The following is a 144,179-nucleotide window of genomic DNA, read 5'->3' as shown; positions in this document are numbered from 1 at the left end:
TCCAAATCGGTATATTTCTGAAGAAATCATTAAAAAACTGTCGAATTAATTTCAATTGTGGTATACCACGTTTAAGACTAATTCAACAGTTTTGTGATGATATCTTCGGAAAAACACCAATTTGGAACTCCTAATCTCAATACCATAAACGTTCGCCTAATGGCGCACCTGGCTCCTTTGCCTTGGGGTAAATTTCATGAACAAATAGAGAGCTCCCTCCTCTAAAAATTCCAACAAGAATTAGGTGTTTGTGTCCTTATTTGCTGGAGGGATTTTTATGGGAAGGCACTTTTAGTTTGTGTCTAAAAATCCAGTTATGTCAAGGGAGCCCATAGCGCCATTAGGCGAACGTTTACGGTATGTTAATAAGAAAAATAGGATCTTTCATTTTGATATCAGTTTATTACAGCTTCATGATGGTCACCTTTAATTAAAAAAAACTCTGTAGACTACCAGTATCACGCTCCGGGGGGTCACTCCCATTGTGGCCTGTACACCATCCGCGATAATCAACTTTTGAAAAGCACCCTAAACAAGGATTTAACCCTTGGCTAAAATGATACCCTAAACAGGTAACACGCGCCTGTTTTCACCCCCTAAGTGTTTGATACGTGCATCTACCCAGCAAACACAAAAACGTTTTAAAAACGTTTTAAATAAGTTTTATTTTGGCTTTTAGTTTAGGTAAAAACGTTTTAATAACATTAAAATGTCGGGTTATATAAAGGTAATGATAACGTTTTAAAACGTTTTGTATGAAAACACACTACAACAGTATTTTTAAATGTTTTCACAAAATGTTATTGTAAACTATTTTTACAATAATATTTGCCAAATATTGTGTCAATACTTAAATAACATTATGATAAAATGTTTGAACCCAGCAAACACAGAAATGTTCTTAAAATGTTTTTTTCAAAACCTTTTAATAACATTTAAATGTCGGGTTATACAAAGGTCATAAAAACGTTTTTAAAACGTTATTGAAAATATTTTGGGCAAACATTTTTCGCAAAATATTTTTTCAACTCCAAAATAACATTCTGTTTAGAATGTTTTGTATCAAGTTTTCAAGAATGTTTTTGGAATGTTATTAAAACGTTTTTATACCCTTTATATAACCCGACATTTAAACGTTTTCTGTAAAACAGTTTTGTTTGCTGAGCAGTAGATTATCTAAAAATGTTTTTTAAGGTTATGAAAACGTTTTATACTCTGAATATACCCTTTATATAACCCGACATTTAAACGTTTTCTGACAACCACTTATAACCTTTTGCGAATGATGTCGAAAACGTTTTGTGTTTGCTGGGTAATTTCATACCCTAAATTTCATTTCCGCGTACTAGTAGCAATTGCAATTTTGCTACCCTTTTTCCCAATTTGTCATGTTTTTGACACCCTAAAAAAAGGAAAACTACCCTTTTTTACGCGTTTTTATTATCGCGGATGGTGTACAGGCCACAATGGGAGTGCCCCCCCCCGGATCACGCTGTATAAATGTCAGTAATTCCATAATGAATTAGTCACATTTACAAGGAACATTAACATGTTCTCTTTTTGCATGAATGCTTGAAGGGTACACCATTTTATGTTAAAATACATAAGTTTTAAAGAATTCGATTTTCAAAATATACCAGGTCACCTTCCTTTAATTGTGTATCACGTGTGATTATTGTTTTGATTAAAATATTAATGTTATTCACTTAGGCTATTCATGATTTAGCTATTTGTTCGTGTTCTTAATCGCATTCATGATTTTAGTTCTAATGTGCAGTTTACACGACTTCAACAGTGCCGCCGACAAGGAAGGTTAAGGGGTGCGTTACCCTCAGGCACCGGGTCCTAGGGGACCCATAAAAATAAAGAAATCGTACCTTAATGGGTCCCTAAAAGCAAAGAAAGGAGATCTCAGGAGGCCCGTAAAAAGTGGGGGCGTGCACCCTGGCGTGCGATCATTTTATCCCGGGCCCGTAATGGCTCTCAGCGGCACTAGACAGACCAGATAATACATATATCTTCAAGATTATTTTCATTTTGTTCAATAGGTGTAGTAGCTGCTCCTTGGTGGAAGTTAACACTCCCCACGTCAAAATGTATCAAGGGATTTGAAATCACCTTCGACCCTGATAACAGTAAGTACATAACTGGCCAGTCGCGTAGCTATACCATTTTTCACTCTGATGTGGCCGTGACCTTAACGTGTCGAGGCAGCTGTTTCTCGTGCACCGCACATGACATATCAGTTTAATATAGGCCTACACAAACGCGCCGAAAAGGATCTAATATTTTATTGACCATGTTTACTATGCAAATAACGAAAAAAAGTTCCAAGTCCCACACTTCTTGAGCATTTTTGGGAACTAACCTTTTGTATGCTAAATAGCCTTTCGAATTTTACGTATTGAAGGTCTCGCTTTACATACATCAGTAAACATCAAAAGAAGAACTAGGCTGTTCTCCGTGACCAAAAAAATGACACGTGATTTCTGGTGCCCTTGTGTATACGCTGGCCAAGTTACGTAATAATCGGATTAACTACCATAGCAATAGGTACAAACAATTTTTGATTATATCGCGCTGCACTACTACGTTCATGCGGTACCTCTGCATTGAACCATAGATGTCAAAGAAATGCTAATCACTTGCACCTGTAAGATTAGTCTCTTTGAAAAGAGCGGTATTGTATTCTATCTATTAAATGACTGAAGACAGGTGATGAGTGCAACCTGCTTGTAGTGCAGCGCGGTATATTTAAAATTGTTTGTACCTATTGCTATGGTAGTTAATCCGATTAATTACGTAACTTCGCCAGCGTATTCACCGTAGGCATAATAATCGGATTAACTACCATAGCATGAATACAATATTTGCATAATCGTTCTGCACTACAACGTTCACGCGGTACCTATGCATTGGACCATCGAGGTCAAAGAACAGGGATAAAGACCTGGGTCGTAATTCTATAGAATATTCACATCATGCTGATCATTCGCACCTGTAAGATTAGTAACTTTGAAATGAGCGGTATTGTATTCAATCTATGATTGCAGACATACAGTACGATATCAAAATTGTATTCATCTGTTGCTATAGTATAGTTAATCCGATTATTACATCACTTCTACGGCGAATTTTCGAATTGTCATAGATTTTTGCAGGTTTATGACATTTTGTGGCAACGACACAAGAAGCGAGACAAAAATGTCAAGGTCATATCGGGGTCGTCAGGGGTCAAACTGTCATAGATTGTTGCAAGTTTATGAAGTTTGGTGTGAACAACGCCCGAACCGAGACAAAAAGTGTCAAGCGCAATGGATGAATCTACGATTAGCTTAGGTCGTTTGGGCGTAAACACATAGTTCTAGGGTTAAATAACATGCTTGCGTGTAATACATTGGTTGGGGTCAGGTCATCCAGAGGTCACCCAGGGTCATTTGTCTAAATTAAATTCTAAAATTCAGATCCAAAGGTCAACAGGGATTGATGGGTTCAAAGGTCAAGCAGAGGTCACCGGGTCAAATTGCCCCTAAAAATCACCTGATTGAGAGTAATACAATTGTTCATAATTCTTGAGGTCATAATTCTTGATTTTTTTTCTACTATTTATTTGTTTGTTTAGAGAATCTAATTGTAGGCACTGATATCTACGTGGGAAATACCTTTTGCATCAAAATCAATCACAATTTCTGGAACCCATTTACTGTGATTTGTGGGGATATCGTAACAGATGAAATGACACCGATAGCTGGTTCATCCGTGACGTTCTCCCAACCCAGTGGTGATTATAACATCATCTTATGTGACGTGAAAGTGCTTGAAGGCACGGGATGCGTAAGTTGTTTTGTTAAAGGGGCATTTCGTGATCCACAGCCTCATCCCCCACTTTTCCCCAAAAAGTTGAGATTTTTACACCACTGGATACCTCTGGCTACATAATGTTTATGTACCAAATATTTCTTGCAGATTAATTCGTTTAGCAAAAATATCGTTAAATTTGAATTTCGTTCTGGTGCACCAGAACGAAATTACAACACATTGTCTATGGAGCAGTGTAATACACATAATCATGCATAACTCGCAAACGCAAAATCGGAATCAACTGAAATTTTGGAAATAAGCTTTTTTCGTGGATATCTACTGAAAATGTCATAAAAGAGGATGCTAGGATCACGAAATCCTCCTTTAATGATTATTACTGTAATTTTCTACTTTTGGTATTTCCCCTTTCTTTATTAAGATTACCGCACACCGACATCGCTCGGTTAATAATTATATTATACAGCCAGAGACACTGAAATGAATACCCGGGATCGATACACGTAAATGTGCTATGCACGATTGATATTCAGACGATAAATCTTTGGATACCGGGGTAGAAAATGATGAATATCTCCCGTAAATGATTTCGTATAAAGAAACCAGATCTGGTTCCTTGCACTTGAACATATATGTTCGACGGATATGATAGGCGTTAGCGTGCGTCTTGAGAAAGAAGCGTGCGTCTTGAATTCATAAACTGACAAAAATATTCTGATTATCTGATGTGAGCACTCACTCACATGGCGTATACATGTTCACCCCCACACAGCGTAGTGTGATCACTCACTCACATGGCGTATACAAGCTCACTTACACACTAGAGAAGTCAATTACCGAGGTATTGACAGTAGCCTTAGTCGGGATGTCCCTCGGCTCATTATGTGTCTTAAAGATCGGAACAAAATGGCCATGCGTGGCTGTGGATTCAACCTACCATGGCGATTTCTGCCATGAAGATATCGGGGCGATGACACTGTGTACCGTCGACTTGCACAACCTGGAAAGTATAGTGGATGCGCAGCCTGATATTGATCAATGCCAGAAGGGCATATATAACATATGAAAAAAAGGAAACAATTTAATTAAAGTCTATTATTATTAATATATAAAATATGCCAACGACTACAATAACAGACTGAGATCAAATAACTCCTCACTCTTGAGATCCCCTCTCCCCTCCCCTCCCCCTCTCCCCTCCCCTCCCCCTCTCCCCTCCTCCTCTCCCCCTCTTTATCTCTGTCACTCCCCTCTCTTAGGGAACAACCCAAAAGTTCGATGAAGCCCTATAAACGAAAGTCCTTAATTTCGTTAGGGAGGGAGGGGGGGGGGGGGGTCAAAAGTCCGATTACGTTTGTAAATAAGTAGTTAAAACATCGGTCAAAGTTGATCTCCTTTTAAAGATTTATTAAAGAAAAATATTTCAATATAAAAGAATTATTGTTTCTTAAACGTGATCAATATCCTAGCAATGTCGCACCCCTCCACAACGCCATCGACCGTAGCGACGGCCCTTGCCCAATGAATACGGGTTTCAATTTTCTATATTTGACACTTACGTTAGAGGGGACTTTCGTTTGTAGGGCTTCATCGAACTTTTGGGTTGTTCCCTAACACGTCCTTACGTCTCTCGATATTGACGAGCTAAAATACAAACCTTACAATGAAATAAAACTAAAAATTATAATCGGAGCCAGCAATAAAATAACTAGATTGCGTCTGATTTCACATGTCAATCAAACTTAGAAACGATTTGTTTACAATTTGTCTTTATTAATTATTGAAATTTCTGAACGCGGCGGTAAAACAGCATGCCCTGTGCTTAATTTTGCACCTTCAAACATACAAATCTCATCTCAAAAGTGAGATCTGAGTAACAGTAAAAAGAAAAACTTAAAAATACCGGCATTTTTCGCCATTTTCTGCGATTTCTTTCTCCGATGAAAACAGCAGATGAATTAATCTTCATTTGACATGCTATTACTTAAAAGTAACCATTCAAGGGCCGTGGTGAGTTTGAATTGACAGTGACGTCAGATGCAAACTACTCTCTCAATTTAGTCTCACATTATAAGTACTTTGTTTCCGTTTTGTTTATTTGTACAGTAGTCGTCGTAGGCCATGGGGATGACTGGCACTATCGAAGGAAGACGCAGTGGATGAACGACACATTTGCTGGAAATAAATAAATAGATAAATAAATAAATAAATAAATAAATAAATAAATACGAGGAGAACTTGTGGAACGAAAGTTACTCCGAGTTTCACGCTAATGCGATCATAAGACAGTTGTCTGATGATCGCATTAGCGTGATATAAACTCAGAGTTACAACTTTCGTTCCACATGTTGTTCTACTCGTATTATTAGCTCTGCTTAAATGCATCGTCGAGCACTCTGCTCGAAGATAGTCATCTTTCTCCAAGTAAATAAATAAATACAAAGATATAGGCCTACACTCCTGGAAAAAAAAGGTACAACTTAGAGCCTTTTTGTCCCGTATTATATACAGCTCCTAAGGTTATAGGCCTGGGAACTTTCTAATTCATTAATTCAGGGACTCGATCATCGCAAAACTAAGAAAAGTGGAAAGCATTGTGCATTGTTTTTGGTTCTACAAAATTATTTCCTATTTTTCTATACTACTTAGAAATTTACGCGTGAAGAACCTTTAAGGAACCCTTAAAGAACAGAAAAATAGATTCTTTAGCCAAGAAATGGTTTTGTAGAACCAAAAACAGTTCACTGATTTTCACATTTCTTAACTTTGCAATTGGTCCTTTAATTAATGAATTAGAAAGCTCCTAGTCGGCCTATTTAAATCTTTAAGGTTCTTTATAGAACTTTTAAAGGTTCTTTATAGAATCCTAGTATTGCGTAGGGTGCTCTATACGAGGCAGAAAGAAAGTTATAAATTACACATTTTTTCTAAGAGTGTAATATGAAAAAAGGTGTTTTTTCGACGGGAATACGCAAACTATGAAAAAATTTGATAAGTTTCGCCGTCAAGCTATTATTAAATGAGGAAGATAGAAAAGTGGTCCCGTCCGGGAATTGAACCCATGGCCTCTGGTTTACCTTAGTGCGCAACTGATAAAATTTCATCATATAAAGATCTAATGTTATTCTATGGTATTTCGTGGTATTTCAATGAAGTGGAACATTAAAAAATTTACATAATATCTCATTGTTTATGTTGAGTGGTTTAATGTTGTATATATTTCGTGACACGCAATTAGCAATACAATAATCCGACCATGTTTCTTTCTTTTTTTGCTGAATCATGTTTTCCTGACACTTGTCTTCAAAGGGAACTAATCATTTTAAAAGTAACCTCTCTATAAAACAGTAAATTAGATAATGAATTATTTCTATAAACTCCCCCACTAGAGCTCTACTGTGCTGCAAAATATTGTTAATCTTGAAATTTGACACACATCTCTTACAGATTATCTGTGATAATTATGAACTCAGGATAAGGCAAAATTGGGGCGGGGGATTATGTTTTGGCAAGCCGGGGAGCACTTCTGGCAGGTCAAAGGGAGGGAAGCGATTTTTGTCACACATTTATTGGACACTATTTTAAATAACACGCTCTAAAAAGGCTAAGGCCTGCTCGCTACGCTCGCATCATATATCTAGACCATTTAAGGGAACAAACCAAAAGATCGATGACGTCCTATAAACGAAACTAGTTTCGTTTAGGGGGCAGGGGATAAAATTACTCGATTACGTTTGTACAAAAATATCGGTCAGAAGAATGTGTCATTATTACTATTATGTCAAAATTTTCTACATTTCATTATTACGTTTCTGGCAGGGAGGGAGGGGGTCGGCTAAGAAACGAAACTAGTTACGTTTATAGGACGTCATCGATCTTTTGATTTGTTCCCTAAGGGCTCTAGTATGAACGTTTGGACAGTATTTTTGTGGAACATGAGAGCACATCAGACATAACGAATTGCATTCTGAATACGAAGAATGTCCTTCAAAGAATTTGAATTTGTTGTTGTTGTTGTTTTTGAAATTTGTGATTGAATACACATTGTTATGGTGTTATGGTAAATGACCCAGGCCAAAATCACCTGTTTCCGAGTTCACGCAACAGCAAACACACAAACACACTGTTTGTTATACAACAACTTAATTATTATTTTATTAATTAGTGCAATATATAACAATACAAAATCATACAAAATGAAACTTTAGGTATTACACAGACTTATTTTTACTACGATTACTTATCTAAGCCTGGTGGTCTTGATTAGCTGAAGATTTGATGAGATTCCTTTGATGGTTTCAGTTCTTGATCCAAGATCCGGCAATGTCCAAAATCCTGTCTATCCAAGGTAATCTCAGTCAAAGTCCGGATGACTATGTTTTCACCATCCTAGCTGCTATGCTAGTGCTTTCCAAATGGTCTTCTATGTTGACCGCAAACCCCTAGCAAACTTTCTTCCCCACTTGACAGACTATGCTATTCCAACAAAAATACCACAGTTCGATGATGGAGATATTTCAGTCTGCCGCTTCTTTGAGTCGACAGCACAATCAAGCACTATTGGCTCTACTACCGCCTTAGACTATGCCATAGTCGATGTTTGATAAATAAAAATGTTATTAATCATGATGAACGCATTCAGTTGAACTCGAAATTATACTGATATTTAGTACATCAAAATACTAGTATAAAATGGTTATGAAAAAGTTTAGGCTATATAATTATATTTGTGACAGTAAAAGTAAAGTACCGGGGTATAGGCCCTACGTAGGCTTATATTATTGAATGCAACATATCATAATGGCATATAATTATAATGACACTTCAATACTGACCAATTCTAATTTTAGAATCTGCCAGTTTATTATCCGAAAAACCGACTATGGACTTTCACTTTTAAGCAGAACTTTACCCCGGGACTCACACACTGTCAATCATACTTCTTTATCAATAAAATCTAACCACAAGACTAAGCATGGTGGTACAATACGCGCTAGATGCATACGTTCATCCACCAGCACAAAAGCGCCGCATTCCCTAGATAGTTGTGTACCATGTATAGTTATAATGGTACCAGTACGCGTCGGGAGGATTTAAACAATAACGAGATCTGGGCGACCAATCACAAGCCAGATTCATTTTAAAGATGCATTACATCATCACCAATTTTAGTTAGGCCAGAAATTGGCCTAACTCTCAAGGCAAAGTCAGTAGTCCACTTGGGAAGCTAACAAACAGAGGGCGTACGGTGACTGAAAAGATCAGTTGTGAAAATCTATCAATTGCGCACTCATTAATTAAATCAGAGTTTTAAGCTTAAATGTAATATCCAGAGTAGTGCACAATTGGCAAGTGGACTACGGAGAAGTCTACTACCGCCTTTGTCGTGTTTAATCCTCTCCAACACAAGAACCGCGAACTGAAGTTTGAAGACTTCAATTATGGTAACTTTGAATTAATACAGGCTAACATAAATTCCACAGAGTTCCCTCGTAGAACATCATCCAGCTTCTGCTAATCAATTACTCTCCAGGCCTTATTTTCTAGCATTCTAGAACAATCCAAACCATTTATGGTAAATTACAACATTTCTAAAAAATGTAACATGCGGTCAAAAATATTTAATATCAGAAGGACATTCCTCGTATTCAGAATGCAATTCAATATGTCTGATGTGCTCTCAATTCCACCCAAATACTACTGTACAAGCGTTAATATATGGTTCCTTAACTTTGCTGGAAATTAAATTGCGTTTACGCCCCCCCCCCACCCCCCACATCCCACACCCCAGCGCACTCAAACACAAACAGAGGTGAAAAGGTAACGTCAGTGTTGGAAAACGCTTGGTATTTAATTCGCAACTTGATTGGATAGGATAACATAAAAACTCTCGCCTAACACATGTTGTTTGAAAAAGCGCCTTGTCTCTGTGTTTAGCGTATTGTATAGGCAAATTGTTCAGTTTGTAATGTTAATTTCTAAAGGGAATGTTTCGTTTCTTAGTTATAAAAGTTTTTACACTTCTTAGCTGGAGTATATACTGTGCACAAAAATTTCCGGAAAAAGTAAAGACACTAAAACTAAATTGCAAAATAAAATAGTCGATAGATAGGCAATTTTGTTCTGCGTACTCTGATACCTTATTCGGTATCCACTACTCAAAATATGCATTTCAGGCAGAATTTATTTTTGCGCACCGTGACACCTCATTTGTAGCAATGGCCCAATATCGATCATCTATATCTTAATTACATTTCAGTTTATAGCCTGATGAAATTTGCATTTTTCCTGAAATTTAGCTAAAATTATGTATCAATTCAAAATCGTGATTGCTGTCGAGTCAAGCAATTTAATTAGAAATTACACATATATCATCCTTAGATAGTATTCTTAAAAATATAAAAAAAATCACCGTTGGCTTTTTATAAATACAATTTACTAAACTATAGTTGGCAGGCGGCGAATGGCATGATGGCGAATGGCACTTATGAAACCGCCCGGCCGTATGGCATTTTCCATATACTCGGTTAGTTTTGTGGGGTTCATTATCGAACCCCATCGGTTTTAGCTTGTATTTATATTATTTATTAACGTAGGCCTATTTGTTTGTGATATTTCAAGCGTTTGACGATGAAAATTTACTGAATTTAGAGGATGCACGGCGACCACCACCTGATAGTTGGTATGTATGTATTTCAAGAATACCGTCAATATAAATTACTGAGTTATTCTTTTTTGTACAGCAGATGTTAGGCGGAGTTTTTCGTAATCGTGACCATTGGTGACTCAACACGCTGAACGCTAGTCAGTCGATGCCTATTGTTAAATAAGACCCACTCAGTCACTTAATTAGGCGCTTGAAACGATCGAATTCGGTGTTAAAATAAGCAAAATGTTTAGTTACGCCTTTTCACTTCATAATTAATTTTCTCAGTCAAATGAAAAGCAACGATTTTCATTTCTTCGGTAAATGTCAGAAGAAAACTATAATGTTTTGTACTGTATATTTTTTTAAACCCTGGTGTTAAACTTAGGTGTGAAATTTAGGCTTCTAGTGTAAGATTTTCGATTTTCACAGGCTTCATTTTGCCCCGCGAGCTTTTTCTGGGGTTAACGTTTTTGCTTTTCAAAGTAACATAATTCGCTGACGAAAGATATTTCCCAACTTTCTAAAGCACATTATAATCGGATATATGTCATAGTTTTGTCAGAATTCCAGTTTTGATTGCACCATTTTTCAATTCCGACTACCAATTTTGTCAAAATCAACTCGCGAATGTACCAATGTACCAATTTTGCAAGCCATAATAGAAATATCGATTGTTTCTGCTGGTTATATTAGAAATGAAGCACTGGTTGGACAGTTTGGGAGTCGCAAGTAGCAAAAGGTGAAATCAAAACGGATATTCTGATAAAACTGTAATATATAGACCCACACGATGTGCCTTACAGAGGTGGGAAATATCTTTCTTTAGCGCATTATATTAGTTAAAAAACGCTAAAACGTGAGTTCCGAAAAAGCTCGCGGGTGAAATTCTCTCTCTGTGTGTCAAGTGCCGCTGTGTAGCGCTGCTGTGGTCTTCACAAGAGTACGCCATCTCACTCGATCTGATGCCAAGTGCGTTGCACCTTGCATTCCTTGGTTAGAAACCAGCTTCACGTCATTAGTCCAAGATGTTGGTGGATGTCCTCTTCCTCGTCTGCCTTCCATAGCCCCTTGCAAAATCTGTTTTTCTACACCTCCATGTTTCCTGACAATATGACCAAAGTACTTCAGCTTTCTCTCCATTATGCCGCTTCTGATGGTTAGACTTGTACCAATCTTGTCGCGGATCCAGGAATTTGTTCTCCTGTCTTTCCATGTCACTTGTAGAAGCCTCCTGTAACACCACATCTCAAAAGCATCTATACTCTTTTCCTATCATTATTGGTCATAGCCCAAGACTCGCATCCATAAGTGGCGATGGAAAACACAGTTGCACGAAGTATGCGTACCTTGAGGTCAATGGATAGGCCTCTGCTTTTCCATATGCTTGACATGCCCTGCACAGTTGTCCTTGCAATAGCCAGTCTTCTCTTAATTTCAGTTGTGCTGTCACCACTGTTGTTAATCATTGAACCCAGATATTCAAATTGCTTCACCTCCTCAATCTGCTGTCCATCTATCACAAACTCATCACTTTTCCGCTCTCTGTCTACAACCATTATTTTTGTCTTCTTTGTGTTCAGGAGAAGGTGTTTTTCTTCGCTGGCCTCTTTGATGCGCTTCAAAAGATCAATCAGCTCTACTCTGCTACTACAAAATAAGAGTGGTATCATCGGCGTACCTCAGGTTAGTAATTATTGTACCACCAAACTTCACTTCACCTTCAAACCCCTCCAAAGCTGTTCTCATTATGTCTTCAGAGTAGATGTTAAATAGGTTTGGTGATAGCACACAGCCCTGTCATAAGCCTCTTCCAATCTTGAACCAATCTGTGTCCCCACTACTTGTTCTGACTGCCGATTCTTGGTCTTCATATAAACAGCTGATCACATTTGAGGGTGGCTAACACAGTCAAAAGCTTTACTGTAATCTATGAAGCACATGTAAAGAGGAAGTCTATGCTCTCTGCATTTCTCAATCACATTCCTGATATTGACAATTTGGTCCCATGTCCCTCTATTAAAAGGCATTTAAAAATCAAAAATCTTACACTAAAAGACATAATTTCAATTTTTTAAATGTATATCCAAGCACTATGTTTTTGACATTACTGAAAAAAAAATCATTGCTTTATATTTGACCGAGAAAATTAATTAATTAATTAATTAAGCAAAAATGTGTATTTCTGAATTATGCCGATTTCAACATGTATCGATCGACTTTTAGCGCGAGTATGCATACCAAAAGAAGCTGTGACCACCGTTCAGAGTGTCAAAATTTCAATACAATACAAAATATGCTGTGTTTGCCATAAAATTATGCCTATAAAACGTAGCTACTATTTTAATGACATATCTCTTGACTGATGTTGCGTTACCTTTTCACCCCTAGTGTAGTGGTGCCTTTTCCCGTAGGTCAAGGGCATCAATCCGAAGTTGATCGTGGGGTGTGGGGGGGGCGACACAAGTTTTGTGAAATCTGACCACGAAGTAGGCATCTCGTTGCGCTTGCGCGACGCAGGGGGTTGTCTGAGGGTAGATATGCTCCCTCAGTCGTTGGAAAATTTTACAAAATGGGCACCAAATGAAGGCATTCGGTGAAGACTTTTTACTCTAGTATTTTATAAGCATAATGTTATAGTTGGAAAAAATTTAAAAATGTTCAATTATTATGAAGGCCCAATTGAAGCAGTTTGCAGTTCATTTCTAGTGGCGTGCTTGGACTTTTTGCCGAGGGAGGGAGGAAAAGAAAATTAGGCCCCTTACCCAGTGAGCATTATTCTGGCCCGATATTGCTGGGATTATGCGCGCGCAGCGAGCAAAAATTTCAGTTTCATACTTATTTGAATTGTAGTGAAATGTGCCCGGAAAAGTTCATACATATTTAAAACAGAACTAAGAACAAGGAACTTTTTCCGGGGGGGGGGGTTCAAAGAAAGAACTTTAAGAAGGAAATATTTTAGTCCCCGCTGGTTTTTAATATTTTAGTCGGCCTCTTAACGTGTATCTGCGTTTTGTTCACTTTCTTCAATCCTGCTACTTCCAGGGACAACTGCACGTATTGTTCACACAAATTGTACTATTTTAGCCCCAGATTAATGCGAATTTGAATGTAGGGGCGAATGCAGGATGAAGTGCGCGCGGCGCGGGGCACGAACAAAATGTACAATTTCATACTATAATGAAAGACAAAGATAAAAAGACTAGTTTGCGTCTGACGTCACTGTCAATCAAATTTTCTACGATCCTTGATTGGCTAATAGCACGTACAAGGAAGGTCGATTCATCTGGCTGGTGCCGATCGGAGTAAAGGAATAGCAGTGAATGGCGAAAAATACGTACCCTTACAAGGCAAAAAGCAGCTTTTCTAGGCATTGTGGACACGGTGCCTTCAGTTAAGAAAGTTTCCTACTATAAAGACCCAACTTTTGAGATGGTTTGCATGTCGAAAGGTGCAAAATTAACAATAAGGCGCCCGGTTATAAATCCGCGTTCAGTAAGTCATCATCACGACACTTGTAAACAAACCGTGTTCGGAGTTTGATTGACAGATGACGTCAGACGGAAACTAGTCTTTTTATCTTTGTCTTTCATTATATTTCAGAGATAAAAAGACTATATTTGCGTCTGAATTTCTGACAACTAGAAATGCCGTACTGCGCAGGTCAGCAATCAATCACGGCGCGCCTTTGCCCTGACGTCAGACGTGATTTGGGCTTTTTATCTATGTCTTTCATTATACTGTTTCCCCCTGAACAATGTCCAAATTAATACCTTATCATTTGGTATGGTTGATAAGTGGAACGTTGCCTGCTGAGTTCCGGGGCTGAGTTGTGGGTAAAACAAAGACTATACTCGCCTCGCGAAAAAAAATCAATCGCTCGTCATCAAGCGACTGATGCAAACTGGATAACTGGATTTTGACTTAAGGCTTTGAAGCAGCTGCAGTGCAGGCCATCAGGCCTTCATACCAATGTCTTGCTTGTCTTGCATATAGTTATCATGCTATGGAATCCTTTTTGTCTTTGTCTTTCTGTCTTTTTTTTTTACTTGCATATATCTTAATCGAAGGACAGGACAAAATATATTCAAAACTGAAAAAGTCTAAGTTTGTTCTTCTTTTTAATAGTTTCAATTTCTTATTTCAATTTAACCATAACAAAAAGGCATTGGAATTGGGAACCACTTGCTAAAATCAACATATTGAATTTGAGACACACAAAAAAGAAATTTAATACATACATCGTGTTTAGAAAATGACATGCTACTTAGTTCAGGACCCAATATTATGGTATATGGATTCAGCTGTCTCTTTTTGGTATTATGATTTGTAAATTTTTATCAATTTCATGATCACTATATATTGGGTTTGATTTTAGAATATATATATATATATAATTATCTACAACAAAATACAAAGTGTATTACAACAAAATTACTAGTAGATAAGGCTATATTTCAAAATAAAAAAAAGGTAAAATCGTAATTTGAGGCAAAAACAGATACCAAGGTATCCAAACAGCGCAGAGCACATCACGCCCCAAAACCCTGCCTGGTTTGCCATTGGCTAATAGTGTTTTTTTTATGTTCTTGTTTACAACGGAGAGCGAAGATTTTTATATAAACAATTAATATCTGTCCACGGTATCATAGATTGTAGAAGGATCTGATACGACACTGATCGACTTTTTGCTTGTCAGCTGAAAACATACAGATTCGGACTTCAACAGACACTTTGGAGGTAAGAAAATAATGCTTGGCGTATGCACACTCTGCACTTGAAATAACTAAAAAACCATTAAAAAAAACCACAGTTTTGTTATCATTTTATGGACACATGTTTAAATAAACATGAGTAGAGTTGTGATGGATGATGCCGGGAGATAATTAGCTATTTATTAATATGAAGTGGGAATACCGGTAAATATAATTATTCAGGTCATTATTTTCGAACAAAGGCCTACACATTGTCCAAAGGCCTAACAATGAATTGGAAGTATAGGTTTCATGCCATTGTTAGTTAATTATATTACTTATAAATTGAAGTAACAAAATATTCATCTCATACTAAAGCTTGGCTAAGACAATGCCCGGAGGACAAAGGCATAGGGTGCTTCCAGAAAATAGGTATTCAGGGGATAGAGGATCTCGGACAATCTTAAGGGATCTGTATTTTGAGCGTTTGGACAGTATTTTTTGTGGGTCATGAGAGCACCTCAGACATATCGAATTGCATTCTGAATACGAAGGATGTCTTTCTGATATCAAATAATTTTCATTTTTTGAAATTCACGATATAATACAAATTTGTATGACAAATTATTAAAATTTGATATTTTTCACATTTTTGATATATAACAGTCCTCGAAGTAAATTTCATAAATCTAATGATATATTCTTAAAGTGTATGTAGCTGGGAGGAAAAGCCGACAATCAATTGAAGACCTAATTTTTGTTGGTGTTTGGGGAAAAAATCCATATGTACAATACAAAAGGTCAACATTTTCAATATTGATCGTCGGCTTTTTATCCCACCTACATACACTTTAAGTATAAATCATCAGATTTATAAAGTTTACTTCGAGTACTGTTAAATATCAAAAATTTCAATTTTTAATCATTTGCCATAAAATGTGTATTACATTGCGAATTTCAAAAAATCAAAATTATTTGATATCAGAAGGACATTCTTCGTATTCAGAATGCAATTCGATATGTCTGATGTGCTCTAATGTGAAGTCCCACAATAAATACTGTCCAAACGTTCATACTCCATCCCTTAAAATATTATGATTTAATTGCATTGCGTAATCAGATAGCATGTTTTAATACAATTTGCTGGATTTTAGAAATTGTCCTTTTATTTCTAGCTGTTTCTTGTCAATTTTGAAATGTTAAATGAATATTTAATTTTTTCATGAATACTCAAATTTTTATTTTTATACCACTGGAAACATGGGGCTATTATACATAATGCTATGTACAAAAATATTCTTGCAGATTAATTCGTTCAGCAAAAATATCGTGAAATCATTGTCTATGGAGCATGTGTAGTGCACATACAGGGTGAGTCAAAAAAGTGCAATAGAGCAAAGAATCAATATTTATGCAAGAACCAAGTCAAACTTTCCCATTATTGAAATTTTTTATAAATGCCACACTCAAAAGTCACCTACTGTAAAAATATGAAGTGAATCGCGACTACCGTTTAATTTTTACAAGTCATTTTACTGCGATACCCAATTTCGTTATTTGTCCACGAGATACCATGTATTTTGAATGAGAGCTGACAATGAAAGGTAAAGGCATTAGCTCTGAAACTGCCATCAGCTTAAAAAAGGTTGATTTTTGCGTTATTTTAATTTCTTTTTTTTCTGTTCAAACGAACTTTCTAACATTACTTTAAGTCCTTCATACCTCACTCGACTCCAACTCCAGTTTTTTAATCCCAATATGTCCAACTTACTTGATATTTTGTAATTCACTCCACTTAAATTTGCGCGCATTTTATTTTGACATTTGAAAAAACCCGCCTACAAATTGGTATGTTCTTGATTGAGAATAAACATCTTTAAAGTAAAGGTAAAATGAAAATAACAACAAATAATGTTTCTTTACCTTAAAAAAGACCAAGGGCAATAACACTTTGGGTGCTCCATTTAATTTCAATGCCAATGAGGTTAAGAAAATGGCAGTTGTTCCAAATCTACCTTACACAGAGTGCGCTGACATTCAAATTTTAGATGCCTCTTGGACAAACATTAAAATTGGGTATCGCTATAAAATGTGTCATAAAAACAAAACGGTAAATGCCAATTCCTTTATTTCTTCACACAAGGTTGCTAATGAATATATCATATATAAAATGTTTTCAAACCTAAAAGGTTCAAATCGGTTCTTTAATAAAAAAGGGATTCTTTTCTCTATTGCCCTTTTTTTGACTCACCCTGTAGTTATTGGAAACGCAAAATCAGAATCAACTGAAATTTTAAAATGGGAATAAGCTTTTTTCGTGGATATCTATTGAAGAATGTTATAAAAAGAGGATGCTAGGATCAGGAAATACTCTTTAAATTTCTATTCAAACTTTGTATCGAATATCCAAACTTTGTATGAATTTTCATTTTTTGTATATTTAATGAATATGAATATTTAAATTTTAAATTATATTCAATGTTTTTAGAAATTGTCAACAAGATAATTAAATTTATTATTTTTTCAACAATCGTTTGATAAACTTTGATAATTATTTTAACAATATTTTCAAAGCGTGATATACTTTTCCACTCCCTCTTTTCTCCTTGTTACAAGTCACGATGTGTCGCAATTTATATGTGACTGCCAAACGTTTTTCTCACCTCAATACCTCTATTTTTGTCCCGGTAATGCTGCTCTCCTTGTCATTACGCTATCTACTGAAGATAACAAATAACTTGTTTGAACTATCTACTAAAGATATCACAATAGCGCGGCTAAAATAAAATCTGCTGGCTAAGAAAGCTTTTATTTTAATATTGTGTTGATGTTGTTGTTACTAGTTCGTTCAAACAAATATTAATTGAAATTAAGCTGTGAGAGATGAACTTCTGAGACCATTTTTTTTAAATTTTGTTCTTTTATCCCGGCATTACAACTTGTTTGTGAAACTTATTTTCCATGTGGTTACTATTTTTACGTTTTGTAGCACCTAAATTTCGCATGCCGCAAAAAACATTATTATTTGTAGGTTCTGAATTCACATGGTGAATTTTTCGCGCTTGGCGGGAGCGTGGCATAGATTTCTTTTTGACATTTGGGTGGACTTTGGTGAAAATCTGTGAAGTAGACTGAATCCGGAGAGTGAATCAAGTGGTTTCGCTCACAAAATAACTTTTCACGAACAATTAAATGCGCACAAAATACTTGCCCAGTTAGAAGCTACCCAGCAAACACAAAACGTTTTAGACATCATTCACAAAAGGTTAGAAAAGGTTGCCAGAAAACGTTTAAATGTCGGGTTACGAGTATATAAAGGGTATAGAACTTGTTCATAACATTCAAAAACATTTATTAATGCTGCAAATGTTCTAACATAATGTTATTTAAGTGTTGACAAAACATGTTTGCAAAAAATATTTATAATAACATTTTTAAATCATTTTAAAAATATTGCCATTTTGTGTTTTCACACAAAAAATTGCCATTTTGTGTATGGAGTAAATAGGTTTTTTTTGGTGGGGGGTCTGAGATGGGGCACTTTTTTTTGCTCAGATGGCGAGAGAATGTTTATCTTCAAATAAAAACGCAGCCCCCTTTGATATTAATGATGCGTCCCTGATGTAATATCCCAGCAAACACAAAACGTTTTCGACATCATTCGCAAAAGGTTATAAAAGGTTGTCAGAAAACGTTTAAATGTCGGGTTATATAAAGGGTACATTAATGGTATAAAACGTTTTTATAACATAAAATAACATTTGTTGGTAATTTACTGCACAGCAAACACAAATGTTTTACAGAAAACATTTAAATGTCGGGTTATATAAAAGGGTATAAAAACGTTTTAATAACATCCCAAAAACATTTTTTGAAAACTTGGTACAAATCATTCTAAACAGAATATAATTTTGGGGTTGAAAAAGTATTTTGCAAAATAACGTTTTAAAATGTTTTCACGACCTTTATATAACCCGACATTTAAATGTTATTAAAACGTTTTGTAAAAACATTTTAAGAACATTTCTGTGTTTGCTGGGTGCAAATATTTTAACATACATGTAATGTTATAAGTGTTGACAAAATATTTGGCCAAAAATGTTTGCAAAAATAGTTTACAATGACATTTCGAAAACATTTTAAAAACATTGTTGTAGTGTGTTTTCATACAAAACGTTTTAAAACGATTTCATGACCTTTATATAACCCGACATTTTAATGTTATTAAAACGTATTTACCTAAACCAAAACCCAAAATATAAGTTATTTAAAACGTTTTAAAAACGTTTTTGTGTTTGCTGGGATCATAACGAATAACGACTAAAATGAAAACACATCCGTCAGTCAGTCTTCTTTTCTCGAGTTAGCTACTTTGCTACCTCACCTCTTAGCCAAACAATAACTATAGAAAATACAAGAATGCTAAAATCAACGATGCAATGCAGCTTTAACCGAGAATTTAATTGATGACATCTGCATGAACATCATGAGAAACTTTGTCTACGTACTCCATGTAGTAGGGAGACACTGCTGCAGTGTCGGGGGAGCTGAAAATTACCTTTGCCAACACCTGCAACCCCGTTGCAAAGAATCAGTATTTAATACTGTTTCTGGTGTTGGATTTCCCATTGGGTGCTCCCAGGTGCGGGCTGGTATTTTACCAGAGTGAGGGAATGAGCGCCCTCTGCCTCCCTAGCTCAGTTGCTGAACACCCGGGGGGCACTCCAACTTTGGAGGTGACGCGTATGTAGGGCTGTTAAGACCCCTTTTTCAGCATCGCTGTCACCCAAAGACCCCATATTTTTTACGAACACATGCTCGCTCCGCGCTCTGTCACCCGAAGACCCCCTATTTTTCCATTTGATCTGTCACCCAAAGACCCTTACAAGTTCAATTTGAACAGCAACTTTCATTTATCACCGATTTTGTTACTTATTTTGAAAAAATAAAGAAATTTGAAGCCATTTAGAACTAGAAATTCGATTTTCGAGGTTTTTGCGGCGCTGTTTTGGTTCTCACCCAAAGATTCCATTTAAAAAAATGGTCATGCTCTCACCCAATGACCCCATATTTTTTACATTTTGCTCTCACCGAATGCCAAAAATCATGCTCTCACCCAATGACCCCATATTTTTTACATGTTGCTCTCACCGAATGCCCCTTAGTGCGAAAGCGTCAGCCCTACACCTATATCCATTTCAAATTGAAGTGCCCCCGGGGCTGAACATGCCAGCTTTAGGGCGGAGGAAACCATCAGGTTCAACGGCCAGTATGTTCAAATGTCTTGGCCATTTGTTTTTGCTACTGTAACGACGTAGACAGTACAGCCAGCGACAAAATCATGATGAGATATTGCTCCGTTCTTTCTCCTTCTAGTTACTCATATTATGGTGTTCATGGCATTTGTTAGGTTAGGTTTAATGCCAGGTCTTTCAAGAGCAATTGTGAGTTATGTTCCGACCGGACTTTGTCCTTAAACTGCTGGAGAACAGTGCGGTAAGATCGGGTGCTGTTTTTCTGGTAGGGCTAGTTTAGTTCCAAGGTCCCTTGCCATGAACAACAAAAGCCCGTTCCTGCCAATCGAAACAAAAATCAAGCTGTTTCAGACAACGTGTGTTACTGTTTTTCTGTACGGGTGCGAGTCATGGGTAATTACCAAGGACATGGAAAACAAGATCAATGCATTTGCAACATCTTGCTACAGAGTCATGTTAAACATCAAGCGTGTGGATCGGATTCCAAATGAAACCATCTACAACCTGACCAACACCACTCCACTGGTTGCCAGAGTCAAGATTCATCTACTGCGTCTTGAAGATGGCGAGCCTGTGAAAGAATATGCGCTTTATATTCCACCACATGGGAAGAGGAAACCGGGACGGCCGCGCACACTGTACTTACAGTATGTCCAGCACCTCCTGGGAGATACTGAAGGGATGCTGCAGCCAAACAAAATTGTTTCGCTTGCCCAAGATCGCATTAGTTGGAGAAAGCTTGTAGTCGCCTGCTCCGCAGCCGACTGATGATGACTACATGTAAAAGTTTGATGTGTTCTTTAGTCCTACAATATACAAGCACACAGTATTCCAATCTTGAACATCATCAAAACATACAGCATAAAACATATGAATTAATTTTAACCGCTGTCCTCTGCTATATACAGTAAGCCGAAAAATTAAGATATCAGTTATGTTCACCCCTGTGTGTCCTAAACAAAGACAGATATGTCATAATTGGAACCATTTGCCATAGCTGCCTCTGTTAGCTCGAATTTAAGACCTCATTCGTTGAAATTTTCCAAGAAATAAAGACACGACATCCAAAAACCCAAGGAAGACGCCAAATTAAAAGTTGCAGTTTGCTCCATTACCAGCCCTACTGATTTGTACACAAAGCGTTCTAAAACTAGCGTTGTGCTTTTATTGATTAGAACACAAAATGGCAAATTTTGATTTTGTTTCTTCTTTAGATTTTAGATCACCGTTTTTCTAATTCTCAACCAATTTTAACAAATAAGGTCTTTAATCATAGCTAAAGAGTACAGGTAGTGGCTGCTTGTTTTAATTTTGACATATTTGTCTTTGTTTAGGATAACAGGAACCTTAATTCTTTGGCTTACCCGTAGTTGTATTTCATTACTTTATTTTTTGTTCGATTTTCTTTTAACACTGTCGCTAAGATTCTGTGTGTAATACAAGTTGGTCATGGATATTTTTAATAACAAAATATGTTGATAGGATGTTACCCCAAGATACTAGAGCCAAATGTGTAGCATCCCGACATTTTCGGTTTGTCAGATAAAATATCTTGGACTTTTGGTATATGTTCTGCGCCGCTCTGGAGGATTCGGTAATAAACATCTACCAAAAAGTGATTACCCCCTTTATTAGGAGATAATAACTCAAAATCTATGCATCAAAATTTGAAACTGGAATATCAAAAGGAAACCCAGTTTTATTTTGGAAATTTTGAATTCTCATTTGCCCAAAATTGCACCTAAAGTCATTAAAAATGCTACCTTTGTTGGTTTATCCCCCGGGTTTATCCCTAGTGTAAGAGAGCACGAAATATTGTAATAGGATTAGAGTTAGGGGTAGGGTTAGGGTTAGGATTTAGGGTTAGGGTTAGGGTTATGGTAAAGGTTAGGGTCAGGGTCAGGGTTAGGATTAGAGTTATGATTTGTTTGGTATTCTCTTACACGAAGGATACACCCTTTTGTTGCTGGAGTGCCTGGTCGTCATTGATCACCGTGGGTCAAAATGTGCGGAATTAACCTGGATTTGTTTTTGCTATTTCAGTTTTCTTTAATTAAAAATTTGATACGTAGATTTTGAGTTTTATCTAGTAATAATTAGTACTTGAAAGAAGCAACAGAGGGTAGAATTCTTTATAGTCGATGAAGATTATGAAAAAACGTCTTCAGTTTTTCTGCTTTTCAATAATTCTTATAATGCTTATCTTATAATGCTCATCTGTGTTTTCATACTCATTGTACGAGTATATGTACAAAATGAACGTATAACGTATTTTTGTTTAAGTTATTTGAAACGCATGGCAAAACGCTCTTTATTATTGTTATTTGTATTTTGGGTCTCTTTCAGAAAGTGACAAACTTAAATCATGAAGCTTTTTCTGCTGATAGTCGCTACGTTCTTGGGAGTAGTCAATTCTCAGAGTAAGTAAAGAATCAGAATGTCTTGCCAAGTTTATGGCATGTCGTTCATGGCATGATTTCCATAGCAACCAGTAGTGAATTTTGGGTAGGCCTACACCTAAGATATTTTTTTGGCCTACAGGGCCTATTCTCGCTTTTTGTGCTATTAGCTTTTTGTGCTATTAGCTTTTTGTGCTATTAGCTTTTTGTGCTATTAGCTTTTTGTGCTATTAGCTTTTCAGGGCCTTTATAGCAGTCAAGTTAGCTCAATTGATAAGGCGTTCGACTATGGTGAGAGAGGTTGCGGGTTCGAACCCTGGCGGTGCCTAGTGCGCTCTCGTGGAAGAAATTGAGTTAGCTTGAAATTCCCCTGGACAAGGAACTTACTGCTAATTTGTCTCGTTGTAACCCGTACGAAACTCGGGAAGCTGATCCTGGTTGCGAAGGTTATTTGTGGAATGTCTAAGGTGTGCGCTCTTGAAAAGTCCCTGAATTGTTGTTTAATGGTTTATGGAATGATGTGGGGCCGTAGTGGTCAGCTACAACCTGTAAAGTGTGCTGAGGCTTGTGCCTGTGCGTAGCGCACTATAAATCACTACGTTTTTTTCCCTACTTGATCAACTGTTTTTTTTATATCCAAAACTGCAGCTATCGACTTGACTGGAGCCACTGCAACCCAGAGCAACACTGCGTCTGGTGCTGCTAATGCTATCGATGCAAGTACTAGCACTTGTTCGCAAACAGGTATGTTGCATAATGTGCAGAATTTATGGGGGTACGGGACTTCCTAAAAGTGGACTTTTTTCGAATGAAAAGTGAGCAGACCTGGTTTGTACAAGGTATCCTAAACCTTTAAAAATTGCCCTCCGTGACTTTTCGAACGCCTTATAACAGAAAAGTCGATTATTTCTCAAATTTCCCTCATTTTTGAATTTTTTTGTTGGATAAAATAGCAAAAGGTGGCCCTTTGTGGGTATTTATGGGGGTGCTGCCGCACCCTCTCCCCATGCGTACTGGCATGGGTTTATTTATTTTTATAATAACTATATAAGTAAATATAGGCCCTACATAAAGAAGGAATTTATATTAATGGGTAAAGCGCGCGAAAATTTGCAATTTCAATGCTTAGAGGGGTAAAATGGGGTTAAATATGACCAATACCAATACGTATTTTGTAAAATAATTTTCCAGTAAGTCCCGCGACCCCTTTGGGAAGAGGCCGCGACCACCAAAAGGGTCGCGACCCATAGTTTGGTACCGCGGCAATAGATAGCAGCAAATCAGTACAGAAAATTGAAATGAAAGAAATGCATTGTGGGGAGGGTAAAAATTCTTCTCTGACAAGTCTTAACCTTCTGTAAATATGCAAATTAGGCTTAAAATAAAAAGCGCCCTCATGATCCAAAAGGCTAAACAAGATTATTTTCATTTTGTTTAACAGGTCTAGTAGCTACTCCTTGGTGGAAGTTGACACTCCCCACGTCGCAATGTATCAAGGGATTTAAAATCAACTTCGACCCTGCTAACAGTAAGTAGGCCTACATAAAGTAACTGTAGCCATGACGTTAACGTGTCGCACATGACATATCATTTATACACAAACGCGCCAGAAAAGGACTGAATATTTTATTTACGAATTTTTACTATGCAATAAAGCTAAATAACAAACAAAATTCTATGATTGCACACATGAAAAGTGAAGAGTTTAGCCTACTTAAGCCTATAGTGCAGGGCAATACATTAAAAATTGTTTTCATTATCGTTATGGTAATTAATCATATTATATGATTACTTCTACGGCCAATAGCCTTCCGAATTTACGCACTGAAGTTCTTAGGAGAACTAAGCTGTTCTCCGTGTCAAAAATTCCGCGGAATTTATGGCGCACATGTGTATAATAATTGTGTAACAGATCTATAACGGCGGCATTAAGCGCATGCGTGTTTACGCCAGAGCTATTAAATTCATTGGTACAGTACACACACCGTCAGGGAGAAGCCTAAAATATGACTCTCAAAAGTGGCACGTATACTCAGAAAGTTTGAATGTCCCCCACTGGGGTCAAATGTAATAAACTTACGATATAAAAACAACTGTGCTGGTTACTGGTTACCCAATGAACTCTCACTGCTTATTTGTGTACAGTAAATTTATAATAATAGGCTACTTGGCCTCAGGGGTCACTTTGCCACTTTCAGAAATGTGAACCCCCACACAAACAACTCAAAAACAGTCTCGTTAAATCCGCCATTTTAGGCTAATTCACTAACATTATGAGCACCAATAAACTCGTGGAAATTTTATATCAAAATACATTTGACACCATCTCCCGACATACACCGACATCGCCCGGTTAATAATTACATTATACAGCATAGTCACTGAAATGAATACCCGGGATCGATACACGTGAATGGGCTAAGCACGATTTGATATTCAGACGATAAATCTTTGGATACCGGGGTAGAAAATGATGAATATCTCCCGTAATTGATTTAGTCTAAAGAAGCCAGATTTTGTTCCTTGCACTTGAATATATGTGTTCAAAGGATATGATAGTCGTTAGCTAGCGTCTTGAGAAAGAAGCGTGCGTCTTGAACTCAAAAACTGACAAAAATATTCAGATTTTATATGTACCGAACTAATAGCGCAGCGTAGACTAGCTGCACTCACTCCCGTGGAGGCAGTCTAAAAGCATAATGACCATTTACCTCATCATGGCGTATACATGCTCACTCACACACACAGTGGTCAATTACCAGGATATTGTCAGTAGCCTTAATCGGATGTCCCTCGGCTCATGCGTTTCAAAGTTCGGAACAAAATGGCCATGCGTGGCTGTGGATTCAACCTACCATGGCGATTTCTGCCATGAAGATATCGGGCGATGACACTGTGCGACACACCCCAATAAATATTTAACCCGTGCGTTTTATGCATACCCCTTTCCGATTAGTCTTGGTACTGTGTGAATACTCCATACTTAATGTCAAGTCTGAAAATTTTATTGTTTAGCGAATGTGATTGTAGGCACTGAGATCTACGTGGGAAATACCTATTGCATCAAAATCGCGCACAATTTTTGGAACCCGTTTGAAGTGTGGTGTGGTGACGTAGTAACAGACACTAATGCACCGATACTTGGCTCGGAAGTGACGTTCTCTCGACCCAGTGGCAGTGGTAACAATAACATCATCTTATGTGAAGTGCAAGTGCTTCAAGGAACGGGTTGCGTAAGTTTTTATTTTAATTATTATTATAGTAATTTTCTACTTTAATTTGGTATTTTTATTTCCCCTTTCTTTATTAAGATTACCGTCGATTGTTATTTCAATTTTAAAATATTTAATCGGTGACTAATCACAACCTGGTGCAGGCTGATATAAATCGATGCCAGCATAGTGCAGTTATGTCCACGGCAAATTCACCGTAAACCCGCTTAGTGAAGATTAAACCGAGATATGCAGTACTAAACCATTATAGTAATCGATTGTCCAATGCAAATTTATTACCACGTGATAATATTTATCCAATGAGCGATCGAATTGTCCGCTACGGTCGACTAATCCAATCAATAATGACGCTATTGACATGTACGGGCGGAGCTCCCTGACCGAGTTTTGGGGTATTTTTCACTGGTTTGCTGTCATTTACTCATCAAGGCGGTCCCCCGTTATTATAAGGACTATGCTAATAATTTAAAGATTGACATGTAGGGAATATAAACCATACTTGATCGACAGAAAGTACTAAATTTGTACCTATTACGGTTTCGTGACACCCCTCTTCCAAATGCTACCAAACCAGGGCGGCCCGGTGAAGCAAAATGTGCATTGGAATAACACGGGAGTTTGGATAGATGGTAGGATTTCTTTCTCATACAAATGTATGGTCCCCCGTTATTAAAGCTTGTACCGGGTTGAAAGCTTTTATACTTTTTGATATATGACGCTAACTAGTTCATCTCCTATATCTACAACACAGCGGGTCAATTGCCTATTGTAAGTGCCCCTGTGTTGTGTGCATACATATGCAACAATAACTGCATGATGGGAGGGGATTTATGACTTGATTTGTAGGTCTAGTCTATAACGAGGTATAATATTCCGCAAAATATGAAAAAAGAGGAAACAATATAGGCTATATTTACGTGTATGCGTACGCCTAAAATAACAGACTGCAACCAAATAACTCCCTTATCACTCTCTCTTTCTCACGCTCACTCCCTCCCCTATCTCTCCCCTCTCTCCTCTCTCAACAATGCTCAATCTTTCTCAATTTCTGTCACTCTCCCTCTCTTTTCTTGATTACGAGCTAAAATTCAGACTTTACAATGAATTCAAAACTAAACTTTTTAATCTGAGCCAGATTAGTCGACTTGTCGTGATTATACGCACCCTATGTAACTATTTTGAACCTTCAAACATACAATGTGACTCTGAAGTTATGTCTTAGAAAACTTTCTTTCCTTATCAACCGCGCTACTAACCAATCAAGGGTAGGGAATTTAATTGGCAGTGATGTCAGACGCCGGTGTCGCTCTGAAACGATTAATTCGTAAAAAGTTGTTTAATTAAATTAAATGACGAATTAAATGATTTCATAATCCATCATCAATACATTCTTTGCCTCAACTATTGCAATATTAACATCGCACGTTATAGTCGTGCGATGCACTCTTTTCATGTGCATTCACCTGTATAGGAACGACCTTGTGTACAGAAAATAGGGAAAGGATTTAGCATAACAAAGGAACAAGCTCCGAGATCCAGCGTGAAAGTCATGGAGCGTGAAATTGCTTATTTACATAACAAGGCCTAGCATTTTTTAGAGCCAACGCCCTTAAGGGGGTATTACACCCCTGTGGTAAATTTGTGAAATTTTTTGCATTTTTCTCAAAAATTGGGGCAAGGAATCCAATAACTACACTGAAATTTCAGTGACTCAAGACAAGCGGTCCAGTATATATGATAGGAAATGAGGTACACCCTAGTGGTACCTTATTTCTTATCATAAATAAAAAAACCGCTTGTCTTGGGTTACTAAAATTCCAGTGAAGTAATTGGATTCCTTGCCCCTATAATATAAATAACTTTTGTTACCACTGTGTTATTAGTTTTTGAGAAAATGCAAAAATAGACACAAATTTATCGAGGGGTGTAGTACCCTCTTAATATCAGAAAAGTTGATCACAGGATTGTCATGTCAATTTGTCATGCACTAAAAATATTTATCATACTACATTTGTCATTTATTAATTTGTCATTTTTCATTACAAAATGAATTTTGTAAGTCGTGAAAAGATCTGTAATGATGAAAATTACTTTAAAATGCTATTGTTTCTTTGACATCCCAAGCACATTTCAACAGTTTTATCTTGAATGATAAATATTTCATAATGCAATGACGAATTTTTTTATTTTTCACTTAGACCACTTTTTTACGAATTAATCTTTTCAGTGCAGACGCAAACCACTCTTTTTAATTCAGTCTCACATTATAAGTACTAAGTCATTTGTTTCCGTTTTGTTGTACAGTAGACTTCGTGGGCCATGAGGAGGACTGGCACTATTGATGGAAGACGCAGTGGATGAACGACACCATTTGCTGGAAATAAATGAATGAATAAATAAATAAATAAATAAATAAATAAATAAATAAATAAAATAAATAAATAACTACAAAGATATAATTTGAAAATGGTGACTATTTCGACGGGAATGAGATATGATGAAATTTTATCAGTTTCATCGTCGTAAAATAAGGAAATATGAAAAGTGATCCCACCGGGGAATTGAACCCAGGACCTGTGGTTTACGAGATCAGCACCTTAGTGCGAAACTGATAAAAATTCATCATAATATAAGATATCGAGGGCTTAGAGCCAGAACTAGCTATGTCCATTTGTTTTCTCAATTACATTTTACTCATTTCGGTTACAAATGGACGGTTAATTCTGCCCTCCATAAGAAAATGTAGTGACTTTGGGGTATATGCATGGTCACTTGCGTCTAACTAACTGTTCAAGTGGCCATGCATATACCCCAAAGTCACTTGCATTATGGAAGGCATAATTAACCGTCCATTTGTTGCCGAAATGAGTAACATGTAATTGAGAAAACAAATGGACATAGCTAGTTCTGGCTCTAAGCCCTCGATATATTAGTTATTTCATGGTATTTCACAGAAGTAGTTTAAACATTAAAAAATAAAAATATATCTCATTGTTTATGTCGAGTGGTTTAATGTTGTGAGTTGTATACGTGAAAACGCGACTAGCAATACAATAATCCGACCGCGTCTCTTTCTTTTTTGCTGAACAAGGTTTTCCTAACATTTGCTTTTTCGCAGTGCCGCCGACAAGGGGGTTAAGGGGGTGCGTTACCCCGGGCCCGGGGTCCTAGGGGGCCCGTAAAAAAAAGAAAACATATATACTACAGTGGGTCCCATTAAAGCAAAGAAAAGAGGGCCCGTAAAAAGGGGGCCCTGGAGTTCATTTTACCCCCGGGCCCGTAATAGCTCTCGGCGGCACTGCGAAGGGAACGATCGAATCATTTAAAAAGTGACTTCTCTATAAATAGTTTATATTCAGTATTATTTCTATAAAAATAGATTGATGTTTTTTGTTTTCACTAAAACTCTCTTTGTAGACTGATTTCACTATCTAATCAAGTGTTACTCTTAGTACTGCCAAATGACATGTGTTGCATATGTTTGGAATGAAATTTCAACCTGTTTTAAAATAAAATATTTTCAATCTTTTTTTTTTCAACTGGAAAAGACCTAATTTGGGACGGCAAAAGATGAAAAACAATGAAAAGCCATCCTTTCTACTGAGAATCCAATCAAAAAAGATTTGCCCTTACTTTTAATCACTAAAAGATTGTAAAAGATTAAGAATCACTCCTTTTGATTGAAAAAAAAGTTTGAAAAATTCAAATCACCCGATTGAATATACAGTCGAAAACGATTTGTCCCTAATTCGAGACGGCGAGATTGAAAACTCAATCTTTTAGAGTGAATATTCAATCGGGCAATTTAAAAGAGTAATACTCTGCTGCAAAATATCGTTAATCTTGAAATTTGACGATCATCTCTTACAGATGATCTGCATTAATTATGAGCTTAGGGTAAGGCAAAATTGCGGGGGGGGGCAATAATGTTTTGGCAAGCCGGGGAGCACTTTTAGCAGGTCAAAGGGAGGGAAGCGATTTTTGGCACACATTTTATACACCTTTTAAATAACACGTTCTAAAAGGCCAAGGCCTGCTCGCTACGCTCGCATCATATATCTAGACTATCTGGTATGAACGTTTGGACAGTATTTGTTGTGGAACATGAGAGCACATTAGACATATCGAATACTAATAATAATATTCTGAATACGAAGAATGTCCTCCTGATATCAAATAATTTGTATTTTTTGAAATTTGCGATATAATACACATTTTATGGCAAATGATTAAGAATTGACATTTTTGATATTTAACAGTCCTCGAAATAAACTTTATAAATCTAAATGAAACACCGACGATCAATTGAAAATTTTGACCTTTCGTATTAAAGATATGGATTTTCTTCCCCAAAACACCAAATAAATTTGTTTTTGAGGAAAATGTATCTTCAATATGATAGGGCAAAATTTTCAATTGATCGTCGGCTTTTCATCCCAGCTGCATACACTTTAAGTATTATATCTTTAGATTTATAAACTTTACTTCGAGGACTGTTAAATATCAACATTTTTTTAAAATATCAGATTTTAATAATTTGTCTTAAAATTTGCATTATATCTCGAATTTCAAAACATCAATATTAGTTGATATCAAAAGCAACTTCATAAATACCCTTATCAGCAGCAGATATATACTTCAGCAATACCCTTATCAACAGTAGATAGCTATTTCATCAATATTCTTATCAGCAGTAGATATATAGCAGTAGATAGCTACTTCATCCATACCTTTATCAGCAGTTAGAGAGCAACTTCATCAATACCCTTATCAGCAGTAGATAGCTACTTCATCAATACCCTTATCAGCAGTAGATAGCTACTTCATCAATACCTTTTCAGCAGTAGATAGCTACTTCACCAATACCCTTATCAACAGTAGATATCTACTTCACCAATACCCTTATCAGCAGTAGATAGCAACTTCGTCAATACTCTTATCAACGGCAGATAGCCACTTCATCAATACCCTTATCAGCAGTATATAGCTACTTCATCAATACCTTTATCAGCAGTTAGAGAGCAACTTCATCAATACCCTTATCAGCAAGAGATAGCTACTTCATCAATACCCTTATCAGCAGTAGATAGCTACTTCATCAATACCCTTATCAGCAGTAGAAAGCTACGTCACCAATACCCTTATCAGCAGTAGACAGCAACTTCATCGATACTCTTATCAGCAGTAAATAGCTACTTCATCAATACCCTTATCAGCAGTAGATAGCTACTTCATCAATACTTTTATTAGCAGTGTGATGTCCCCTGGTATATCATAGGATTGATTGAGGCATTGAGCATCAGGCATCAGACACCCCCAGCCAGCTAATTGGGAGACAGGCTTAATTGCCTACAAGTTGGAGATAGTGGGAGATCAAAATGGCTGCCTACCTGAGCAACACGGATGGCACATGGGCTGAGATAGTTGCAGATTTTATATCTAACATTTGCAATGTAAATGCAAGGATTCACCAGAAAGACTTAGCAGTTATTCAAGAACCTAGTGGAGGTAAAGTTATACGTTGGTATGAAACCATTCCAAGGAACTGTTAAGCTTAAGCTAGCTGTGCTGTGTTATTTGATTCTGTCATGACATGACTTTGAGTAGTGTACACGAAAACGCGAACTGCGAGCATGCATTAACTGGCTACAGAGTACAGAGTACAGACTAGTCGTCATGGAAACTCCCAACTACAGATCAAGACATGATATGGATAACAAATGACTCTAGATCATCTCATGCCACAGTGATGGCACTGCCAATGATAACATATTAATATTCTTACTCTATGCTAGTATGCTATACATTATATGATTGTGTATATGTGTATTATAACTTGTGAAGCAGGTTAACATGGTTAAAGCCCCACCTGATGATGTACTTAACCCCAAAATAAATGTTACTAGTGTTTTATTGTTCTGAAATAGTAACTACAGTGTACTGTGTTTACTTTGTGTGAACCTGGTAGTAAAGGGTATTCTGTCCCTAGGCCATCAGTAAGGTTGGTGTATAGGCCTACGTTGGTCATAACAGCAGTTAGAGAGCTACTTCATCAATACCTTTATCAGCAATAGATAGCCACTTCATCAATGCCCTTATCAGCAGTTAGAAAATTACTTCATCAATACCCTTATCAGGAGTATAGCTACTTCATCAATACCCTTATTAGTACAGGAGCAGCAACCTAAAAAAAATGACTTCGTTCATCCCCCACTACATACAAGGTTTGACACCATAGGTAGTTAGTATGGACCTTCTAGTTCACTGCTAGGTAGGTAGTGGTCTTAAATTGTGGTATCACTTTTTTTACATGTCATTTTATATATGGACGTATAATCACATAAAATCACAAAAAATAGGACAAAATTAAGGGGTAGGGGAGATATAAATTCCCATAACTCAACCTTTACTCATAATAATGAATTTATTTTGGTATGAATATGTAGCTAATTGATTGCTGTAACTTCCTAATATTATTTGAAAGCAAACCTAGGTTTCATTAGATCATGATTGGAAGTGGCCAGTCCATACACTAGTGAAAAATCAGATTTTTCACAACAATGCGTGGGGTGGGTGTTTTTGTGACATTGGCTTCAAATTGTACTATTGTGCCAATTTCTATTTTCAAAATGAATTAAGTTTCCATTTTTTAATTTTGTTTTTAATATCAAGCATATCTAGGCAAACTTTGATGTTCTGGTTCGAATATTTATGTATGTGCATGTTTGCTTGCATGTTGGTTTGTGTTGTGTGGGTTTGGGGTAGGTGGGGGCGGGCATGTGGGGGTGTGGAGTGTGTATAGGGTTCGGGGTTGTGGTGTTTTATGTGTCTTAATATGTCACTCGGCTGAACTATATAAGTTCTATTAACAAAATTTGTTTGGTAAGTTACCATTCATGTAATATTTTGAATATTTATATGTGCGGGGTGAGATCAACCGCTGTTTGTCAGGAAAATAGACTGAAAATGTAAAAAATAGTTACTTTTCCACATGTAGCAGCGTGTGTAACAATATTAAGGGGTAGGGGAAATATAAACCATCATAACTCAACTTCAATTCATGATAATGAATTCATTTTGAAATTAATATGTAGCTAATTGATTGATTGTTCAAACGTTTTAGTAGTATTTTAAAGCAAAACAAGCATTAATTGTCAGGTAGATAGACATTAAATGTGAGAAAATGTTACTTTTCCATGTATAACCATGTCAAAATTTAATATGGTATTATTAAGGGGTAGGGGAAATATAGACTACCCCGTAGTCCACTTGCCCATTGTGCATACTCTGGATATTGTATTTAAGCTTAAAACTCTGATTTAATTAATGTGTGCACAATTGATAGATTTTCACATCTGTTCTTTTCAGTCACCCAACTCCCTCTGTTTGTTAGCTTCCCAAGTGTATTTTTAACCTGGAATTTCGCGATTAATAAACTGGCAGATTCTAAAATCAGAATTGTTCAGTATTGAAGTGCCAATACAATTATGACATTATGATGTGTTGCATTCAATAATATAAGCCTACGTACACTTTACTTTTACTGTCACTAATATAATTATATAAACTTTTCATAACAATTTTATACTAGTATTTTGATGTAATTAATATCAGTATAATTTCGAGTTCAACTGAATGCTTTCATCATGATTAACATCAAAAATAGACTATGGCATAGTCTAGGGGAAATAAAAACCACCATAACTCAACCTTTACTCAAAATAATGAATTCATTTTGGTATCAACATATAGCTAATTGATTGTTCTAACTTTCCAATGTTAATTTTCTAATGTGTAACAGCCTAAAATATGACAATATTAAAGGTTAGGGGACGTACAAACCAACATAACTCAACATTTATTCATTATAATTTATTCATTTTGGCATCACTATATAGCTATTTGGTTCTTGTAATCTTTTAAAGCAAAATAACCATTAATTGTTAGCTGTATAGACATAAAATGTTTAAAAATGTCATTTTTCATAAGTAGCAACGTAAAATATGACAATATTAAGGTGTAGGGGACATTCAAATCACCAAAATTCAAGTTTTACTGATGAAAATTAATTCATTTTGGTAACATTATGTAATTAATTGATAGTTCTAACTTTCTAGTATTATTTTAAAAGCAATTAAACCATTAGTTGTCAGGTAGATAGACACAAAATGTACGAACATGTTAATATTCCACGTCTAACAGCGTAAAATATGACAATATTAAGGGGTAGGGGCATACAAATCACCAAAACTCAGTTTTACTGATGAAAATGAATTCATTTTGGTATCAATATGTAGCTAATAATTGATAGTTCTAACTTTCTAGTATTATTTTAAAAGCAATTAAAGAATTAGTTGTCAGGTAGATAGACATAAAATGTATGAAAATGTTAATATTCAATGTCTAACAGCATAAAATATGACAATGTTAAGGGGTAGGGGGACATACAAATCACCAAAACACAAGTTTTACTGATGAAAATGAATTCATTTTGGTATCAATTTGTAGCTAATTGATAGTTCTAACTTTCTAGTATTATTTTAAAAGCAATTAAGCCATTAGTTGTCAGGTAGATAGACATAAAATGTATGAAAATGTTAATATTCAATGTCTAACAGCGTAAAATATGACAATATTAAGGGTAGGGGACATACAAATCACCAAAACACAAGTTTTACTGATGAAAATGAATTCATTTTGGTATCAATATGTAGCTAATTGATAGTTCTAACTTTCTAGTATTATTTTAAAAGCAATTAAGCCATTAGTTGTCAGGTAGATAGACATAAAATGTATGAAAATGTTAATATTCAATGTAACAGCGTAACATATGACAATATTAAGGGGTAGGGGACATACAAATCACCAAAACACAAGTTTTACTGATGAAAATGAATTCATTTTGGTATCAATATGTAGCTAATTGATAGTTCTAACTTTCTAGTATTATTTTAAAAGCAATTAAGCCATTAGTTGTCAGGTAGATAGACATAAAATGTATGAAAATGTTAATATTCAATGTCTAACAGCGTAAAATATGACAATATTAAGGGGTAGGGGACATACAAATCACCAAAACACAAGTTTTACTGATGAAAATGAATTCATTTTGGTAACATTATGTAATTAATTGATAGTTCTAACTTTCTAGTATTATTTTAAAAGCAATTAAGCCATTAGTTGTCAGGTAGATAGACATAAAATGTATGAAAATGTTAATATTCAATGTCTAACAGCGTAAAATATGACAATATTAAGGGGTAGGGGACATATAAATCACTGAGTTTTACTGATGAAAATGAATTCATTTTGGTATCAATGTGTAGCTAATTGATTGTTCTCATTTTGTACCTCAACTTTTGTTTTCAAAATTGAGTGTGTATGTTTGCTTGCCGATCAATTTGAGGAGGGTTATAGTACATGGCACATGTTTGGAGTATTGTAATTTCTACATTAGTGAGCTTCAGTGGAATGTGTTTTGGTATAATAAAACTAGAATTGGTTCAATTTTTCTATATTTTCTAAAACTCACAAATGATCCTATCATGTTGTAATGTTGTAATCTCAAATTGTTCCTCTCATCGCTAAGAATTTTATAAAAATGCAATTGTCATATTGTTCTACGTTTTTTTTACATTTTTTGTCTTTTTTCCCAGTGGTTACTCACGTCCTAGTAGTCCTACACATAAATATTCAAAATATTATATCAATGGAAACTTAACAGATTTTGCAAATGGAAGTTGGTGCAGTGTAGTGACATGTACACACAAACACACCCACCCCTCACCCCCACACATACCCTATGTACACCCTGCACCCCCACACACCTCGTTCCACAGACACCCCAACAAACTCATACATAATATAATGATTAGAACTGTTACATTAATGTTTGCCTTGATATGCTTAACATTAAAACCAAAATAAAACATTAAAATTGAAATTAAAAAAATAAAAATGGAAACTTAATCAATTTTGAAAATATAAAGTGGTATAGTTGTCAGATTTGAGGCCAATGTCAAACTTCACACATATGGTTTAAAAAATTCAGATTACCACTCATTTATGGACTATATACTTCCAAATATGCTCAAATGAAACCTGTTTTTGTTTAAAAATAATACTAGAAAGTTAGGAAAATCATTTAGCTACATATTGATACCAAAATGAATTCAAAATCACAAGTAAAAGTTGAGTTCTTGGAGTTTATATCTCCCCTACCTCTTAATTTTGTCCTATTTTTTGTGATTTTATGCGATTATATATACGTCCATATATAAAATGACCTGTAAAAAATGTGATACCACAATTTGAGACCACTACCTACCTAGCAGTAATCTAGAGGGTCCATACTAACTACTTATGGTGTCAAACCTTGTATGTAGTGGGGGATGAACCAACTCCTTATTTAGGCCCCCTGAGGGATCTTGCTCCTGGACTATATCAGGAGTCTAGCTACTTCATCAATACTTTCATCAGTAGTTAGAGAGCTACTTCAACAAAACCTTTATCAGGAATAGATAGCTACTTCATCAATACCCTTATCAGCAGTTAGAGAGCTGCGTCACCAATAAACTTATATCAGCAGTATGTAGCAACTTCATCAGTACCATTATCAGTAGTTAGAGAGCTACATCACCAATATCCTTATCAGCAGTGGATAACTACTTCACCATTCCCCTTACCAGCAATAGATAGCTCCTTCGTCAATACCCCTATCAGCAGTAGAACGCTACTTGAAAAATACCCTTATCAGCAGTTAGAGAGCTACTTGATTAATACCCTTATCAGCAGTATATAGCTACTTCACCAATACCCTTATCAGCAGTAGATATCAACTTCATCAATACAGTTGCCAGCAGTAGATAGTGCCTTCATCAATACCCTTATCAGCAGTAGAAAGCTACTTGATCAATACCCTTATCAGCAGTTAGAGAGCTACTTCATCAATACCCTTATCAGCAGTAAATAGATACTTCATCAATACCCTTATCAGCAGTAGATAGCCACGTCATCAATACCCTTATCAGCAGTTAGAGAGCTACTTCATCAATACCCTTTATCAGTAGTAAATAGCTACTTCACCAATGCCCTTATCAGCAGTAGATAGCAACTTCATCAATACTCTTACCAGCAGTAGATAGCTCCTTCATCAATACCCTTATCAGCAGGAGAAAACTACTTGATCAATACCCTTATCAGCAGTTAGAGAGCTACTTCATCAATACTCCTATCAGCAGTTAATAGCTACTTCAACAATACCCTTATCAGCAGTAGATAGCTACTTCATCAATACCTTTATCAGCAGTTAGAGAGCTACTTCATCAATACCTTTATCAGCAGTAGATAGCTACTTCATCAATACCCTTATCAGCAGTTAGAGAGCTACTTCATCAATGCCTTTATCAGCAATAGATAGCCACTTCATCAATACCTACCTTATCAGCAGTAGATAGCTACTTCATCAATACTTATTAGCAGCAGCTACTTCATCAATACCCTTATCAGCAGTTAGAGAGCTACTTCATCAATACCCTTATCAGCAGTAGATAGCTACTTCATCAATACGCTTATCAGCCGTTAGAGACTTACTTCATCACATGATGCAGTCATGTCTACAGTAGAATTCATCTCGACCTTTGCAGGACTTAACCCCATTAAAAGCTATTAAACCAAGATAACACTCATTGAAACAGCTCAACTGATTAAATCGGATCTTCTCTGGCTGTGCACATGTGACTGTTTTCATGTGCGATATCGCAATAAAGTTTGTATTATAGCTTCAGTTGGGTAACCGATTATAAAGGAAACGAAAGGAAACAATGGTATGTGTACTTTTGTTCACGAAATGAGACAATGGCGTGCTTTTTGTAAACCAGCATTCTTGAAAATAAGCAACATAATGATTGTTGACTTAACACGGTTTGGAAATAATTTCTTCATATTTTTGGTGTTATCTGTCGTTTACATATCCTTCCTAAAACACAAAAGTACGACCCTCTCCAAACAACTAAATTAGCTAAAAATTTAGGACATGTTACAAAACTATATTGTCTAGAATTTTAGAAGAGTACTTTTAATATTGGCCGGTTATTTTTCACACAGCGACGTTAACTAGGCAATGTACTATTACCTATAACATTAACTAAAACACCAAAGTACGAATATTTCCAAACATCTAAATTAGCTAAAATTTAGGACATGTTAAAAACTATATTTTCTAGAACTTTAGAAGAGTACTTTTAATATTGGCCGGTTATTTTTCACACAGCGACGTTAACTAGTCATATCCCCATACTTTTAACGTAGGGCTATTTGTAGAGGTCACGCGTCAATGGGAAAGAGCACTGTGTATTGTGTATAGGAAAACGGACAGTAACTGCAGTATGAATACCCATATCAGGAGTATGGCTACTTCATCAATACAATATTCTTATCAGCAGTAGATAGCTACTTCATCAATACTTATTAGTAGCAGACAGCTGCTTCATCAATACCTTTATCAGCAGAAGATAGCTACTTCAGCAATACCCTTATCAGCAGTAGATAGTTACTTCATCAATACCCTTATCAGGAGTATAGCTACTTCATCAATATTCTTATCAGCTGTAGATAGCTACTTCATCAATACTTATTAGCAGCAGATAGCAGCTTCATCATTGCCTTTATTTGCAGTAGATAGCTACTTCATCAATACCATTATCAGCAGTTAGAGAGCTATTTCATCAATACCCTTATCAGCAGTAGATAGCTACTTCATCAATACCCCTATCAGCAGTTAGAGAGTTACATCATCAATATACCCTTATCAGGAGTATAGCCACTTCTTCAATATTCTAATCAGTAGCAGATAGCTGCTTTATCAATACCTTTATCAGCAGTAGATAGCTACTTCAGCAATACCCTTATCAGCAGTTAGAGAGCTACTTCATCAATACTCCTATCAGCAGTTAATAGCTACTTCAACAATACCCTTATCAGCAGTAGATAGCTACTTCATCAATACCTTTATCAGCAGTTAGAGAGCTACTTCATCAATACCTTTATCAGCAGTAGATAGCTACTTCATCAATACCCTTATCAGCAGTTAGAGAGCTACTTCATCAATGCCTTTATCAGCAATAGATAGCCACTTCATCAATACCTACCTTATCAGCAGTAGATAGCTACTTCATCAATACTTATTAGCAGCAGCTACTTCATCAATACCCTTATCAGCAGTTAGAGAGCTACTTCATCAATACCCTTATCAGCAGTAGATAGCTACTTCATCAATACGCTTATCAGCCGTTAGAGACTTACTTCATCACATGATGCAGTCATGTCTACAGTAGAATTCATCTCGACCTTTGCAGGACTTAACCCCATTAAAAGCTATTAAACCAAGATAACACTCATTGAAACAGCTCAACTGATTAAATCGGATCTTCTCTGGCTGTGCACATGTGACTGTTTTCATGTGCGATATCGCAATAAAGTTTGTATTATAGCTTTAGTTGGGTAACCGATTATAAAGGAAACGAAAGGAAACAATGGTATGTGTACTTTTGTTCACGAAATGAGACAATGGCGTGCTTTTTGTAAACCAGCATTCTTGAAAATAAGCAACATAATGATTGTTGACTTAACACGGTTTGGAAATAATTTCTTCATATTTTTGGTGTTATCTGTCGTTTACATATCCTTCCTAAAACACAAAAGTACGACCCTCTCTAAACACCTAAATTAGCTAAAAATTTAGGACATGTTACAAAACTATATTGTCTAGAATTTTAGAAGAGTACTTTTAATATTGGCCGGTTATTTTTCACACAGCGACGTTAACTAGGCAATGTACTATTACCTATAACATTAACTAAAACACCAAAGTACGAATATTTCCAAACATCTAAATTAGCTAAAAATTTAGGACATGTTAAAAACTATATTTTCTAGAACTTTAGAAGAGTACTTTTAATATTGGCCGGTTATTTTTCACACAGCGACGTTAACTAGTCATATCCCCATACTTTTAACGTAGGGCTATTTGTAGAGGTCACGCGTCAATGGGAAAGAGCACTGTGTATTGTGTATAGGAAAACGGACAGTAACTGCAGTATGAATACCCATATCAGGAGTATGGCTACTTCATCAATACAATATTCTTATCAGCAGTAGATAGCTACTTCATCAATACTTATTAGTAGCAGACAGCTGCTTCATCAATACCTTTATCAGCAGAAGATAGCTACTTCAGCAATACCCTTATCAGCAGTAGATAGTTACTTCATCAATACCCTTATCAGGAGTATAGCTACTTCATCAATATTCTTATCAGCTGTAGATAGCTACTTCATCAATACTTATTAGCAGCAGATAGCAGCTTCATCATTGCCTTTATTTGCAGTAGATAGCTACTTCATCAATACCATTATCAGCAGTTAGAGAGCTATTTCATCAATACCCTTATCAGCAGTAGATAGCTACTTCATCAATACCCTATCAGCAGTTAGAGAGTTACATCATCAATATACCCTTATCAGGAGTATAGCCACTTCTTCAATATTCTAATCAGTAGCAGATAGCTGCTTTATCAATACCTTTATCAGCAGTAGATAGCTACTTCAGCAATACCCTTATCAACAGTAGATAGGTACTTCATCTATACCCTTATCAGCAGTAGATAGCTACTTCATCTATACCCTTATCAGCAGTAGATACATACTTCATCAATACCCTTATCAGCAGTTAGAGAGCTACTTCATCAATACTTATCAGCAGCAGATAGCTAATTCATCACTCCATATATCAGCACCATATAGCTACTTCATCAATACTGATATCTGCATTAGATAGCTACTTCATCAATACCCTTATCAGCAGTAGATAGCTACTTTATCAATGCCTTTATCGGCAGTAGATAGCTACTTCATCAATACATATATCAGCATTATAAAGCTACTTCATCAATACTGATATCAGCAGTAGAAAACTACTGCTTTACTGCTTTAAGATTAGGCCTACCCTTATCAGCAGCAGAAGAGCAGGAGATAGCTATTTTATCAATACCCTTATCAGCAGCAGTAAACTACTTCATCAATAATTATACCCTTATCAACAGTAGATAGCTACTTCATCAATACTCGTATATAGCTAATTCATCAATACCAGTAGATCGTCGCCTTATCAATTAGGCCTACCCTTATAGCTATTTCATCAATACTGGTATCTTCTATCTGCATTCGCTACTTGCACGGTTCCGCCATTATGCACTATGTGCGGGAGAGCCTCGAACTGGCAGCATACATGAATGGGAATTGAACTAGTCATAACGTTCTGTGTAAGGTTACATAATTCTTCCTTTCATGTATGCTGCCAGTTCGAGGCTCTCCCGCACATAGTGCATAATGGCGGAACCGTGCAAGTAGCGAATTAGATAGCTACTTCATCAATACGCTTATCAGCAAAAAAAGGTAAAGGTAAAAGTAAAGGAGACGATCCTGTATAAACAGTGATCGGAGTGCCCATCTCTCTTTCATTGGCGATTGGGCCAGACTCCTCCATATAATGTTGCTATAATGATCGCTACACCTCCTCCACAGCGAGTCTGTTACCTTCCCAGCATTTAAGAATACCGGTACCCATTTATACAGGGTGTCCCATAAAAAAATACCGGGCGAATGAATTTGGACGTAAGTCGAGAAATGGAGATCAGAATCCAAAAATCTAATAATCAGCGTGTAGCCCATCTTATTCTGCATCTTATACGCTAATTTTACTGGAATTGGTTGACTGATTGCGAAGAAATGAGTGTTTACATAACGCATGCCTCAATTCACTTCATTCCAAGTTTGAAAGAGAGATCATTCAACACAATGCGCACTAGTGGTTAACACTGTCATTGGGCTTCATATTTTGTTCGGTGAAATCCTTTTCTTTCTTTTTAAACAATCGGTTTCTTTCAAAAATCTAATTAGGGTTTGTTCAAATTTGAAAACCTGCACGATATTGAATATGAAAGCTTGCATGTAAGATGATGCTCTGTACTTGTAAATATCATTTTTTCGTTAATGTTGATATTAATGTTGCATAAAGAATTATTGTAAAAATCCAGCTGGCTTAAAAACATTTCTCACACACATTAACGTTTTTGGAATATTTCAAAGAAATTGTAATGCAAAACATTAATGTTGCATGGTATCGAAAATCACACGTAAAACTGTAAGTACTTGATCATTGTCATTCTTGGCACAATGTTCTTTGGAAAGTTAAAATATATATAACATAGTTGCACAACCTAAAGAATTAAAGTTGGCAAGCCTCCAAGTGCAGAAATCAACGGACAAACTGTTATTTATCTTCAGTGAAAGCATGAAAAACATAACACCGTCGGATTATCAAATAGATAGTGTGGACTAAATTTAATGAGATACACAAACTTTAGGAAGCGGTGAGCGAGTATGAAAAATCGCCTGCTGATCAAACTTGGAATGAACTGCATTGATGCGCGCATTATGTAATCATTAATTTCTTCGCAACCAGTCAACCGAATGAAATAAAATTTTCGTATGTGATGTACAATAAAATAGGCTATAGAGTGTATGCAATAAACCCAAGCGGAACGAGAGTTGCTAAGTAACCGCTACCCGAACCATAAACACATGCATGATCAGAGAGCGAGTGTTCAATTTCCCCATAGCTTCCCACGTTGTACACACGTCAGTCGAATTTGGCGGTGTTCGTTTGTTTGTCCTCCAAGTTATAGCATTGTTCACTTTGTGTTGAACATTGTAAGTGGGCCTCACTAATGACATAAAGGTTACTGTTATATCATGTCAAGAGGCCACTTTCATGAATAAGCTAAACAGCCTATGTGGAGGAATTGTATGCATGAGCAATCACACCAATGACGGAGTAATGAATACCCTCTATACGCTACATACCAGAACAAATTACAACAGTGGCCTATGGAGCAGTGTAATACACATAATCATACGCAAAATCGGAATCAACTGAAATTTTGGGAATACGCTTTTTTCGTGGATATCTACTGAAAAATGTCATAAAAAGAGGATGCTAGGATCACAAAATCCTCCTTTAATTAACTGTATTTTATTTGACTTTACTTTATATTGTTTTTTATTTAATCTTGATTTCAATTTTAATTTTGATTTCAATTTTAGTTTTAATTTTAGTTTCAATTTCAATTTCAATTTCAATTTCAATTTCAATTTCAATTTCAATTTCAATTTTTATATTCCTATTCCTGTTTCTTCTGTTTCTATTTTATTTTATTTTCAATTATATACAGGCCTATAATTTTTTTTCCTTTTGGTCGATCGATGTAATCAATCAAGACAGTGTGTGCCACAATTCTTACAGATTTCCTTTTTAGGTTAACTTAAATACTTGTTTAAAACAACTTAAAATACCTTAATATTAATATTTTATTATATTGTATTATTTCTAAAACTTGTTAAAACAAGATTGAGTGGGGGTTCATATGGAACTCTATCCAATAGGTTTTTGTAGTTTGAGAGAACTTGGCTCTCTTTGCAAAGTTCACTGACTTTCCCCGCTAAATGGGGGAGCTGATAAAATGTCTCCATTGCCTAAAATGATCAGCTCTACATTTGCTATTCCTCTGCTAAAATTGGCCTCTCTTACCAACTTCACAAAAAAATATTTAAAATCAGGCTTTTTTATGATTTTTTTTTGAAAATTGAGCATTTTTTCAAAGTTCTCAAAGTTGGTCCAAATTCAAAAAAATAAAAAACGGGTCCTAGTTTTTAAAAAATTGATATTTTTTTAAAAAATGGGCCAAAAATTTACTGCACTAAAAAGGAATAAACAGGACATCCAAAACCCATGATTTACCCTTCCTCTCTACCATCAATCTAAAGTGAACACTTAATTGGAAATTTGCTGCAGACATTTGAATTTCAATGCACGGGGGAGGTGACAGTTTTTTGTTCTTGATCCGAAAGTGTTCTAAGACATTTTTACCAAGATTTGTAGCAACACAATTTACATGACTGAGTCAAGAGAACATAAAAAAGGCGAGTTGTTTAAATACTGATTTTGGTGATCCACACCTTCACTTCGGATAAAGAACAGGTCTATTATCGTGTTTGGTGCCCAAGCGCGGACATTCCTTTTTGAAGATTTTCTTGTTTTCTAAATAAGGCCAACCCTAAACTGAAAGTATCTCGATGCTGAAAGTATGCATATAGCATACCGATTTTTTCGTAGGCCTACATATAACCATAGATGAACTCCTGGATGGGGCAGCTTTAATTAGCATGAGGCCGCATTGATATGTAAATAGCGTATTGTTATTTAAATTTGTGCCCAGACGTATTGAGGGCGACAGTCATGTTATCCAGACGGAGAATGGCTGCATATGCCGGGCATGTCAATTTGCTGAGTGAAGGCTGATAATCACCTTTCTGTATAGGTAATAAGCTAGTATATTTCGTGTACCAGTTGGTACAAGTCAGGTGATGTGAAATTCTGCTGCGTGACCCCCTCTGCGTGGTAGAATTATATTCATAAAACATTGAATTTAACAGATATCATGGGCAGCCAACCACGATTTATCAGCATTTAAAATATATGTTAATTAACAAAGATAAATAATAAGGGACCGTTCACAAACACTTGTAAGGGGGGCCTGATGCAAAAAGGGGGCTGAAAATGTTTGACCCTTCTAAGGGGGGCCCTGAAAAAAATGGCCACAATTTTTTCTGGGAAAATTGAGTTTATATGCTTTTCTATGGGGTTGAGCGATAATTTTCATGTCAGAAAGGGGGGGGGGCCTGAAATATTCGAGGTCTGTAAAGGGGGGCCCGAAAAATTTTCGCGATAAAATTTTTTTGCATCAGGCCCCCCCTTACAAGTGTTTGTGAACGGTCCCTAAAGAGTACAAATGGCAATTTACTAGTAAACAAGCCTGAAATCTTAAAATGTTGCCACGTGATTTCCCGAACACGTGATATGTCAACATGTGACCACTATTCAGATTTACCATAAATATTTGGAGTATGCTTGCACATCATGCACATACACTGTGCATTTCTTTACCTCCGTATAAAATCAATAATTCATGCTGGGAGCCAAGTAACATTGTCTGCTCAGTGCAGATTGGTATTTTATTTTACTTGAGAGCATAATAGAAATACATAAGACGAATAAGGCGCCATGATGGAAGGTCAGGTCGGGTATCAAAGGTTATTATAACTTAAATACTACTTGTATTTCCCACCTTGCCTCTGTCACACATTTCCTTCATATTATTGACAGCAAGTCCTAATTTTGACTTTGCTATTGCAAAATGTCATTTCATATCAAATTAGTAGACTTTCTTTGAAAAAACATATCACTGGTGCCTGATGGGAATACCCGTCCGCCATTTCATTAAACTGGATCGTTTTCGCCTGGTTTGTGCCCAGATGTATTGGGGGCGCGCTATACTCTCATTGCACAGGCAAAGTTCGCACAACTAACAACGTTGTTATTTGCCAAACTCAATTAACATGATCCAAGGGGTCGAACATGAATTATTCATAACGAGCTATAACGGATCGATAACTGGCCTCACTTTCTAGCTAGTAAACCAGCTGAATTTTTCATAGATTTTGCGTTGCTAATAGAACAACCGTGAATTTAGTGTCACCCCCTTGATATAACTAATTCTCCAAAACCGAGAAAATCACTATTTATTATTATATCGTATGCTATGCTTATTATAATAAAGGCATCGGATTACCTTGAAAATAAAGTACATTGAAGACAACAATATAAAAACTAGTCAAGTGAGGCGAAATCAAATAAGATAATTCATGAGTCTGCTTTTATCAATGTTCTCTCAGCCGATGCTAAAAGCAAATCATCTGTAGTCCAGTTTCTCTCTAAATATATTTCCGGGGGACGTATCATTAGACATACGTGGGCCAAGTGAACCATTAGGCTATATATTACCCCCCCGTGAGATGCTTTAAAAGGGTTTTTTTTAAATACATTTTTGTTTGTTAACTTGCCGCTTATGTTTCTTGTTTGCTTCTTTATCTGTTTATTGCTTTGGTTGGTAAGGCGGTGAGTGGAAAAACTATCTTGGCCTTTGAGATCATTTCTATAGCCTTGCTAATATACATAACCCAGGTTCTGCGTGTTATCATTAGAGGGGGCATACCTACCAGAAGAATAAAATAAAAAAGGCATTTTTTTTCAGGCATTATTTAATATATTAAAAACAAGTACTAATAATGGGTAATCACACCTATTTTCAATAAAAAAAATAAAAAGCCCATCGTCCTTCTTTTTTTTTTTTTTTTTTTTTTTTGAAAACCCGGACGAGAAACATGTTTTTATATTTACTCAGCCTTATACTATTTTTAGTACTAGAACGAACAAAAATCACTTTAAAGTCACTGCGACTGTTTGCAAGTTGAATTCTCTCAGGCCATGCTCAGTTTCATCACAAACCTCGACCCAACAGACCATGTAATAACAGTCCAAGACGCCGCGCACTTACATCAATAAGAGTGGCTCCCCCGAAGATGAATAGTCACTCTCGATCTCCTGTACAGTTTTCAACATAAAAATATGTTACAAACAAAACTGTTTGTTTAATATTTATGAATTTATGATTGAACTACATAAACTACAGTCTCTGATCTGGTTTAGCATCTATACCAACGGCATAGTTTGCAAACATCAACATTAAAGTGAACTCATGGATTAATTTGGAAATATTTCATCGTGTTTTTAGTCCAGCGGTGTGGCCACTAATGGAATAACATGATTCTCTTACGCAACCATATCGTCCTTGTTTTGCTATGTGTGCTCATTGGAGAAGGTAGAACACAAACCGAGGAGGTTCCTTATGATGGTAAGCTGTGGTTGTTTCTTTTTTCATTTGCTTAGGCCTACACGTTTATCAAGATTGGGGTTGGCATAAATAGAGCAATCGTACGAAAATGATGAAGGCATCGTCGTATCATCAAAACAGAGAAAATCATGATGAAGGCTTAGCCAAGTAATAATAATAATAATAATAAAAATACAGTTGAACGTCCCCGCCCCTCAAGAAAATGTCAGATTGGAAATGCAACTCTGTTCAGAAAGATTATCTCCAGCTAGCCCCGACCGCTTCCCTTTATATAAAGTGATTCTGAGATTGTCTTGTTATTGTTTTTATTTTAGGGAATTCAGACATATTTTTAATTTTAAAATGTTTTAGAAGTTAACTTACTCCAGAACTCTAATCCCTATTCCAGAAAAACACAGCACTAATATTCTTGAATTAAAAAAATACTACCCTGCTTCGCCAAATGAAGTCCTAATCCATTAGTTAGTTCTAACTGCCAATGAAAGTCAAATTTTAATATTTGGTCAATTTTAGTAATAATAAGGGCCAAAAACTGAAAGCGTTTTAAGACGTGTTTAAGGCGTTTTTCGTATGTTGTGATAATAAAGCCCCAAAGACTTGAACAAAGACTAATTTCAAGTTAGCCTGTGTATTCTTATTTTTTGAAAACACACTTTTTCATAATCAATTATCAAAGATAACACAAAATATTGAATGTGCTACCCCTTATGAACTCTTAGTATTCCTAGCCTATGCTTAGACTTTTGTCAAGTCTTTCAATAGTGTGACTACAATTGTAATAATTCATACAAAATTGCCCATTTCCCCTCAAAATTGTAAAACTTTTAAAATATGATTTTATTGCCAGTTAGAACTATATGAAGGATGAGGATTTAGCTATGTTTCATTTAGCTAAACGGGATAATATTTTTCAATTAAAAAAAAAATAATGCTGTAGGCCTAGGCCTATTTTTCTGGAATAGGGAGTAGCTTCGAATTTGCACACAATAGTTACGTATTTGATGTCTATTCTGCTAGTGTTAAATTTAGATGAAAGTTATTTTGATGAGTCAGATGTACGTTTTGAGTAAATATTGCCTATTTTGCACAGTCCAAAATTTTGTTGAAGTGCCCAGGGCTACAGCGACATTGTCGTGTGAACTTTAAGTGGGTACTACACCCATTGCATTTTTTTTTGCATTTTTTTGCATTTTGTGAAGAAATGAGAAAAAGAAATTATTGGACAAAGTGGTATGCAAAATGAAGGGGCAAATCTTCTCGTTCAATTGGTGGCATCAGTATCAATGACGCGCACATGCTTCTAATGGTATAAGCCAAAAAGTGGTACCTCACTGATGTTTTAAATTCACTTCATTTTGGAAAGCTTACTATCAACGGATTTCGTTAAAATTTTGGATATGTGTTGCTAACACATTAGGAAAATAATGTTGATATGTAAAATGGCAATAAGTGGTCCCTGATTTCTTTTATGACTTCATGAACTTGGTGCTCCACAACTATCAAAAAACGAACCGGTTAAAATGCTTCTATTTTCAATGTCGAGCTATATTTTGTATTTTGAACTTGCGCCACTATATGTCACTGAAATTTAATTAAGCCATAGGTAACAGGTTACCACAACCACACTACAGCAATGTTGAAAAAGATTGTATTTTTGTCACCTATACCACCATATTAGGTAGTTTTCCGTAAGCTTCATTTTTGTGATTTTGGTAACTATTTTATATTTATTTGCTCAATCCATCTCAACTAGGCAATCTAAATTGTACTCACCATTTACATCCCAAGGTATTTAAGTATATCCACCTCACACATTTCCATGTATGATATCACAGACTATCACATGTATTCAAAATTGATGCCTGAATTTGACCTGAACCTATTAACCTATAACCTGACCTTTGATGACCTTATAGCCTCTTTTAATCTCTTTTCCTTACAACACATTATAGAAGATACATACATGGTGTAGTATTAAATTGTCTATGTGGAAGAGATTAGGCCTATTTAATTTATTCAGTGTTAACGTCCGATGCCTATTTTGATGTAAGGGGCTGTGCAATAATTATGAGCCCCTGGGGGAATTTCAAACGGCTTGCCAAAATCCCTTGCCCCCGCCCTCTCGCCCTTTCAAAAATCGCGTTCCCCCCCTCTCGGCCCGCCAAAAATTATTTGCCCCCCCCCCCCCTTGGGCATGCCAAATTTTTAGGATCCCATTACAAACCTTAAAATGGTCTATAGGCCCTACCAGTTGCGAGCGCAGCGAGCAGGAAAATTTGCATATTTAAGCGTTTCCGTAATGTTTTCCTAAGCCTTTTTAGAGCGTTTTATTTAAAAGGCGCCCCATGAATGTGTGCACAAAAATCGCTTGCCCCCCCTCTCGGCTTGCCCCCCTTTACTTTCGAAGTTGTGCGGGCTACCCTACTATCACTCAGGTAAGTTGGTAGCTGGTAGGGTTACATTTGTGCGTAAAATGAGCGCAATTATGATCGGAGCCGTTTGGCTGTTTTCTAAACGTTTTACACAGTGATAAGAAAAATATGTACCCAGCACACATAAAACCTTTATAGAAAACGTTTCAATGTCGGGTTATATAAAGGTTATTAAACGTTTTAATAACATTCAGAAAACATTTAGTGGTGTCAAAATATTTAGAAAAAATGTTTGCCACAAATTATTTTGCAATACCATTTTGACAATCCAAAAACGTTTCAAAAAATGTTTCCATGACCTTTATAACCATGATAACCAGACATCTTAATGTTATTAAAACGTTTTGACCAAATCAAAAACGTGCTTATATTCAGGTTTATATTTTGCTACTTTGACTATGGCTAATCAGACCTTGTGCTACGTTTGTTTTTGTGTTTAGCCCACTCCGTTACCATGGCAACCTGAGAGTAATTATACAATTTTACAGAAAATAGCCCCCATGGGTTACAATTATTGTATGTATAACACATATCGGCTGATATTTTGCAAAGTTGTGAAAAACATTGCCCCAAACATCCTCAACACCACCCTTTATATAAAAATCGGAAAGATCAAGAGTATGAGGCGCACTGCACTCCGTACATCCCACATTTGATTTACAAAGACACCCAATATAAACAATTAGTCAACCAGATTATTAAGGGGCAGTGGGAAATAATTATGAGCCCTGGTGGTAAGGTAAAATGGGGGGGGGGGGACATTTTTGGCGAGCCGACAGGGGGAGGGTAAGCAATTTTTGATAAACTGAGAGGGAGGGCATATAATTATTGCACAGCACTGCATTGCTAAACATGCTAAAAAGGAGGATGGAGTAAGGGACCTCAATCATGGAAAAATTTCCGACCAGATGTTGAGATGACGTAATTAAAAACATCAGAAGGACAGTGCCGCCGCGTAGCCTCATGAGGGCACTGGGCAATTTTTTTTCATAAAAGTTACAATTTTGAAAATAGCCGAAAAACGACCGGGTTCTGTCTCGGTTTCATTAGGCCTAACCAGGCGGCGGATGACATGATCGAGCCGGTGAAACCGCTCGGCCGTATGGCATTTTCCATATACTCGGTTAGTTTTGTGGGGTTCGTTATCGAACCCCAACGGTTTTAGCTTGTATTTATATTATTCATCAACATAGGCCTATTTGTTTGTGATATTTCAAGCGTTTTAAAATTTCAAAATAATCCCATTCAATTACACGGTTGACGATGAAAATTTACTGAATTTAGAGAATGCAATGCGGCCACCACCTGGGCCTTACCAGGCACCCGATCGAACGACTCACGCTACGTCACTACCTAATATAGTAAATTCAATAAGCTTCTTTGGAACCCACAATTTGTGTCTCTAATCACAACTTAATAATGATAGTGTAAAAATCAGTACAAGTATACGAGTATTTGTATTTTCAGATTGTGATGTAGCAGCCGTCCAAATAGACCTCGCACCCAACTCTCCAGTTTACATAAGCACTCCCAACTACCTAAATGGAACACACTATGGGCCTGATAGTAATTGCGCTTTTAACATAAGTGCGCCACAATCTTACCAAATTTATGTCGAATTTCTACGATTCAGCATCGAGATCAACCTCGATATGTTGTCGCTGACGGATGACGTCACCGGATTAAGTCTGGCATTGTCTGGGCCGACTCCGGTTAGTTTACTGTTGCCAGGGAATCACGTGGATTGGGTATTTACTAGTGATTCAGACGTACACTTGCAAGGCTACTTTGCAAAAATAACGGCCATAGATAGAGTTGGGGATCTGTTTCAACCAGGTATGTATACTTTTATTGGCTATTTGCAAAATGATGGCTCTGAAAAGAGCTGTTTCGTATGCGGTTGTCTCATAATTATTATAATATTGACGTATGTGTGTGCATGAGGTAATCTGAGTAGATGCAGCTAAAAGACAAGAATATTATAGATCGGTATTTGAAAACCAGTTTGTGTAAACCCACTTCTTGCATGTTCAAAACTTGTAGTACCTCGTTAACTTCCAAATTCTTTTCGAATATCTTGCACTTCATGACCATATGACCTCGTGACATCTGACCTTTTGACGTAACGTGATGACATAAAGCGGAAGTGAACGTCTAGGAAGGAACTGAACGTCGAATAAGTCTATGCATATCGTGAACCGGAAGTAATCATCGAATAAAGTCATAATTATTAACTGCTTCCAAATTCAATCCAGCTTTCCAGAAAGTGACTCCAACTTTGGTCATGGGCACTAAGTTGTCAAATTTTGACAGAATGAAGAGTACTAACACTAAACAGTAGTCTGTTGCTGATATTATTTTTACTTGACTTGAATTAACTTTACAGATGTGTTTACTTGTAACACTTCGTCAGCAGTGCAAATTATGCCTCGCAAATATGTTTGTGACACCGTTGAGAACTGTGTAGATCGTAGTGATGAATTGGAGAATTGCAGTAAGTACTTTGCTTATTATGTATTTTGAATTGATGTCGATGAACCATTGGGTATGGTTATGATACAATTTGCGGTTCATAATAGCGCTACCTTAATTTGTAAAGATACGAAAATTTTCACGGTGCACTGTTAAAACTAACTGCAGACTTACAGGTAAATTAAATATACGACCGTTTATGTTAAAAGGAAAAAAAAAACGTACGTTTACAGGTAACAGATGTTCTGCGTGGTCCGTGCGTTTATACGGCGTTCAAAACGTGCGTACATATTGCTCGTCTCGGTTTCAAGCTGGATTGTGCTCCTTTGTAACGAAGGAGCACAAGGCGGCTGGAACAAAGACCAACATTATATCTGGTTACCAGTTACAAGAGGGCAAAACTCTATACCTAGTAGTTTCCAGGTCTAATACAGCATGCTTTTGATTTTGGAAATCGCAACCTTTCTGTTGTTTCATATTTTACGGTATTCCACGGTATGGTATTTTACTGTATTATTTGTTTTTTATCAGTAAGTTACCGACAGCTGGGATTCCGGTAATTTACAGTAAAAAAATAATTATTGTACATGTCTAAGGTTAAAGTGTCTGCCATTATAGCTGCAAATATATATGACTATAACCAGTAACCGAACACTGGTTTATTGTAATACTACTGGGCTAGCATTCCATGTACTTGTCAATGCAAAATTATGAAACACGATCTTCATCCATGGTGTTGTCTTTTTTAAAGACGGTTCTTGTTTTTGAAATAAATGCATTTGACATCTGTAGAAATCAGGTTAGATTTTTGATTGCCAAATCCAAAAATACTCACATAATTTAGAGGATCTTCCGAAAACATAAGATTTCTGTCGCCATGAAGCCACCCAATACGCTGAAAAGATTACTTGTACACCCGAAGGATGAAGTCGATACCATCAAGACCAGTGGGGTAGTGTACGAGATAGAGTACAATTCTCATTGGCGAGACGGGATGTCCGTTTAGAGCAGACTAAAAGAACATCAGAAAGACGCTGAAAAAGTTGCTGATAGGAAATATACCAGAAAGAGTAGAACTATGTCAACAACCGAACTTAACAATATAACCGACCACATTGCAATAGAAAATCATGTCATCAACTGGGAAGAGCCTAATCTAATCGAGAAAGATGGGAACCAGCAAACAAAACTTATCAGAGAAGCAATTTGGATCAGAAGGCGGGGGAATAAAGCAGTCAACCGGGAACATCGGCAGTTACTCTCTTGATTGCGTATACGATCCACTCATAAGAACTAAGCAACCGAGGGATGCGAAAATCGCCGGAAGCAGCGACCAATCTCGCGGGAAAAGTGGATCCCCAGTGGCCATTATGAAGAAGGCATCAGCCAAGATGGCGAAAGTCTAAATTATGTGAGTATTTTTGGATTTGACAATCAAAAATCTAACCTTGTTCTTGTTTTGTGTTAAAACTTTTTATACGTAGCTCTTCTTCTACCGTACCGCGCACCTGCTGGGGATAGTGATATTCCACGGGTTGAGGATGATTTTGAAGGACCCATTGCTATTCCACCTTTCACCTATTACGAAGAAACATATGAATATTTGTTTGTGAGTATGATTTTTGTTTTTCATCTTCAGTTAAAGCAATAATGTGTGATTTGCATAAAGAATAGATTCCTATTAAAATGTTTGTTTTCACTGATCACATTATCCCCTTTTAATTTCGAGCCAAACAAATGAGGTATAACGAAGAAAATTGCGATTTCATTCAGTGTCTACAATGCGTGTACTACTCTCGCCGATCGTAACATGTATACTACACGGAGCATCGCGCTCGACGTGTGTACACATAAGCTGACATCCACGGGAGATGTTAGCAAGCAGTCGATCGACGAACTCTGAATAAAACCGGGTCGACCCGGTTTTAATATAAAAAGTTAAATTTTACTGTAATTTATTAAAGCACTTCAGGCTTAGTCTTTTATGTGGTATTTTAGTACACCACTGGGCATTATAATTATGCAAAAAGTAGAAATCCGAGTAAAATTGAGGGCGTCGCCGTGTGAAGCAAATCACACATTATGGCTTTAATAGAGGCTTGTCGCACTAACGACAAATGGCGTAACCAGCCAAGTGGTGGTGGTGGTGGGGAGGGCCCGAGGTGGAGGAGGATAACTCTTGTCCCTCCTTCATGCAGGTCCTCATGGTATTTCAGATAATCAAAGGGTATTTTTGCCATTTTTGTCAATGCCCCAAGTTTCTTACTCCAAACTTATTGTGATATAAGTTGCCTATGCTACTGCCCCGGGTGTTTGTGCATTCCCTTTGTCAGTAACTCCATGCCTCGTATCAATCCCTGTGCACTGTTTGCATTTTGTGCCACATAATTTCTTTAGACCGCGATACCACCACAGTTACTAGGGCTAGGGTTTAAGGTCAATACCGGTGTTCTGCGGGTAGTTCACTCATCAGAAAATCAGGTGATGGGACCACAAGCAACTCATCTTACCAACATGTAACAATAGTAAAAGTTTAGAATATTATTGAATGAACATGAAGCTTCACAATTTCTCAACTTTGCTGCTTTCGTTCTTTGTTAAAACTTTTATAGACATATTCACCTTTAAGCTACCCCTGAAATATCAAATAGTTTTATATGTATTCGATCGAGGAGATCACAGATAGTTCCTTTTTATAGACCACTTGACATTTGACGTCATTGCCCGGCTACGTATGGCAGTATGCGCGCGAATTATGGCAATTCCCATTGTTCTTTGCCGTCACATTTCATATACTACAGAAAGCCATTGAACAGTGTATCGGTTCGCTCAAGCATATCGATAGACCAGTCCCTCGCCTTTGTTGATAAAAATGATGTCAAGTGTCAGTAATCAGTGATTTTTTTTTTATCGCAGTTCGGTTATAATGGAGTCATCTCCTTCGCGAGCGGAATAGATGACTTCAGAGAGGATGCATTCCCGATCAATATGAGCGTCGTCGCTCCCTTTTGGTCTGATATGGACACGGAATACGTCGCCGGTGCAGTGTTCAACCGCCAGGTGTCACGTGATGGTGGCGATGAGATCACGGAGAAACAGTTCCAGAGGGTCGACGATCTTCTCTGCAATGTGTTCTGCAATGTCAATACAACATGGATGAGTGTGGGTACCTTTGCTTCAGTTGGATTCTGGGGCTCCGATGTTGGATATGATGTGGTAATTTCTTAGTTTTAATATGGACTACACCCACATGTTATGTTCAATAATAATGATTATACGACGTCTGCTTAGGCCAAGAAAATAATGTTTGCTTGCCCTCCAGGGGGATTTTTGGGGTGGGTGGGTCGGTGGGAAAATATATAATACTTCAGACCTGCAATACGCAAGATACACCATATAAATTGAGTCAACTAGAGCGACAGCATACTTACAGGCATAAGACGCCAAGTTTATTGGAAACATTGATGCAAATGTAATAATGAGTGTACAGTTTACAGATGTCCCGAAAATGAGCCGCGGCGCTAATTACGGTATAACGACACTTTTCAGAGCCACCACTTCATATTATAGTTATTATGAAGAGGAAACTATTGAAACCGAATACAAACTCAGCAACCAATCCCCTCCTTTACTATTTATATGTCCGAAGACCTGAAACGATAACTTTTGAAATCTGAAAGTCCTCTGTTTATTGGTGTGTTGTCAGTGGCAAGTTCTCAAAAAGTCTGTAAAATTGAACAAGTCATCGCTATTGACGAGGAAGTAGGGTACATGACCTCGTTTTTTAACGCTTCCCAAATACTTCCGTTTGGAGGACGCATGTCTAGGTCCGCGTTGTGCGCGATATCCTCGTTGTTGGAATTATCGAAAGTAAAGGGGGGTGGGGTAAGGGGGAAAACACACCTTTGCATTTATACTGTATAGACCAAGCTTACATGAGCAACTAAATTATTATGTTTATTGTATTGATAATTCTGTATAGACAAACACATTTCAAGTGATTCTTACGAAGGATGACCAGAATCGTTCAGCTAGTATATTCTATTACCATGACATAAACTGGTCTGGTGGAGCTGACGATGGAGCCGATGAGTTCACTGGTCTTGGAGGGATCGGGGCGCATGTAAGTACAAGATCACATGAAGACTAATAGTCTCCCGTATTTCTAAAGCTTTCAAACTTCTACCAGTGGATATGTAACTTTTTTTTGTTCACGGAGTGAACATTTCCCCCACTTGAACCCATATCTCATAATGCACAGTTTTTCCCTTACATACAATGTGTCTTGAATAGTTATTGGAGCCCATTAACCCTGTGGTTAAGAGGCTAGCAAATAATTCCTAATGTCTCATACCCAGGTTATTATAATAGGCTTTACTGATTGGTGGGTAAGGTCAACGCTATTGGTTATTTTGGGAGAAGGCTGAGCATATTACTGCATATACGAAAAATCGTCGGCTGTATTCCATAGTGGCGTATAGTGATTTTGGGTCATTTATGTGAAAATTGGCACATATGTTTTTAATGATGTTCTCTTTCATTTTTTCTAAGTCTCATCAGTCATAATTAGCTAATTAATTAGTAATTAATTAATTAAATGTGGCGTATAGTTACAAAGGACATTTTTGTATTCCATAGTGGCGTATCGACCATACGCCACTTTTTACATTTTATAATTATGAAATATCGGCAAAAATGAAAAACATCGTATGTCATAGTGGCGTACGCGTATCGGACCTATACGCCACTATGGAATACGAACGACGAAAAGTAACGCCATAGGGATTACACGGCGACCGAGGTGGCGTACGGTTAACGTAAGGTTAGGGTATTGCGTTTTGTTCGTTTTCCATAGTGACGTATAGTTTTATTGTCAGTTTGCCAGCAATAGTATGTATTTATTTCTTTTGAAAAATATATAACAATAAAATCTATTTAGTTTACTACAGAAATTTCACATCATTTACAAAATATAATGAATGTCTGATTTACACAACTCGATTTTAAATTGGCATTTCTTCAAACCCGATTTTCTCGAAAAGTTGTTTATTCGCGGCGCCCCACTATACGCCACTATGGAATACGGACGACGAAATACACTGCTATTTTGATACAGGCGATTTACTCAATAATACTTCCAACTGAAACAATTGGGTTCCTCTTATCTACCCAGTATTGTAAATACTTATTGGGTCAAGCTTAATATCTGCATGGTATATTAATTGAATTCCAATAGACCTATGGTATTGATATTGATTTGAAAGTTTGTATTTCAATGAGTTTCTTGCTGGATGGAGAGTTATAAGCCAGAGTCAGAATGTAGGTACGGTATCATTTTGCCTCAAATCACTAATTAATGTAAGATCAGTGCAGAGTAGGTTAGATATGAAAATGGAAAGTTAGAACAAAAAACTATACTCCTGATCCGTGAACTGTGTCTTTTTATAAGACTCTTCTTGTTTTAAATAGAAAACTTAATAACCCTAACACACTGATTTTGCTATCGGAAGTTAAAGAAGAAGCGAAAAAGGAGCGAAAATCAACAAAGATGTCACTTAAATTGGCATCCCCGGAATTTGAACCTTGGACTCCTCGCATGCCAAACATACGCTCACTCACGGGTAGCCAGAGGGAATTCGCTGGCCCGGTCAGCGATTCCATTCTCTGAGCATATAGCACTTACGGTGACTGCGCAGTGGTTTACCTCGTGGTATTCTGTGATAATTCGTGTGTTAGGGTTAATGAGTTTGATTCCTGCAAGTATATTTATAGATATTGATTGCATTTAGGCATCCAGTTATGGGGCAGCAGCTTGTATCAATATCCGTGCCTTTAGGGCAATATAACTTGCATGTGCTGATCTTTCCGATGCTACTCAGCATATTCAGGGTAGTGGTGCGAATCGTTTCTGGTCTAGCACCCCACTTGGCGTTGCCTACCTTACGCACTATATTTTCGCTTGTACTGATTTGGCCTATGTCTCCATGAGTCTTCAATTTATTACACAAACTTACTTTAAGATGTGGTTTACACTGACTAGCTAGCTAGGGAATTTTAACCAATGCGGGATGGCGTAAGTTAAGAGTAGTGCTCTACGTAATTCAAAACCGATCGCTCATAGATTGGTCAAAAACCAATTGCTCAGCGACCAAGTGCACATTCAGCTTACCTATGTGTTTCACGTTACTTAAGGTTGGTTTCAACCAAGGCGATGGAAATAGGTTCTTCAATCTCCCAGGCGCCCAAACTGATGACGTCATCGACCTGGATAAGCTAAGCAATATTGGAATACCTGGAGTATTTGTGTACCGAATCGACGGCAATGTAACAGGTGTGTATTTAATTACATGTGTTTACAAATTATTAAACCATGTTTACAAATTATTAATTGAACCATGTTTACAAATTGTTAAACCCCTAGAAGCAGAAAATTTGTAAATTTTAAATTGAGTTAAGTCAGTAAAGTCACTCACATTAACACCGGAGATTACCAAGTCGCAAACTAACTCGGTTTAGTGACTATAATCAGGATAATGAGACACATTTGCCTCACGGCTACTTAACATGCTTAAATGCACCTCCGTGACCTTTGGCCACTTACAGCAATAGATCGACTTTGTTTCTCTCCGTCGTAAAATACTTCTTTAGAAAACAGCCTATAATGCTGTCAATTATGTTTCATGTCAAAATATTAACAATTATTTTCATATTTTTAGAAATAGCACTGGACCGACAGGAGTTGAAATATCTAAATGATGATCCCGCGCCGGTGGCAGCCTGCTACGACCCCGGTGTGGACGTTGCCATAAAGTGCGCCACATATGGCTGTTACGAACCTCCTGCCGTCTCGTGGACATTTGATAATGCAACGATTCAATTCACCACACAGACTACACCATCTCTGAAGAGGACTGTTGGGCAATTTAACGTCTTTCCATTTAACCCAACTGACGATGGTAAAGTTCTGACATGCGCAGGGGAAGAGACTGGAGCGTGTACATTGTACTCATCTATTACTATTTATGGTAAATTGAAATAATTAATTATTAATGAGTATGGACAGCAAGTACAGATTAAAAGTCATTCCCGATGCCGCACGCCACGTACATGAATATTGTGGAATATATAGGCTAACTATGGGATTGGCTTTTACGACGGGAATTCATAACAATTAGTGGGTTTTTAGCGGGTTTGCCATCGGACAAGTTTAGAACTGTCAAACTTTTGTCAGGAGTAGCTCTGATTTCTTCAGGACAAAGTACCTAAGAATGAGACGTGTATAGGCCGCCCTAGCCTTCTGATGTCTATCTGCTAAATTTAAAGCTTTGGTGGCTCTGAAAAGAGCCGTTCACTGAACGTGTACGCTTTCGTCTAATTGTTCGATCGTCATACGACGGGACACGTTGTTCTATATATTTATAGTCTTGGATTTTGTCATAACGGTACAGCCTTGATTTTTGCAGGGTATATCAGTTGGAGCCAATCCGTCAACTCTATCTAGGCGCCAACCCGTCAATTTACCACAATGTTAACAGCTGTTTCCTTGATATATCTTGATATCAAAAAACAGGACCTTGAGTTTTTGAGATTTCACAAGAGTTTTCCGACATTACCAGTACCAGTGGTGGGGTCTTCTTAGTGGAAATAAAAGCACAGGATTATATGACCGATTCGGAGTGTATTTTCAGCCATACTGGTTTATTGGTGGCTTTTTCGTGAAACTTTGGTTTACGACGCAGTAGTCTCAATAGAATTTTATGGGATCGGGATTATTTTCTCGACGTTTCTTTCCTGTAGTACTTTACAAAATATATACACTGATGCACCATATTTTCAAACTTTAATTGAAGACCGAATTATGAAAGACTAGTTTGCGTATGACGTCCTGTCAACTTGACCAAAAAATGCTGTACTGCGTAGGTGAGCAACCAATCACGTCGTGCCTTTGCCCAGACGTCAGACGCAAACTAGTCTTTTTAATTCGGTCTTCAATTATACGTCTGCCTTCCACAGATAGTACAGACGTGTTTCTCATGACTACTATGGACAACAGGCCTTTACCGTCCTACTATGTTATATCACCAAATACAACTCTCCAATTCAAATGTATGTTTGACGACAGGAAATGTGGTAACCTTCAATTCACAATAGATTGGGACTTAAACGGCACAGCTCTGAACCACACGGAGTCTTACCACAGGTAAATACAACTTTTGCTCCCAAATAGCTCGGGCAAATAGCCCATGGGTTTTTACCCGGTTAATGGGCGAGGAGGTCGAGCGGGATGGGCCAGTCACACATATGGCTATAAGGTTTATGCTCCCCGCAGGAAAGAATACTGTAGGAAAACCTGCATCAATAGTGTATTATCCGTTTTGTCTGTCTTGCCTGTCTGGAGTCCCGTCTGGAGTCTTCTCTTGTCAGAGTCCTGTCAGTACCTCTTTATCCCCGGGTCTTTACCCAACCATCAATCCTCAGACTGCTCACAAAAATACTGCGAAGAGTTTTTTAGCATTAAGCGAATTGGGAGAAGCACGCCGTATGGTTCACCAGTTTACTATATATGCCAAACACGCCCAATTATCAATATTAATTAAAGTTCTTTCTTTCTTTGTGTTCTTCAGCATCTCTGAAAAATATCATTTAACGTTGAAATGTTTTAAACTATTTATGTCGTGTTATTCTGTAACCAGAGATACATATGGAACAATGAGAGATTTTCGAGGGGTTATTAGTACCATTGATGATTTCACTGTCACGGAAGAACACTTCGGCAAAAATTTGTCATGCAAGTTTCCCGATGGTTCAGTTACTCGAACTACAACATTGGTAGAAGCAGGTACGTATTCTAATGCAATGGTACACAGAAGACATACACTGTTAGTTTAGAACGGTTGACTAAAACCTTACCCTACCCTTGGTGCCATACGAACAACCTATTGTTGGGTCTCCAGTTCACCTCGAGGACCAATACATTCACGAGCAGTAAATATCTGTTTTATTATTGCCTCAATGAATGAACATTTCACCTGTTGTAGTGTTGTGTGTTGTTTGTACTTTTTACCATGACAGCGCATTATCCATAAGTACCAGACCTGAGGCCTAATTATCAGGGACAGTCTAGTCTGTGAAGCTCAGTAGTTAGAGCGTCTTCCCGACACATAGTGGTACATCCGGAGGGTTTTTTACCTTAGCCAAATGGCATTTGGCTAAGGGTCTCTTTTTCTTAGATTCTGATTCTTTCTTTCTTTCTTTCTTTCTTTCTTTCTTTCTTTCTTTCTTTCTTTCTTTCTTTCTTTTCTTCTACCAATCATATAATGAGCCATCGTAGCAATACGCATTTGTCAATTTTGACGAAATTTGGTTATCATGACCATTGGGGGGTGCCACAAATGTCACGTGAAAATGTCGGGCGCAAATGTCATGTCAAGGTCATTATAGCCCAAAACGTGTTTTTCACTTAAAATGCTACCCTTCCCCATACTACATAGCACCGTGACATCACTTGCACACATGCATCGTCTATAGCTAGTGTCTAAAAGTTGTACACAGAATTGGGGTCAAAGGTCATTTAGGGGTCATTTCCGGCATGTAACCAAATACCGTAAATCGGCCATCGTAGCCATATGCTTTTTGCCATGTTGACCATAGTTGAGCACTAGGACCATTGGGTGGTGCCACAAATGTCACGTGATCATTTGCGGTCAAAGTTCTTCCACTTACGGACAATGACCAAAAACGTAATTTTCACTATAATTGACTAGGGGGGCCATATGACCACCCATGAATAGCCTACTGTAGTAGACCATTTACATTTATTATCCCTCTAATCCCACCATGGAAAATCCACCAATCCTGTTCTGATCCAACAGCTATCTATCCTTTTTTCTCTGGGCAGGGCAGTCACTGGGGATGTGGATGTGTTGTATTTTAATGCATGGAATGGTATGAATTGTTTAAAATAGGAATGCAAAGCAGTCTACCCCATGATAGATTTGCACACAAATTTATCATCCATATATAGTCCTTACAAGCCCATTGTGGTTCAATGAGCCATGTAAAATAATAATTGGGCTGATCATTTCTCATCAAGTATACATTATAGTAAGAATAGGTATGTCCTTGCCAGGTTTTGTAAAGATAGGTAAACAATCTTTACAGAGCCTTCCAAGGATATCTGTGTATGTACCTAGCTAAGCTAGGTCTTCTCTTTCTGTCCGATTCTTCTTCTTTTTCTTTCCCCTTTTCAAAATGCTGCTGCTCCTGTAAATTACATAGTAGCCCTACAATGTCGTCACCACTATGAACCATAGGCTGGTGGTACAAATGTCGCATGAACAACTCTAGGTCAAAAGTCATAAAAAGATCAACAACACTGGCTAAGGGCCGTGCTCTGTGAGCACAATGTCTAGTTTTTTCTCTGGTTTAAGGGCTGGGGTATGAACGTTTGGACAGTATTTATTTTGGGACATTAGAGCACATCAGACATATCGAATTGCATTCTGAATACGAAGAATGTCATTCTGATATCAAATAATTTTGATTTTTGAAATTCGCAATTTGATACACATTTTATGGCAAATCATTAAAAATTTATATTTTTGATATTTAACAGTACTTGAAGTAAACTTTATTAATCTGATGATTTATACTTTAAGTGTATGTAGGTGGGATGAAAAGCCGACGATCAATTGAAAATTTTGACCTTTCGTATTGAAGATATGGATTTTTTCTTTCAAAACACCAAAAAACATTAGGTCTTTTGGGAAAAAAATCCATATCTTCAATATGAAAGGTCAAAATTTTCAATTGACCGTCGGCTTTTCCTCCTGCTACATACACTTTAAGAATATATCATTAGATTTATATAATTTACTTCGAGGACTGTTATATATCAAAAATTTGAAAAATATCAAATTTTTATAATTTGTCATAACATTTGTATTATATTGTGATTTAAAAAAATGAAAATTATTTGATATCAGAAAGACATGCTTCGTATTCAGAATGCAATTCGATAGGTCTGAGGTGCTCTCATGTCCCACAAAAATACTGTCGAAACGCAATAAACGCTCATTTTGGATCCCTTAAGTGCGTGTGCATGTTATTTTTCCATTGTAATTTCATGTTAACTTCTGCTAGTGTGCGACGAGTAGCTCTTCCTTATCCCTTTATGTTGATACTAGTTCTTTTACCGAACTCTCCTTAGCACAATGTCTACCAGGTTCGTACTCTGCCGATGGATATGACAATACTGTTGATCCATGCATCCCGTGCCCAGTTGATACATATCAACCAGAAGTTGGAGCTGTGGAGTGTTTGCCTTGTCGTGCTGGTAGAGGGACCCTGGTAACGGGATCCGTGAGGCCAGGACAATGTTTAGGTATGTATAGCTTATATCATAATAATTATTCTTCTGTGACTTGTATTCCCTCGTGAAGGTCCCTAAGGGGAAACATCATACATTTTCGGTGGATATGCTCGCCGGGATTTTTAGATGCAGGTCTTTGGAAGCTGATGGCGTATCGGTAAAAGGCAACCTTTTGGAGCTACGAACTTGTTAAAGGGGGTTGTTAGGTGCGGGGAATCCAGAACCGCGGACCCGTGAAAAATAGTGTTATCTTGTGGCACGACAATGCACGAGGGATCAACATTGTGATTGTGGCACCTTCTTGGTTGTTCTGGCATTAATGTGTCGACGACCGGTAGCCACAGGTGTTTCACTGACCCGGCCAACGAAACCATGCATATATATACAACTTTTTAATATGGTAATTGCGTCACTGCATCACGTGAGATGCATGCATGCGCAGTTCATTTTGTAGTACCAATGCATATTAGAGTTAACGCGGCTGTGTACTCTAGACATTGTTTCTTTCGCAAAATTGAGTCTTTTTGATATGTTTGTACTTTATGTTTTTTTATAAATACAAGGAATGAAAATCCAGATTTGTAAACTCCAACTGCAATATTTTAAGGATTTTATTTCACACTTCCACTCGTTTTTGAAATTGAAAAGGAAAGAAAATCTTTGTTGTACCAGCAGGGTACACGCGCGCAACAACGCATCGCGTTGCGTATCGCGCAATTTGTTAACGCACGAATACGCTACGCATACGCGACGCTTATCTGCATGCGCGGCGCATCTTATGGAAACACCACGGAAGCACTGATTTCACAAAAACCTAGTGTTCAAATGGCTCCGTTTTAGCTGATAAAATGAGAGTTTTTTCAAGTTCTTTCCCCCGATTTAAATATCAAGTTATGAATGGATTTTGCTCAAACTTCACAAGGGGCCATGGATTTACCCGATGTTCTTGTAATGTAAGGTAGAAAAACGAAAACTGTCGCATTCTCCTGTGAGATTCGATGAAAGTGCAAAATGTGACCACTTTAAACTTCAACGACCATTATTTCAATGTTCATTTACTCGATAAATAGTATGGTCGTTGAAGATGAAAAACAGGTGCAACCCGGAAAAAATTGGTACAAAGCTGATTTTTGCACCGAAGAAGCAGAAGGTATCATAGAATATCATATCCAAAATCCTCCAAAATCCACTTTGGGGAATTCTTTTTATCAAGATGGCCGCCAAAATGGCTGCCACAACATATAATTAGCTGTATCCCAGCTTCTGAAGCAGATATGATGATGATTTTAGTGTCTTTGAATAGGTTTAAGAGGTCAGGGAATTCAAATTTGCACAAGTCTAATACACTGATGTCTTCATTCACACTGTAATCCAAGATGGCCACCAAAATGGCCGCCGTCACATATGATTAGATATATCTCCGCTTCTGAAGCAGATATGATGATGATTTTAGTGTCCTTGAATATATTTCATAGGTCAAAGAATTCAAATTTGTACTATTCTAAAACACTGATGTCTTCATGCACACAGAAATCCAAGATGGCCGTCAAAATGGCCACCACCACATGGTATAATCCCGTATATTTTGGCTTCTGAAGCAGATATGACAATGATTTTAGAGTCTTTGAATAGGTGTCAGGTGACACAGAATTCAATTTTGTGTTTTTCTAAAGCACCAAGTCTTCACGCACACTGTATTCCAAGATATCCCTCACCCCACCCAGGTGCAATGGAAGCTGTTAGGGGTAGTCACAGTCGTTGTACTGATCATGCTGATGAACCCTGCACCATTTGTAGGCTGCAACCTGGTTTCGACATATTCTAATGACAGTGGAATATATGTCAAGCTCTTTGAGGTTGTTTACAGCATAAAGCACTATATAAATATCTACATTTATTTATTATATATCAGCTTCTGAAGCAAAGTAGCTGTCTTTTGGACTGCAAGTATAATCGCCTTAGCATTTCGGAAATTTTCTCCTCTGCAATCTCCAAAAGCTGTGACACTTCAATTTTGCGACAGGAACATCCATTATTTCCACAAGGATTCCTGGAGGGTAGTTTACATTTACATCGTACAAACTTAAGCAAGTTTTGTGGTGCTGCATCTTCCAGTGCTAGTACAGTGTCAGAGCGTTTCCAACCCCATTGCTTTGGATCCAAGTCATTGTTTGAGAGCTTTCTCCGTAGTATGACCGGCAAAAGAAATCGCAGACTGGAAATATGCTGCTCTTTCAGTAGGTGGAAGCTTCTGTGGATCAAGTGATGCTTTATTTGGTGATACCATTGCCATGAATTTAGCGAACCGTAAACCTTTTAAAGGATCTTTTTCTCTGCCACCATATAAGACAACAAGCTGTACCAATTTGTTCTACTGCCGCCTCAGGATGATAGCGGCTGCAATTTTTTCGGTTGTTTTGTTCTTCTTCAACAAACTTGTCTTTCCATGTCCAAATGTTGCAGAAGTGGAGTCACCACCACAAAGCTTGCTTAAGTTTGTACGACTCAAATGTAAAATCCTCCAGGAATTCTTGTGGAAATAAAGGATGTTCCTGCTGCAAAAATGGACTTAAATGTGTCACAGCTGGTGAAGATTGCAGAGGAGGAAATTGCCCAAACGCTGAGGAGATTATACATGTACTTGCAGAAAGGTGTGTCTATTCATCCCAAAATATCTCAATTATTCCCTCACGCTATCCGGCTGTGGCCACACATCCTTCCCCAACCTGAATCCCACGCTGTTTGCGCCGTCGATCGAGAATATGAATCAACGTAGCTTAGGTTACCCTTCACTTTTTTTTATAAAGAAAAAAATGTTTCGAAAGGAGGAGGACATCTATGCGTACATACAGGATTCTACAACCAGAAGTTCATTTGAGATCCAAATAGGGGGCAGATTTGAACCACTTCTAGATGTACCAGACACAGACCTTGAGGTGGAAGACCTATGGGACTCAATAAAACAAAGCTTCAAGGAAACATCTGAAAACGTACTTGGCCTCAAGAAACCAAAGCCACAAAAGCCTTGGATTTCAGCAGAAGTACTCAAATTATGTGACGAAAGAAGAGAGATTAAGCAACAAAAGCTTACAGACAACTCAAAAACAGTAGATACAACTTCCTGAACAGAGAGATCAAAAGACAGTCAAAACAGTGTAAGGACATCTGGATCAACAATCTGTGCAAGGAGGTAGATCATTGCCACCAAGCCTCTAAAACTAGACAGGTCTACCAAACAATCAAAACCCTAACAGGGAAACAAACTCTCCGGATGAAAAGTGTAAAAGATAAAGCAGGAAATATTCTCACTGATGAGGAAAAATCAAGGATAGATGGAGAGAAAATTATTCGGACTTATATAACATGCCAGGTCCAACTGACTCAACCATACTACAGACATTATCCAGTACTCAATCCAGTGATCCTGAACCAGGAATACTTAGAGAGGAAGTGGAACTAGCCTTGAAACACCTTAAGGAAGGGAAAGCAGCTGGACATGATGGTATCACATCAGAGGAATTAAAAGCTGCTTGTGATACAGGAATAGACATGATTCATAAATTATGCCGAAGGATATGGGAATCCGAATGTGTACCAGAGGACTGGGGCAAAGCAATCATTGACCCCATTTTCAAAAAGAAGGAGGCATAAGCATACTAAGTCTCGCAGGGAAAGTCTTCTGCAGCATAATTCACAGCCGGATGAAAAAAGCAAACCGAGGAGATACTCTCCGAATCACAAGCAGGGTTTAGACCAGGCCGTAGCACTGTTGACCAGCTTTTTACACTAAGACAAATAACAGAAAAATACACTGAAATAGACAAGGCGCTGTATCTCTGCTACATAGATTACCAGAAGGCCTTTGACACCGTGTGGCAAGATGGACTATGGGCAGCAATGAAGCACCTAGGTTACCCGGACAAGATAGTTCGACTCTTACAGGCTTTGTATGGCACCTCGAAAAGTGCAGTGAGGGTGGACAAAGATATCACAGAGTGGTTCAGGATTGCCACAGGAGTAAGGCAAGGTTGCATCCTATCGCCACAGTTATTCAACATACTACTGGAATTAGTCATCAGTCTAGCAATCCAGGACCTGGACACTGGCATCAAAATCCAAGGCAAAACCCTCAACAACCTGCGGTTTGCCGATGACATTGTTTTAATGGCAGATTCAGAGGAAGATCTTCAATCACTTGTAACTCTAGTACACACTCAAAGCAAGAAATTTGGCCTCACTATAAACAAGGGGAAAACTGAAGTTCAGATCATCAACAAAGTCAGCCACCCAATAACCATCTTCATAGAAAGTGACCAACTGAAGCAAGTCCAAACCTTCACCTACCTGGGAGGAGTTATCACAGAGAATTCAACCAGTACGGAAGACATCAAACGGAGGATTGGACTGGCAATGGGAAGCCTGCGGAAGTTAACCACAAGATGGAAGTCAAAAGAAATTAGTATCAACACAAAATGGAACTCTACCAGGTGCTAATCTTGTCAATAGCAACATATGGGGCAGAAGCTTGGACGTTCAAGAAAAGAGACGAGAAGAGATTGTTGGTGTTCGAGATGTCTTGTTTAAGGTGGATAATGGGAGTCTCCAGAAGTCTACGGAACACATCAATAAGAGAGGCAACAAGCAGCCAGGTCACAATACTACACAAAATCAAAGCCAAACAACTGTTCTACTTTGGACACATTGTACGGATGCCAAAGGACAGATACCCTAAACATGCCCTTGAAGGTAGAATACCTGGACACAGGCCTAGAGGTAGACCCCAAAGCGCTGGCTTGACAACATAAAAAGCAGCTGCCAAGAACTTGGGATTACATCAATTTACAATGCAAGGAGTATGGTCACAAACAGAGGCATATGGGCTTCCATGGTGAAACGGCTGCTAGCTCCAAGGTTCCCAGGATCCGAGGGAGGAAAGCAATAAGTCCAAGTCCAATAAGTAAATGCCAAAGAACTGACTACATGTATGGTAATGATATACCCATATGGATTATAATTCTTCCCCATATGACACTTGATGAATTCACCTATCCTGAAGAGCAGTCACTTAGGCTGAAAATGCATCAATGACCATCTATTTTATTCCCAAAAGGGTTTTAGATAAATACGAAATTGAATTCTGCGTCACCTAAAACCTGTATTTAAAAATACTCTAATATCATTGTCATATCTGCTTCAGAAGCCAAAATATACATAATTAGGCCTATATCATGTGGTGGTGGCCATGTTGGCGGCCATCTTGGATTACTGTGTGAATGAGGATATCAGTGTTTTAGATTAGTACAAATTTGAATTCTTTAACCTCTGAAATATATTCCAGGACACTAACATCATCATCATCCGCAGCGAACTTCAGAAACGGAGATATATCTAATCATATGCGGTTCCATTTTGGCGGCCATCTTGGATTCCAGTGAAAATGAAGACATAAGTGTGTTAGATTTGTACAAATTTGAATTCTCTGACCTCTTAAACCTATTCAAAGACACTAGAATCATCATCATATCTGCTTCAGAAGCGGAGATATATCTATTCATATGTGGTGGCAGCCATTTTGGCGGCCATCTTGGATTACAGTGTGAATGAAGACATCAGTGTGTTAGACTTGTGCAAATTTGAATTCCCTGACCTCTTAAACCTATTCAAAGACACTAAAATCATCATCATATCTGCTTCAGAAGCTGGGATACAGCTAATTATATGTTGTGGCAGCCATTTTGGCGGCCATCTTGATAAAAAGAATTCCCCAAAGTGGATTTTGGAGGATTTTGGATATGATATTCTATGATACCTTCTGCTTCTTCAGTGCAAAAATCAGCTTTGTACCAATTTTTTCCGGGTCAAAATGTCCAACGACCATACTAAAAATGACGATTTAGGTACACGATAACTCAATAAATACAGCATCTACAGGTAAGCAAATGTGATCATCGTAAAAAGCATGATTGACTCAAGAAACGGTTTTCTCATTTTTTTTATATTTTGGCCTATTTCCGATTTTAGGCATCATTTTGTGCAAATAGGCGTTTGTGAATTTTAAAAGTTCAATTTGATGCCTTATATGGTCAATATCTCAAAATATAAGGCCAATATTAAAAAAATAAAAAACCGTTTCTGGAATGGAGCCTCAAGATTGAGCTAAAAACAAAATAAAATATTTTGGAAAGAGTGTTTTTTTGTTATGATGTACCTAACAAATATTGCCAAAAACTCACTTTTTTGTAATTTTCTTCATAACTGTTGTTTTTACACCAAATCTATATTCATATTAAGATTCATTGATGTCTTGCCTTTATAAAAATGTATACTTTTATATGTCTTGCGCGAATAATTACAAAGTTATTGCACTTTTACTACATGCATGTCTGAGAGTACACAGCTGCCTTAAGACATGCAAGTAACATGTTTTCTTTTTTGTTTTAATGCAGAGATTTGCAGTCCAGGATATATCTCTCCGACGGGTTTGGCACCATGTACGCCATGTGAGCAAGACTCTAACCAATTAAACATGAGAGAGTCGTCATGTGTACTATGTCCTCGTGGAACAGGAACTGCCCAAGAAGCCACCGGCAGTCCATGTTTATGTAAGAGAGAAATATTCTATATCCGTATATGGCCTGGGTTTGGATCGGAGGATTATTTAAGCACTACCCAGCAAGTTTTACGGTTAGCATAGCTGTGTGAGTGAACATGACACCACTGCCCGCCCACTGCATACACGTGCAATGTTAAATTTGAATTTGGACAGATATATTTACAATAAAAACACCTTCAAAAAGCTGGTCGATTTCACATTTTTTGCTATCTACAGAAGATGTGAATTATCCTTTATGCATACATCACTTTAGATCTGAAATCGACCAAGTACTAATGACACACGCACAATTCTAAACCAACATATCTTTTGCACATAATTCAATGGGATTTGAAAAGTAAAGTGGCAGTTGAAACTCTAGTGATAACACTTTTACAGTGCATGATGGGGCTTCCTTAAATCATCCTCTGGGTTTGGATAATGAGTTATTCCAGTTAGAATCCACACACCCCATGTGGAAGACATGCCCTTAATCTTCAACATAGGGAGTATGAATTTCAAATGGGGTTACCTGCATGGGTGATTAGAAAAGTTTGAAATCTACACCCCTGTGTGGGAGATTATAAGGGTATGTCTTCCATAGGGGGTGTATCATGGATTTCAACGTGAATAGCAATGGCATCATTACGTTATAATATGTCCCTTTAAACTGTAACCAATTCTTTCTGCCAACTCTATTTCCCTAACTCAAATGCTAAGCATAGCCCTAACTCCAATGCTAAACCTAAAATGCCCTAAACCCCAATATTCACTTTTTGTGGAACCTTTGTAAGCAAACTCAACCTGGATGGTTGAGTTTGATTATAGTCGACGATTATCAGATTATAGTTACCGAGATGTCAAACATTTACATGTACGTACTTAATGTATTTAAACTCATTTTCATTTAAAGTTTGACACCGCATTGACTGTAACTTGTAATCTTTGTATTTAATTTGCAGCTATTTGTCAACCAGGGTATTACGGTGACTCTGGCCTAGCACCGTGTATTCCATGCCCATTCCACTTCTACCAGAAGTCGAGACGACAAACAGCATGTTTACCGTGTCCACATGGTAATGTTGCTCTCAGAGGGTCAGCAATATGTTTAGGTAAGACCTGAAACGGGGACACGGTTGTTTGATGCATGTAAATCTGAGTAATTTTAAGAAAAGTTGAACAATGATGGCGCTATTTATTTAAAATCTTGTTTGAATAGTTACAAGGGGTAGACACTTTTAAAATGATATTAGAACATCAGCAAACAGACAAGACCAGGGAATTTTCCAAAAACTTTTTGTTATGAACTGCAAGGTATAACTCATATTATTTGACTAATTTAAATATATAAATAGTGCTCTCAATTTGCACACAAATGTACAGTTTATAAAATTAAAATTACCACAAAAAAGCAGAAAAAGATGAATAATTTAATATAGAAACAAAAGTCTATGTTAAAAATTGTTACAAACTATTGTGTATTTACACTCTATTAGTGTGGTAGCTTGTTGATATTATTCAGGTCAAGAATTGAACATTTTAATAATTAAAAAAATTAATAAATGATCACATCAAACAACCGTGGGGACACGTGAAAAATGTAACAAGATATCCGAACTCCAATGACGTGTTATAAAAAAAAAATACTAGAGCGATCGATACATAAAACAGCGTAGACTACTCTCCCGGCTACTCTTTACATGTGTTGTACGGTAGTGTTACAAAATATTGTTAAGCATAGATTAAATTGAATAATTCTGCGACTAGGTCATTTAGTTAAGGAAGAACTTTTTAATAAGCATATCATACATTTAATATTGGTGTAATTTTTGACCTATTCACATAAGCAATATTATTGAATTAACACTTACGTGTAATTTTCGTGGCTTATCCAAGCTCACTTCATCAGCACTCTGGTGGATTGCTGGTACTAGACGTTGTAGCGCGAATCCCAAGTCACACGACCCGATGACCCATACCATACATTGTTTAATTATACTGTGTGCATTAGCTTGCCAAACTTATATTTCAGAAGTATGAAAATGGTATGATAACGATGACAGGACAGTGGCATTTTTGACCAATATAGTCCGCCATTTGCTGTTATTCCTTTCCTCCGATGAAGGCACCAGATGAGAATATCACCACGTTATGCGCTACTCAACAATCACCGGCTGTAAAGAGCTTCCTTGACAATGACGTCGGAAGACGCATTATTCTAAGTTTCTCTGCCGATATCCTCACAACTATAGTAATGGTGCATGTTTTGTTTGTTCTTCAGATCATCTGATAGTGGTTGGCTGTGGACAGAGCATATTCGTTGGTCCACCTCCACAAGACGTTATAACAGAACCATTGAATTTCGAGAACATAGATATGCTGGACGGCAATATCAGAGATATATCATATGACCCGGAGGAACGCACGGTCTACACGGCGACTGGGAATAACATCGCAGAACGGCGGGGCGTATTGAGAACTTCAATTGACGGCACAGAGAGGCAGAGCATTTACAGAAGTAAGTTATGACCCATAGAGCAAGGTAGTCCATCCAATTTATGCTCATGTTCCTCACGTTTTCACCATCAAAATTGAAATTTTAGGCGGGCGGGGGGGGGGCGATTCTTGGCAAATTGGATTGCAAATTGGGCAACAGTAGTCATGGTTAATAGCCACATCTTTTTGTATTTTGAGAACTGCATAAGTTTTGACTCATTGAACGTGGGAATACACAGTTGCTGCAATACCAATCTTTCTCAATCCACTGTTGGTAATCTTACACTGGATTAGCCTAGCTGTGAGTTTACGTTTGTTTCTTTGGATTCTCACCCAAGATGGTTACTATACATCAGTTCGCATAGACAGTAGAGCCAGGAAGGTATACTACGCCAAACACGCCAAACTGTATATGGACAACATGGATGCCACAGACAAGACAGATTTGATTCGAACTGAACTTGGGGATTTTTACAGAATTTTCAAAAGCAACAAGTAAGTCTGGTAAAAATAAACACTAAAAGCTTAACAACATCCTTTAAAATAGAACGACTAGTAATGTGTTCCTTGGGCCCGTCGATAACGACTGGTAATGTAGACTATACCATTTATTAATCAACCCAAAACACTGCTGCTCCGAATCCATAGACGGATTTCCGTTCCATTTCCCATAAATTTACATATACAGTGTTTTCTTTTATAACAGTTTTAGGTGAGGCGAGTTTATAAAATTCGGCAGATGGCCGAACCCGGATTCGGCTTTTGGTAAATTCAAGTTACGCATGCATTATTTTTTAATTAAGGAACAAGGGATTAATGGTTTACATGTACCCAAAGAGGGCATCATATCAATATTTTAACGTTTATCATCGTAGCCCGTAATGCGATGCACCATTAGCTAGCCTGTATGCCGCCCTCATTTGATTACTTATTATGCTGTTATCATCTGGTCTTCGTTAAAAATTTATTTACTGCCCTCTTATATAAAGCATTGATCTCTTGTTCTCCAATCCATAAATAATGCATGCGAAACATGAATTTACCAATCGCCTGTCTGGCGAATTCATAACGATATCACATCCGTGCTCTGACTACCTTGTCGTTAGTGTAAGCGACTACTTATCCAGATTGCTTCCGACCAACCAATGCAGTTCTCGGCAAGTGCGTGATATTTGAAGAGACTTTTCTTGAAAACAGAAAGCTATAACTGCTAAACGCTCGCGCAAAATGACAATAACACTGGTATGGGTTATGTGCTTTCGTGTTTCTGGGGTTTGGCTATAATAATTGACCCAAGGTCACCGTACATTATTTGAAAGAAAGATTTTTAACAAAGTATTTCCTTTCGAAGGTCAATAAAACCAGTAAGTTGATTTTTGCTCCGACTACTAGAAGCGGTTTTGTGTATGTATGTGGGTGGGTGTGTGTGTGTGTGTGTGGGTGTCATGTGTCATATTACGTTAAGTTTTGTAGTATTGTAGGGCTTATGCTTCATTACCAGGAGACAAATAAGGGTCACGTCGCCGAGTCTGGTTGACGAGGGGTATCCAAAAGTTTTTGACATCATCTAGAAGGAAAAGAGCTATATTGATGAAATTTTCTCAGTGTAATCACTGGTCCTTATGTACATTATGGTCTAAAAATGGTCTCATAAGTATGTTTAATTTTTTACAGATGGCACTAGATGGGCAGTAACCTTTTCATGATAAGATCCTCCACTTTCTTGAGTTTCTTCACTGTGGCCACATCATCCGTAAATGATTGACGTCCACTTCTTGGCTCATCTGTGAGGGACATGTGGCCAGTTTGGACATTCCTTTTTCAAAAAGTAACAGTGCCATATGATGGGCAATCATCACCGTAGATAGCTTTTATTTCATCATAGATTTTCTAAGCATTGTAGGCCTAACCCTCCAAATGCAGGAACTTAATCACGCTGCGTGCCTCAATTTTCATCAACTTTTTGTAGACCATTTTTGGACCATAATGTACATAAGGACCAGTGATTACACTGACAAAATTTCATCAATTTAGCTCTTTTTCTTCTGGGTGATGTCAAAAACTTTTGGATACCCCTCGTATACTATAATTTCTGGCAGAGAAGAACGGCAGTTGTTTATATTTTGAGAGCGTGCACAGCGTAAACACGGAACTTGAGTTCTGATTGGCTGATTCAATCGTCTGACAATCATAACAACAACCCGATAATCTGATTGGCCGATTACTCGTCAAAGCGTTGGACGGCGAAGAGCACTGCTCTTGTGTCAATCAGATAGCGTCAATCAGAGAGCTTCAGAGCAAGTGACTGCCGTTCTTCTCTGAAACCGAGTGTAAGTCGTCAATCAAGTGCAAGAAAGCTGTCAGTGATTTGATATAACTTAACGACATTCCTGCAATTAGCTGACGAGATGCCATTCTCATTACATAAAGTTATTGTTTTATGTTTTATGGAGTAACTCATTCAGGTAATCCCATTTGAAATTCAGACTCCCTGTGTGGAAGATGAATGTCATATCTTCCATAGAGGGTGTCGGGATTTCAACTAGAATAGCCTATTAAAAGACACTCACCTTCATATCTCGTGTATTGTTATTGCAGTCGAATTTTAGTATCATCCTTAAAGAGCGGCAACCAAATATTCTCCTTCGATACTGAAGGAGCTCGATGTCTAAGCGAAACTTATACCGACCCCAGCTTCAATGCGAGTGCGTCGCTTGGAATCATAGGTGGCGACATAGACGAAGAAGGTATTTTATTATAAGGACTGTCTTTGCTTTCTAAATATTTTTCTAGAAGAATGGATTTAAAATGTTCTTTCCTGGGAGGGGGCACACGTCAACTTAAATCTTGGTAGGTGTGTGCGGAGCGGAGCGCCCAACTTTTGGAACCTAGAACTGATTGGTTTCAAGAGCTAAGATCCTAATTTCAGGTTATTGTCAGAGTTTGATGCCAAATAACTGGAGCATGATCCAAATGTGAGTGTTAAGGAAATGTCACAGAGCCTCAAAAAGAGACTTTTGACAGCCGCACATACCCATACCACATTTACATGCGAGTACCTCCTCCTGGTATTCCTTATCAAAACCAAAGGTCCCATTTTGTGCACTGCGAATATATGGTCATTTTATTTGTTATTACCATGATTACCCTAAACACGTAGACCTACAACCGAAAACATTGTTGATACAGTATTATTATACGATTATATTTGCATCACTCGCTTTAATACATTGTCGGTCTGATCCTGAAAAAATGATGTCCGTTTGCCTTGCCATTGAAGCTCTGAAGGTGAAAACTCTTCTGGCGCCCATACCCACCGTTGTGATCTTTCTCAGACGCGTAGTAAGCCTTTAGAGATCGAAAGCAGGTATTACACTACGCTAGAGGACCTTTTCACAGTTCGCTACATTTTACCAACATTTTAATAATGTTATGATCTGTTATCGCGAAATGAGAGTCGAGTCGCAAGTTGGTAGTTTCGAGACATCCAAACTGAGTTGATGTTCTTTGTGTGCCGCATGTCTTCGAGAATGGCCCATTGTGCCCCATTCACAAAGGACATACAGACATACCACTGGCTTAAACATGTGCGTAAGAAACAAAGAACATCAACGCAGTAGCCATGACGTCTCGAAACTACCAACTTCCGACTTTATGCTCATTTCGTGGTAGCAGGCCACATATCCTAAAATGGAGTAATATCTCATGTAACCATATACTGTGTCCACATTTCCAGCTCGCCTCTTACCATATATTAACATTTGACAACTATCATTTAATTGTCATTAATCAATTGTTTATAATATAAAGGGAAGAGTAACGTAATGGTCTGAACTATAATTATATAATGAAAGTTGGAGATATAGAAACTAGTTCGCGGCTGACAATCCTGTCAAGCAAACTCCTCACAGCCTGTGATTTGGTAGTAGCGCATAAAAGGGAGGTTGATTTATCTGGTTACTTTATCTGAAAAAAGGAATCGCAGAAAATGGCGAACGTTGTCGGTAAAAGTCACGGAAAAAAGCAACTTTTCTAGGCATCGTTGAGGAGGAAAGTTATCTATTACTAAGATCTTACTTTTGATATGTTTGAAGGTGCGAAATTAACCATAGGTCACGTTGTTTACCCGCTGCGTTCAGAACTTTCAATCATTAAAAAAAACGTAAACAACTCCGTTTCCGAGTCTGATTGACAGCTGAAGTCAGACACGAGCTAGTTTCATCTCATTCTAAATCCCAGTGGTTCCATTTATTTGATAGATGGAAAGCTATTCTGGTTCGAAACGATGCCGGGCCGTCTTCTTTTGAAAAACCGCGATGTTTCTGACGTCGACGATGGAAGCTCCGTGTCAACGGTGTATGAAGAAGCCATCGATTTTGAAATAACTGATTTGCATGTGTTTGGAGACTGGGTCTACTTTACTCATAATCATAATAATGTCAGCAGTGACTACACTGGTTTAGCACGAATCCATAAATCAGGAGCTGGTGGGATTGAACACGTACAATTCAACTTTAGTGGAGATTGCAATGGTCTTCAGATTCTTGGTAATACTTCAGTTCTCGTTAGTTATTTATTTGTTTATTAAGAAAGCATTCACTGATGGAATTTATAATGAAAATTCTTTCAAAAGCGATGAGAATTGGACAAAACTATGAGAAATTTCTCATTTCTATGAAACAGTCTCCTCTTGGGCATACTTTCTCATCCAAACCAAATGAATGAGAAATATTAGTAAATTAACTTGTAGACAACCTGTCATATTGTTTTAAACGAGAATATTTAACATGATAATTAATATAGCATGCCCCGATCAGTCTCAAAGAGTTTTCAGATTCATAGAAATGAGAACATTTTCAATTATCATTGTTTTGTCCAATTCTTATCGCTGTTGAAAGAAATATCATTATAAATTTCAACTAGAGATCGTAAAATATGAAAATTCTAAATTGTGGCCACAAATTTTGACATTTGTGGAAAAAAAAATCCGGCAATTTTACACTGTACAAAGTCTTACTTTGCTTGTTTGAGTAGTTATAGCTATCGTGAAGTCGTCATTTCGTGGTATCCTGTAAAATGAAAACCTCTGGCGAATATAATAATTGTTGTGGTTATTTTGAAGCGAGTTTGACGAAGAATTCATATATCACGGTTACACTTTTATAAGTCTTGTAGTTCTTAAGTTAAGATGTAAAGAGTGTCGAAACAAAACGTCTTCATAAAACGACATCTCTCAAGAACCACAATATAGCAAATTCTTGAAGAAATTCATCAGGTTTGTGTGATACAATTAACAGAATGTTCTTCTTGTCAAAACCAATTAATTTTACTGACCTGACAGTTTCGGCCCTCTGTTGGTGCCCAATAAACCAGAAGGAAGGATCAAGTACCATCACTCCGATGATGGCCGAAACTTGTCAGGTCAGTAAAATTAATTGGTTTTGACAAGAACATTCTGTTAATTTTAATCACAATATAGCAAGCAATTTTTGAAAGTGCATGTTTTGTTTCCGTACCCATTCAAATCTTCACGGTGTATACTTTTCATTAATCTAATCTGGACAACGAAAATCGAATTTTTAGGAGTTGAACGACTGTCACTACTCCGATACCCCCTAAATTAGAACGTTGTCGATTAATCCCATTTCACAGAACTGCCAACGAGGATCAATAACATTCCAGTAAGAGTGGGTCGATCCTGGCTGGGCGGCTTGATTGGTCACTTAGAGGTACCTATCATCAATGACATAAATGATTGGACCATAAGGATCAGTTTCCCGAAGCAAGTTTTTAAGCTTGAGGTATGTATACTAAGAGCTGTCTCAAGAAATTTTTATTTAGGAACAGTTCGGACAAGTTGCTAATGGGTCATAGCTGACTCTCAACAAGTTTGCTAATGGGTGATAGCCGACTCTCAACAAATTGTTGAGAGATAGCTATGACCCATTAGCAACTTGTCCAAACTAATGGGAATTCCCATTTAAAATGGAGATGAAAAGGAGTGAGAAATCCCAGTGTCATCTTTAGGGGTAGTGTGGATAATATCGGGTATGACCTAGTCAACAGTGGCGTAGCGTGGGTCATCATATTGGGGGGCACCGACCATGATTGGGGGGGGGCACCGGGTCTGATTGGGGGCACAAGCCGTTTTTCGGCCATTTTCCTATCGGTTTCCTATTCAGATCGATTGGGGAGCACGTGCCCCCCCCCCCACCCTCCCGTACCCCTATGACGCTACGCCATAGGAATGTCAACCTATCGAAAACACGTTCTGGGAAGAAACGTTTAAATACATTATTAGACTGTTGTTAAATGATAAGGTAAGACTCTTTTTTTAAACAGGGCTGTAAAATATTTTGTCATTTTTAAAACGGTGCAAAACTATTTAGGTATTAATTTTAATTTTAACAGATCCAAGGCTGCACCGCTGAAATCGAAAAGAAGACCAACAGAGAATTTGAAATAAATGAACAAACAGGTACACCACGTACAGGCACTAACTTCATTCTTCGTCCAACACCAGAGAAACGCTTTCTGAAAGCCCATACCAAGCTTAAACTTGAATTCATCGCTACAACGTATAAGAGAAACCTGGGTATACAACGATCCATCCATGCAACCTTCTCATCTGCGATTATCAATGAAGACCGCCTTACTCGTGGGCCTTGTGGATATTAATTTTGACAAAATAATAACATTGGGAAAAGTTCACGGCATATTATAATTATCGAATTATAGTATTTTGGAGATATATTTGTGATCAGATCTTGTGTGAACATAATTCGAAGGAGTCATTATAATGCTTGACTTAAAATTTAAGACCAAAGGCAGAAGTAATTATTTGCAATATGGTCCTGTGTCACAACCTGGGGTACCTTTGTGTTACATAGTAAAAAAATGAAATGGTTCATACATTTTACCTACACATCTCATTTGAAGTGGTTCATCCTTCTGAGCATTTTGACACCTTTTTATGGAAATCGGTTAAAAATGAGAGAGTGCGGGCAAAAACAATCACAAAGTAGGGAGGATGTAACCCCACCTCTTTTTTCCACATTTACAATCATTCTGAGCAAGTATTGGTCTTTTAAATGAACTTTTGTATTTATTCACTTGGTTTAGATGTCTGGGAGTTCATTTAGACATTTTTTACTAGATTCAAATTTTTAAAGGGGTTTTAAATCAAATTTACAATATGAATCCTCCCCCTAATCCTCCTCCCCTAATCCTCAGCCACCCTTGGCACATTTCATGCCAAACGTCATAAGAAAATAATTGAAAAATATTTGAAAACAGGATAAAAACATGAGTAATATAGAATAAATTAGCCTCAATTGAATCTTCTAAGTGAAGGAATACTCAAGAGACAGTGTTTTGAAATCCAAACTGCACATCAAAATGTAACAAAGCCACCTTTTTGTGTACCCCAGTATATGGCACAGGATCATATACAAGATCAAAAAACACCCCCTCTCCGTTTTCCCCTCCCAAGGGCTCATAATTATTGTACAGCTAGCCCTTACAAGTCTGAATTTGAGTTTTGGTTTTTTTTCTATATTATAATGAAATATATTTGTGGCCCAATCAAGCAAAATGAGACCAATAATAATTAGTGTATTAAAAAAGTTGATTCCAACTTACATCTCAAATTAGGTCGAATGGGGTGCTTAATTTGACGAAATAAGATATCCAGCACACCAAAAACGTTTTAAACAGCTTATATTTTGGGGTTTTGGTTCTGGTAAAAACTTTTTAATAACATTAAATATCGGGTAATATAAAAGTCATGAAAACGTTTTCAAACATTTTGCATAAAAACACGGCACTATAATTAAATTAAGTATTTCTTGCCCAAACTGGAACACTGTGAACGCTAGTGGTTCCGCGATAAACATGCACGAATATAGAGCGGTACAGAAGAAGTATACACGCGCCTTACACTGCGTACACGCTTAGTACACGACATGGACGCAACGCGCATGTTCCACTTTGGCCAAGAAATACTTCATTTGATTACAGTTCTGTTGTTCGAGAACGCTTTGTGTACAAATCAATAAGGCATGTAAAAATAGAGTAAACTGAAACTTTTGAATTTGCATCTTCTTTGGTTTTTGGATCATCATGTCTTTATTTCTTAAACGATTTCAACGAATGGGGTCTTAAATCCGAGCTAAAAGATGCAGCCACTGACTGCTGGTTCCAATAATGTGGAGTTTAAAACAAAATAAAGCTAATATAAAAGCTGGATAAGAAACAAGCAGAAATTTTGCTTGATCGGGTCACCTAGTATCAAACTATTACTTTATTAATGACATACTAGTTTTAACTATAAATATTTATATCCTACTAACATTTCCATAATGATATTATAGCAATGTCAAATGTAGTTTATAGTTGAAATAAAATAGGGCTAACCTATTACGATATTTTGCCAATCGCGTGTAATTTTAGGTTGTGGGTTACCACACGTTTTATACAATGCGCAAAAGAATTAAGATACCAGTTATGTTCACCCCTGTATATCCTAAACACAGACAGATATGTCATAATTGGAACCAGCAGCCAATGCCTGCTTCAGCTTGGATTTAAGACCTTATTCGTCGAAATCGTTTAAGAAATAAAGACATGCTGATCCAAAAACCCAAGGAAGATGCAAATTCAAAAGTTGCAGTTTACTCTATTTTTTGCATGATGCCCTATTGATTTGTACTTGTTCTCGAACAAGAGCACTAGTGCCGTGATTTCCATTGATAAGCACATTAAAACTAGCGTCATGCTTCCATTGATTATGTTGACTAGAACATAATAGGCAGGTCAATCCCTGGAAAAAACAACACTTTTCCCTACCAGAACCATACTTGGCAAAATTGTTGCTTAGGTTAATATGGGTAAAAAAAGCCCACAGGCCACCTCGATTTTTCCTGAATCCAAGATGGCGCCCAAAATCACCACGTTTACAAAAAATCATTAAAATAACATGTTTGACATCTTTATGTGAATCAAATGCCACCATTTCGCCTAAAGTATATCCAGATATGAGTAAAATATACAAACTGATTAATTTCGGTCAATGTTTCAATGTTTTGAAAATTAATATTAGGGAAATGTGGCTGGGAGAATTTATATATGGCTTAGGGAGGAGTGATTGAAAATTTAACTATGCTTTGTCATCTTTAAGTGTGGTAAATGCCACCATTTTCACCTAAAATGTACCCAGATATAAGCGAAATAATTTATACAAAGTGATTAATAATAATATCAGTCAATGTCTCATTACTTTGCAAAATGGCTTCCATTTGCACTGTACAGGTTAAAATTGATCGTACATGTCTTGTCAGAATCATGTATATGAAACAAATACCACCATTTTGCCTAAAATGTGTCCATATACCGTAAACGTTCGCCTAATGGCGCTATGGCCTCCCTTGACATAACTGGAATTTTAGACATAAACTAAAAGTGCCCTCCCATAAAAATCCCACTAGCAAATAAGGGCACATACCCTTAATTCTTGTTGGGATTTTTAGAGGACGGAGCTCTCTATTTGTACATGGAATTGCCCCCAAGGCAAAGGAGCCCAGATGCGCCATTAATCGAACCATTAGGCGAACGTTTACGGTATAAGCAAAATATATAAACTGATTAATTTCAGTCAATAGCTCATCACCTGACCGTAAAATATTCAAAATATATAAATGACTTTCATTTGCACTGTACAGGTTAAAATTGATCGTACATGTCTCGTCATAATCATGCATGTGAAACAAATACCACCATTTTGCCTCAAATGTGTCCATATATAAGCAAAATATATAAACTGATTAATTTCAGTCAATAACTCATCACCTGACCTTAAAATATTCAAAATATATAAATGACTTTCATTTGCACTGTACAGGTTAAAATTAAGAAAAAATATGTTTTGACATCTTTGTGAATCAAATGCCACCATTTTTGCCTAAAATATTCAAAATGGCTTCCATTGAGCCTGTACAACTTCCTCACTCCAATTTGTCTCCCAACAAATGCTTCTAGGGTAATTAATATATAAGAAGTTTAAACATGCAATTTATCAATTAACAAACATGGTTTAATTTTAAATATTGAATATGTTTGGCGAAAACGGTGGTATTTGATTTACATACAGATGTCAAAACATGTTTTAAAATTATTTTTAACCTGTGCAGTGCAAATGGAAATCTTTATAATTTTGAACATTTCAAGGTCAGGTGATAAGCTATTGACTGAAATCATTTTGTATATTTTGTCCTGACCTCCCTGACTAGGCAAGCAAAATAAGTCACAAGTTAACCAGTTACATGTATTTACCGCCGTCGATTTTGACTATTAAATATTTTTATTGTACTGATATCATGTTTGAATGTATAAAAATCGAACTGGAACGTTGCAAATGTGGTCAAGGTCTCTATAACTATTATCACTAGGCCAGCGTAATACATGTCTAGTTGTAGAGAACAGCGATCGGAACATTAACATCCAAAGAACACTACTTGCTCCACACCCGGAGACTTGCTATTTAGGATTATATATAATACATGTAATCTGTTATGATGGAATCTATAAACTGCGATCGCAGGGAGCTGATCAAAGAATCGTCGGTGAGGAACAGCACACTTTATCTAGTCATTTTGGTAGCTGCGTTTTGTTTGGCCTTGGCTGCCTTCGTTATTGGTATCGTTAGTTTGTCACAGCAGAATGGATCATCATTGCCTAGCGTAGTTAACGTAGGTAAGGATTGTTTTGGTCTTTTTACCAAGCAGGCCCAATGTCACTAGGGAAAAAGCGGGAATCCGCATGAACTGCAAAGGCAAATAAAAACACCAAATGTAAAGTCGCCTAAAATTTATTTTGTTCAAATTTTGTAAAATCGTCAACATTTTTGTAAAATTGTGGGACATGTTTCAAACTTCGCCAAATAATTATAAAACGGATGTATTTGAACAAATTCAAATAATAAAAACTTTTTACCAAAAGAATTTACACACACACACAAAAAAAAAAAAAAAAAAAAAATTATGGCGATTTCCCGGGTTTTTCAAGTGTCACAAGCCGGGGCGGGAGTACCGACCACTCCCCAATAGAATTTTCCCGATGCACTATCGCATCGTAAAATAGCTAATCGCGGGCTAATTAAAAGGCGACTAAAAACCCCCACTTTTCTTACGGGCTTGACCGACCCAGATTTTGTGGTTTCGGATATTTTTTTTAAATTTTGGTATTAAAATCATGTGAAATTAGCCGTTTTTAGTTTGTTTTTTGTTTGTTTTTGGCCACAATTTGTGAAAAAATCATTTTCAAAATATGTTTACCAACAAATGTTTGCCAGGTTTGTCTAGCTTTCTGTGATATTTTAGGGCCATGGTATATTTTAGCCTGAGGAAAAAAAACGACCGACCGACCCTACTTGAAAAGCCCATCCGCCTGTGTGACACTTTCTTTTTAGTTTGCTTTTCGTTGCCTAAATCGTAAAGTCCATAGTGTGAATCGTGTGAATTATTGACTATTTTTAGCTTGTTGTAGTTGTTGAAAGGGATCCGACCATGTTACGCAGTGGTTCATATGAAATTTACAACTCGAGCAGCTAATAAGCTGCGCTCCCGAGTCCCGATGTAAAATATGGGGACGCCGACGCGTGGGTGCATCGTTGTTAATTTATGATGAACCACTGATGCGCCAAATGGCTTCAATTGGATCTTCAATTTGCAATTAAATAACTGCCCGTTTTCGCTTCTGTATTTCACACCCAGCACTTTATGTTTAAACCAATAATTCATACAACTCTCTAAATTCCAGGGACTTATTAGAAGGACAAAACCTTGAAAAGACTTAAAATTCAAATCTAATGGATTTAAATTTTACTCTAATAAAGATTTGAATTTTAAGTCTCTGAAAGGTTTTGTCATTCTAACAAGTCTCTTAGACTTATTTTTAAATCTTAGGAATTTAGAGAGAACATGTACAAGAATAGTGAAAAAAGTGGCTTCAATTGGCCTGTCATTTCGCAAATTTGATATTTTCGGCTTTTTTTTTCAAACTAACATTTTACACAATAATAGTGCCAAAATGGTCCACCAAATGGCTTTTTAGTTTGTTTTTTGTTTGTTTTTGGCCACAATTTGTGAAAAATTATGTTCAAAATATGTTTGCAAAAAATGTTTGTCTAGCTTTCTGTGATATTTTAGGGCCATGGTATATTTTAGCCTAAGAAAAAAAACCGACCGACCGACCCTACTTGAAAAGCCCATCCACCTGTGTGACACTTTCTTTTTAATTTGCTTTTTCGTTGCCTAAATCGTAAAGTCCATAGTGTGAATCGTGTGAATTATTGACTATTTTTAGCTTGTTGTAGTTGTTGAAAGGGATCCGACCATGTTACGCAGTGGTTCATATGAAATTAACAACTCCAGCAGCTAATAAGCTGCGCTCCCTAGTCCCGATGTAAAATATGGGGATGTATGGCAAGCTAAGCGGCTCATTACGTGGAGCCTGCTACGCGTAGCTTCTTTCTCGTTACGCGCAGCTTATTAACCAATCAGATTCGGTGTTTACAATCACGTGATTGCAAGCAAGGTGTAAAATTGTATCTTTATAGCAAAATAATGTAGCTACATTAAACTTCTCAACAATTTTGCAAACGATTGCGGGCACTGTGGTTTAGATCGGTTGATATCTTAAAAGCATGGTTTTCGGCTCAGTATAAATATGGGCTCCCACCACCGACTATGATATTGTCGTGCGAATGTTGAGAGCTATAGAAGTACAAACGTGAATTAAGTCTAGAGCATTTTTTTTAAATATTAACCCTGTAAACAAAAAATCAAGTAATATTAGGGTGATCATAAATCGTCAAAAATATGCACCATTTTTTGGACAGCGATGTTTTTTGTCGACTATTACACCCGAAAGCCCTGTCTTTCCTTAACAAAATGAATTAAGTTTGACATGATCATCATGTTAATACTAGCATGCACGATTTGATCAAAACCCCAATTGCCTATTTTGTATAGGGCTTCAAAGAGAGGGCGATGATCAAAATAACGTGAATATGTGGTAAATGCTTGGCTGATTCTGGTTTCAAAATACACAATATAACTTGTTTAACCTTAGCCATAACTCCTTTGTGTACAGGGGGCTCAACAAAGGCATTGCTGTCAGGGTTGCAGTATTCAAACCTACCTTGCCTGGTCATTGTCAAGTGCAAACCTGAAAACCCTTGCAATTACCAAATTTCGCGATTTTTTTTTACAAGGGTATAATTATTATCACTAGGCCAGGGTTTACATGTCTAGTTGCAGAGAACAGCGATCGGAACATTAACATCCAAAGAACACTACTTGCCCCACACCCAGGGACTTTCTATTAAAGGATTATATAATACATGTAATCTGTTAATATGGAATCTGAAAACTGCGATCGCAAGGAGCTGATCAAAGAATCGTCAGTGAGGAACAGCACCCTTTATCTTGTCATTTTGGTAGCTGCGTTTTGTTTGGCCTTGGCTGCCTTCATTATTGGTATCGTTAGTTTGCCACAGCAGAATGGATCATCATTGCCTAGCGTGGTTAACGTAGGTAAGGATTGTTTTGGTCTTTTTAACAAGCAGGCCCAATGTCACTAGGGAAAAAGCGGGAATCCACATGAACTGTAAACGCATCTAAAACACCAAATGTTTTTTAAAGTCGCCTAAAAATGTCTAAAATCGCCAAAGTTTTTGTACAAATTTTGTAAAGTCGTCAACATTTTTGTAAAATTGTAGGACATGTTTCAAACTTCGCCAAAAAAGGGACAAATCACAATAATTATAAAACGGATGTATTCGAACAAATTCAAATAATAATAATAAAAAAATAATAATAATAAATATGGCGATTTCCCGGGTTTTTTTTTTTTTTTTTATATTTTGCTTACAAGCTGGGGCGGGAGTATCGATTATTCTCCAATAAAATTTTCCCGATGCACTATCGCACCGTAAATGCTAATCATGGGCTAAGGCGTCGAAAAACAACCACTTTTTTACGGGCTCGATTTTGAGGTTTGGGATATATTTTTCTTAAATTTTGGTATTAAAATCATGTGAAATTAGCAGTTTTAGTTTGTTTTTGGCCACAATTTGTGAAAAAATCATTTATATCAAAATACGTTTACAAAAGAAAAATGTTTGCCAGGATTGTCTAGCTTTCTGTGATATTTTAGGGCCATGGTATATTTTAGCCTAAGGAAAAAAACCGACCAACCGACCCTACTTGAAAAGCCAATCCGCCTGTAAAACATTTTTTTAATTTGGTTTTTCGTTGCCAAAATCGTAAAGTCCATAGTGTGAATCGTGTGAATTATTGACTATTTTGAGCTTGTTGTAGTTGTTGAAAGGGATTTAACCATGTTACGCAGTGGTTCATATGAAATTAACAACTCGGGTAGCTAATAAACAGCGCTCCCGAGTCCCGATGCGCCAAATGGCTTCAATTGGATCTTCATTTTGCAAAATTTCCAAACTCCAGACACCCCCTGCGTATATAAATAACGGCCCGTTTTCGCTTCTGTATTTCACACCCAGCACTTGATGTTTAAACCAATAATTCATACAATAATAGTGAAAAAAGTGGCTTCAATTGGCCTGTCATTTCACAAATTTAAAATTTTCGGGTTTTTTTTTTCAAACTGAAATTTTGCACAATAATAGTGCCAAAATTGTCCACCAAATTGCTTCAATTAAGTTTTGCAAAAGTTTCTGGGTACATATAAAGCAATAATTTATACAATAAAAGTCAAAACTTGTCCACGAATGGCTTCAATGGGCAGTCTTTTCACAAATTTTAGGTCTTTTCATACTAACATTTTGTGCCACCAAATGGCTTCAATTAGGTCTTCATTTTGCACAAGTTTCTTCCTTCTGAGGGGAGCACATCCCCCTCAGACCCTGCGTGCGCAACTTTGTATGGCTACATATAAAGCAATAATTTATACAAATAAAAGTAAAAACCATTCCACGAATGGCTTCAATGGGCAGTCTTTTCGCAAATATTAGGCTTTTTCAAACTAAAATTTTACACAGTAATAGTGACAAAATGGTCCACTTAATGGATTCAACTGGGTCTTCATTTTCAAAAAGGCATATCCCCCCTCAGACACCCCCTTCGCGGCCATTATCTTTTAATTTTTTTTTCTCAAATTGCCCCCCCCTTTCTGATTGCTCTAGATCTGGCACTGTGTACATCATGACATATACCACTACTATAGCAAGCAATATAATATAACATAATGTGGGGTCAAAGGGCAAGTAGGCCTACCTGAGGTCATTGAACTTTGAACTGACCCTAGGATCAACGTCGACGTCTATGATTTGCAGAGATGCTAGCATTATACATTAATGATTAATGCAGTAGTAATCCACTTGGGAGTCTCAGAAGTGTGTTAAAGTATTTAACAGTTTCTGTAATAGAACTTGAAAAGTGTGGTAATCCGAAAAAAAGGTCTAAAGACTTGTCTAACGTACTTTTGAACTGCTGTGTTAGTCCCTCCTTATATACTAAAAAGCTGCAATATAATCATGATAATTGTGCTTTACAATTAAAACATGTTGCATAATGATTACTATATCGTTTGGTCATCGTCCAAAACGATATTTTACTGTTATGATTTGGAAATTGGCTATTTTAAATATGGGAGGGTGCACAAGGTGGGGTGTAGAATTTAATGTAAAATGGTCTCAGAGGCATATGTTCTGGCCCAATTTTGACCATCATTATGTTTTCAGAATCCTATTCCAAAATCTTATACAAGAATTAAACTTAATATTACTACAAATAATTCTTTTGGCTGTGGTTACTTAACTAATCCTGGTGATCTTAATTGGCTGAAGTTCTGATGAGATTCCTTTGATGGTCTCAGTTCGTGAGCCAATATCCGACAATGTTCAAGATACTGTCTACCCAAGGGAAACCCCTAGTACCACAGTCTCAGTCAAAGTCATGAAGACTATGTTTTCACTATCCTAGCTGCTATGCTAGTGCTTTCTAAAGGGGCTTCTAAGTTGACCGTAAGCTCTTCTCTCTTAGATTTCTTGAGCAAGATATCAGCTCCACTTGACAGCCAGATAACACACTACATGTATGTTAGTCCAGCAAAATGCAATAGTTCGTTGATGAAGATATTTCTGTCTGTCGCTTCTTTGAATCGACAAAACAATCAAGCTCTATTGGCTATCACTTCCGCCTTTCTTCTTTCCAACACACAAGAACCGCGAACCGAAGTTTGAAGACTTCACTCAATTCTGGTAATTTTTGCCCACCATTGGCTAAAATAAGTTTTACAGAGTTCCCTCTTATAACTCAAAAACTGCTCCTCCGATCATTTATTATCAGGCTTTGTATATAATTTGTTACCCTTCCAGAACAATCTTCCCCTAATTATAGCATATTACGCAACTTGTTACACCACTTCTAAATATAGCTCATTATCTCACCACAGGCCAATCAGAATCATTAATCTGTACACATGGTTACTGTAATAGCAGGCACCACTTCATTTTCCAGAAACATCTGTGGCAATCATGATCATTATAGTAGTTTACATTATGTATGATTGTTTACTAGCATTTTCTAGAATTTCCAGAACATTCCATGCACTCATAGAAATGACTTGTTCGCCTTGTTGGCGCAATTCAAAAGGAGTAAGTTTGGACAACTCAAAATAGTGTAAAAGTTGCCAAAACAAAATTCATTTTAGTTATCCGAACTTAAAAATGCTGAAAAAGCTCAAAAGTTCCGTCAACTAATCAACTTTGTTGGCATTACTTAAAAAGTTGATGTAAGTCGTTGTGTCAACTTTTTAAGTAATGCCAACTTCTGAATTCAAGTTCAGGGAACTTAGAAAAATAAACAACGTTCAAAGAACCAATTAGTTGAGTTATTGTAACTCAACATGTAAGTGGATGTAACTCGCTCATATTAAGTTACTGGTACTTATTGTTTTGAGTTATTCCAATTTGGTACTTTGTTACTTAATTCACGTAATTGGATCATTTTCTGTACAATTCTCGCTATTCACAATAAGGGCGCCGCCAGCGGTTTGCGATGTAATCGTGATGTATCATGGGAAAAGGTCGACATCCAAGTCCGCGCAATACGAATATTACCATGCTATTACATAGGAACACGTGACAATATTTTTTTTGTTTTGTCAAAATAAAGGTGTTACACGCGAATCGATACTCAATAATACTTAATAATGTGATTTGAAATGTGCACAATTAATTTTTTCTCTATCGATTTGCGTGAATTCGCTGTATTCGCTGTCAATAATATGAAGGAAATATGTGACAGAGGCAAGGTGGGAAATACATGTAGTATTTAAGTAATAACACCCGACCTGACCTTCCATCATGGCGCCTTATTCGTCTTATGTATTTCTATTATGCTCTCAAGTAAAATAAAATACCAAGCTGCACTGAGCAGACAATGTTTACTGGCTCCCAGCATGAATTATTGATTTTATACGGAGGTAAAGAAATGCACAGTGTATGTGCATGATGTGCAAGCATACTCCAAATATTTACGGTAAATCTGAATAGTGGTCACATGTTGACATATCATGTGTTCGGGAAATCACGTGGCAACATTTTAAGATTTCAGGCTTGTTTACTAGTTAATTGCCATTTGTACTCTTTATTATTTATCTTTGTTAATTAACATATATTTTAAATGCTGATAAATCGTGGTTGGCTGCCCATGATATCTGTTAAATTCAATGTTTTATGAATATAATTCTACCACGCAGAGGGGGTCACGCAGCAGAATTTCACATCACCTGACTTAGCTAGATTTCGAAGCTCTGCTCTTCAAATTCATGTAAATTTCAAAGTTTATACGTTTAATATATTTAATATGATACTAATTTTTTGTTATAACCAACTGGTACATGAAATATACTAGCTTATTACCTATACAGAAAGGTGATTATCAGCCTTCACTCAGCAAATTGACCCGGCATATGCAGCCATTCTCCGTCTGGATAACATGACTGTCGCCCTCAATACGTCTGGGCACACATTTAAATAACAATACGCTATTTACATATCAATGCGGCCTCATGCTAATTAAAGCTGCCCCATCGAGGAGTTCATCTATGCTCTGACCAAGAAAGCTGGCTACGCCCCTGCGTCTGACTCTAGTGAGGACATAGCCTGAGACCCACGGGCTCCAAGAATGGCTCTTCATACAAATATGAACAAATACAATGAAGGGTCGCCATTGCTCTTCATACACAAATGAACAAATACAATGGAGGAGTCCGCTGCCATGCAGGGTTCATTTGTGCCCTCTCAAGGCTATGCTCTGTGATTAAGGTCAACTCATCTATATAGTTCTTTCATTTGCAGGTACTGGATTAACGTCGGCTGATGACAGAGATGAGGACAGGGTGTGGATGATAGGTATTGGACACACCTCGGCCAACGTAATTTACCTGTGAGTATTATTACTCATTGTATATTTTTCCTAAACACCGGCGTCCGGCAAGGTCCGCGAACTGGTATAGTGATTGTTCGCGCGGGGTAACTCAACCCAAACCAAGGGGGTGACACTAAATTCGCGGTTGTTCTATGAAGCACGCAAAACGAATGACAAATCCCGCTAGTTTCCTACCTAGAACATGAGGCCAGTTATCGATCAGTTATGAATAATTCATTATTCGATCCCTTGATCATGTTAATTAAGGTTGGCAAATAGCCGTTAATTTTGCGAACTTTGCATGTTCAATGCGAGTATTAAGCTTGAAAGCGTGCCCGCTTATAAGAACCCATATTTAAAGCATATCAATTTGTAAGCGCTCTTTTAGCAAAGTCATAGTTCATTGAATTTACAACCGTATGACAAAACAGGCGAAAATAGTAACTTTTTGCACAAGATTTGCAATTTAAAGAGAATTGGTCATTGCTCATTCTAGTGACTCTAGTGTATGGACAATATAAATGTGCTTTTTCATTTAATGACATAAAATTTGACAAATATTGTAAGGAACACTTGAGGTTGTAGGATAGGTAGTTTTCAACAGATTTACCACATTCACCTTGCTATAACATTGAATTGCATTATCTATTGACCTAGTGACTAAATGTGTTTTTAGGGGGAAGTGTTAGCTATCGTTTGATATTTAAAAAAATTCTGATTGGATGAAGGGAACACTTGAAGTTTCGACAAAAACCAATCAAAGAGGCCCATTTTTCGGCTAGAAGCTCCACAGCTCTCATATTGCTATGCACTCAACCGTGTAGTGTAATCAAAGACTGTGGTGGAGACATTCACTGCTTGTTGTTCTCTGCTTGGAAGCTCTTGGAGGAAAATGTGTGATCAGGTGTATCGATGTGGACACTATGCGCATGATGGTTTATAAGAGAATGGTTTTTGTATTGGAACCTTTCCATATGATTTGAGCTTGAAAAAAGTAAAAGCAACACGTCTTCCCGCATGTTTTTCACACATCGCACGGAAAATCTAAAAGGGAAACCCATGTCTAAGGATTTTTTGTTCAAAACATAGACCCATGTCGTGTTCGTGGAAAACCTTGTACGTGAGTCCCCGGATAACAGTACGCGTTCAAGTATTAAACTCTCCTCTAACATTTCACGCACTGACTTGCACCGGCTCAACAAATCAATCAATCAGTTAATTTATCAATCGATCAATCAATCAAACAAACAATGAATATGAATAATTATGATATTCAATTTCGATCAATAGACGTATTAAACCATCAAATAATGAATCGATGAACTGATCGATCAAGAGCCCTTTTTTTCTAAAGTGTGTGAGTGAGTGATTAAACAAAATAAATGCATAATTATTTAGATAGATAAATAAATAATAAATATATAAATAAACGAGAGGACTCGAACCAACGCCCTTGACATTACTAGTCATCATGCTCAACTACTGAACTATGACAGAATATAGTCATGAGGATCGAGTTTTTAGCCTATACAGTGTTCGTCTGTGACAAATGCCGCCTCGTGATATAAAAAACCCCATATAAAATAGACAAGTTATTTTGATATAAATCTTTTTTTTCCAATATTGCCGTTAACATTTTGTTTAAAATTCTCAATTTTTATTTTAAATTTATTTGATAATTTGTTAACTTTTATTTTCTTTAGAGCAGGGACAAAACTATTTTCCTTTTTCTCCAATTTGAACCCTAAGAATCTACTTCTTTTATTACTGATTTTAATTCCGCGATTTGTTCCATTAATCAATATCAAGGATTAATGTTACACGTCTCAAAACAGATATTAAGTTGGCTTAGTGGTCTTAAACAGCTTTGTAATCGGGAGGTACCGATATCGATTCCCACCTGTGCCAGGATTTTTTTCAAGACTGGAAAATAATAAGGCACATGCAAAATTGAGGGATTGCCCTCTCCATGCCCAAATCTCCACGTTGCACACCGACATCGCCCGGTTAATAATTACATTATACAGCCAGAGACACTGAAATGAATACCCGGGATCGATACACGTGAATGTGCTATGTACGATTGATATTCAGACGATAAATCTTTGGATACCGGGGTAGAAAATGATGAATATCTCCCGTAAATGATTTCGTGTAAAGAAACCAGATTTGGTTCCTTGCACTTGGATATATATGTTCAACGGATATTATCGTCGTTAGCTAGCGTCTTGATAAAGAAGCGAGCGTCTTGAACGCAAAAACTGACAGAAATTTTCTGATTTTCTGATGTGAGCGCTCACTCACATGGCGTATACATGCTCACACCCACACAGAGGTCACACACAGTGTAGTGTGAGCACTCACTCACATGGCGTATACAAGCTCACTTACACACAGAGAAGTCAATTACCGAGCTATTGTTAGTAGCCTTAGTCGGGATGTCCTTCGGCTCATTATGCGTCTCAAAGGTCAGAACAAAATGGCCATGCGTGGCTGTGGATTCAACCTACCATGGCGATTTCTGCCATGAAGATATCAGGGCGATGACACTGTGTGGTGTCTGATGGGCAACACCTAACTTGGGCAATGGGGAACAAGCTTGGATACGAGGATATCAACCAGCCGGAGGATCATGTTGGGGTACTAAGCATGCGCAGATCGTAAAAACGTGTATGAATAGAAACGCTGCGGTATCTCATACCGTTCAGGTGATATGCTTAGCCTGAGTCGCTCGGCCTATCTCGAACAAAATCGCCATGCGTAACTGTTGAAGAACGAGTGGATTCGCCGTACTGTCACGGCAATTTTTGATCACTGTACGAGTAACTACACGGGAGACATGTACAACGTGGCATCACGCGGTCTGGACAATGGAAATAACTAAGGTCCAGTGAAGCATAGAACGTGTTGCAGTGGAATAAAGCTACCTAGAGTTTTAAAGGGATATCTAGATAATGGTGCATATGACCAGTAGTAGTTGAAAGCACCATTTAACTACAACTAAACACCAGTTCGCATGATCCCAACTCAGTTTGCATGCCATAGGATGCACACATGTCTACACACCCGTACTTTCAAAAGAATACGTCGACACAATTGAATTCTCCACATCAAGACCCGTTATGATTCCACAGCTCTTTACCTTTTACAAAATCTACCCTCATCAACTCAACTTTCCCTAACATAATATAGTTTTGGCCTGTGAATCACTTTTGCGTAAAATGACATTCGCGGAATTTGAGCAATTCGCTGTCGAAGTGTCGACGTAATAATCGGATTAACTACCACAGCAATAGATGCTATTTTTAATAGATCGCCCCCGGGAGATCGCCCTGCACTACAATGTTTACGCGGTACCTATGCTTTGAACCATAGTAAAGAAATGCTGATCACTGGCACCTGTAAGAATAATAGGTTTGAAAAGAGCGGTATTGTATTTTGCAGACATACCAAGAAATGAGTGCAATCTGCTATTAGTGCAGGGCGATCTATTCAAAAATTTATTCATCTATTGCTATGGTAATTAATCCTGTTACATCATCACTTCGAAAACGTATATATCGTGCGGTATTCTGCATTGAACCATAGACGTCAAAGAGCAGGGATAAAGACCTGGATCGTAGTTCTATAAACCTTTTTCGTAATTGTCCTCCTTTCGCCGTATATGGGGTAAACATCGATGTCACGTGACAAAGATTGTAATTTGCAATCGCTATATTTTTTGTGACATCGATGTTTACCCCATCTACGGCGAAAGGTGGCCAATTACGAAAATTGTCTATAGAATATTCATATCATGCTGATCACTCGCACCTGTAAGATTATCTTTAAAAAGAGCGGTATTGTATTCAATATATAGTCGTGTTCACACGGTCGGACTTAACCGGTAATAAATCACTATTACGGTTAAGTCGCTTATTACCGGTAATAACTCACTTGGCCGACTGTGTGAACACGAATTATGATTGCAGACATACACAGGTGATGAGTGCAACCTGCTTGTAGTGAAGCGCGATATATTCAAAAATTGTTTGAACCTATTAGGCTATGGTAGTTAATCCGATAATTACATCATTTCGATTGCGAATTGTCGTGGATAACCATTTTCAAATTTCATTTAATTTCAACTGAATCAAATTGCGTCTTCTTGGTCCAATACGGTATACCCAGCAAATACAAACTGTTTTCGACATTATTCGCAAAAGGTTAGTTGACCCGTTTCCTTTTTTCCATTCAGCTTTGAATAATTGTTATCTGGAAAGGACGCACGCACCCAGAAATTGAACTTTGCCAATAGGTTCCAATCCCGGGTTCCAATTGTACGACTTTTAAATGAGTAGGATTTATTGATGCCATTCGTACCGGCTCGTACCAATATGCCCAAATAGTTCTTTGGTTCTTTATTATGTGATATCAATCAACCATGATGTTGTATCTTTCTCGTACTACCAAAATGACCGAGCAAATTTTATGAATAGTTCTTTGGTTCTTTGTTATCTGATATCAGTCAACCATGATTTTGTACTTTGGTATTGAAACTCTATTGCTTGCTACAAAAAACTTGAAAATGAACTGTTTTGTAAACCTTTAAACCCACTAACCAAAAACAAATTAATCACTCCTTATTAGCTTGTTTATGACATGTATAGATTTTAGAAGTATAATAATATTATTATTTCGGCGTATATTAATTTGCTTAATAATAAATTTCTATTCTATTCCCAGTGGCGTAACGGGTGGGTGGGTGGGTGGGTGGGGGGTGGTTGCAGGATGGCGGGAGTCCCGATATGAACCCATTGCCCACTGCTTGTTCCCCCCATGAAAAGGTTTAAGTAGGTCTATACTGCTGAGCGTTATTAATTAACCTCTTAATTGGTCATTTGAACCTAAAAAAACTATTTTTGCGCGCTTCGTGAGCATTTATTCCACTTACAGACTTGACATTTAGTATGGAATATTTTTTCGCCAAATTCCAAGACTGGTCTGGAAGGGATCTGCATAAACCGCACGGGCTAAATATTATTTGGCGTGTGTCGAGTGACGGTATAAAATAATCGTTTGATAGAAAATGTGCTTTCCATGAGTCTACATTATGGTGCTCATAATTAAGCGAATTTGCCTAAACTGTCGGATTTAGGGAGGCTGAATTTGAGCTTTGTAGAAGACACAATTTTGGACTTTATGCAACTTGTTCTGTTATTATCAAATTTATAGGGGTTTGTTTGAGGTGATATTTCCTAAACTTCTTCAGCAATTGGTATTCATCACAGCTGAAATACACTTGCAATGTACCAATTTTTTGAACATGGGAGGAGCTTAAATATCGCTCTTAATAGTACGACCACTGAAGCGAGGCAAAATGTCTAGGTCATCCAGGATCAAATCGCCATAGATATATTAATAGATAGATAGATATTATTATTGAGTTAAATTTGCATGAGTATCAAAATACGCGTATATAAATCAAATATTTTCTTCTTGTGAATACGAGTAATAGTTCCAAAGCTGTAGGCGTATTCGCAAACCTACTAATAAGGTGGCTGTTATGCTGCGGTTTGATATGGCAGTATTGTCCTTACTCACTTGATATTGGTCATTTTTCGATACACCCTGTATAATGATCACTGAGCGTGTTTATAGTGAATATACCGCATTTTGAGTATACCGCACATCGTCATCATCCCTATGTCAAAAATTGCCGTGATAGTACAGCGAATCCTCTCGTTTTTCAACAGCTAGGCATCGCGATTTTGTTCGAGATAGGCCGAGCGACTCAGGCTAAGCATACCATGACTATCATATGAGATACCACAGAGTTTCTATATTCTACACATTTGTGCATGCTCTAGTAAGTGCAAGTGAAAAGCGCCCTCTTTGGCAATTATAAAATACCGTTGTGACATAATGCTTACATCAACATCACGGGCGCAGTCTTAGCTCTCACATGCCGTTTGTTCTGTTCAATTTGCTTGTTCCAATTTCGAGCTATGTTTATTTAACAACGAAAGGGTAAAATCACAATTGTGCCACTTTTACTAAGGAAGAGAGCTGTACATGTAAATCAATGCACTCTAATGCACTCCCCTTTCGGGGCGCATGCATTAGACGCATAAACATCAGCACGCGTGCATTATTTTGTCTAATATCTCTTCCAACAAGTAATACGCGTTCATTAACATAACATGTATAAGTGCGCAATATTTGTTTGTCTTTTATCATGTCTTAAGTGACTAAGAGAACAGCATTTACCATGATAAAATCAAGATAAAATCATTGACATGCACATGTATTTAATTTTACAGCAGAATGTGAAATATTTATTTATCTTTTAATCCCTTTTAAGTGAAAAAGGAGAATCATCATTTCTGCATCATGATAAAACAGTAAAAACAGTCAAAACATTTTTTATTGTGTAATTGATGCATTCTTTTGATTTCACGAAGGAACTCTTGATAAACTTTATGCTATCACTGTTACGTGTAAAGCCGTAAAAGTGGCACAATTGTGATTTTACCCTTTCGTCTTTAACTAAACATATCTCGAGATTAAGACAAGCAAATTGAACAAAAGAAACGGCATTTGAGAGCTACGACTACGCCCTTGACATTGATGTAAGTATTATGTCACAACGGTATTTTCTAATTGCCAGAGAGGGCGCTTTTCACTTGCACAATTTTTTTTGAGACAGGCTGTATGTAAACTTTCTTTATCTGTGTCAATAAAAGAATATTGATTTCAACGGAGTATTGAGCTGTATGGAAAAATATTTATAATACAGGGTGTTGACACTGTGTACCCATGGTGTACCGTATACGATAATCCTTGTATATATATACTGATACCCTTGCTGTTTGTAGTGAGACACAGTTACCGCACAAATTATATACCAACTAACATTATCGTACATTTGCAATGACCCCGAGGTCACACGGGGAATGTGTAAATATTGTGGCGCGAGCTATAAACAACCCATTCAACAATATGATCATGGCGGTGAACATGTAGCTTCTGTTTTGATAACTATTGGAGGTGAGAATCGTTCCGAATGTCCTGCGCGCATCCTACGCATCATGAAGAAGCTCCTACTTCCGGTAATACCGCACACAATTTATATTGGTGTGTTTATAGTGGGAATATCTCGCCACAATATCCTTCGGTTGAGAAGGATATCGATGTACCGTACATACATTATACTGCTAGTGTTTATTCGCTACTTGCACGGTTCCGCCATTATGCACTATGTGCGGGGAGAACCTCGAACTGGCAGCATACATGAATGGGAATTGAACTAGTCATATAACATTCTGTGTAAGGTTACATAATTCTTCCTTTCATGTATCCTGCCAGTTCGAGGCTCTTCCCGCACATAGTGCATAATGGCGGAACCGTGCAAGTAGCGAATAGTGGGCAAGTATCCAGATAATCTCTAACCGGGTAGAAATTGTACCGCAATGTACCGCACATCTGCACCCACTATAAACACGCGCACGTTTACCTAGTTTCCTTTTTTTCATGTACAGAAATGAAGAAACTGGAGAGGTAGCCGGCTTTATAGTGGATATTATAAATGCAGGTAGGCATATTTGTTATACGAAAAGAAATTATGGTGCCGCCACTGCCACAGTCTTTATACTGTTCACCATAATGTAATATCAAACAAACACTGCTTAAATATTTGTTTGCTTTAATTTGTATTTTTATAACTTAAGATGGGTTAAGATTTTTGTGTATATTTAATGTTTTGATTATTTAATGTACTATTATAATTATATGTTATAAGGTGGTTCATCGTTTTCAGGCCTCTTGGCCTTGTGATGTACCTGCCTTCATCAATACTTGTTAATGTGCAATAATTTAATTTACCTCTGTTGTTACATTGTATGTTTTATGAGATTGATGAAAAATAAAAGATTGATAGATTGATATACAGTGCGAAAATTATTAAGGTACCCAGTTTTGTTCAACCCAGTATCAGTGGCGGATAAAAGCTATAAGCAGTTGCTGACAAGGCCCTTGTTATTTAGGCACCCCCTATTTTTTCTTTTCTTTCTTTTCTTTTTCTTCTTTTTTCTTTTCCTTTCCTTTTTTTTCTTCTTTTTTTTTTTTGGCTTTTACTTCTTATAAGTTGAAAGGTGTTGAAAGGTGCAGTGAGTAGGCCTAGCTCTATACAACTACAAAAGCTTCAGGACACTATGTTGGTATACTGATAGCTTCGAAGTATAATACATTGGTAGGGTAAGGGCCCTATATATATTTGTACGGGTATTTCCTTATATTAAAAGGCTGAAATCAATCAGCTACAAAGGACCTCAGCCTCTGGACATCTGCTGGGGTGTTGCCCCTGGATTCCACACTAAGACGGGCCCATGGACCCCAGGCGTTCACGATACACGCTTTGCGTGCATTTGAGCCAGTGGCATGCCTGACGGGGGATGATCCGCCCTGAAAATAAACAGAAATATGAGTTGTTCTTAGTACTGTTTAAATTGCACACATTCGGTAAACACATTGATTTAGGTGTGAAATACTTTGAGATTTTCTACCAACTTTTACTTCAAATAGTATGAAACAGAATATTTTCGAGCGCTGCGCACGCAGATATCTCGGCACAATTGGGCTGAACTAGTGCTCACTTGCGATTTTTTTCTCTGCCCACCCACGACAAAAAATCCGGGCACGCCTATGAATTGAACTTCTCACTTTTGGGCCCGGGCTATTTTGCTGATAGTATAGGTATCCGCCACTGCCCAGTATATGGTAACCAAAAATAAATATGTCAAAATTAAAACAAGCATCCGGTACCTACACCCTTTAACTGTTATTGAAATCGGAAATTGCACAGGGGTCTAATCTCAAAATTGTTCCGATTGGTTAAAACCTATTCAAAAATGTTCCTCAGAAAATATAATAGTTTGCCCTAATGCTGAAGAGGTACTTTTATGCGTACGCGATCGGGGAAATATTTTCATGCTTCGGGTTTTATCAGAATGACTCAGTTTGAAAAGGTCCATAACATAGTAACAAGGCACATTGTAGACTTCTCCGTAGTCCACTTGCCCATTGTGCATACTCTGGCTATTGCATTTAAGCTTAAAACTCTGCATACTGCAGTCTCTGTCCGTTTTCCTATACACAATACAGAGTGCTCTCACCATTGACGCGTGACCTCTACAAATAGTGTATGTTAGAAGTATAGGATATTGCCTAGTTAACGTCACTGGGTGAAAAATAACCGGCCAATATTTAAAGTATTCTCTGAAATTCTAGAAAATATTGTTTTGTAACATGTCCTAAATTTTTAGCTAATTTAGGTGTTTGGAAATATTCGCACTTTGGTGTTTTAGTGTATGTTATAGGTAATATGACATTGCCTAGTTAACGTCACTGTGTGAAAAATAACCGGCCAATATTTAAAGTATTCTCTGAAATTCTAGAAAATATAGTTTTGTAACATGTCCTAAAGTTTTAGCTAATTTAGGTGTTTGAAAATATTCGCACTTTTGTGTTTTAGCAAGGATATGTAAACGACAGATAACACCAAAAAATATGAAGAAATTTTTTCCAAACCGTGTTAAGTCAACAACCATCATGTTTCTCATTTTCAAGAATGCTGGTTAACAATAAGCAGACTATTGTCTCATTTCGTGAACATAGGCCCACATAGTATTGTTACCTTGCGTTTGCTTTATAATCGGTTACCCAACTGAAATTGTCTAAGCGTCGTGACATTGCTGCCCTTAGTCATCTTTTTAAGATCCTCAACCACCTCTGCTCTACTCCCAACCCATTCAAGCCCCACCCAAGACCACTCTCCGCAATCTCAATAGCCTCTCTCTTGATACACCTTTCCGAAGGCTCACACTCTGCCAAAGGTCCTTTTACCCATATGTTCCCACCTTGTGGAACTACCTGCCTGAGGATGTTGTCAAAAGCACCTCCCTGTTTGTCTCCACCTCGTGTAGCCATTTCGTTTGGTCTCCTTTTATTTCCCCATTCCACCTGTCCTTGTCCTAATTATGTTTTTATTTATTTTGTTCTTGTTTTTGATGTATTGGGCATCCCTTAATTTAGTGATTTTACTATTGGGTTTGTCCAGGCTTTCTAGCCTATTGTTATAAATAAATAAATAAATAAATGTGTACCCCGTGGTGGTGAACAAAAAAGGGGGATGGCATTTTTTGGCATGCCCAACGTGGTGGGGGGAAGTGATTTTGGCAGGTAGAAGGGGGAGGGCAAAGCGAGTTTTAGCACAGATGTTTTTGACATCGTTTCTATATTACGCCCTTAAAAGGCGTAGGTAAATGTTAGCGTGGTTAGGAACACGATTAAATATGAAAATTTTCCTTTTCGCTGCGCTCGCATTCAATTTAAGGTAAATTTAGGTTTCCCAAATTCTTGCAGGAGGGGGGAGGGAGATCCTTTGTCAAATCAAAAGGTGGGGGTCAATTTTTTTATATTTCAAAAGAGAGGACGAGCAATTTTGGCAGATCATTTGAGAATTAACCACCCCGGGTACACACAAATATTGCACAGCCCCTTAAAGATAAGTGGAGGCATAGAGACAAGAACAAGTAGAAGAACCGAGACGAGGACACTTACAATATATTTGATTTTATTCCTTAGGGTGCAGAATAGCGAATAAGAATTGTGTTCTGGTATACGATCTTCTTGTCAATTGCTGGAATATTGAAGTCGGGGAGGTGCCGCGTGGAGGAGTTGGGTTGATGTCCGGTTGGTATGACGCTTGCGGAGGTAAGATAATCTTGTTGTAATCACTGGCCGAATGGTCCAAAGAACGCTTGACTTGAGATTTTACGTGTATAACTAAAAAAGGAAACAGTGATTGGAGTGCCCTCTCTTTCATTGGCGATTGGACCAGATTTCTCCATGTAATGTTGCTATAGGGGGATCGCTACACCTCCTCCACAGCGAGTGTAACTAGATACGGCACGATTTAGGGCAAGAAAAAAAACCGGGACGCTTTTGGGGATATCATCATCATCATCACTGTTTTAATGAGATTTCTTTCTTTAAATGCATCTAACAACTATATTTATTGTTCCATTTATCATACACAATCTACATCTCACCCAAGAAGTTACCAAACTTTAAGACTATCAGAATGCCATGAATTTTTGGCATTGTGACTACAAAATACTCTTTACTTGTCCACTCACAGTCTACTATACGTCACAAAACAAGTAACACATAAGGAATGATTTCTTTTAAAGCGTGATAAAGTAAAACATCACGATTTTCATCACAAAACAAAGTAATACATAAGATATCATTTGCGTTAGAGCTTGGTGAAATAAAACATCACGATTTTCATCACGAAACAAAGTAATACATAAGAAATCATTTCTTTTAAACCGTGATGAAATAAAACATCACGATTTTCATCACAAAACAATGTAATACATAAGAAATCATTTGTTTTAGAGCGTGATGAAATAAAACATCACGATTTTCATCACAAAACAAAGTAATACATAAGAAATCATTTGTTCTAGAGCGTAATGAAATAAAACATCACGATTTTTATCACGAAACAAAGTAATACATAAGAAATCATTTGCTTTAGAGCGTGATGAAATAAAACATCACGATTTTCATCACGAAACAAAGTCATACTAAGAAATCATTTGTTTTAGAGCGCGATGAAATAAAACATCGCAATTTTCATCACAGAACAAAGTAATACATAAGAAATCATTTGTTTTAAAGCGTGATGAAATAAAACGGCACGATTTTCATCTCGAAACAAAGTAATACATAAGAAATCATTTGTTTTAGAGCGTGATGATGAAATAAAACATCACGGTTTTCATCACAAAACAAAGTAATACATAAGAAATCATTTGTTTTAGAGCGTAATGAAATAAAACATCACGATTTTCATCACGAAACAAAGTAATACATAAGAAATCATTTCTTTTAAACCGTGCTGAAATAAAACATCACGATTTTTATCACAAAACAAAGTAATACATAAGAAATCATTTGTTTTAGAGCGTGATGAAATAAAACATCACAATTTTCATCACAAAACAAAGTAATACATAAGAAATCATTTGCTTTAGAGCGTGATGAAATAAAACATCACGATTTTCATCACAAAACAAAGTAATACATAAGAAATCATTTCTTTTAATGCGTGATGAAATAAAACATCACAATTTTCATCACAAAACAAAGTAATACATAAGAAATCATTTGCTTTAGAGCGTGATGAAATAAAACATCACGATTTTCATCACGAAACAAAGTAATACATAAGAAATCATTTCTTTTAATGCGTGATGAAATAAAACATCACAATTTTCATCACAAAACAAAGTAATACACAAGAAATCATTTATTTTAAAGCGTGATGAAATAAAACGTCACGATTTTCATCTCGAAACAAAGTAATACATAAGAAATCATTTGTTTTTAGAACGTGATGAAATATAACATCACGATTTTCATCACAAAACAAAGTAATACTTAAGAAATCATTTGTTTTAGAGCGTAATGAAATAAAACATCACGATTTTCATCACGAAACAAAGTAATACATAAGAAATCATTTCTTTTAAACCGTGATGAAATAAAACATCACGATTTTCATCACAAAACAAAGTGATACATAAGAAATCAACACGAAACAAATTAATACATAAGGAATCGTTTATTTTAGAGCGTGATGAAATAAAACATCACAATTTTCATCACAAAACAAAGTAATACATAGGAAATCAATTTTTCGTGGGTGATGAAATAAAACAGAGGGCGTACCCGGTGATGTTTTTTGTGATTTTCAATTTCCTCACTTTTTCAACCTTGCCCTAAATCGTGCCTTAGCTGAGTGTAACCTTCCCAGTATTTAAGAATACCTGGGTGGAGAGGAGTAATCGAGATAAAGTGCCTTACTCAAGGGCACAACGAGATGGCGTCGCCGGGGCTCGAACCCGCAACCTTCCGAGTATTAGTCGGAGCTCGTTCCGCTCGGCCACCATGCTCCACAACTAACTTTACACAGGGCTATATGCCTCTCCCAAGTCATGGGTTGAGATTTTAATCATTCATTTTAATCATGCATTTAAAAATGCATGGTATTATGCACTATTTTTTAATCATGATATGCATTAAACGTCAACGCGTTGAGGCAGTTCCGCGCTATAAGCGGCGTCTTTAAGCGTGCGTGCGAACGCCGGCGCTTTGAGCCTCCGCTGCCTATTTTATTTAAGCTGCGCCGAAATTTAGTGCGCACTGACGTCACTACATCAGGATGAAAAATTGTATAGCTTAGAAGCTTCCGTGATACTCATAACTTTCTAACTCACAATGGAAAAATAAAACGCAAATTCAAGTGTCCCCAGCAAACACAAAACGTTTTCGACATCATTCGCAAAAGGTTATAAAAGGTTGTCAGAAAACGTTTAAATGTCGGGTTATATAAAGGGTATATTAAGGGTATAAAACGTTTTCATAACATTCAAAATCATTTTTTGATAATCTACTGCTCAGCAAACAAAAAATGTTTTACAGAAAACGTTTAAATGTCGGGATATATAAAGGGTATAAAAACGTTTTAATAACATTCCAAAAACATTTTGAAAACATTCTAAACAGAATGTTATTTTGGGGTTGAAAAAATATTTTGCGAAAAATGTTTGCCCAAAATATTTGCATAATTAAATAATTTAGGTGGGGTGAAAGAAGTTTGTGTATCAACACCATCCAGGGCGGTAATTTAAGTTGTATTATTGAGATTACTAAGTAGATGGTGTGTCAGAATGGCTATAGACTGTAAACAGTGTAGGTTAGTATAGACCTGGTAAAAGTTATTGGAATGGCTCCACAGTATTCCACACTTCAGTGTGAATTCATAGTTAAGAATTACTGGTCGACACGAAGCTATGGAGAAGTGCAGAGAAGATTTAGGAGACAGTTTCTAAGAGCAAGGCGTATCCCATGCAAACATGCAATAACTTGCAATGCTTCAAATTTTGATATGGGCAGTTACAGAACAGAATGGACCCATCCCAGGTGTTATGTTCTTTCAAGATAGGGCTTCACCTCACACTGCCAGAGTCGTAAGGCAGGGACTTCAGGAACTATCTTTCTAAAAGCATGTGTAAAGCAATTTTATGAATTGAAGAGTATGTATGCAATAAATGGTTCAAGCAGTGAACATATTCATCTTGTGTTGTGTAAGTCAAATCATGATTATGTCGATCTTCGTTTAAATGACAATGGCTCCCGGATGCATCAACCTATCAACTTCAGATTAATAGATCAACGAGTTAACATATGCCTCTTTCTATTTATAGTACAAACACTATATTAATTAGCAATTTTATATTTTTTATATATTTTTGAAAATGTCACATAGCCCGGTACCAATCATTTTGATACACCCTGTATACTGGCAGTACTCAGTAGGGCCTATATAAATTAGCTACATGTATTGTTTGAATGGGGCTTCAATTTCGCCTGCTAGTGGTTCAGCCGAAAACCGTGTATTTTAAGACAAAATAACGCATTTTTGTGAATCTGTATAATTATATACTTACAGTAGGGCTTATATAAATTAGCTATACATATATTTGAATGGGGCTTCAACATACTGCAGTTTTCTTTGTTTTTTGCCAAAAATTTCAAAAAAATCAAATGACAATTAAATGACTTATCTTTTAATTTTAATTTGTAACCAAAAAACCTTTAAACATTTTTCCATTAACATGGGATGGGGTGGGTGCGTCACTAGCTGCTGCTTTATCTCTTTGTTAGGTGTGGGGTGTGGAGAGGGGGTGTATACGCAGTTTACCAGTTTGTATTTGTGTCAGTTTACAAGTTAATTTTGTATTTGTGTCAGTTTCCCAGCAAATACAAACACGTTTTTAAAACGTTTTAAATAAGTTATATTTTGGGTTTTGGTTTAGGTAAAAACGTTTCAATAACATTAAAATGTCGGGTTATATAAAGGTCATGAAATCGTTTTTTGTTTTAAAACGTTTTGTATGAAAGCACACTACCAACAATATTTTTAAAATGTTTTCGAAATATCATTGTAAACTATTTTTGCAAACATTTTTGGCCAAATATTTTGTCAACACTTAAATAACATTTTGTTAAAATATTTGCACCCTGCAAACACAGAAATGTTTTTAAAATGTTTTTACAAAACGTTTTAATAACATTTAAATGTCGGATATATAAAGGTCGTGAAAACATTTTGAAAACGTTATTGTTAACATTTTTTGCAAAATATTTTTTCAACCCCAAAATAACATTCTGTTTAGAATGATTTGTACCAAGTTTTCAAAAATGTTTTTGGAATGTTATTAAACCGTTTTTATACCCTTTATATAACCCGACATTTAAATAATGTTTTTTTTTTTACATTTGTGTTTGCTGTGCAGTAAATTACCAACAAATGTTATTTAATGTTATGAAAACGTTTTATACCATTAATGTACCCTTTATATAACCCGACATTTAAACGTTTTCTGACAACCTTTTATAACCTTTTGCGTATGATGTCGAAAACGTTCTGTGTTTGCTGGGTTACCAGTTTGTATAAATGATTCAAAACACCAGGTGTTGTATGTAGGCCTTGTTGAACGTTTGTGCATCTATTTTTGTTTTATCTGTTCTAAAATCTGCATTTTTATGACGATGCTATGATGAGCTTACAGAATGCGCTCAACTCCCCCAAATCCTGTTACGCCTAAGCTATTGAGCAAAACAAGTTAGAACATGCCATTACGAATAACAGTTTTGTTACTTGCACACAGATTTATATATGACGTTGTGTGGGTGGAGCCTCATAGGGCGAATTTCTCGACGGGTGGCTTAGCAGTTGGCTTGTCTAGCCTCAAGGCTAAAAGAGGTCGTAAGACAGAGGCTTAACTGAAAACGTTTCCCGCACATCTACCTCCAACATCCTATACAATTAAGTCGCTGGTAGAAAGGGACGAGGTTGTCAAACGTTAAGCCTGCAAGGCCACTAAGACTAGGTTGAATTTGCGGTTAAGAAATCCGGCTAGAGTTAAGACTCGGTCTTCGAGAGCGGGCTGGGCTTAGCCTCAAGGCCACCTTAAGACTAAGGCTTACTAAGAATTCTGTCGGGAAACTCGCCCATAGTGATTGGGGGAGTTTTTGCCTATGATACATACATAACACATAATTGATTTTGATTTCGTCCACTGACGCGCTCTGTGCTCATCGCGTCGGTTTGTATAGTCAGCCTACCATTTTTCTTGTAAGACGCTCTGGATTTATGAAATTTAAAGTAAAAGTCCCCAAATTGTCCCCAAAGTTTCTTTCAGATATTAAAAGATTAGATTCCCATAAAGACGAAACAGTAATCGTCAATTGGGGACTTTTCATGATCTTTTCGGCCTTTATTTCCACTAAATTCAGAACATATTTTGGCGTATATAAAATTGAAATAAAATTATCTGCCTCCTAAACCACATAAACTGTAGCACGATTGGGTATCACGAAGGGTTACATATGATCTACAGTTGATATTCAAATATTCTTTTATACATTATGATGCTTCAGGTTTTACACGAAAGATATTTCATTGACCCCCCCCCCCCCCCCCTCGGCTATTTTAAAAAGGTAATAAGCATTAAAATTTGTTTATTCTAGCAGCCTTTTAGAAACACTTGGTGAATCGCGACCACTGCTGTGTTTCGTCTTCATGCAGTTTTCCAGTTGATCGGATGTCAAGTACATGTAATAAGCAATATAAGAATGTAGGCAAGTTTCGAATCATGTGACTCGAATGATCCGACAGTCTGAAGCTTCAGAGTCCAGAAGAAAACATTGCTAGGGTTAGGCATGTGTTGCAAATTTTACCAAAAGATCGGCAGCTCAAGACACAAGTCACAACCCCCTTCGCAACATTTTCAAAGCAAGTTTCAGTCGGACCATCCGGAAGATAATGAATTACATTAGTTATAAGAGTTATCATGGTTATACGAGGATTTTCATTTGAATATAGCCCCATATACCAATCAATACACTACACGCATGGTAAGTGAAACCGTGTGCAGCTACAAAAATGGTTGGTTTTATTCAAATTAGTATAACTTGGGTTTGGTGCAAGCAAATACAACTATTCTTTTTTAATTTAGACGTTCAGAATCTGCTCTTTGCGATGATATTTTCATGTACTGCAGATTTCATACAAAAGCGTCACAAACGTGACTTTACTTCATTTTGAATCACCCTGTATGTATTAAATGACACTCCAATCGAGGTTGTGCATGTGACGTATCATCCCGTAAATATGGCGGACTACTCGAATGTATGGCAAGCCCAAGCGGACAAGAACACAACACGGTGCCTATCGAGCATAACGCCGTGTACATCGAACACAACACGGTGCCTATCGAGCATAAGCTAGCATAACGCCGTGTACATCGAATACAACACGATGCCTATCGAGCATACTAACGCTGTGTACATCGAACATAACACCTCCTGTCGACCATAATACCGCCTATCGAACTCAACACACTGCATGTCGAACTAAGCACGCCGTGTATGTCGAACTCATAACGCCGTGTGCATCGAACCGAATCGAATGATAACACCGCCTACCGAACACACTCTGCATGTCGAACTTAACACGCCGGGTTCAGGGGGAGGTATACTCAATATATGCCCGGGTATACTATTATATGGAGATCCATTAAGTGATCCGTAATCAGGCACAACCGGGGGACAAGCGGCTACGGACGACAGTTAAACTTCCGCTCAGCTATTGTTGTCACGCAGTAATCCGTTGACCGCTATCGACATCTATTCTAATTGATCGATTGATCCAATAATAATAATATTAATAATAAAAAATTATTCTGATGGTGGAATTTTCTTTCTTTACTTTATTTTTGATCATTAGTTTCTTTTTGTTAGGCCAACACTTTATTTTCTTCTTTCTTCCTTTCATTTTGTTTATTCTTCTCATCACGGAGAATTTTTTTCCTTTTCTTCAAAATATTATATTATATATTATATTTTCTTCTCTTTTCTTTTGCTTTTATCTTTTTCTCTTTATTCATTTCTTTGTACGCATTTGCCTTAAGGGCTGGGGTATGAACGTTTGGACAGTATTTATTTTGGGACATTAGAGCACATCAGACATATCGAATTGCATTCTGAATACGAAGAATGTCATTCTGATATCAAATAATTTTGATTTTTTGAAATTCGCAATTTAATACACATTTTATGGCAAATCATTAAAATTGATATTTTTGATATTTAACAGTACTTGAAGTAAACTTTATAAATCTGATGATTTATACTTAAAGTGTATGTAGGTGGGATGAAAAGCCGACGATCAATTGAAAATTTTGACCTTTCGTATTGAAGATATGGATTTTTTCCCAAAACACCAAAAAAAAAAATTAGGTCTTTTTGGGAAAAAATCCATATCTTCAATATGAAAGGTCAAAATTTTCAATTGACCGTCGGCTTTTTCCTCCCTGCTACATACACTTTAAGAATATATCATTAGATTTATATAATTTACTTCGAGGACTGTTATATATCAAAAATTTGAAAAATATCAAATTTTTATAATTTGTCATAAAATTTGTATTATGTTGTGATTTTCAAAAAATGAAAATTATTTGATATCAGAATGACATGCTTCGTATTCAGAATGCAATTCGATAGGTCTGAGGTGCTCTCATGTCCCACAAAAAATACTGTCGAAAAGCAATAAACGCTCATTTTAGATCCCTTAAGGCCCTATTTGTTTTAATACTTTATCAAATATTTTTTCTTCTTTCATTTAGTAATTCTTTATACAGGCCCTATTATTTTTCTTTATTTTAATTTAATTTTCTTTTTCTGTTCTCGTCCCCGGGTTCTCGTCGTGTTTCTGCCTATTTCTTCAAAAATAAATATTTCTTTTCTCCTTGTGATTGAAATTTCTCATTCCTTTTTCATTACTTAATTGGCCTATTTTAACTTTGACCATACAGTTTTTCTTTATAAGACACAATTAATTACTTTATTATAAGTAGACCTATAATATTTTTACTTCTTAACCTATTATAATACTATATGCCTATACTATTGTGATATATTTCAGCTTATTTTATTTTATGTAATTTTATTTTGTGTTTGTTTTATTTCAATTTTGATTTGAGATTTGTACAAGCATTAGGGCGGGCCTATACATAATTCTACTTTAAATGTTAATTTTCTCTTTAATTATGGTCAATAGGTTAGAAAATGTTATAGGTTGTGCCCTCGGTTGTGCCTTATAGTATTCAGTTGCTCAATAGGTTACTAATATATTAGAAAATGTTATAGGTTGTGCCCTCGGATGTACCTTATCATTATTGCGGGTCACTTTGATACTCCATATAATAGCAAACCCGCACATATAATGAGTACCTCCCCCTGAACCCGGCGCGTTTAGTTCGACATGCAGTGTGTTGAGTTCGATAGGCGGTGTTATGGTCGACAGGCGGTGTTATGTTCGATGTACACAGCGTTAGTATGCTCGATAGGCACCGTGTTGTATTCGATGTACACGGCGTTATGCTCGATAGGCACCGTGTTGTGTTCGATGTACACGGCGTTATGCTCGATAGGCACCGTGTTGTGTTCGACATACATGGCGTTACGAGTTCGATACACGGCGTGTTATGTTCGACATACACGGCGTTATGCTCGATAGGCACAGCGTTATGTTCGACATTTTTGTCCGCTTGGGCTTGCCATACGAATGCATTCAACAAAAGCATGATTACAATCTACCGCGATAGTTCGTCTCACATAACAAATGCACTGCAATCAAATAGGTTGTTGACAACATTTGATTGAATGGACTGCACTGCGCCATGATTACGGTGAAGGACACCAGTTCAAATCCTTTATTTTGAGCCAATTGATAAAAGCATGCGGGCCTCTATAAACAAGTTGCTGGACGTAATCTCCATTGTTCACAGAATGCATCAGTGAAGCGTGCTTCATAACATGACAAATATAACTTTTTTCTGCATTTACAATGGCTTTTTTGTCATTTTGAAACGTCATTATTTTGCTACCAACCGCAACGTGACCGCCTTACCATGCGTACGGGAATTCTACGGTTGAGCAATTCACAATGGATTTCACCCTCTAGAGGGCATACTAACTTACTTTCGACTGGTGTGACTTGCGGTTGCCGTTCCCGTATCACGTTTCACTTAATTTCGCAATCTCCCTAGTGTACATCTGCAAGCGGCCACAATAAGCATGATAAGAATCATGTAGTGTAACCAGCTCAGGTTACATGTATGCCTAATTGATATATTAATTTATCATTTAGGATGGCGTGCTAAAAAGGAACGACAACGTACCTTTAAGTTTGGTGAAGCATATACAAAATCACCGGACCAGGCATTTGGCGTCCTACCGGGTAATCCTAATAACTTCAACTGGCAAGATATAACTGGGAAGACAATCGGCTTCATTGATGGTGTCTCTGGTAATGAAGAATGTCTTGCAAAGGCTGAAGGGATCGTGGTAAGTAAGAGAATATATGTTGCAAAAAAAAAAAAAAAAGATTTTTCAGGAGCCACAAAGTTTTAGCACATATATTCCCCTCCCACCCAATGTGCGGAGGACTGTCACCCGCTGAGACTTACACTCGCCTTCGTATCCTTAGTATGGTCTGAATTTGAAGTATTATATTCATCAAGTATGCAATTTACCAGCCAACTGTTAATTTTCTTTTCAAATATTCCCACAATCTTTATGATTTTAACTTCTCGGCAGCATTGGTCTAATTACTGTTCATTCTTGCAACAAAATGAAGACAATATTGATAATAATGAATTATACTTTTTCTAATTTTTCAGGGAGCAGCACTTCCACTTGAAAACGTGGTCCATTGTGGTGAGTTTGATGCCTGTTATGCAATGCTGGTGGAAGGAAAGGTAAGGATATTAGTGTATAGACGAACAATTTCACGCATTCCTACACCTCGATGGGAGTCATTGCTGGGTCCTCCTTAGGTCCAATACCAGGGTGCACCGCTCAGTCCGACATGCCACTAGTCCGACACGCCGCTAGTCCGACAACACAAATTCTCTATACTTAGAGGTGCGTCAGTCCGAAAATGAAAAGCACGGCGCTAGTCCGAAAAAAAGCATGCGCTAGTCCGGAAATGAAAACCACTGCAACAGTCGGACACGCCGCTAGTCCGAACCTGAAAACACAGTTTTCAGTCCAACACGCCGCTAGTCCGAATCTGAAAAACACTGCGCTAGTCCGAATCTGAAAAACACTGCGATAGTCCGAATATCAGACTAGCGCAGTGTTTCTCCCCAATTTAAACTGGCGCAGTGTTTTTTCAAATTCGGACTAGCACAATGGTTGTCAGTGTCGGACTAGCGCAGTGTTTTTTAGATTCGGACTAGCGCAGTGTCGGACTGAAGGAGTGTTTTCCAGATTAGGACTAGCGCAGTGGTTTTCAATTTCGGACAAGCGCAGTGGTTTTCATTTTCGGACTAGCGGAGTGTCGGACTGGCAGAGTGTATTTTAGATTCGGACTAGCGGCGTGTCGGACTTGTGCAGTATATTTCAGATTCAGACTAGCGGCGTGTCGGACTAGCGGAGTGTCGGACTAACGGCGTGTGGGACTAACGCCCTGTACCCTCTCCCCCAACTTAGATTGTGAAATGATATGGCCTTGGCGGGAATATTAAACTGCATTCCATCACCCGTGTAACACGTAGACAAACGAATGACCAAAGTTTACAACACAATACAATTCAACATCGATTTTTAAGCGGATTTAATCCACCCAATTGGGCAATAACAGTGAAAACATTTTTCTTTCCTGTCAACAATGTCAAAGACAGAGAGGTCTCGATCTCAGTTTGGTGCAGACGGGACCCATTAATGGCCGACTAAATTCTGACCATCATTTGGCTCGTTAGATTCGTCTATAGACGAATCCAATTTCACGCATTCCTACATTCCTACACCTCAATGGCAGCCATAACTGGGTCCCCCCTTAGGTCTATTCCACCTAAAATGTGAAATGATGTGGCCTTGTCGGGGATATTAAACTGCATTCCATCACCCGAGTTACACATAGACAAAAGAATGATGAAAGTTTACAACACAATACAATTCAACATCGCGGATTTAATCCACCCAATTGGGCAGTCGGGACCCAGTAATGCCCGACTAAATTCTGACCATCACTTGGCTCGTTGGATTCGTCTATAGCAGAACTATTTACTCTAGGCTGGGGTGTATACATGACTCTTATAGAAATTTACTTTGCATATTCATGTTATATAATGCTAAATCTTCAGAAAAGGTTTGGGCTAAGAAATTCAGATCACGTTAAATTCAAGATGGCGTCCAAAATGGCCACCAAATTGGTATTTTCCCATTAAAACATATATACACATATACAAAGGATCTAAAGAAAAAATATTAATATCAATGCAATAACTGTTTCAGCAAAAATAAATATGGGCCGATTTTGTTTCATTCCCATTGTTTCAATTAAAGATGGCTTCTAAAATGGCCCCCAGAATGGCATATTCCCATTGACATACATTAGAGCAATATAAAAATGACATAAACAAGTATTATCAATGGAAGAATGTTTCTAACCAAAAAAAAAATTGTACTCAATATGTTTCATTTGTATCCTCCAATTCAAGATTGAATCCAAAATGGCCGCCAAAATAGGCTATTTCCAGTTTACCGTCCTAATACTTATATAAAAATATAGCAATGAAATAAAATATTTCCGCCCCGTGAGCTAAACGAATAGATGTGTGACACTATGATTAAATATATCTGCGTCACAATGTTTTGCTTTGATGTTTGTAATTTGACCTTTAAATTTACGATTTCATGACATTATCATTCGAAATCAACAAAAGATATTCCAACAGTGCAGTAAGCAAAAAAAAAACAAGGTACCAGTTGTGTTCACCCCTGTATAATGGCAGATTTGGCACATTTTTTAAAGACCTCTCTGTCTTTCGAAGACAGGTTACTCAACCATGAAATAAGGTATGGTCAAAATTTGGTGTCATTTTTGACAGGAAAGAACAATGTTTGTATTGATATGAAACAATATGGAAATAAATTTCTGATACAGCGGTTTTGGAAAATGTCCAAACTTGTTTGAAGAGTTTATATAATATAGTGAAATCGCTGACCCCTCTATAATTACGCAGAAATGATTCAGTCCTGTTAATAATTTATTTCAATGTTTCAACGCACGAATCGTTGAATCGATCAATATCGATTAACAATGCTCAACTTAAAGTGTTGAGTCTAGATCGTTTGGTGTTAAAGTGTTAACTTGATCGATTGGAATCACCAAATGTTTCTTTTTATAACAGTCTCAACGCAGGACAACCGATTCTTTAGAAATGCATAGTCGCGCTAAAAATCGATCGATACATGTTAAAATCAGCACAATTCAGATATACAGTCACCCTTTTGCTATGAAATTAATTTTCTCGGTCAAATATAAAACAATTTTTTTTTCTTCAGTAATGTCAGTTAAAAACATTGTGCTTGGATATACATTTTTTTTTAAATCCTGGTGTTAAAATTAGGTATGAAATTGTGTCGTTTAGTGTAAGATTTATTAATTTTATAGGCCTTACATCCGTCCACGAGCTTTTTGCGGAATTAATTTTTTAGCGTTTCAAACTAATATAATTCGCTAAGGAAAGATATTTCCCCCCTTCTGTAAAGCACATCGTGTGGGTCTATCTATTATTGTTTTGTCAGAATTTCCGTTTTGATGTCACCTTTTTTCACGTCATGCTCCTAAAATCTCAAACTCAGTACTTTATCTCGAAAGCAAGCAGCATAAATAGTCGATAATGCCATTGATCTAATCCAGGTCTCTTCTGCACTTAGATCTAATAATACAAGATAAACACCTTTTTTGTTGTCCAGTGCACATAGAATATCATTTTTCACTTTCAGAAGAGCAGTTTCTGTTCCATGATTAGGCTTGTAAGCAGATCGGTAAGGCTCCAGCAAACATTTTGTAGACATATGGGAAAACATCTGCGACATAACACATTTTTCCATAATTTAAAAAAACCATTTAATATTGGAGACAAGTTCGTTAGGATCCAGGGTTGCTTTCTTTATGATAGGGGTGACAATAGCTTGTTTCAAGGAGTTGGGAAAAGTGCCAGACTTTAGTGATATGTTAATAACTGTAGTTAAAGTGGGAATAATTGATGACATGCATTGCTTGAGTAGCCAGGTTGGAATAACGTCAAGAGAACAATTCTTATTTGGTAACTTGCATATAATTTTTGTGACGATTTCTTCCTCTACCAAATTAAATTCTTGCATTGACTGTATTTGATTGAGTTCTTGAACTTTTGTATGTATTTGGATGTTATTACCATTTTTGTCCAGATTATTTCGGATTTTGACAATCTTGTTTTTGAAGAAGTCGGCAAACGAATCGCTAAGTTCTTTGTATGAGTCACATGATGGTAGAACTTTGGCACCCTTATTGAGAAGTTTATTTATAATTTGAAAAACCTGTTTGTTATCAGCGGCTGCTAGTTGTTCATTATAGTAAGATTTCTTGGCTTCATGTATGAGCTTATTTACAGACGTATGTTGTTCTTTATAGGCTTTTCGGTTTTCTTCAGTGTCATGTTTTTGCCATTTACGTTCTAGACGTCGGCGAATGCGACGTGCCTCTTTGATTTCATCATTGTACCAAGGTGATACTGGTCTTACTGTCCTGACTCGTGTTGTTGCTGGTGCATGTTTGTCAATGACATTTTGTATGGTTTGTTCAAATAAGTCATAAGCAAAATCAGCATTCATGTTTTCATTTAGTTCAAGTTTTGACAAATCCAGATTCAGATCATTTATAAAAGATGGCATATCAACCGTTTATATTTGCGAGATACAGATTTGATTTTCTGAATTGGTGGTTTCTTTTTGCACACATCGAAATGTATAACATAATGGTCAGAACTGAGACATTTGCGCACATTACAGTTCTTAATTATATCATCATCAGACCTCGTTATAACCAAGTCAAGAGTATGACCTCGTTTGTGAGTTGGTTCCAAAACATGTTGAGACATATTCAAACAAGATAAAATAGATATGAAAGATGCCACTTCAGATTTGGTTGGGATATCAACATGCAAATTAAAATCACCTAAAACTACAATTTTGTTAGCACTCATATTTACATCAGAAAGAAAATCATCAATTTCAGTTAAATAGTCCTTAGTCTTAAACCCATTTACAGTAGATGGTGGTGGCCTATACACTACAATATATTCTACACATCTTAAAACATCCGTTACAATAGCATGTTCAAAAACTATTGATTTTGATATTTTGAATGATAGACTTGAAAAATCTCTTGGCATTAGTGGAGCTGTGCGATCCTGGATACTCTCCTACCTCAAAGGACGCAATAGCCAAATTGGTATAGGTGGTGATTTTTCTAAAACTCAAACAATGAAATTTGGCCTACCCCAGGGATCAGTGGTAGGTCCTGGGATGTTTAGCTACTACACATACCCACTTGGAAAAATGATCCAGAAACACATATTGAACTATCACATATACGCAGATAATACGCAAATATCCCCGCATACCTGTCATGTATTGCTGAAATCAAGAATTGGATGAATGTAAATAAGCTTAAACTGAATGAAGATAAAACCGAATTCTTTGTTGCTAGCTCTGCATATAATTTGAAATATATATATATGAACCAACTCTTAACGTATGTGGAACAATTATCAAACCATCTGATTCTGTACGCAACCTTGGAGTTCTTTTTGATTCAACCATGTCTATGTCATCTCAAATGTCTGCTGTCTCTCGCTCTTTAAATTATCATCTTCGTAATATAGGACGCATTCGCTGTTATATTGATAAAGATACTTGCAACCATGCTGTCCGCTCACTTGTTATTTCTCGAATTGATTATTGTAACTCGACTGTAAAAAACACACACAAACTACAAAAGATTCAAAACAGAGCTGCCAGACTTGTTTTCAAGGCAAACCGTATGGAACACACCACTCCTCTTCTGAAAGAGCTTCACTGGCTTCCAGTAAATGAGCGTATTACCTACAAACTACTCACATAAAAGTAGACATGAAACAACACCACTGTATATACAAAATCTTCTAAAATCTCACACATTTTCTGATGGTATGTTCCTACGATCACATGCTGATGGCAGTCTGCTTGAATGTAAAAGAACTCACACAACATATGGGAATAATGCCTTCTGCAATTCTGTGCCAGTTCTCTGGAACAAATTACCTGTAAAACTTCGTACTTCACATAGTCTGGCCACTTTTAAATCTAATCTGAAAACCTATTTGTTTCCAAACTAAGTTTATTTTTTTATTTTTAATTAAGTTGTACATTTTACTGTAGCCTAAGATGTAGTGTAAGTTGTACTTTTAAGATCATTGTAAAGCGCTTTGTTCATACTTATGCTAAGGCGCTATATAAATTCCGTTTATTATTATTGTTATTGTTATTGAAAGCAAGGGATACTCGACGGGCGATTTTGTAGCCCAAATCTCCCATTTGGGTGCTTTGGTAAATTAAAGTGAATTTTGGATATTTGCTTCCGTGATCATGGTGATAGCCAGCAATGGTAATATGGTTTCCATGATTAGGCCTATGTCGACCATTTTGTATGTTTGTTTGTTTACCTAGGTTAGTCCTTATTAAGAGACGCACGTTGTACTGTCCAAACCTAGAAAAATTAGTGGTAAACCATGTAGCAAAGCAAGTGGTAAAGTTATAGGGGATTTTATTTTTCTGTCCCTCTTATCTCCAGGTGAATTTTGTATGACCCCCCCATCGCGGGTTGGCATTTTCATTACACCCTTCAGACTTGTGTTCGGGTTTGTTTTTAACTTGACATGTAGGCCTATTTGTCATAATAGGGCTATACTATTTAAATGTATAGCTATAACGTGCTACTGCTTTATAAATATTATTATACCGGTATGTAATATTATGTATAATAGGCCTATCAGGTGTGGGGTGGGTGCAGAGGTGTATGAGGTGGGTAGTAGGGGGTGTATATAGGGAAACTTTGGGGTGGTACTCAACACATTTTAAATATGACTTTCAATGCAAGGATCATTGTTGCCACAAACGTGTTTTTTTTTTTTCATTTAGGTTATTTAATAGTATGTTTTTTTTATAAACTTCCATGTTTAATCTTGTATTGTTTTGGCTGCTTTCTTATGACTTTCGCTGGTTTTCCAAAAGCAGTTTCAAACAAACACAAACAAAAGGCAACATACCCAGTCACCTTCATGACAATTGAAACACTAGGTCAAGTATTAACATCCAAGTTATTCTGTTCTATTCAAGCACTTTTACTTAATTGCTTGAACAGGTTTAAGTTAATATTGATAACGAATGGTTCTTATAAGGCACAATCTCTTCCGATGAGGAACTCAAAGCGCGTAAAGTACGAAATTGACAAACAAACATAAAAACCATCAATTTACAAAAATTGGTTTTGAGCTGGCGTTTAAATACGGTAACGAAAGTCTGGGGATGTTACGAAGGTTATTTGGAAGTGTGTTCCAAACAGTTTATAAAACATACAGCGTAATATTTATGTTTTGTAAATGAAAGTTTTGTTTAAAATATTGCCCAATTGCATGTAAGATTGTTGATTTTTTTACCAAATGTTGGGCAAAGTTGTTTTGAGGAGAAGCAAATTGGTCCGATGATCACGGTAATGATGAAATCAATCACTCACAGTGTCATAGGAGCGCTAAGCCTGGGAATTTCTTTGCTATGTTGAAGTTCTGGCAACACTGTAGCCAGGGCGGTCTTCATATCACTGCATATGGCACCCGGGGATATCGATTTACAATGCCTCGGATTTCACGCGTTGATTTTGAAAAATTTTCAGCTGGCAGTAAAAATAGGTGAAATCAAAACGGAAATTCTGACAAAACTATGATATATCGCTCACGAAAATCTTACACTAAATGGCTGAATTTCACGCCTAAGTTTAACACTAAGATTTGAAAAAAAATACAGTATCAAGCATTACAGTTTTTCCTGACATTTACTGAAAAATGAAAATTATTGCTTTTCATTTGGCCGAGAATTTTTTTTTTACACTGAATAGGTGTAACTCAAAATTGTGTTCATTTGAATACCAAATTCGTTTGTATTGCCTCATTGAATGACTGAGTGAGCCTTGCAGAACAATATATGTCGGTTTTATTCGCCCTCTTCTTGAATACGCCGTGCCTGTATGGCACCCCGGTCTTACTGAGAATCAACATTATGCTTTAGAGCGTATACAGAAGAGGGCGTGTAAGATCATCATGGGTGCTCAATATATTTCTTACCAAGATGCACTTATCACATGTGACATTTCTGAGCTCTGATTACGTCGTGACAAAATCTGTTTGGACTTTGCCAAAACTCTTTATAATTCAAATGAGTTTCGCGATTGGTTGCCAAAGTTAAGATCTGAGCAAGTCAGAAGGACTCTCCGTAATGCCAACACACTGACTGTGCCAAAAACACACACTAAAAGATACGCTCAAAGTGCAATTCCTTTCATGATTAAAATGTGGAACGAAAAATGTCACATGTGATGGGTGCCTCAAGAGTCACATTTTCATGAAATGCTTGTAGATATAGTTTTTAGTGTGTTTTTTATTTTTTTTTAATATTTGATCTTTGATATTTTGTTGCTATGAAATTTAAGTTTGGATGGGGGTGTGTGGGTGTGTGTGACGTGTTGGGTGTGTGGTTGTGAGGTGAGGAAAGTCAATATCTTTGTATATATTATTTGTTGTAGTACTAATTTTGGTAGTTGTGGGTCAATTATTTATTGGTGATATTTGGTGAGTGTGATGGGTGTGAATGTGTGTTGCAGTTGTGTAAATGTGAGTGGCAGCTTGTATGAGCGAGCAAGGAAAGTTATTTGCATTTGAAGAGTGTTTAAAGATATTGTCAATTTATATTTATATGCCATTATTTATGTATTTTTATATGTGCAATGTATGTAATTCAGCCTTTGGCTGCGAAGTGCATTTTTTCTAATAAACCTTGAATAATAAAAAAAAAAAATAAGAATCGGTTGTCCTGCGTTGACACTGATAAAGCCAATGTTATTTAAATGGCAAACATGGACTTTGTTACTGTTTGAGATTTTTTTTAAAGCTTGAGTAGACATCGTCCATCCTCTTTTGGTTCTCTAATGTACTAATTTTACTTCGTTTCAGATTGATGCTATATTCTCAAATTCCCAGTGGATCCGAGGTAGTGACGTTATTGATGAGGTTTCAAGCAATCTGCAAGCATGTGCACTAAATGGCTTCAATATGATGACTCGGAAAGACTCTAACTTTCTTGAGTGGTGGAACCCAGCTCTGGAAAAACTGCTGGCAAGCAAGGAATATCATGAAATATGTAATGATGTCAAAATTACGCATGGTAAGTGCAGTGGCGGCGCCATGGGAGGCATAAGGCCTAATTCCCGCCAGTCAGAACTCTTTCCCCAGCCCCACCCCACCAGTAATAACCCAAAATTACGAAATATTTCAACATTCAGCAACAATTGCCTACCCCCTACGCTCTTAAGCTCTTAAATTACCCGTGGACCTGACCGTTTATACAACAGGGGTGGTCTGCCTTGTTGGGCAGGGCCCACGTTGAGAAGTTCAAACAGTTTGAAGGGCTGTTTTCAGTGTTTTTGATAACTTTTGTATTCATATATTGCTTTATTGTTATTTTTGGTAAGCAAATGCTTCATGGGCCATGTTGGGCTATCCGGCCCTGGTTTAGCACATGTACAATGTGTATACAACAATATGAATGAGTGAAGTGCTGATAAAGAATAGGAATTTCAGGAAATTGCAAACAACAGGGTCCAACGTTTTCCATGGTTTCCAAGTTTAAGACTAGCTTGGCTTTTTATGGTTATGTATAATTGTGTTTCCATACTATACCAGTTCACGCGCCGGTCAAAATCCACACATGATTGACTCTGTTGCCTCGGCACAATACACTCTCCCTCGGGTCCATGGAAAACGACTGGTAATGTAGATTATATAACATGAAATAAACCCGATACACGGACCCTCCCAATCTGTAGACAATTTCCCTTCCACTTCCCAGCATTTTGTGGGAATTCACTTTCACCGATCCTGGTCCAGACGAGTTTTCTATATATCTCACTGTGGTCTCACTGTCTTGGCGTTTTTGTAAGCGGCTATTTAGCCTGACCAATCAATGTAGATCTCAGCAAGCAAGGCGATATTTGAAGCGGGTTTCATTGATAATCTATTGATCATAACCAACGCGCGCGCAAAATGACAATAGAACTGGGTCATACATGTTATGTGCCTACCATATTTGAATTGAGAATGGGGCGGATCTATCATAATTGACGCCACAGTCACGTTACATAGCTTGATAATTGAATATATGAATACAAAACCCACCCAAGTCCATACGTTGGCTAAATTGAGTTAAGCATGGGAAATTGTTGCTACACATAGGCCTGTCATATGTATGAAAGAACAACTCAAATTCACCCTCTGTGTCTATTGAGCATGTGAAAAATAGCATGTATGAAAGAACCACCCAATTCCATGATTTGAGTCTTGTAACACATTGATTGAAATCCATTATGTATAAAAGTCCACTTGTAACACATTCATTGCTAGAGAGTGACTTTTGAAAAAAATGGGTTTAATAAAGGAAAGTGTGTGGTTTATAGTACATGGCAGAATGCTTATCAACATTATACATACCTGTGTGCTTTATTTTGTATTATCTTACTAGTGGTAATCTCATTATAACATTGTTGTCTTTGTATTTGATTCAAAAAACCACCCAAGTCCAAAATTTAAAATGAACCCCACGAAGTCCCTGAAAGGCTAATCGTCATACCTAATACAGGTTAATCCACTCATTTGCAAGTAAAACTTACCATATTGACCAGGTAAATCTAACTGAAGGGATTAAAATGATACACAGGTTTTTCTCTCAAAATCACTTCCCATGGACTTGGGTGGGTTTTGTATTCATGTATTCAATTATTTGTAAGGAACTTTTCTATTCAAAATTTAACAGTCTCGGATTAGGAGAGCTATCATAATTCATAAAAAATAAACAAGTTGGTCTGTAGATTAATTGAGGTTTCGTCGAGTCGACACACAGTGCTCTAGGAGCGCTATAACTTTGTTGCTGGCAGTCAGGGCTAAGTGGTGTCATGGTATTAATCTGTGGAATGAAGGGCAAGGTGATTTCAGCTCTAATTGCTTACCCAGAGATGGGACCGAGACTGTGGGACAGTCTGCGGCACAAATGTCTAGAATCATGTTTTTGAACTATTTCAATTTTGTAGATTTGATTTGACTGCTTGTGATTGGCGTATTGCAATCGCACAAAATGCTGTAATTTTCCGTAAACTGAAAGAAACAGAACTTAGGCCCTGTATTGTTGGCTTTATTTTGAATTAAAATACATTTTATTTAAATCCAGTTTTATGCCGAAAAATGGCGCAATCTTTTTTGTTTCAAAAATTATATTATAAATTTCTTTATCGCAAAATCCTACCAAAACATTGGAATACCATAGTTTATTATTATATATGTCATAGCAGAAAATCTGGGATGTGGAAGCAAAACAGACCAAATCAGGACTGTATCATAAATTGGGTACCTTACATGGTTATGATGAAAGTCAAGGTGCCCAGGTGGTGTCATATTTTGAAACCTAGTCTCCCACACATCACAAATCCAAAATAAAAAAGTTAAATTTGTATCTAAACACATCCTAAAGACTACATCTTCACAATTGATTCTTAGTTTCCTGTTTCCTGTTTCAATTTTAATTGTTAATTATTAATTATCTGTTATTTTAAAACAAGTGGTCGCAACCTACATCAACCAGTTTTGACAAGGAACATGCATTTAATTATTTTACAACTATATTTGATTTTATACATACGTAATGGTACAGTTATGTTCTTTGTTTATTCATCATTATAGTTGATATGAAAATAGTAAATGGGCATGATGGGAGTCATTTAAAGTTATTTTAAAAGAGAAAATCCAAAATATAAATAAAATAATTAAATATTTTGCAATTCTCTGCTTTGGACGTGGGCGGGAAACCGGAAACTAAGAATTGTAAAGGGCCTAATCTAAACACAGACTAAACACCACTAATTAGCGTGTATACAGGTTGATGTTTGATATCCACATGGCCACGCGTTTTGAACTCGCCACCCAAAAATGATGGTTTTGTTACGCTTTTCCAAATCGAGACTCGTTCAAATTGTTATATCTCTGCTTAAACAAAAGGTATTGAAGTGTGTTTGGTGTCATGTTGTAGCTAAATGTGTGCCCTAACAGACCTCTAAAGGAGAATTGTTTATCAGCTAAGATAGTGGAGTTAGAGTTGTTTGAGTTCAGAATGACCGAGGTGGGGGATGAGGCGGTGGCGGATGAGGCGGTGGCGGTATATGTGCAAAGTCTATGGGAAATAAAGATTTTGTGTGTGCGCGTTGACTCAACTGATCATATCTTTGCATCCATATGGGCTACAGACATGGTTAAGAGCTCTTTTGAAAGATTATTTATTCTGCTAATTGTTTTTAATCATTTTGAACTCTTTATGATTGGTTTAGTCTATGAAATGCAAACTTTTATGTGCAAAACTACCTGTTTTCATATTAAACACTGTAGTAAGCAATGCGGATGTCTTCCAAATCTAAAAGTTGCCCAAAATTTTCAATTACTTATCCTATCATAGTCAAAGTTTACATTTTCTGAGAGGAAATTTGATGAGAAATCTAAATATGGACTTACTTTTTTTTGTATGGCTTAGGGGTAAAATGTTTCAGTTCAAAATATGTTGAATTGTAAAAAAAATTGAACATATTTTGGGACACCCTGTATTCCGAGATTACCAAACAGTTGTGATTTTTTTCTTCCAAAGTCAGTAGGCTCCCCTTAACCTCTAACCAAATCAATGTTGTTTACTTTCAGTTTATAACTGCAAGTTAGTAATAAGCAATGCATTAAGTGACCCATTTTTTATTTGAATTTTTTTAATTCCACCCTGTATAACTTCAAGGTCACCCTGTACAATGAGTTGCTTTTGCCTTCAGCTTTCCAAAAATGTATACTTTTGCTAGTTTAGGGTTGATAGTTGTGGAGATATTCTAATTTGAAACTTGATTAGTGTAAAAAATCATAATATTTGTGATGTAACGCTAAGGGTGGGGAGTTCAAAACACATGGCCACGTGTCGTTTAGCTAAATGGTAGTATTTAGAGTGTTTTGGACAGGTATAAGTGTTTAGGATGCGTTTAGATTAATTTAAAGTGTATTATATATTTTATTTTGGATGTGCGATGTGTAGGAGAATAGATTTCAAACTATGAAACCTTTTTTCTGAAAAGGTACATATGGCGAAACGCCCATATGTTTAATAGAGTGTTACAGCTAAGGGTTTACAGTGACCGATATACTTATTGACGGACTAAAATACCTTTAAAATTAATCATAAATACTTTAGGCATATAAACTATCATCTTGTTTTTTATCTATTGATAGGTCACGTACCAGGAAAGGATCCGAAAGATTTTTGCATTGGTTTTGAATAAATGCAACATATGAGCTGAGACATATTGAGGATGGAAACGATTTATAGCATCCATCATGTTGAAACTAGCAGTGAGAGGCTGATGTCAGACAACAAAATATGCATTTTGGAAAACTTTAAAAACACAAATACAGTAAGCCAAAGAATTAAGGTTCTTTGCCCCCCCCCCTATATTCTAATCAAAGACAGATATGTCGTAATTGGAACCAGCACCCAATAGCTGCATCTTTTAGTTCGAATTTAAGACCTTATTCGTTGATTTTGTTTAAGAAATAAAGAGACGGGGATCCAAAAACCCAAGGAAGATGCCAATTTAAAAGTTGCAGTTTGCTCCATTACATGCCCTATTGATTTGTACACAAAGCGTTCGCGAATAGGAGAACTGGCGCCGTGCTTCCACTGATTACCACATTAAAACATAGACTGCTCTCTACAGTCTATGATTAAAACAAGCGTCTTGCTTTCATTGATTAGTACACAAAAGTGCAACTTTTGATTTCGTTTCTTCATTAGGTTTTAGATCACCGTTTCTTTAATTCTCAAACAATTTCAACATTATATGGTCTTAAATCAGAGATAAAGAGTACAGCTATTGACTGTTTGTCTCAATGGACATATTAATCTTTATTTAGGATATACAGGGGTGAACATAACTAGTACCTTAATTATTTGGCTTACTGTATTATATTAAACATAAACATTTAACAATTATAATAAGAACGTTTATATTTGTATGGGATGTATCGGGAACAAATAACCAACTTTTTATCATGGGACATTGTGAAAAATTCATACACAAAAGTACTTGAATCAGTGACATTATAATTTTTGTTTACAAGAAAAACTCGAAATCAAATGAAAGACAATCTAATCAATTCTAATCAATAAGAAGTCGAGCTTCTTTCCACTTGTCGCCATAGATTGAATGATCCACGTGCGTGAAACTTAAGATCCCGGCACTTAATAGCTGTACTGTGTGTACAAGATTATATAGACGAATCCAATTTCACGCATTCCTACACCTCAATGGCAGCCATAGCCGCGACGGGTACCCAGCTACCTCACCTAAAATGTGAAATGATGCGGCCTTGAAGTGTTTTTTAAACTGCATTCTATCACCCGTGTTACACGTAGACATAAGAATGATGACAGTTTACAACACAAAAGAATATAACATCGAATTTTAAGCGGGTTTAATCCACCCAATTGGGCACTCACAACACCTGTTTGGTGCATACGGGGACCCGAAAATGGCCGACCAAATTCTGACCATGACTTGGCTCATTGGACTCGTCTATAGGACTTATCTCTAATTCTATCCCATTCTATCAAAAGTTTGCAACTCTCCCCAGACTAACCCAAAACAACTTTTAGGTTCCTTAGATGATCCCAAAACATATCATTTTCGTTTAGTTTTTGACCCCTGTGTGGACACCCCCCCCACACACACACACACACGTCCACACCCCTAAACAACCTTTGAGTTGCAGATAGGGCTTTCTGGCACCAAACCCTCGATATAACCCAGTGATGTACCATAAAAAATTTTGAAGTTCCAATGCATGCTCTTATTAATAGCGCCCTGAACTAAATGTATGGTCGATCAAGCAAGATGATGACAACATCGAAAGAAAGAAAATTATTTCGATTTTCAGCTCAATTTAGTTCGAAAGGGGTGTATTTGACAAAAATAAGATACAAAAAAATATTAATCTACCTGCTATGTAATTAGATTTTCATGATATCAATAAGGCAAAAATAAGTCCTGGATGCCAACGATGTTCCCATTTCATTTCACAACTACACAGCCACCACAAATTTGCTATCATAGCTGAAAGTAAACTGCTTAATTCTTTCCAAAGTCATATCTTTGATCTTCCACCAACAAAACAGCTAGGAAAAAACTTAACAATTGAATATATGAATACAAAAGCCACCTAAGTCCATAATTTGGCCAAATTGAGTTAAGCATGGGAAATTGTTGCTATACATAGGCCTGTCATATGCATGAAAGAACAACTCAAATTCATTCTCTTTGTCTATTGGGCATGTGAAAAATAGCATGTATGAAAGAATCACCCAATTCCATGATTTGAGTCTTGTAACACATTGATTGAAATCCAGTATGTATAAAAGTCCACTTGTAACACATTCATTGCTAGAGAATGACTTTTGAACAAAAAATGGGTTTAATAAAGGAAAGTGTGTGGTTTATATTACATGGCAGAATGCTTATCAACATTATACATACATGTGTGCTTTATTTTGTATTATCTTACTAGTGGTAATCTCATTCTAACATTGTTGTCTTTGTATATGATTCAAAAAGTCCAAAATTTAAAATGAACCCCACGAAGTCCCTGAAATGCTAATCGTCATACCTAATACAGGTTAATCCACTCATTTGCACGTAAAACTTACCATATACTCCTATATGAACTCAGCCTGAACGAATGAGCGTATTTCTTATAGTAGGCATGTCCACTAAAAATTGAAGTACTTTTAAATTGATTCAGACCTAACTTATTGGCTTGGAATTGATGAAAGAAACATTTTGGCGTTTAAATAATCTTAATCGGACGTTTCATTCCAGAGATATGGCCTTTCGAGTGTCACGGTTTTATATAGGGCTGCCAGAACATGTTAAAAAGATAAAGTCCAAAAAGGAATACTAACAGAAAGTGCAACTTTAAGGTACTTTTTCTTAATGTATTTATTAACTAGCGTTATCTGGAACATTATATTTGCTTATAACAACATGAAAATAAGATCATCCTGAAAATTTAATCGATTTTGTTGACATACAACAAAAAAATATAAGACCTCAAAACCCATGGTTTGTTTGGTGAAACCTCAAGCATGATCATAGATGGCCGCCATGGAAAATATCTCCATAGAGGAGATGAACAATAAGTGCATTATTTCAAATGAATAGCGGTAGTCTTAAACATTGTTCAATCTTTTAAGGTCAGCACATTTTATCTTCAAAAATTATTATATTTCATCATGGCATAAGTTTGGTAACATTAATCACTACCAATTTTGAGAAATTTGCTCCAACTCAAAGGTTATCTTTACTACATTGAGCAATACACTGTGTGTGCATGTGCCCACTATGGTTTCCGAGAGTGTGTGGTTCCCAGTAGTTTCTCTCCCTATGGATATAGGTACACGGTCTGTAACACAGACTAGGTAGTGAGTAGTGCACGGGGAAGTAAAAGATTTGAGATGGGCCGCGGTAGGCTTAAACATTCTTAAATTTCTTAACATCCTGCACATTTTGTCTTCAAAAATAGTTAAATTTTATGAGTATGTAGGTTTGCTTGTCTGATTCACTCCAAATTCGGAGGTAATTGCGTTTGAACACCTGATGCACGGAATGGTGTCACTTGAACCTGTTGTAGTTCTCATCTCATTAAATTTTTCATTAAAAAAAGTTGATCTCTTCATGAAGGAAGGTCCTCTCTATTTTACTGACCAAACGGGAAAAAGTTTGGTTAATGTTTTCTGGTGGAATCAGGAATTTCTTGAAACACCCTGATATAGGCCTACATTTGGATCAAAACAAGTATGTACGCCATTTAACAGGCCTGGGATTTCTTGTATCGATCACTTTCTCCATAGACAATACGTGTGTGAGTGCACGCACACAGTAAATGAAAAATCGTTCTAGTGGAAACTGTATTAACAGTGGTCATCCCTACTTATAGCGAATACCGTACACCGTATACTTCTATGTGAACTCAGCCTTATGCATTATAAATGATCAGCTATTGTTTTCTTTTATTAAAAGGATCGAACCCAAGTAGATCAGACCATTGATCATATAACTATCAGACCACGAAGTAGTTACGTAACTCCGTGATGGTATCGGAACCAAGCACTGTTTGTATGGCGATCATTACAATCACGCTATTTTAGATGCCTTTTTTCTGTACTGATTGTTACGATCGTGGTTCATTACTTAAGCGCGTGATCCCGTTGACAATGAGCGTGTTTATAGTGGGAGCAGATGTGCGGTACATTGCGGTACAATTTCTAGCCGGTTAGAGATTATCCGGATACTTGCCCACTATAAACACTAGCAGTATATGTATGTACGGTACATCGATATCCTTCTCAACCGAAGGATATTGTGGCGAGATATTCCCACTATAAACACACCAGTATAAATTGTGTGCGGTATTACCGGAAGAAGGAGCTTCTTCATGATGCGTAGAATGCGCGCAGGACATTTGGTACGATTCTCACCCCCAAGAGTTTTCAAAACAGAAGCTACATATTCACCGCCATGATCATATTGTTGAATGGGCTGTTTATAGCTCGCGCCACAATATTTACAAATTCCCCATGTGACCTCGGGGTCATTGCAAATGTACGATAATGTTAGTTGGTATATAATTTGTGCGGTAACTGTGTCTCACTATAAACAGCAAGGGTATCGGTATATATACAAGGATTATCGTATACGGTACACTCAAAATGCGGTATATTCACTATAAACACGCTCACAGTAACATTACGTAACTTCGATACCGGGCTTCGATACTGAATAGTTGTTGAGTGCACATAATATGGAAAGCCATTGGGGTAGTGTGTGCCTTCCAAAGCGCCTTATAACATGTTCTCATTGTGTTGTGGAATCCTAGCCAGTATTCAATGATAGCTATAGAGGCCTTGCGTTTATCGATTGGCTCCAAACAAAGGATTTGAACCGGTTTCTTCCCCGTATTTTAATCATGGCGCAGTGCAGTCCATTCAATCAAATGTTGTCATCAACCTATTTGATCGTAGTGCATTTTGTTATGTGTGTGAGACAAACTGTCGCGGTAGATGTAGTCATGCTTTTGTTGAATGCATTTGAGTAGTCCGCCATATTTACGGGATGATACGTCATATGCACAGCCTCTATTCAGTTGGTCGTTGTATGATCATGGAAGAAAGAGATAAGAAGGAACCACAACGAACGCATTCACTTTGTCCACTCCCTTTACCGACATTTAATTGACAATCCCTCATTTCAAATATATAGTTTTGGTTTCTCTATTGTTCAGAAACCAAAAATCAAGGGATTAAAATGTGGAGATGAACTGGTATGCAATCATAACACTATTGTGCTGGGAGGACACAAGAGGGTATATATAATCAAACGTATAATGGCCTATAACCATGCGTATATAATATCCTATTGTGCTAACATTTTCATTATCGATATCTATCAACGCGGACGACTTTTGATGCTCTCTGCCGTATGTGGCACACTTCCATGACACCATAAAATTACACCCGAGTTGATAAGTTATGCATAGACATCATGTGCATATATTGAGGGGTGGGGGTGGGGGTGTTTTGTTAATTTGTCTGAAATATAAACGATGCATGATGATGTAGATGATTTGATTATGAATTAGATTATTCCCGGAAAGCACAACCCATACCTCTTACCTATGTTCCTCCGCCACCTATATATATCCTCCACCCTCCCCCCTCCCCACACTCGATATCGACTCTTCCCTATTATTCCACTCCACTCTTGAGCCCCCTCTCCCCTCCTTCCCTTCCCACTTCCAATGCTCTCTCCCCTCTGTTTCTCTTTCTCCCTTACCCTTACCCCCTCCCCCTCACACACACATACCCTCTTTCCCTGGCGATCTCTTCTATCTCTCTCTCTCTCTCTTCTCCAATAAATAAATTGAATAAAAGTTAGTTTAAACCAGCTTTCTATGATATTGATCTTCCGTCATGCGACATGCACATAAATAGAGTTGTGTATAATCTGTCAAGTGCCTATTGTAATGTCTGTGGAAATATTTCGATGGTCTATATATTTTCACAGTGAAATCAGCTTAGGCTAATTCGTAGTCTCAAGTCAATGCTTTCAAACTAAATCAATGCTTTCAAATGTAGACTGCTTTGTTCGACTTCTCTGCTCGTGAATATTGCACTGCGAAATTTAAACATTTCTTTTGTATACTAAGAGTAGGTAACTTCAAATCAAATAATTTTACGATCCACACCACTTATAAGAAACTGAAACCAAAACCGAAACTGACTGACACAAATGTTCGGTTTTAAACAAAAGGTAGAAACAATGAGTTCGATATCTTATGATTCAAGTGGTTAGGCAGGACAATAGGAAACCACGTGACCAAAACCAAAACCAAAACTAAAACTATATATTTGAAATGAGGCATTGTTATTCATGAGGATTTACTTTGATCAATACCCCGCGTTAAATATGTGATTGGTATTGTACTCCATGTATTTGCATGTCTTCTGGAGCGTGTCTGAAGGATGATTTGAACTAATGACCTTCTGTGCAAGCACCCTATAGGATTTTCTCTGGTGACGTGATCATCGGTCATTGATGGCCTACACCTTTTTCTTCCATTTTGCCCAATTTTCCCGAACTTTGATGACTTTTTTCTCAGAGTTGGCAGTCTTTGGCACTGAAACGAGTTAGCTAGTTACGATTATACACATATAAACTAATAAATTAAACAGGTTTTATGTACCGGACTCAACCGGAACATTGTGCATTATTTAAGAACATTTTACATCAATTTTTCATCGAAAAAGTCACCAAAATCTTAAATCGTTATTGCTAAAGCTGAAACTCAGCAAAAAAACAGCCGATTTTGACGACCTTTTCGATGTTTTAAAGGACATTTTCTACACAATACGATCAAGAAAACAGTTTGACTGTAGATCCCAAAACAAAGCTACTATGCATGTTCAGAGCATCAGTGAAATTCCAGAATCTTACTTCCGGGTAGCATTTGTTGTTCGTGGATGGGTTTGATATAGGTTTTTTTTCCAGTAATGATTTCGCCAAGCATCGATCGCGGTAAATGGAATATACATGAAAGGAGGTACCATTGATAGCTTTTCTTTCCATGCGTCAATAGCTAAGCGGATTAAAACTTGGCCGATCGAAGTCGTTGTGGTTCCTTCTCATCTCTTTCTTCCATGGTATGATTTTGTTCGTTCACTCATTCAAATTTTATTTATATCATTTGAAGACTCAAGCCTTGTTCACACAGTCGGACTTAAACCACTTAATACCGGACTTAAATTACGTCGGTAATAGTATCGGGTATAAGTGGCAGTGTGAATGAGCGTCGGATATAACTATATCCGACGTAATGTGGTTTAAATCCGACAATTTAAATCCGAAGATGACCAGGGTTAAGAGCTGTTAAGAACGATCGAAACGTTACGATCGGTAATAGTAATTACGTGTGAACACTGAACAGCGCTTTTGGGCTGTCGGATATAACTGTGACCTTTCACCTTTCTGCGTGATTCAGCGTGAAGAACACTTCCGGGTTAAATTAAATCACTCGCGCAACTGATTTGAAGCAGAGTATAACTAGTGTGACCAGTGAGAGATAAAACAAAATCATCATGGATGCATGTGCGAATATCAAACGCAATAGAGGAATGAACTGGCAAGAGAAGGAGACATTAGCTCTGCTGACCATTTCCGGTTAGTTATGACCGGTAATAGCTCGGATGTAAACACGTCGGACATAGAGCTATTGCCGACTCGTCGTGTTCACACAGTCGGACTATTACCGGACTTAAATTACGTCGGTAATAGTATCGGATATAAGTGGCAGTGTGAATGAGCGTCGGATATAAAAAAATTACTATATCCGACGTAATGTGCTTTAAATCCGACAATTTAAGGCTGAAGATGACCAGAGTTAAGAGCTGTTAAGACCGATCGAAACGTTACGTCCGGTAATAGTAATTACGTGTGGACACGCAGCACTATTGGGCTGTCGGGTATAATTGTGAGTAGGCCTATATCACTCGCGGAAAATTTTAAGCAGAGTAATTTATGGCTGCAGCTGAAAATATTAATATAAACTAGCGGGATGCAGGCCTTGCCGTTTAGATTTTAAAGGCGAGTGGTTAATCACTCGCTAGCATGATTGTAGGCGAGTGGTCGAATTTTCACAAATATCACTTATTTAGGAAATAATCAAGTAGAGTTTCTGTCTTGACACGGTATTTATGTACATTTATGTTGAAATGCGCGCGAAGCGCGCTAACATTTTTCACTTTCTACGCTTGGAGGAGTACAGCATCGATTAAATACTGAAATGGCTGATTCAGTGGCTGATTTTGGGAGATTCGCAGCGAGTGATATTTAGTGTCTATGGCGAGTGGAAAATCGCTCACTAAAAATCGAGTTTGGGCGAGCGGCGGCGAGTTTCGGGGGGGGGGGGTAGCCAAAAGTTAACCCCCAGAGGGTTCAGTGGGGGGGGTAGTATGGCCCTGGATGTAGATGGAGATGAAATTTATTAAGCCATAAGCATGATAACAGAAAGGCATGCAATTGCATTTTATAAGATGATTAGGGGGTCCCAAATATATACGGATAGAAAAATAGGGGGTGTCATAAAATATTTTGATGACCAAAATGTAGGGAGTCACAACACAGCATGACTACAGATAGTGTGTTTATTTTATTCAAAAAGACTGATGCCTGTTTTTTTTGGGGGTGTAAACGGTGGGGGGTCATAAAATATTTGCTGCCGAAATAGGGGAGGTCGCAATTTTATTGAAGCCGACTTTTGTAAATTTGGGACCCCCAAGAAAAAAAAGCATGATGATGGGAGTCAGTGTAATTTTTTTGATTTTTGACATTTTTTCAAAGATGTCCACCATAGTAGGGCCTACATGTATAAAATGCGATATAGAGCTAAGTCTACTGTAAAATGGGACTACTTTGTCAAACTAAAATAATAATAATAATAATAATAATAATAATAATAATAATAATGATAATAATAATAATAATAATAATAATAATAATAATAATAATAATAATAATAATAATAATAATAATAATAATAGAACCTACATAAATACAAAATTGGTCTTAATTTTGGAACTTTTGAATTTGCATTTTTCTTACATGGCATACCTACCGCATTGTCTGTAATTTGTTCTAAAAAGGGGCGTTTATTGAAAGTGAATTTTCAGTGAAAACATTTAAAATCGGGTTAAATTTTCTGATGATGCTCATGTAGAAAGAAGAGATTTATGACCGGTAATAGGCTTTAACGGACATAACACGTCGGGCATACGCTGGCGAAGTTACGTCATTTATCGGATTAATTACCATAGCAATAGGTGAAAACAATTTTGAACATTTCGCGCTGTACTACAAGCAGGTTGCACTCATCACCTGTATGTCTGCAATCATAGATTGAATACAATACCGGTCTTTTCAAAGATACTAATCTTACAGGTGCAACTAATCAGCATGATTCACCTATTGCTATGGTAGTTAATCCGATTATTACGTAACTTCGCCAGCGTATAGCGCTATTGCCGACAAATGTGGACGCACTAAGGGATTAGCGGAAATATTTAATTCGATCGGACATAAGCCTAGATAAAATATTACCGGTAATAAGTGCATGTGTGAACACAGCTTGAGCCTATGATTATGATACATCCTCCGTGGAACAGTTTCAAACAAATATAGCTAGGGATTATTGGGGCAGAGGTTATCTTTTGAATCCTCTTAGAGGGCTATCATTTTTTTTTTTTTTTTTGGGTCCCAAATTTACAAAAAGTCTGCGTCAATAAAATTGCGCACCCCCTATTTCGGCAACAAAAGTTTTATGATCCCAAACCCCAAAATTGTATTGAAATCAGTCTTTTTGAATAAAATAACACACTTTCTGTGGTCATCGTGTGACTCCCTACATTTTAGTCATAAAACATTTTATGACCCCCTCCTAATATTCTTTCCAAGACTTTATGACCCCCGTATATTTGGGACCCCTCTTTCGAATAAAATTATATACCTCTTATGACCACTGATGCATAGGCAAGGACACTCGCGCGAATTGAAAGACTTGTCGCACACGACAGTTGGTCTCACACACATAACAAATGCTTATACAATCAAATAGGTTCATTACAACATTTGATTAAAATGAAACGATAAAAACAAAGCATGAAAAAAGACACATACAAGATAAAAATTAATAATAAAATTATATAAACAATGTTAAAGATAAAATAGAGAATAAAATTTCCTCAAATCAGAAAAAAAAAACATTGACAGACATCATAATCTGTCAGAAATTACTGCATGAGATTCGAACCATCAATCTTTTCCACAAGTTCTCTTTATCCTCGCACTATAGTATAATGCTTTGCTCACTGGGCCACAACGTATCAGGTGAATGATTACCGCTGCATTATCATGAACAAATTTTGTTCGATCTTGTTCATAATTAATTGTATGTGTCGATAGGTTTCACCCTTTAACTACACGTACCCTTAATGATCAGTGATAATAGTCGGCTTTTACAGGGATGGCGCTCTCTCATTTCCATGCACTCCATAGCGCCATTAGGCGAACGTTTACGGTATTTATACAGCGCCTTTCACATGTGAACATGTACCAAAGCGCTTTACATTTATTCCGCCGTCGTTAGAATATGTCAGCTGCCATACAATGCCCAAGGCATGCTCATACCTTTGGGCGGCGCTCAATGGACATTATTCATAACAGCTCCCCATTTCACACCTGGGTGGAGAGGAGTAACTGAGATAAAGTGCCTTTCTCAGGGGCACAACACGATGGCATCGCCGGGGCTCGAACCCGCAACCTTCCGATTATGAGTCGTAGCCCGTTCCGCTCGGCCACCGTGCTCCCTAATAAAAAAGAAATGTTTTCATCTTCTCCAATGTCTTTACTTTTGAAGATTCATCACTAGGTGTTGTGACGTAAAGACGGAAAGAATACAATACCAGTGGTGCGGGCGCGCAAAAATGTTCATACACATTTTTGGTATCATATCTTTTCTCATTAACATACTGAAATTTGGCGTTCAAAATCGGTATATTTCTGACGAAATAATTAAAATACTATCGAATTAGTCTCAATTGTGGTATACCACGTTTGAGACTAATTCAACAGTTTTTTGATGATATCTTCGGAAACACACCGATTTGGAACCCCTAATTTCAATATGTTTATGAGAAAAATAGGATCCTCAGTTTATTACAGGATCATGATGGTTATTATTAATTAAAACACTGTAGACTACCAGTATCACGCTATTTAAATGTCAGTAATTCCATAAGTTTTCTTATTTACAATTAACTTTTTTTTTTGCATGAATGTTTGAAAGTAACAACATTTTATGTTATACGTAAGTTTTAAACAATTTGAGTTTCCAATTATATCAGGTCACTTTCCTTCAATAGGATAGGTGATTGATGAAAACAGAAATATGGTGAAAGATTTTTTTCCATACAAACTTTCTACGCCTTGCTCATGGTGCTATAATACGACACTTAATTAACCAGAATTACATGGTATTATGCATCCAAACATGCCCAATTCACAAAAGTATTACATGAACCCTATTGACCAGTGGACTTCGGGTATATATATAAATGCGCATATATAAATGCGCACGTGACATCTACAAGTCGCCATACCGTGTTCAACGATGTAAGGTACCCGGATGTGCACAAATTCCACACGCAAAAGTATAGGCGAAAATGACAGGTTACAAGGAAAATTGGCTTTGCAAAATAGTGGCATTGATTGCAAAGGGCAAAATAATTTGACCCGAAACATAAACTCTTTATTTGGATTTTCCATTACGGAAAAAAAAAAAATTATGACGGAAAAGCTAGATATAGCTGATTTAAAAAGTTATATTTCATTATTTCCGTGCTAAATGGGCGTGGCAATTGGCCATATTGATGACGAAATGTGATTCTTACTGGCATTAAGGTCAGAACCGGGTACCTGCCGATGATGTTATTTGATAATGTTTGCACGTAGGGAACTTAGGGGGCTGTCATTTTCTTCGGAAGGAAGGGGTCATGGATTTATTTATTTGGGAGTCAAGAGAAGTATCCCCCGTAGTGCCGCCAATGAACATAACTCTGACCCTAATTGTAACTCTAATTATAACGTAAATTGAGGAAACTATACCTTTAGCCCTTTTCGGTATAATGACCCGCTCAAACTAATAGGCTAGATGTCCCCGCCCGACCTCCTCAATTCTAACTTACTCATTCGCTCGCAAATTGACAAAAAAACAAATTCAAAATGTGTTTTAAGCACCTTTTGTGTCCCCCATGCTAAATCGGTAATCTGTACGCCCTTTGTCACCCTTTGACGTACAATTTAGAGTATAAACACGTAGATGACTGTACATGATCTAATCATCCCGGCTGGAAGATGTTGAGGAAGACTCGTATGCTATACATCACGCTCATACGTTATATGACAATATGACGTACAATCACGTATGTGATGCATGGTTGGAGATTTATTCAGCTAGTAAGTTAGATCTAGATCATACACATTATTGTCATGGTATATTGTAATTGTATACGTCAATTTTGTTCAGTTTGATTCAACCGGCTTATAAAGTTTTACTTTACACGGAAGGGAAAGTTAGCAAAAAACAATTAATTTATGAGTGTAAAAGGGGGAGGGTTGGTTTTGGGGAAGGGGGGGACAAATAATATTTATAAAATTATAAGTAAGGCGAGAAAGAGAGAAACCCTGTTCTACGGGCGAACGGACCTTTCAAGTAGGGTCGGTCGGTCGGTTGGTATTTAAAAAAAAAAATTAAATAACCCAAAAAATCACAAAAATCTGTAAATAAATTTCAATTTGAGAAAATACAAAAAAAAAATTGTCCTGAAATTTCCGAAATTTGGGGTCGGCATTCATTTGTACAGGAAAAATTTGTTTCCCAAAATAGAACAGGGTTTTCGTTTTTGTCGAATAAATAAATAAATAAATAAATAAATAAATAAATAAATAAATAAATAAATAAATAAATAAATAAATAAATAAATAAATAAATAAATAATAAATAAATAAATAAATAAATAAATAAATAAATAAATAAATAAATAAATAAATAAATAAATAAATAAATAAATAAATAAATAAATAAATAAAAATAAATAAATAAAAATAAATAAATAAACATTAGTTATGTTTGTACATGGGGGTGCTGTGCAATAATCATGATCCTTTGATATCCATGATTTATCCTTGCAAATTTATAGCATCGAACCTCCAGCCAATGTTCCTTGCCAGTGCTAGCCACGAAACAAGGTCACAACTGTAGCCACTCCTTCAATGATCGCCATTTCAGTGATTGACAGTGATGTAATGCAAATATGGCGCTAGCCATCTGGTCACGTGCGCATTTATATATGCGCATTTATATATACAACCGAAGTCTACTGTTGACAGTGGAACTAATAATATATTCTAATAGTGCAATCTATATTCATTTTTACAGCATGACAAGTTGATTTTATCATGTTTATATACACAGAAACATAGTTCGTGCTTTAAAGGACCATGACTTTATTGCGTTCAGTTAGCAATTCTAGGTATTTTCAATACATTAAATCTCACAACATTTCACTGAATTGCAATCTGCCACAAATAGTAGATTGTCATCACCAGATAGCGTCAAGCTTTGTACGCTTGAGACACCTTTCGTAACGCAACCAATGTACTTCCCAGCAGCGGAGTATCGATGTATTGCGTGTCCGTTGCCACGATCAGTTACAAGTACCTCGTCTTCGTCTCCGTCAACCTTAAAATGGGTGCTAATTACCAGACCTTGGGGAATCCAGGACGAAACTCCGATGGGAGTCTGAATTTTGGACAGGATCTTCCCTGTGCCATCTATGATGTGGACTTCTTTGATTCCTGTGTCAGCACAGTAAGGACTGACTATGATACTTCCTCTTGATGTGACGCCAAGAAATCTCCTCTTGGTGTCACGGCAACATCTAGTGCATTGGATAGATTCTCGTATCCGTCATTTCCGAATTCCATCTTCAAGACAGGTGTCTTTATAGCCTTCAATTCGCGATTACGTCGTGTTCCGGGCGACCAAAGTCGACCAATGACAATCTTGTCTGAATTCTGAACCGTGTTTTCCTCGAATTTTACTTCAGTCACCCTCTGTCCAGCGTTAATGATCGTAGCAGGTTCTGCTGCAACAACTTCTTGCAACACAGCTTTCAGACTTCCGTAATCAGACGCGAGCTCAAATTCCGATCCACTTTCTTTTAGTATTTCGGTGATCGCTTTTGCTGTTGATACGCGCGATATGATAGAAAGCAGCTGGTTATCGGAGGTTTTGATGCTTTCTAGCCCTTCCTTCTCTATGGTGTTTAACTCCTCTTCGACGACCTTCCGTGCCTCATCAAGGCGTTTTAGATAGGAAGATTTCAATTTCTGGACGGTGTCTTTGATCTGGATCCTAGCTTCGGATATAGCTAGATCAAATTCCCGTCGCCTCTTACGAATATCCTGCAAAGCTTTATTGACTTCTTCCTCATTCTTTCCAGAGCTTTCGTGCAGCTGTTGAAGCGTTTGATACCTTTCTTTGGCGGATTGTTCTATCTCAGAATACTTGTGTTCTGGATGACTATGTGTGACGACAACGCACTGGCGACAGATGGGGGCATCGCACGTTTCACAATAGAATAACAGAGATTCTCCTTTGTGTTTCACGCACATCTTCTGCTCAATAGCACTGGCATCCGGGACCTTGCCTGCTCGAAGCTCTTCGAGTGTAATAACAGGATGGTCTTTGCTTCGTCGTTGTGATTTGTGGACGGCAACACATTGTTTACATAAGTAGTCATCGCATTCCGTACATCGAGCTACGGCAGTAGGTGGAACTGACTTGTCGTCCCTTTCTTCTGTAAACGGTAAATGGTAAAACAAAATAGGTTTAATAAAATCATTTTTGGGAAGGGGAGGGACGGTGCTAAATGGTTTACAGTCTTGATGTTCTTTTGTAAAACCTGGACACTTTATATTTTAACATTTTGAACTGAGAAAACTTCTTTGTGAATGAATGCGTCTACCACTTGGTGCACATATTGTGAACCATAAGCATAATGCCAGTGGTTAAGGGAACTGGAATGAGCGTTTTGAGCGTTTCGACAGCATTTTTGTGGGACATGAGAGCACATCAGACCTATCGAATTGCATTCTGAATACGAAGAATGTCTTTCTGATATCAAATAATTTTCATTTTATGAAATTCACGATATAATACAAATTTTATGACAAATTATTAAAATTTGATATTTTTCACATTTGAGATATGTGATCGTACACCACGAATGAGCCGTAAATGTCCTCAATTGTATTCTGAGTTACAGTGTAAAATGGGCATGAAGGTCATATTCATAGGTATTTCAATTTGGTGCTACGTGTATCTCATTAAATGAGGTACACGTAGCACCAAATTGGGGTACCTATGAATACGACCTTCATGCCCATTTTACACTGTAACTCAGAATACAATTGAGGACATTTACGGCTCATTCGTGGTGGATTTGGTCACATATATATAGTCCTCGAAGTAAATTTTATAAATTTAATGATATAGTCTTAAAGTGTATGTAGCTGGGAGGAAAAGCCGACGATCAATTGAAGATTTTGACCTTTCATATTGAAGATATGGATTTTTCCCCCCAAAAGACCTATTTTTTTGGTGTTTTGGGAAAAAAATCATATCTTCAATACGAAAGTTCAAAATTTTCAATTGATCGTCGGCTTTTCATCCCACCTACATACACTTTAGGTAGAAATCATCAGATTTATAAAGTTTACTTCGAGTACTGTTAAATATCAAAAATATCAATTTTAATGATTTGCCATAAAATGTGTATTACATTGCGAATTTCAAAAATCAAAATTACATTGCGAATTTCAAAAAATCAAAATTATTTGATATCAGAAGGCCATTCTTCGTATTCAGAATGCAATTCGATATGTCTGATGTGCTCTAATGTCCCACAATAAATACTGTCCAAACGTTCATACCCCTTCCCTTAATGATAATAATATTCTGAGCCTAGTTTACTTGTAAAATGTATTATTCTAATCTGATTATTATTAATCGATCATATTACAAATACCTTCCACGCCGAACCAGACACACGAAGTACAGTGAATCGTTTCTTTTGACATCAATTCCATCTGCATTGCCTTCTGCTCCGTTAGCCGATGGACTATCGCCAGTGGTTGCCATTCTTTCAAGCCACATGGTGGGATGTCGAATTCTTCACCACATTCAACACATTTCACTTTGCTTATAGGTGAATCTTTGGCTTGGTCGTCTAAGCAGGTTGCACAGTAGCTGTGTAAACACGGAAGACTACGGGGAGACTTGAGAAGTTGATGACATTTACTGCACTTGGTAAGGTCACGGGATTTTGAGGTCATCGAGGCAGCCATGATGAATCTAAAATAAATATTAGTAATAATAATAAACCTGGCAATCGGACAACACTATTTTTGTTATAACTATTATTTATTATCTCCAAATAAAATGAAATAATAGAAACTTAGCGGCAAGCAATAGTTGATATTTGCACTTGCATGTAGATAAATAGTAGGCCCTATAGTTTAGAGATTAACTAGTTTTTCAATACACCACGTCGATATTTACAGATTGAAAATGATAATTATGATTGCATTTAACCTTTGAACGAATTATCATTGGTATACCATGATTCAATATCCCGATATCTTATCAATCAATATTCCCTACCTATGCCAAACATTGTGGACGTGGGTGTTTTAACATCTTTTTCGTTATTGTTCAGTTTCAGTTTCTTCATTTCCTATTATTAATTTAAATTAAAAAGATAGATTTCCACTATACCTGTAATGTATAGTTAAGGGGGATGTCATTTTTTCGGAAAGGGGTCATGAATATGTCAGTGACCCCCTCCCCCATCGCGGACTGAATGTTTTTATGACCTCCCTTTCCGCCCACACAGTCTTGAGGCAAATTATACATTGTTGGTACTAAAGTACAGACTGTGCAAAATATTGATAGGAAGTGTAAAGGATTTTGATGTGTAAAGAATATTTCGCATACATATTTATTTAGCCCCCCGCGTCATCATCCCTATATCTTCGTGTCAAAAATTGCCGTGATAGTACGGCGAATCCTCTCGTTTTTTAAAAGCTACGCATGGCGATTTTTTTCGAGATAGGCCGAGCGACTCAGGCTAAGCATACCATTTACACGATATGAGATACCACAGAGCCTGCCGCAGAGTTTCTATTCTACGATTTGTACCACATATGGTGTTGCCATTATAGAAAATTCGATTTGTTGTCAGGTAAATCGCAGGTTTTGTTTCCAATACACTAACTCGAAATGCAATACACTAATTAGCGGGCCTTGCTGTTTGCTGTGGATATTTTACTGCATTAAGTAAAGATTTTGAAATCAAAAGTCAAAATTGTGATAATATTCAACTGTTTGAGAAATGAATTATATCCCTTACGCCCTAGCTGCTTTTTGGCGAGGGGAAGGAAAGAAAGAAAGAATAGAAACTCTGCGGCAGGCTCTGTGAAAGAAAGAAAGAAAGAAAGAAAGAAAGAAAGGAAAGAAAGGAAAGAAAGGAAAGGAAGGAAAGGAAAGAAAGGAAAGAAAGGAAAGAAAGGAAAGAAAGAAAGAAAGATAGAAAGAAAGAAAGAAGAGAAAACTTTTTTCTCGGGTGCGGTTTCGAACCCCCGACCCTTCGGGTGCTCGCCCGTGCACCGGCCTACCTTGCCACGGGGGAGTAGCTTGCCCTGCCAAGCTTTCCGTCACTATATGACTGTTCGCATGATGACGCAATAGCATCATGTGGGATACCTGCTTGTGCCTACACTTTCTGAATTGAGGTTTTTTGATGTTTAGTAAGGTTAGGGATATAAAGGAACCCGTGTAAGATCCAGGTGCTGTATCTATAATACAATGTACATTATCGACACACTATACCACTTTCTTTATCTGCGTCAATAATTGAATATTGATTTCAATCGAATTGAATACATGTCTCCATTTTGAGTTTTACTCCACCACTGAGCGATCTAGCGATCGATTTCTAGCCAATCAGATAGACCTCCTTTTCTTGCGTTCGGTGAAATACCAATCGCCCGTCGCTCACCAACGGAGTATTAAGTTTATATTTATAATACTGGGTGTCGACACTGTGCCCCCTTACTGAGGTAGATCTGTTAAACTAAACTTGTTACTAGTATACTATTTAAGCCCCCAATCACGGGGATTTTGAATGTGAAATTGAATTTCAAGGTATAATAGCGAATATTGCCTGTATTTTTACAGTAAATCTACTTAGACCAGGGAAGTATTTGCCGAAATATTGGGGGGGGGGGGGCATTTAATAATGTGACCCCCATCCAAAAATGTGGGAGGGGACGTGTCCCCTGCCCCCCCGATTGACGCCCATGGTCGCTATTGCCGTGATAAGTATAAATGCAAAAGTGACGACCGATGCATCACAAAATTCGGCGATTGCCCATCGCTTTCCAAAAGCGGCACATCGCAATCGTGTATAAATTTAGCTTAATAGACCTACTAGTCTTTTGTTTTATACCAATGGAAATATGAATGTAATAATATACTAAACTTACCAAATCGAATAAAAGTTATTTCCTTGCCAAAATTGGATCGCAATGTACTGGCAAAATACACGGTATCATAGATTCCGTTGACTGTACAAATACTGTTTTATCAGTGAACTATGAACCTCTTGCTCAAGAGACGGCTCGCCTAATTACGGAAGGCTGGACAGTACATGCCGGCTGTAGACATATCCCATGTAGAGATTTTCCCATCACAAAACTTCGACTTGTTGAATAAAACAGAGCGATATGTATAGGCTCTCATCAAAATAATTTCAGGTACTTTTTTGTTCGTTTGTTTGTTCGTTTCTATGGGTATATTATTTAAATTCGGAAATATTTTAAAGCGAATTACAGCTATGTCTGTAACGATTTTCCGTACAATTTCTATATTAGGGATTCCCCGGTCTCTTCCCGCTCACGCAATGCATGGTCGCATGAACTGAGAGTGCATTGGTAGCAAAAACATGATTGTACATTTACGTCGTATGTAAAATGGAAGGAGTAGTGTAGTGGCCAGGGGATTCAAGTGTAATACTTAACTTTTTTCGATAGCTATTTTACAACACATGATGTAATCTTGGAAATTCCCAAGTCTTACTTAATTATAACATTAAGGGGACTCGATCTTTTGTGCATAATTATAGAGGGCCAGGGGATTCACTCTATCATATCCGGGCTCAGTTGTGCTGGATGGTCACATTTTAGGTAAACTCTCACTCAATGCTTTGGAAACACAAAAATCCCGTTAGGTCTCAGCAAATGTTAACACTTTTCTTTCATGACTTTCTCTGAAAGTAGATATTTGTTCAAATAAGTAACAAAAACTGGTTGTCTAAGTTAATTGGACAGACAGTAGACACATAATTTACATGAAACCAGGCCCGCGCGCAGGGGTTTGCGAAGTTTGCAAAGGTATACAAAAAGTCCTCCAAATTTGCAAGCGTAGCGAGCAAAAAGAAAGCTTACCATATTCTTTCAACACATATATTCAACTGCAAGCCTTACAATAGATTTTTACAAAGATCAAAAATGACGGGATATATTCATGGATTTCTACCCAGATCAAGATGTTGGAATTCAATAAGTCGAGGGTTGATAGCCAGAAAGCCTTAACTCACAATAACCAGCTCTCACAAAATGAGCATAAAGTTTACAAAATAACTTTCTGAGATATATCAGATTTGGAATCTTTATTTTATACCCTTTTTGCTTTGGTCTTAAAAATCAATATTTCCTCCAGAATTTAATTTGTGTTCTATTGAATTTTGTCATGAT

General features: G+C 37.1%; 3 protein-coding genes across 3 annotated transcripts; 2 read left to right on the top strand and 1 right to left on the bottom strand.

Annotated features, from left to right (window-relative positions):
- Nucleotides 1–46,608: 46,608 nt before the first annotated feature.
- LOC140139425 (uncharacterized) lies at nt 46,609–79,122 on the top strand. The gene is made up of 19 exons (XM_072161184.1): nt 46,609–46,915; nt 50,815–51,183; nt 51,734–51,841; nt 53,304–53,428; nt 54,736–55,035; nt 55,802–55,942; nt 58,012–58,150; nt 58,536–58,844; nt 59,833–60,019; nt 60,513–60,658; nt 63,029–63,202; nt 69,637–69,792; nt 70,745–70,894; nt 72,064–72,300; nt 72,617–72,773; nt 74,877–75,025; nt 76,538–76,825; nt 77,931–78,079; nt 78,690–79,122. Exons 1-19 carry the CDS (start codon nt 46,825–46,827, stop codon nt 78,954–78,956), a joined length of 3,642 nt encoding a protein of 1,213 aa, XP_072017285.1. The 5' UTR covers nt 46,609–46,824; the 3' UTR covers nt 78,957–79,122.
- Nucleotides 79,123–80,948: 1,826 nt separating this feature from the next.
- On the top strand, nt 80,949–124,615 carry LOC140140097 (uncharacterized). The gene is made up of 8 exons (XM_072161925.1): nt 80,949–83,027; nt 90,676–90,763; nt 98,266–98,318; nt 101,369–101,497; nt 111,078–111,274; nt 111,610–111,687; nt 120,025–120,235; nt 124,372–124,615. The coding sequence occupies exons 1-8, from the start codon at nt 82,847–82,849 to the stop codon at nt 124,419–124,421; spliced, it is 987 nt and encodes a 328-aa protein (XP_072018026.1). The 5' UTR covers nt 80,949–82,846; the 3' UTR covers nt 124,422–124,615.
- A 13,567-nt stretch (nt 124,616–138,182) lies between these two features.
- On the bottom strand, nt 138,183–140,711 carry LOC140139066 (E3 ubiquitin-protein ligase TRIM45-like). Its single transcript, XM_072160847.1, has 2 exons — nt 140,393–140,711; nt 138,183–139,162 (listed from the first exon to the last, which is right to left on the bottom strand). The coding sequence occupies exons 1-2, from the start codon at nt 140,709–140,711 to the stop codon at nt 138,183–138,185; spliced, it is 1,299 nt and encodes a 432-aa protein (XP_072016948.1).
- Between the last annotated feature and the right edge of the window lie 3,468 nt (nt 140,712–144,179).

This window comes from Amphiura filiformis, chromosome 18 (genome assembly GCF_039555335.1).
Source record: "Amphiura filiformis chromosome 18, Afil_fr2py, whole genome shotgun sequence".
NCBI lineage: Eukaryota > Metazoa > Echinodermata > Ophiuroidea > Amphilepidida > Amphiuridae > Amphiura > Amphiura filiformis.
The sequence above is the reverse complement of the archived record's forward strand: the minus strand, read 5'-3'. Positions and strand labels throughout refer to the sequence as shown.

Coding starts and splice junctions, on each gene's coding strand:
- LOC140139066 (XM_072160847.1), bottom strand. CDS start 140,711: ATGGCTGCCTCGATGACCTCAAAATCCCGTGACCTTACCAAGTGCAGT. Junction 139,163..140,392: donor TGTCTGGTTCGGCGTGGAAG/GTATTTGTAATA, acceptor TACCGTTTACAG/AAGAAAGGGACGACAAGTCA.
- LOC140140097 (XM_072161925.1), top strand. CDS start 82,847: ATGATGGAATCTATAAACTGCGATCGCAGGGAGCTGATCAAAGAATCG. Junction 90,764..98,265: donor TCGGCCAACGTAATTTACCT/GTGAGTATTATT, acceptor TTTCATGTACAG/AAATGAAGAAACTGGAGAGG. Junction 111,275..111,609: donor CAAAGGCTGAAGGGATCGTG/GTAAGTAAGAGA, acceptor CTAATTTTTCAG/GGAGCAGCACTTCCACTTGA.
- LOC140139425 (XM_072161184.1), top strand. CDS start 46,825: ATGATTCTCTTACGCAACCATATCGTCCTTGTTTTGCTATGTGTGCTC. Junction 46,916..50,814: donor CGAGGAGGTTCCTTATGATG/GTAAGCTGTGGT, acceptor TTGTATTTTCAG/ATTGTGATGTAGCAGCCGTC. Junction 53,429..54,735: donor AAACATATGAATATTTGTTT/GTGAGTATGATT, acceptor TTTTTATCGCAG/TTCGGTTATAATGGAGTCAT.